General features: G+C 39.7%; 1 protein-coding gene across 1 annotated transcript; it reads left to right on the forward strand.

The window, feature by feature from the left end:
* The first annotated feature begins 10,946 nt into the window (after positions 1-10,946).
* LOC124722925 (rab11 family-interacting protein 1) lies at positions 10,947-110,900 on the forward strand. Its single transcript, XM_047248087.1, has 12 exons — positions 10,947-11,073; positions 18,847-18,885; positions 46,837-46,942; positions 47,050-47,187; positions 55,481-55,644; positions 76,675-76,743; positions 90,320-90,462; positions 93,624-93,849; positions 101,697-101,996; positions 107,854-108,011; positions 108,781-108,918; positions 110,766-110,900. The coding sequence occupies exons 1-12, from the start codon at positions 11,043-11,045 to the stop codon at positions 110,811-110,813; spliced, it is 1,560 nt and encodes a 519-aa protein (XP_047104043.1). The 5' UTR covers positions 10,947-11,042; the 3' UTR covers positions 110,814-110,900.
* Positions 110,901-144,179: the final 33,279 nt, after the last annotated feature.

Consider the following 144,179-nt stretch of genomic DNA (forward strand, 5'->3'; position numbering starts at 1 on the left):
ACGATAATGCGCCATCCCATACCGCTCTGTCAGTACAGCAATTTTTAACCTTAAAACAAATTTCAGTACTACCACAGCCACCTTATTCACCAGATATCGCTCCATGCGACTTTTTTCTATTTCCAAGGGCCAAAACGGCGGTCAAGGGACACCATTTTCAAACAACACAAGATGTCAAAAAAGCTGTGACCAGGGTCTTGGAGGATATTACGGAAGATGAGTTCCAGAAATGTTACCATCAATGGCAGAAGCCCTGGAAAAAGTGTGTGCAATCAGAAAGGAACTACTTTGAAGGAGATGACACTAAACTTGACTAAAGCAGTAAGCAACATTTTTTTTCACATCGGTCTTATTACTTTATTGTCCCACCTCGTATGTTTGATCACTGTCTCTCATCGTACTGTGCACTACACAAGTTCCACCTACGTCAGTACGGCGTCTGATCACCAGTCGTTTTCTCTGGATATGGAGATATTGTTCCGATGGCGTTAAAAGGAGCATTGAAGAAAAACACCATCAGTACTTATGTTTGCAAAGTCCGCATAAACTCTGATAGCAAACTAGCCCGTAAAATCTTATAACAATTTTCGGGTGGAGGGTAATTGCTTCATCTCTTTAGAAAGATGTCAAAATTCTGCAACAAGTTCTTTTATTTCATTAGGTTTAAAATAAAACTAGCCATCAGCCCATATTTAATTAACGAATAATATCACTGTCCTCAGCTCACAGTTTAGACAACCCAGTACACACATAAGGCAACCAGGAATGTACTTAAGTCCAACCCGAATTATCATGTGATTTACAGTCATTACTCTGCTGCAATATACGAGTTTCACATTCGGACCTTTTCCAGTGGATATCTAACAAAGAAATTGCTCGCCAAATATTCCATAGGCGAATATGAAGCATGCCACACGGAATTTTACAAAGACCGAAAGTTCACAAGCGGCTCTTTTTCCAACAAAACAATCCAAAAACTTCCAAACTTCAGAAAACTGTCCGTAAATGAAACTACTATTACGGCAACACAGTCTGGAGCCGGCCGAAGTGGCCGTGCGGTTAAAGGCGCTGCAGTCTGGAACCGCAAGACCGCTACGGTCGCAGGTTCGAATCCTGCCTCGGGCATGGATGTTTGTGATGTCCTTAGGTTAGTTAGGTTTAACTAGTTCTAAGTTCTAGGGGACTAATGACCTCAGCAGTTGAGTCCCATAGTGCTCAGAGCCATTTGAACCAAGCCAACACAGTCTGGATGCAAGAAGCCAATTATTTCTTCATTTTACACATAATACAGACGGAAGCATTCAATATGACCTGCACGTCCAATAGCTGACTAGCGACTGACTCACTGTCGTTCCTTCCAGGACCTATAACTACTTGCAATGCGCGGGAAATGCTTAACTCTGATTGGTTGTTCAAAATGACCAACCAATCAAAACAATCCTTCGAGATCATTTTCGCGCTAAAACTGTCTTACGCCAATCAACATTCACAGATGCATTTACGTCGCTTTATCATGCAAATAATAATAAAATGTTTAACAAAACCAAATGAAAAGAAAAATAATTTTGATATAACTTTAGAAAACTATTACTCTGCAAATGGCTATTCTGGTTGCCTTCTTACAAAAGCACGTACCCTTGGGCAAACGTCATTAGCACAGTGCGGAAATTACATTTTTCATTGCATCTTGCTTAACACTTTCCCATGACATAGTTACATAAAGTTTAACATGAGGTAATATTGAATTTTTTCGTATGTCCCACATACACACTCTCCCCCATTCTCATTTACTCACACAACAACACATTAAATAAATACTGATCTTTACTGAATTTTGTATTACAAAAATGAAAAATAGTTAACATTTTTAATTATGAAAATTCAAACAATTTGACCTAACATTTTGTGAACTTCAGCAGTGATTCCAAATGATATTAAAGACAAACTGTTATGAATCCTAACTGACTTTAACCTTACAAATGTCGGTTTGGGATGTTTTAGGTAATTTTCCCTAACTCTGAAAGTATGTCAGCCAGAAAGTTGAGATTCTTACACAATCTTCTTTTTAATAACAAAGGGCAGTATATTGACTTTTAACTAAATTGGATGATATTTAATATAGTTTATTTAGATTCTTAGGGGCTTGAATATTCTGTCTCTCGAATTGACACAGGTACCGCTTCCCATGGCTAGGCTAGCGACAGGTGTGAATGAGTCACGCTAAGATACAAGAGGCTGTTTCTATCACTGGCAACAGCTCCAAAGCGATGAGCTGTACTGCAAAGTAGTGCAATTAATGATATTGCATATTGACTCACGACATTGCAGAAGGGGCAGATGATTTATATCAAGTAGATATTGTAGATATGCAGCAATATTCATCAGTAAATGAACACATCAAATAAATTTTATTAGTCATTGATACCTTTTCCACAGATTCTTCCACTGTACTAGAGAAAACAAATATGTGGAAGGAAGTGGCACAGGTGATGGAGAACTTGATGCAGACAGGAACAAATCGATCTCTTGGAAAACTTCAAACTGTTCGTGGTGGTGAGTTTTATATTAGATATTTCAAGACGGCACTATAACAGCACAGAATACATCACTAATCAACATTCACCCGCAACAAAGCAAGTATCATGGAACATTTGAACAGAATGATAAAAATCCACATCTGGATGCATTTTAATTTTCATAGATCATGCAAACAGACAGATAGTCCTCCATAATTAACTTAGTTGTTTAACCTAATTATAAATTGAACAATAGAAATCTAACGGATTCATGTTCAGAATAATTAGCTTTTAAATACAGTATACAATAGTAAAAAATATTAGAACCATGCAAACAGAAATTTAATGTAGGTGATTTGTCATGTATTTCAGAGTAGAAGATTGCATATCAGAAATAATCTTAAGTAAATGTAATTCATCCACAAAAGGGTTGGCTTAGAAGGAGCTTGTTCAACTGATACTTGAGCATTGCTCATCAGGCTGGGACCCTTATCAAATAGAGCTGATAAAATAGATAGAGAAGAGCCAACAAAGAGCGACACATTTCGTCACAGGGTCGTTTAGTTGGCCTGAGTACCTTGCTTAACAAACTCCAGTGGCAGTCACTACAAGAGAGACATAGTGCATCATGGAAAGGGTTACTACTGGATTTTGAGAGAGTGTTTTCCAGGAAGAGTCGAACAACACTACTGCCTCCCACATACATCTTCCAAAATGATCACTTTTAGAAAATTCGAGAAATTAGAGGCTTACTGACAATCATTCTTCCTATGCGCCATTCGTAAGTGGAAGAGGGACAGAGTGATTAATTAGTTGTACCAGAAGTACCTTCTGCCATTCAACGTCAGGTGGCTTGTGGAGTATTGATGCAGGTGTAGCTGTAGAAATCATACCTACTGAACTGATCAGTGGAAGTATTTGCTGTTTCCAAAGTGTAACGAACAAATCCTAGATCTTAAATCATAAAGAATGGCAGTAGTAATCAAATAACTGGTAGCTTTTACACAGAAGAATTACAGAGAAATAGTGAATCAGACATGTTTCTCATAGTGCCTGTCGTAAGGCGATGGGAGAATAAGGTCTTGGTTCAGTGGCTTGGTTTACCTTCATCACAAAACAGCTGGACCGAAGTTAAAAATGTGATATATACTCGTAACAAGGTACGCAAACCTTCCAAACATGCCATACCATCTGGTAGGAAGTACATCACACATGGTAGCTGCGGTATTTTCGACAAGCTACCTGAAGAATAACATACTCCCTAATATAAACATTGCAGACGAGGAAACAAGTTGTAAAAGTGGTTAGCACATGGTGAAAAGGGAATTAATCAGTTGGAAAAAGTTTGCAAAGAATTCGATGTCGCGTATGCTGCAAATAAAGACTTTGTGGGCCTTCATGCTGTGTGCTGATAAATAGAAGCAAACACGTGCAAGAACGGACACGAGCAAGGGACAATGTATCGAGTTGTGCCTGTGTACTTCAGAATTCGCTAGGGGATTTCATAAAGATGAAGAATTGGGGTTGTGTGCGTGTTCTGAGTGCGTAAGCATGGGCTTTATGTTTTGTGTGTGTTTTATTGGTCCCTAAAGTGGTGTGCAAGGTTTAATTTTATTCGTTTGTGAGAAGCTTCTGGTGGTTCTTGCCCTAAACTTTATACGAGAATGTGAGGCGAGGTTTGCGTTCCTTCATAAAATTTTGTGGTCTTATCCTGAATAAGTATGTAGATTTTGTGTTAGCCTAAAAGGTCTCTTGTATATATGTTTGGGATGTATCTGCCAGCACCTGAGCTGACTGGGAAAATTTTGTTTTGGAGCCACTCCAGTCTTATTAATGCTGTGTCTGACGTCACAGGATGACCGGCAGTATGAGCTGACGCCAGAAGAGGAGTTTGCACTGAACAGTTAGTCTGTTACCTTTCAGGGTGAGACACAATCTACAGAAAAGAGCAACTCTTTGTTTGCTGGAGTGGCGAGATGTTTCTTCCATATTAGCCGTCGATCACTCTCAAGGCCAAGATAAGAAATAGAGTTTCCCCAAATCAATTCCTTGCTGTAAATAATGAGTTGACGATCAGGGAGCTTGATTTTGGGGGTAAAATAGATGTCGCCATCTTGGCTTGCCCATTGTAATTTGCAGAAGGTCAATTAATTCAGAGAGGTCTGCAGCAAGTGTGAGAGGTCTTATAGATTTATCTTGACAGGAGTGCTGGGTGCTTGTATCGAATGGAAAGAATCACTCCAACATATATTTAACCTGACAAGTTTAACTGCCTAAAATTCCCAGATACATGGAATGTGTGTGATCTTATGAATTTAACTTGACAGGGGTGTAAGGAATGTCTACTTGAAATTCTCAGATCACATGTCTGTAGGCAACACAATTAATTCCACTGTCAGCCTATTAATCCCTGGTGTAAGAACTATGTGTGATCTGGTGTGTTTAATGTGATATACATATTGGGGGATGTAAGGAATGTGGCCAAAGAGTCAAAGGGTGGCCACAAGAATGCTGGTGCAGGTAGACACAGGCACACTACTGGCCATGGTGCTAACGAGGAGCAATGATGGACGCTGCAAACTAGTTTGGTGACGTATCTAGTAGTGAGGGGCACATACTGCTACTGTCGTTTGTCCAAATGCGACTGTGAGTGGCATGCAGGCCAGTTTTGTGGTGAGTGTACCATGTGTTTCAGCTGCCATCCGTGTCTGTAAACTGTGGCAGCAGCTGTGCAATGTTTTTTGAAACACGCAAACATTCAAGCCCCTCTGGCAACTGTGGCTGTGTTTTGCATGTTTTTGAAGCACGCAAACGTAGGCTTAGTGGTATAAATGTTAAATAAAGCATCCCCAGTTGTTTCACACATCTCCTAGTCCTGATAATGTTACCTACGCACACAACTGGCGTGACCATAAGCACTTGGTGGGTGACTGAACACCTTACAACAGTTGTCAGCTATGTTTCGATCTAAATAAAAAGTTCCAACAAAATTCCTCCTTCATGTTAAATAATGCTTATTGTTACAATGTTTAAATAAATACATCAATGCAATAAAAAAAACGTCAGTAATTGTTTTAAAACATAGAACAAGGAAAATATGTTTTTTTAAGTTTCCTGTCATTTTATAGACATCATAAGTGGACAATATTGAATTGTGACGTCAGTGAGTCCACCATATTGGACTGGTAGACCTATATGACATGGATTGGGCTCATTCTGACATCTCTGATCACCATCTTGCACTTTTATGTTATGACCCTTTAACCTCGAGGGAAATCTGACAGCCATCCAAGCTGTCTCAGCATCCTCCACAAATGCAACAGACTTTGAATTTTCTTCCAGTTTTCCACCAATAGAATAATGGGTTCAGAGGGCTGGGCAAAGAGGAAGGGGCGAGGACCGAGGTGGATGGGCAGGGAGTGAATTTGACCTTGACTTTGGGAACGATGTGGCAGCAATGGACTGTCCTAGCTCTCTCAATTCCACCTTATGGTTGTTACATGTCACGATAGCAATGCTAGTGCCTGTCATCAGAACGCTGTTGGCCACAGCTTCATTCTGGTGGAATTGGATTATGTCAAAATTAGGTACCCACATTATACCCCCAAGACAAGGTTACATAGAAAGCCCAGTGTTTACCCAACCTTGTGGATTGAACATCACATACGTTGAGCACCCACATTCTGCCCAGATTAAATGCAACGATGTTACACATCTTGTTCATACTTTGCTCGATTTCATTCTGATGATCAATACTTTGCAAACTATCAGAAATATTAGCGGTCTTCTTTTAGTAAAGAATGCCCTCTTTGTCAGTACTAACCTGCTTTTTATTGTGTCTTTGCTTCTTCTATCATGTGTTAATGTGCTTATGATGTAGCAGAAATCTGTCAGTTCATCTGTTTTGTGGTCCTCAATCCTGAAGTTAATTTTGTTGTTAATCTCATTTCTGTTACTTCTCATTAGTCTTGTCTTTCTTCTGTTTACTCTAAATCCAAAGTGTGTAGTCAGCAAACTATGCACTCTATTCAACAGGTCCTGCAGTTCTTCTCATTTTCACTGAGGATACCAATTTCATTAGTGAATCTTATGACTGATATAATTTCATTCTGAATTTTAGTCCTACTCCAGGACGTTTCTTTAATTTCCTTCATTGCTTCTTTGCTGTAGATGTTGAACCACAGCTGGGCAACTAGCAGCTTGTGGGCCTGATCTGGCCTATGATTGGTTTCAGTCTGGCCTGTGGAAGAAATTTATGGCTGAGAGAGTGAGGTGATGTGGAATTCTGCAACAGAATTTTTTAAGACAGTCAGTGTCAAACGTCGTAACTAAAGTAACAGTGCTGACAAAGCATAAATAAATATAATAAGCATCTGAAGACAGTGTGGACACAAAATGAATGTACCGGCAAAAACGCTTGTTTTAGGGCATAATTTGTTGGTGTGATGCGTTGGTAAAGGGACACAATTTATATTGGTGCGTTACGCCTTAAATATTAACATCACGGACACTATAGTTTTGACTTCATGTGCTAAGAGCGCTGCTGTTGTGCCACGTGGCGAGGTGGCCAGTGAGCTTAAGTGAGTATGACGATCAGAGCCACAGATCACGACAGGTCGCCCATGCCTGTATTGAACAATGGTGGTGAAAGACTGCATCTCTTCTGTGCATCTTTTTAGTCTGGGTACTTCTTCCTCAGTTCTAAATTTTTATTGTTCCTTATTGATTTCAGTACATACTGTATGTTCCATGTCTTTTCCTACAGATTACACTTAGTTTTTCTCAGAATACTGAACATCTTGTAGAATCTTACATTGCCAAACGTTTATTTTTATGTCAACAGACACTATGAGTGTGTCTTCATTTATCTTAACTCACTGTCAAGCGCAAGAGCGAAACTGTATCTCAGATGGCTTTACCTTTGCTAAAGTCAAACTACTGTCAGCTAAGAGCTCCTCAATTTTCTTTTCCATTCTTTTGTATATTATTCTTCTTACCAACTTCAATACGTGAGTTATTAAGGGGGCTGTGCGACAGTTTTCTCGCTTATCTGGCCTTGTTATCTCCAGGATTGCGTGAATGATATTTTTTTCCGAAAGTCTGATGGTATGTCTCCGAACTAGATTGATTACCACTTTCCTCAATGATTTTAAAAATTCTGAAGAAATTCCCTCCACCTTACCTGATCACAAATCTTCGAAACCTGTGTTAAACACTGAATCTAATAATAGATTCGCTGTGTCTTTCACATTAGCGTCCATTTCTTCTTATGTCACGTCATCAGAAAGTTCCTCTTCCTCACGGAGGCATGTACTGTGCCATCTCCACATATCCATTCTTGCGTCTGCATTTACTTGTGAAATTTCTGTTTCATTCTTTGTGCACTTGCTTTTTATTCACCAGAAGCTGTATATGCTGAATTAGTCTTTCCAACGATCATTCATTTTTCGATACCTTCACGTTTTTCCTGTAAACATTTCACCTTAACCTTCCTGTGTTTCTTATTTATTTCATTATAGAGTGACTTATATTCCTCTCTTCGCCTGAACGTTTTTGTACCACCTTCTTTCATCGATCAAGTGAAGTGTTTCTTCTGTTACCCAAGCGATCTTCACAATTATCTTCGTTGTACCTATATTTGCGTGTTCAACTGTTGCGATTACCATTTATAGGCGTGTCCACTCATCCTCTACTGAACTTCATATGGCTGTATTCAAATCACTCAGTGAACATAGTTTCTTGCCAACCACCTTTATGGATAGTGAAGATGTTCATTCCACTCCATATTACTTCATATGGGTCGGATTATGGAGGAGTAAGAGGCGGACATACATCGTCATCACACAGACAAACATGTAATGAGGTTTTCAAATCTTTGAAAATGAAAGGATGACATTGTCCATTGCATTGCGAGCTATGTAGATGAAGTTCTTGTATTAGGAACTCCAGTTTTTATAGAAGTCCAGTGTGGTCACAGGAGGGCTGAGCTGTAGGGAGTGCTGATGCAGTAAAGTCACCAGGAAAATGCAGCTGGTGAACAAGACAAACCGTTTTTGCTGGCTGACTGTAGACCAAGCAGAGCCCTTGTCAATGAATTGCCCCAAGCAGCTGTGTGGCACATGAGAATAGATTTCAGGGCGTGGTGCATGCACTCCAACATGCAGTTACTGGTAGGGGGAAGGGTGTGGTATGAATGTGATGTATGTCTCAAAGAGTAAGGAGCTCGTCGAACAGAGAACTCTCAAACCAGTAACCACAGTCCATTGTAATTGGAAGATGACTTCTATGACGAGAGAACCAAGGGCCCACTAGTGCTTTGGCAATGAATTAAGCCATGATATTTGCAATTGATATAGTCTCTGACCACCTGATACAATGATCAACAGTAGTAGGTAAGTAATGGTGACCATCTATACAAGGTGATGGGACAACGAGATCCAGATGGATGTATGCAAAACCTGTCAATGGGAGAGGGAAATCCTGAATCGTTAGGTACACATGCCATGAAATTTTGGTTATCTGGCACAAAGCGCAGGAGGATGCCCTCATACAGTTGCCTTTCGTACCATCTAGTCATACCACCTTGCTTGACACGAATTTCACTGTGGATTTGATGCCAGGGTGAGACAAGTTGTGGCGTTAAAGACCTTCCAGTGCTATGGCAGACAACGCCGCGCGCAATTCCCTATCGTCAGACATTGCCTGTGCTGTATCACAAGAGTTGAACATCCTGTGTTCCACTGTATAGAACGTGCTTCGAACCATTCTCAAAAGGTTTTCGTACAAGATCCTTACTGTACAGCAGCTTGCACCACAGGACGCACAACGACGTGTTGACTTCACTGTCCACTTTCTCACAAGTGTTGAAGTTGATGAGGGCTGGCCCTCGACCATCCTATGGACAAACGAAGGTCATTTTTCTCTGATGGATTAGGTGAGCATGCAGAATTGCCGAGTGGGGGATCTTCACCTCCAGTCACTGTGCATGAAGTTCCTATGTATGGTGAACATGTCACCATATGGTGTGGTTTCACGACTACGTTCATCACTTCCTCATTGTCTTTTAAACAGGTTGGCGCTCAAGGACCAAAGACGTGCAGTGTGAATGGCCAGCGTTAGTGCATTATGCTTCTCCAGCATGTCGTACCCCCCCCCCCCCTTACAGCAGAGAGATTCATTGAACTCAACAGGTTTAATACAAGATAGGGCCCCACCGCTCATCGGTTGTGAAGTTCAAGCGCTTCTACGAAACACATTTAGAAACCATCGAATTATTAGACAATCATTTCCAAATGCTTGGCCGGCATGACAAGCTGATCTCACTCCCTGTGATTTCTGGTTGTGGTTCTACCTGAAGGACAGGGTTTACCAGGGGAACAGTTACACATGTATTGATCTGAAGCATAGCATATCAAGAGAGGTAGTCAGCATACCTACGGACATGCTTCGTTCTGCTGTGCTGTGCTTTCAGACTCTTCTGAACACTGATGGCGCAATATTGACCCGATTTTGTAGCAGTAATGGTACCAGTATGTAATGGTATTGCTGATTGCTAGCACCACATTAAAAGTCTTTCAGCTGAATTGATTCTGCATTATTTCTCTTCCCCATGTCCTTGACATAAATGATACCAAGTTTCGTCCTCGTGCGGTAATTAGTTTCCATGTTATAACATTTTAAATAAGGAAAGTTTAATTATAAGCACGTGGTAGTCTGTCACATAAGCTGCAAGAAATGAACACAACACTTTCACAATCACACAGTTTCTCTGTACTCTGTCGAAACATATGTTTTTAACGTTTTTGGAATTACGTTCCATGCTGGAAGTCTTGATCCTTGAATTCCCTTGTTGTAACATAGTTCACACCCACTTATTTGTTGTTTTCATTTCTATGAGACGTCTATGTGGTATCTCATCTGCTTGCACTATTTATCACATTTACTTGCGGCGGTAACGAATTCTTACCACATGACTCATATTCTATAACCAATGTATAGTATGACAACTGCCAAGAATGCAGAATGAGAACAAATATTTCAATGACTGGACGGACAGTTCATTATGTTGCGAAGGAAAAAAAAAGTGGAACGAAGGCGTATTGACTACGGCTCGCCCGCATGGTGCTCCAACCCTGGGACCACTTGCCCACAACGCCTGCTACTTTATGACACTTCTTGTTCTTGGACCATTCACTGTTTCCATTTTGATTTTTTTACAGTTCAGTATACCTTCTTCCTGGTTTCGTGCTTGATTTGAGTTCAGTTTTTGACGGGCTGTCCACTGGGCCATCTTACCACTAAATCTGAGGGCTGTGCGATGGGGAGTTTCCCATGTGAGGATATCATTCGACCACAGATGTACTATCGATAAGTTTGCCGACTGTCAGTTGTGTGTTATCTTTGACAATTGTGTCACTTTAGTGTTTTGACGTATAATGTGAGCAATTGGTGGAGATAACAGTACATCGGGTGATGCGTTGTTTATAGTATCAGGTGGTGTTGTAGTTTGGCAATAAATAATACAAAATGTGGAGTCCAACTCACGTTTTAGTTACAGGTTCGTCTGTTATGTTTGATTTACGGAAGTGTGTATATTTCTTAATGTTTGGATGCATAAATTTCCGTTGTCGTTTGTAATGTTACGGTATGAACCTGTGGGATTCCATAACCGTCAGCAATGTTTTGTTGTGTCTGTAGTGTAGTTGTAATGGCATGCATTACCAGGTTGGAATATCCTGTAAAAACACAATTGTGTCGTGTGCTGATATTCAACTTTAGAACGTATATACGGAACCTATGTATTTGGGTTGGGTAGGTTTGCTGGTTCATTATGCATTTGGAGGCTATGAAAGCATTAATTATGGATATATAATTACAGACCCTTGCTAAGAGTTATGTAGATCTACATTGGGGACGTATAACAGCTCATCGATAGTTATTACTTCCGTTACGCGTGTTTCATTGCAACATCGTGTATTACTTGTGTTATGGAAAGCAGTATGTGAAACAAATGTTGCCGAATAACTTTTGTGCTTCACCATGTGTTTTCACTTTGCATAAAGTATCCATAGTATAGCTGATTGCGTTTGTTATCTTTGTCATATATTGCAACGAGACTTAAGTGTTTTTGTTATGAAGCTGTTGTCAAAAATATTACTACTTGCTTAACAAAGTCGGTCGTGGAAAAGAAACTGCAGGTAATTTATTTCCAAATTTGCTAGACATTATTGAGAAAGTGAGAGTCTTTTCGGCTTTATGTACGTTTTTTGCCATTCTTTCTGGAACTGCTGGCAGTGAAGTTATATGGAGAGGGTACACTAGTTCATTTTTACGAGAAAGATATGTAATCAGATGTGACAGTCAGAGATTCATTACAGTATTCCCTATAATGACTTAGAAAAGTCTAAATGATCATATTAGGAAGTTTTACATCATTTCGCGTGTTCTGGACTTTTTTTAATGCTATAATTTTTGATGAGCACCCAAAAAATCAAGTGTACCACAGTGTTTCTACTAATAGATTTCCATTTAGTGTAGTGATTTAGGGCGCTAAACGGCGAGGTCGTCAGCGCAGCAAGTTCTCCACTGATCTAGCAATGACGCTGTGTGTTAATATGAAGCCTTTTTGTTGTGTTGAAGTACTTCATCTTCACACTTCAGGATTTAGGAGTGGATAAAGAAGACCAATCACCTTCTGACCTAACCTAGATCTCAAGATAGGATCAGTGTGTCACAGCAACCCACATTCCGAAAACTGATATAGATGCAAAAATAGTAGTGTTATTGTTCTGTTCTCTTTCTGTTCATGTGCATTTACGTTTATATGCCACATCATCACATTATGAAGACATCAGGCATTGATAGGCTCATTTTGCCTGAATTGCTGGCTGTGACCTTAATTCATTGTTGTGGATGAGAAATACTTAATTACTTTATAGGTCTTGTGAGTTGAATGTGGTGTGGATTGTGTTGTCAGTTTACGTCAAGCCACTATTTGTCTTACATTGTTCTGAAAATGTTATATCACACATCATGGTCTGTTCTTCTGTCTTTGGATAGAGCCAACTCATGTTAGTGATTTCATGCCTGTCTTAACAGCAAAATGAGATCTCACAACAGTCTGATATGACTCAGAATAGGGAAACAAGGTCTAAGGCTGCACCCATACAGCTAGAAATAGTGAAACATCCAAGTTCAGCTAGTGGGGGAAATGAATGTTGTATTACAAGAATATGTGGAAAGGTAGTAGATTGCCACTTTGATGTGAAGTAGAACATCATTATAATTGTTGAGATAAGATAAAAATAAACTTAGCTCAGCTGGAAACAGAACAGGTGGTTCCATCGTCATTGGTGGAACAGTTGCATTGTGTTTTTCAAAACTCAAAAGCTAATATAACAAAAAAAGATAAATAGAAATAAATTAATAATGCATTGATGATCATGTGCATAGTTGCTTTACCTTCTTATTAAAACTGAATATCAAAACTTTGCGAAATGAGCTGTTAATCCTGTTTAAAACCTTGACACTATGGGACAGCAAATGGACATAGCATTGAATGCCCAGCAGCATTCCACAGAAACTCTGTGAAATGTGTCCATATTGTCTTTTGAAGACATTGAATTCACATAATTACAACAATTCCTTACATGGTGAAATATCAATGGATGTAACACTATTAATATTTAGGCTACTTATAAAAATTACAATCAAAGACTGTCACAGGCAGAAAGGAATTGTCACAGGTGGGACAGTGTGAAGTAGAATCTGTTTTCATAAGTGAAAATTAATTTCGTATACTAATATGTAGATGAATCGACAGTTAAAGTTTTAAGACCACTTCCTCTTTTAAATAACCTTGTAGTGTGTTGTTACCTATGAGTAAGATAAATTTCTGAACAGTATTACTTTAAAGTCTGAGTGCCTGATTATTTGATTTAAAAATTCCACCTTAAAAAAAGCTATCAAATGCAGATTACTACTCGCTGAAATTTGAAAAAGTCAAAATTTCTGGAAAATTTGTGTTTCTAACGTGCTTGGTGCCCAGACTTGGGACAATAGCAAGAACTTATTCAAGCTTGATGTAGGATACATCCTTCTCATCAACTTTGAACACCTACAATGAGCCCCTTGATCTCATACATATAATCTGTATTCGTGTTTTTTTCAAGAGCTCTCCGTGGAACTGCAGCATACCCGTATTTGTCTGTTATCTTTCTTGCAATCTGAAACTCCAACAAAATTAATGTTCTTGACATGATCTCTTTGACAGCTGGTTCTAACTCTGTAACTTCTTTGAGAAATGTGTCCGCAGCCCTTTATCAGTTATCTCAGAAAGTGCATAGATGAGAGAGTGTATATTGGATGTAAGTTGAGAAACTCAGTTTCAGTATGTAGATGCCCTTGCTTAAAGCGAAAGAAAGCAAGCTTCCTTTATTGTCATATTCATGTAATGCTTCTGAAAACTAACTCTTCTTCTCAGTTGCTGAGTCTTCAGTATTCACATCCTCCATACTGATTATATCAGTTGTGAAAAAGTTTTCTATAAGTTGACCTCAGTCAAAACAAGGCCCCGGGAGTAGACAACTTTCCATTAGAACTACTGATAGCCTTGGGAGAGCCCATCCTGACAAAACTCTACCATCTGGTGAGCAAGCTGTATGAGACAGGCGAAATACCCTCAGACTTCAAGAAGATTATAATAATTCCAATCCCAAAGAAAGCAGGTGTTCACAGATGTGTCAATTACCGAAGTATCAGTTTAATAAGTCACAGCTGCAAAACACTAATATAAATTCTTTACAGACGAATGGAAAAACTGGTAGAAGCAGACCTTGGGGAAGATCAGTTTGGATTCCGTAGAAATGTTGGAACACATGAGGCAATACTTACCCTACGACTTATCTTAGGAGAAAGATTAAGGAAAGGCAAACCTACGTTTCTAGCATTTGTAGACTTACAGAAAGCTTTTGACAATGTTGACTGGAATACTCTTTTTCTAATTCTGAAGGTGGCAGGGGTAATATACAGGGAGAGAAAGGCTATTTACAATTTTTACAGTAAGCAGATGGCAGTTATAAGAGTCGAGGGACATGAAAGGGAAGCAGTGGTTGGGAAGGGAGTGAGACAGGGTTGTAGCCTCTCACCGATGCTATTCAATCTGTATATTGAGCAAGCAGTAAAGGAAACAAAAGAAAAATTCGGAGTAGGTATTAAAATCCATGGAGAAGAAATGAAACCTTTGAGGTTCACCGATGACATTGTAATTCTGTCAGAGACAGCAAAGGACTTAGAAGAGCAGTTGGACGGAATGGACAGTGTCTTGAAAGGAGGATATAAGATGAACATCAGCAACAGTCGAGGGGCATGAAAGGGAAGCAGTGGTTGGGAAAGGAGTGAGACAGGGTTGTAGCCTCTCCCCGATGTTATTCAATCTGTATATTGAGCAAGCAGTAAAGGAAACAAAAGAAAAATTCGGAGTAGGTATTAAAATTCATGGAGAAGAAGTAAAAACTTTGAGGTTCGCCGATGACATTGTAGTTCTGTCAGAGACAACAATGGACTTGGAAGAGCAGTTGAACGGAATGGACAGTGTCTTGAAAGGAGGATATAAGATGAATATCAACAAAAGCAAAACGAGGATAATGGAATGTAGTCAAACTAAATCGGGTGATGCTGAGGGAATTAGATTAGGAAATGAGACACTTAAAGTAGTAAAGGAGTTTTGCTATTTAGGGAGTAAAATAACTGATGATGGTCGAAGTAGAGAGGATATAAAATGTAGACTGGCAATGGCAAGGAAATCGTTTCTGAAGAAGAGAAATTTGTTAACATCGAGTATAGATTTAAGTGTCAGGAAGTCGTTTCTGAAAGTATTTGTATGGAGTGTAGCCATGTATGGAAGTGAAACATGGACGATAACTAGTTTGGACAAGAAGAGAATAGAAGCTTTCGAAATGTGGTGCTACAGAAGAATGCTGAAGATAAGGTGGGTAGATCACGTAACTAATGAGGAGGTATTGAATAGGATTGGGGAGAAGAGGAGTTTGTGGCACAACTTGACAAGAAGAAGGGATCGGTTGGTAGGACATGTTTTGAGGCATCAAGGGATCACAAATTTAGCATTGGAGGGCAGCGTGGAGGGTAAAAATCGTAGAGAGAGACCAAGAGATGAATACACTAAGCAGATTCAGAAGGATGTAGGTTGCAGTAAGTACTGGGAGATGAAGAAGCTTGCACAGGATAGAGTAGCATGGAGAGCTGCATCAAACCAGTCTCAGGACTGAAGACCACAACAGCAACAGCAAAACGAGGATAATGGAATGCTCCCTTCTTCTGTGTCTCTATGCCAAGAATGGTCTTCCAGATTTTTTGCATAGAACTTTGGCCTATGGCATGCATACAATTAAACTGGTTTGAAACTTCCTGGCAGATTAAAACTGTGTGCCCGACCGAGACTCGAACTCGGGACCTTTGCCTTTCGCGGGCAAGTGCTCTACCAACTGAGCTACCGAAGCACGACTCACGCCCGGTACTCACAGCTTTACTTCTGCCAGTACCTCGTCTCCTACCTTCCAAACTTTACAGAAGCTCTCCTGCGAACCTTGCAGAACTAGCACTCCTTTCTTTCAGGAGTGCTAGTTCTGCAAGGTTCACAGGAGAGCTTCTGTAAAGTTTGGAAGGTAGGAGACGAGGTACTGGCAGAAGTAAAGCTGTGAGTACCGGGCGTGAGTCGTGCTTCGGTAGCTCAGTTGGTAGAGCACTTGCCCGCGAAAGGCAAAGGTCCCGAGTTCGAGTCTCGGTCGGGCACACAGTTTTAATCTGCCAGGAAGTTTCATATCAGCGCACACTCCGCTGCAGAGTGAAAATCTCATTCTGGAATTAAACTGGTTCTTTGTTTCCAATGAAGCAGAGATTTTATTCTCAGATCTGAAGCTTTAAACTGCTTTCGGGGGGGGGGGGGGGTAGGGGGAGTAGGAGGAATTTGGCAATGGGATGCTTCTCACAGCATGCTGGACCTGGGGATCCCTCCTCCTCTCCCAGCCAGTCAGATCGTCCACCTTTTACTTTGTTTTTAATTACTGTTATTTACGGGTAGTCTCTGTAGCTGCTGTATCCAATTTTACTTTTTCAGGATTGTCCATTCATATAAAAGCATTGATGAATGAAAGACCTTTCTTCTCCTTGCTACTAAGTGATACAAAGGAACAGTTCAACATATTTTATTACTAGCTCCAGATGGCCTACCTCATGAACAAGGGACTGAAGACTTCACTGTCTCATATTCTCCTTCCTCTATATGAAAAACTGGATCACAAATCCTCAGCGTATAGTGTGCACTAGTTAACAGCTTTCACCACCTATTTAAACATGTTGATTTTAGTTATCTCTCGTATTTCCATGGGCAGTCTGTTCTCAGGTCATGGCTGATGCTTGGACAGCTCAATAGTAGATCACTTGCCTGTGAAACGAAGAAATCCCAGGTTTGAGTCCCAGTCCAGCAGAGAGGTTTAATCTACCAGCAAGTTTCAGTCTGTTTTGGAGTTTGGGTCCCTGGTAGAAAATACTGCCTTTAATTTGTTGCTTAATTCTTTCAATGCATGCTCTCTCTTCCTTGATCATCAATAGTAATAATTACTTGAGTTGTTATTAATGTGCATAATGGATTAGGAGATGTAAACAGGTGGTGCAGTCATAATCCTCAGTTCCTCGAACAGCTTTTTTATAATGAACCCAACTTTTGTCTTTAGTTGAGTCCTTTTCTGTGGTTTGAATAATGTCCATTTTTAGTGCATTTGACTTGCAAAAGATGATACTGTGCCTATGGATTAAGTGTGCATTGGAGTAGTATGTAATTGTGAGGCATGAGGCATTACACACTTACGACAAGACCCTACAGGTGAACCTCTGCGTCCTGAAACACTTATTGCAGGCACATGTTTATATAAATCCTCTTGGTTTGGATTCATTCGGGCTGGTCTTGTTTTCAGAAATGTTAGATTTTCTGGTGCGACTTCAAGAACATAATCTGCTGAATTAAGTTAGGTTAATTTCCACAGCCAGAATTTTTTGAGAAGGTGCCTAACCACTAATGGACAATTTCAGCGTTTAGCTATTTGCAGTTTGGTGTCAGTTTTTGGTTGAGATGCTTTTAAAGCTCGTATCAGAAAAATTCAGTGCACAATAACAACATAAAATTTGCGAGTCCCAAATTTGTAGGAACGATATTCAGACTGTGTGCTGCAGGATTTGCATTGTTAGTAGTGTTAGTGGCATGACTTGCCATTAGGCACCAGTACATGTACAACAATGTAGGGTGGAAACAGAAGCATCAGACAACAGTGTGAATTACAATTGCAGACAGTCAACATGGATATGGACGAGGTGAGCAGGGCTTTAATCATAAAGCTGTTTTCTCAGAACAACAAAAATAGTGGTGCTGCCCTTTGTGAGAATCTACACATGAAGGGAATACGGGAACACTGTCACATTTAGGGATCATGACCGGAAAAAAAATATTCATTAAGTTCTCCTGCATAGTGAACGCATCACCAAGTGGTGTGGCTTTATGGCACAGTTCATAATTGGTCCATTTTTCATTGAGGAACTCTGACCTTAAGGACCAAGGACATGCAGCATGAGCAGGACATGTTACTGTGACCTGCTTTGCAAACATGTGGTCCCTGTTCTATGGGAGGAGATGCTTTGGACTCAACTGTTTTGATGGATGATAGAGCTCTGCCTCACATTGCTTGTGAGGTCACTCGGTTACTCTGTAACACATTTGGAGAAAACTGAATCATTGATCCATCACTACAAACTGCGTGGCCACCCACGCCACTGGATTTGAACCCGTATGGTTTCTGGCCCCCGAGGTTTCCTGAAGGACGTGGCTTATCAATGAGACACTAACATACATTAGAGGTTGAAGATAGGGATAGTGGGGGAGATAACCAATACCCCATCTGAGGTGTTATGGGCAGCAGTAGAGCAAACTCTAGTGCAGTTCCAGGCTATCATGGATGCAGATGGTCGTGACAAGGAATGTAAACATGGTACAGAGTTAATGAATGTTAATCTCTCATGTGGAAATTAAAATTTCTTTCTTTCAATGATTTATTCATTATTTCTCTTGTGCATGTCCTTATAAATGTTTTCATGAAGTTTCATTGTCCTACTACCACCCGTAAGTAGTGAAGTTTAATTTTAACCACACTATTCATTGTAAATAGGAGTGTCACATGCTTTGTGCTGTTCTGTGTCATCAATTACACTGTACAGTGGGATGTTCAATGTAATAATTTCTTCTTTTCTTTTCTTTTCTTTGCAGTCCATAGAGCCAGAGGATTGCTGACTAAAGGCAGGAATGGTAATGCTTGTTACAGTACTCAGCTTTTTGTAGTTCTATAGGCAATCAGTTTTGCATGTGTCTGCTAACAGATAATTTTATATATGATGTACAATTTTATTACAAGAACCAAGTACACATAACATAACAACAGCTTTGACTTAGCATCAGAATTACACCTGCACATGAACATTGAAACAGAGGAAGGAACAGTCCAGGCAGAGTCCAGTAATAAGCAAAGTTAGTTATAGCAAAATCATGGAACAGTTCTAGATGGTAAGGAGAACCTTCACTAAGCACCATTTATGCTAGACAGCCTGAGTTGTGCTGCTGATGTATGGCTGTCTCCATGTGGTCAGCAAAGGTGCTGGCAACCAAGCGAAACATGTGCTCTTATTTTGGTCTCTCTCTGGTGGCACAAGAAATGAGCTCTGTGGTTGTGGTGACTGCATATGTGTGCACACTGCCACATCCTTCTCCCCCCCCCCCTCCCCCCCAAAAAAAATCCCTTTCAGGGAGGTGGCACTCCAGGTGTTGAGGGAAGAAGGCAGAGAGCCAAACTGGCAGGGCTGTTGGCTACAAACTGATCTGGCCAAAGAGGCCACATGGTCCGCAAGGTGACTCTGTGTCAGCAGCATGGCTGCAGGTGCGTATTGATGACTTCACCTCCATTGACTCATCAGTCTCCGATGAGGCATCACTGTAGTAGGGTTGGGCCGTCAGCTGTCTCTGCCCCAGTTGTGCATATGGCCAGAGGGACCTGTATGATGGTGAACTGAGCATAGCAGTGCATATGGGTAAGAGGGGAAACACACTATTTGGGACGGGGGCTATAAATACGGGGAGGGGGGGGGGGGAGGGGGCAAGGCTCGACGTGTGCTCGTGTGGGAGGGCCGCATCCTCGTGGCCTCCATCAAACATCTTGACGTTGTTGGTGCCAATCAGCTCCTCAAGTGGCAGCGCCTCAGGCCTCAGGAGCTGTGCTTGCAGGTGGGGTGTCTTAGCTCCCCACTGTGGATGCAACTGATTCTGATGGTGGGGGAGCGACACCTCACCAGTATCCACAGTGAACATTTGCTGAGTGTGCACCATTGCCAGTGCCCGTCCAGGTGCCCAACCGAAAGTACATGCCCAGACGGGTGACCAGAATGTATCGTAATGGGTGCATTTACACTTCAGGCTGTGGCACAGCAGGTGCAGCAGAGTCAGGAGCTGCCAACCATAGAGTACCTCCACCTGGCTTCTGCCATGCAGTGGTGTGGTCCTAGATACTGAAAAACAGAGGCAACACTAAGTCTTCTGAGAGGGAGCAGATATCGTGAAACAACACCAATAAAAAGCTGGAATTAAGCTCAGCAGAAATTTTTTCTAACGATCTAACAGTGTTCAGAAAGGGTAGATTAAATACAATTGGCAGTGGAGTATTTATTGCTGTCAGAAGTAGTTTGCCTTGTAGTGAAATCGAAGTAGATAGTTCCTGCAAAATAGTATGGGTAGAGGTTATACTTGACAATCGGACTAAACTATTAATTGGGTCGTTTTACCGACCCCCCGACTCAGAAGATATAGTTGCTGAATAGTTCAAAGAAAACTTGAGTTGCATTTCAAATAGGTACCCCACTCATACAATTTTAGTCGGTGGTGACTTTAATCTACACTTGATATGCTGGAAAAATTATACGTTTAAAGCTGGCGGCAGACATGAAACATCATCCGAAATTGTACTGAATGCTTTCTCAGGAAATTATTTTGAACAATTAGTTCATGAGCCCACTCAAAGTGTAAATGGTTGCAAAAAGCATACTCTACCTCTTAGCAACAAATAATCCTGGACAAATAGTGAGTATCGTGACGAATACAGGGATTAGTGACCACAAGGCAATAGCTGCTAGGCTGAATAGCATAACTCCTACAACCGTCAAAAAGTATATCTATTTAAAAAGCTGATAAAAATGCTCTTAACGCCTTTGTACGAGACAGTCTGCACTCCTTCCAATCTGATATGTAAGCATAGAAAAGTTGTGGAATGATTTCAAAGAGATAGTATAGACAGCAATTGAGAGATATATACCACATAAATTAATAAGTGATGGTACTGATCCCCCATGGTACACAGAACGGGTCGGATCACTGTTGCAGAAGCAGTGGAAAAAGCGTGCCAAATTTAAAAGATAACAAAATCCCCAAGATTGGCAGAGTTTTGCAGACGTTCGAAATATAATGCGTACTTCAATGTGAGATGCTTTCAATAATTTCCACAATGAAACTCTGTCTCAAAATCTGGCAGAAAACCCAAAGAGATTCTGGTCATACATAAAGCACACTAGTGGCAAGACACAATCAATACCTTCACTGCGCGATAACAACGGTGAAGTCACTGATGACAGTGCCACTAAAGCAGAGTTATTAAACACGATTTTCCAAAACTCCTTCACCAAAGAAGACAAAATAAATATTCCTGAATTCCAGTCAAGAACAACTGCCAAGATGAGAAACATAGAAATAGATATCCTCGGTGTCACAAAGCAGCTTAAATCATTTAATAAAAGCAAGGCTTCTGGGACAAATTGCATACCAGTCAGGTTCCTCTCAGAGTATGCTGATACAATAGCTCCATATTTAGCAATTATATACAACCGCTTGCTCACAGAAAGATCCGTACCTAAAGACTGGAAAATTGCTCAAGTCACACCAATAACCAAAAAGGGAAGTAGGAGTAATCTGTGGAATTACAGGCCTATATCACTAATGTCGATGTGCAGTAGGGTTTTGGAACATATACTGTATTCAAACACTATGAAGTGCCTCGAAGAAAACGATTCAGGAAATATCATTCTTGTGAAACACAACTAGTTTTTTATACTCATGAAGTAATGAGTGCTATCGACAGGGGATGTCAAATTGATTCCATATTTTTAGATTTCCAGAAGGCTTTCGACACTGTTCATCAAAAGCGTCTTCTAACCAAACTGTGTGCCTATGGAATATCGCCTCAGTCGTGCGACTGGATTCATGATTTCCTGTTAGAAAGGTCACAGTTCGTAGTAGTAGATGGAAAGTCATCGAGTAAGACAGAAATAATATCCATTGTTCCCCAAGGAAGTGTTATAGGCCCTCTATTGTTCCTGATCTATATTAAGGACATAGGAGACAATCTCAGTAGCAGTCTTAGATTTTTGCAGATGATGCTGTCATTTACCATCCTCTAAAGTCATCAGATGACCAAAACGAATTGCAAAATGATTTAGATAAGATATCTGTATGGTGTGAAAAGTTGCAGTTGACACTGAATAAAGAGAAGTATGGAGTTATTCACATGAGCACTAAAAGAAATCTGCTAGATTTCGATTATGCAATAAGTCTCACAAATATAAAGGCTGTAAATTCAGCTAAATACTTAGGGATTACAACTACAAATAGCCTAAGTTGGAACGATCACATAGATAGTGTTGTGGGTAGAGCCAACCAAAGACTGTGATTCATTGGCAGAACACTTAGAAGGTGCAACAGGTCTACTAAAGAGACTGCTTACACCACGCTTGTCCGCCCTATTCTGGAGTATTGCTGTGCAGTGTGGGATCCGCATCAGATGGGACTGATGGATGACATCGAAAAAGTACAAAGGTGGGCAGCTTGTTTTGTATTATTGCGAAGTAGGGGAGATAGTACCACAGACATGATGTGGAGTGGCAATCATTAAAACAAAGGCCGTTTTCGTTGTGACGGGATCTTCTCATGAAATTTCAATCACCAGTTTTCTCCTCCAATTGCAAAAACATTCTGTTGGCACCAACCTACATAGGGAGAAATGATCATCACGATAAAATAAGAGAAATCAGGGCTCGCACAGCAAAATTTAAGTGCTCATTTTTCTTGCATGCCATTCGAGAGTGGAATGGTAGAGGGACAGCTTGAAGGTGATTCATTGAGCCCTCTGCCAGGCACTTTATTGTGAATAGCAGAGTAATCATTTAGATGTAGACATGAACTGTGGGTCATTATTGTAGACAATTATCTCGAACAGCCCGTAAATCCCAAAGACCTTGTTGAGAGCCTACACAGTAGCTTCTGTGGTGATGCAGCGCATATGGAGGACATATGAGTAATTGGACAGTGCGTCAGCCATCACCAACCACATAGAATTACAGAAAGGGCCCGTAAAGTCAAGGTGGAAGCAGCCCAATGGCTCATGGCTGACTTGGTGTTGGCCACCTGCTGTTTGGCACATGGACATTCTTCTCAATCGTCAAAACGATGTCAGGCTAGTAGACGAAATGTCATGGAAGACCTTCATGCAGTTCATACCCCAGTGGCCACAGTGTAAGAGGAGGAGGATACAAGCCCACAGGACCGGAGGGACGATGAGCCAGGGGTCACTTGAATCAGTGCTAAGGAGGAGAGTGCCATCAATTACCTCCAGCTGATGATGGAGGAGGAAATAATTGCAAAGTGGAGCAGACTCCTTGGTGGACAGTCACTTGCACCAACCATTGTACAAAAAATCAACCATCTGTCGGAGTATGGGATGTTTCCAAGTGGTCTGTACTTCGTGATGGACCTTTACAGGCTGTCTAACCACCATGTGCTGGAAGTGATAATCAATGGGGGAGGGGGGGGGGGACAAGTTCTTTGGCTTTCGTCAAAATCTGGGTTGCGTCCCTTCAAGTGTAACAACAGGTCTGCATTAGCATGGTATGCCGCAGATGTGTAATGAATCTCATAGTGATACTCACTCAGAAATAAAGTTCAGTGATGGAATCCTTCTGCAGTCCTGCTCAGAAGTTGCGAACAGGAGCCAAAGGATGCCACGAGTGGCTTATGGTCAGTGATGAGGTGGAATTTGATGCTGTAGAGGAAAACATGGAACTTCTGCACTGTGTACATAAAGGCTGAGCCTTTCTTTTCTATATGAAAATATTCACACTGAGTGGCTGTCAGTGTTTTGGGGGCAAATGTGATAGGCTGTTTGGAAGTGTCAGCAGTCCTCTGAACTGCACAAACACCATGTTGGGAAGCATCTGTTGCAAGCACAAGCAGTTTGCCCAATGTCAAGTTAATGAGGCAGGGCATGATGTCTTCAGCAGTGATTTTATGTGGGCAAATACTGTCGCAGTCTACAGACCAAACAAAAGGAGCACCCTCCTTTACACAACTTGTGCAACAGATGAATGATGTCTACTTTGATAGGTAGAACTTTCAAATAATAACTGACTTTGGACATAAACAATTGGAGTCCCTTCAGGTTCTGCTGTTTAGGTAGGTTATTGATTGCTGCTATGTGGCATGTCATAGGTTTGATGCCATCCTTCGAAAGGTGGTCCAAATATTCGATTTCTACCTGAGAAACCTTTAACTCGATTGTAGTGTAGGCCCACCTCTTGCAATTTAATGAACAGAATCCGTAGGTTAGTGATATGGTCCAACTGTAAGGAAACCATAACAATAATGTCAAAAAGATAGTTTGCACAGATAGCAATGCCTTGCATTAAGTATTCTAAAAATCTCTGGAAAATGGTGGGAGCACTCATGATGCTGAATGGCAGGTGTTTATAACAGTCCAACCCAAACGGAGTGTTGGTAACTGGGATCTGTTGAGAGGAAGAATTTAGCTGAAGCTGCAGGTATGCCTCCACTGAGTCAGTCTTTGAAAAACACTCACCACCAGGCACTTTCACAAGTATTTCTGCAGGTCAGGAAAACTGATTGCGCATCAACAGCAGATTTAAAATCTCCCCACAAACAAAATGCTCTCATAGCCTTTTGGATAACAAGCAGAGGCATAGCCCACTGGCTGGAAGGAATGGGTTCAATAATGCCCTGGCTGTGCAACCTGTCCAGTTCTTCCTTGAAACCCTGCTACAGGGCAAATAGAATAGGCTGAACATGACAGAACTTGCAACGGCTGTCAACTTCAGGGTTATGTGGGCCTTGTAGTCTTTGGCAGCATCCAATCCCAGCAGAAACAAGAGACCCTAACTCATGGCATAGGTCATCCAGTGATCCAATGCTTGGAATAGGGTGGAGTCAGAAATGAGATGCACAGCGTGCTGAATTTGAAACCCAAAAACTGTGACTGCATCAAAACCAGAAATGTTTTCAGATATTGTGATGGCGACAGCCAAAACGTTACTGCTTTCATGACATGTTCATTCTCAGTGTTGATCGGGCCTGGCTTTGAACAGGGATTGGCCAATCGCTGTAACTAACTGAACGACAATTGGTGGAGGGCAGAGAAGGGCAACATAAGCAATGATAGGTTTCAGGATTCACTGGAGACACAAAGGACCCTGCTATCAACCGGGAAATGGAATAGCAGCTTAACATAAATCTTGCAGGGAAACGTGAAGGTCCCAGTTGCGCAGTGGTGCGACGCTGTGACACTCCAGAAACTCTGTGTCCACATCTGGCGCACAGAATAGAGTGTAGATGGAAAGGAAAGTTGAGGGTGACACCTTTGATTTGCATGAAGCCATACTGAAACCAAGTAAACGCTTACTACTATGGCTCGAAATAGACATTCTTACAGAACAGAAATAAGCTAACTGAGTAAATGAATACTTTTACGAAAAGAAATGCTAATGAAACAAATTGTGATAAATCTTTACTTAAAAACTTATTGCATGAGCTTTTAAATTAATTACTATTTGCATTTACATACAGTGAGCTGCCAGTGCTTTTAGCTTCAGGTGACAGTGAAGCTGCTTTGTTTTGTAAATATCAGTTCTTTCTTTGCAGCAGTTTTATTTTACTCCTTAGTTTTTCCTCTCTTGGACTGTGAACTAATAAATACACTTCACTCCCAGCAGAAACAATTGTTGTTGAACACACTTCAGAGGTTTCAGGGTATACCTCAGTGCTGGAGTTTTCATTTGTGTTTTGAACCGGAAAGTAACGCATAGGCATTACTTTAAATTAAGACAGTAGGCTGATTAAAATTTAATTTTTCACAAATGTTTTGAATTATGCCCAGACCTGTAAGTTCGTTCTAACATTTTATTTAATATAAATCATGTTCGGAAATAAATCACAATTGATAAGTGTCATAAAGAAACTTCTGTCAACTTTGTCCAAAATATGAGATGTGTTCAGCTTTTCCATTATGTAACTGTTGGTGTAGGATGTCTTCTTTTTCTTCATTTTCTTCCAGCCATAAGTACTACAATAACTTGTGGTTACTAGTTTGAGAAACATGCATTTACTTCCATGAACTGTTCATGACTGTTTTTATGATAAATATGACCCCGCTAAGTGTAAATCGTCAACTGTAAAGTAATTAAAGCTTCTAATTTTATATTCGACATTCTCATGTACAGCTTATTATAGCTTCCTGTAAAATTATATGCAAACCCAAATTTTTGTTTGCCTTTCCTTTTCATGCATTTTGTGAAAGTATTAATAAATACAATATAGTAAACATTATTTCTGTTTATTTAGCAGTGTAAGTAACATAAAAATTGGAAACAGAAAAGATAAAATAGCTTCCATGGACAGAATCGAATCTGTGACCCATGCCTTACTATTCCACATTTTTGCTACTATGCCACACAGTGCTTACAACTTGTGCTACCATAAATGGCTCATCCCTCACCCAAGCCACACCAAAATTGCTTTTTTCTTTTAAATGCCTGGCCATGTGAAACTCTCGCTTCTGTCTCTTGTACTTCAGGCCAAGCGCTGCACATACTGTAAATTTGGATAAAACCGGTAATCTGTTTGTGAGCTGCAGGCAACTTGTGTGTGGTGTGCTCAGGCAGTGCCCTAAAATAAAATATTTTAACTTCCAGTTTCTCTGTACATGGTGAGATTGGCTTTCCTTCCAATTTCAAAAATAGTTATGATATGTTAGCTACAGTTAGTATACAGCAATGTGCACCTAAAATGAACCAAATGTAAAGTATCCAGTGACCACACTTTAGTGCAAACCATTCAAATTTTGCCCTGCAGGGTGCTTGGAAATTAAGTATTACAATAACTATGACACATAAAGAACAAGTAAACACTTCTTCATCAAGCTGTGGTATGAAACTGTAAGACACAAAAGAAATCAATTTTGTGTGTCAATTATTTTCCTCAGGATCGAATGAGAGATGATATATACAGTAGTGAAGGAGATGTGCAAATGTGAAACAAGTCGTTTTTAATTTTGGAAAGAAATGGAGAGTTTGATGAGCTTTTACTGTTTACAGCAAGAAAATCAGGAAACTTGTTTTTCTGATGTACTGCTATCAGCTTCTTCTAGCTGGTTACTTTCCTGTGTGGCCTTTTCTCGTACTACTGCTCATTTAATGTTTTTAACTTTTACAGTACATCAAACAACTGTTTACTTGTGAGTAAGCCCAGTAGCTAAAATGCGCCATTAATAGAGTAAACAAAACGTGTCTGTCTGCCTTTGACTTCAGACACAGCTGTTTACTTGGTTTCAGTGTATAGTCTCTGTTCTGTGTCCGAGGCGTAACCACATGGGCAGCTATGACAAATGGCTGCCACATGGCCATGTTTGTAGCGAGCCACACATCGCGCCTGCTGGTAGGGGCAGCGGCTATGGCCCAAGCATGGAAATAGTTAGGTCATGAGGGAAACCTGTGTCTGGAAGAGTTGTAGTCCAGTTGTGAATCAGATGAAAATGACAAGGGTGTCAGTGAATGATGTCTTTGCTGTAGAACCAAACACATTGCTGATGTGTACATTACATCCTAAAACTGTTAAATCCCAGCCTGTGTGACTTTGAATGCCTGAGCTACAGCTAAGACCACCTTGATTGTAAGACCTATTAAAAGTATCGCACCCCTATACGCCCCTCTGCCTGGAGCATAATGGACTGTGGTGTCACATATCTGGAAGCCGGCATATGATTGGTTACATGAGCACAAATAAACCAGCACTTTCAACTTAAACCCCAGAGATCAGCTATTCACACTTGATAGGACTGGCCTGGCTTCTTTTGTGCTAGTGAAACTTCATATGGGAAACCACAATACGGATTTGTTTAAGATAATAAGTACTGAGCAACTCAAATACCCGAGAAAACAACAATGCTGCAGGGTCCATTAACAGACCAAGTTTCTGAAGCAAATCAAATGTTTCAGGACAAGAAAAAGGATTTTCGCAAAATTGGGTTCACTACCAAAAATGTCACAGAATACTGTTCGTATGAGTCCCAATCTTCCTTTACCTCTTGGAATGGTGGAAAGCTGGGGTGAAGGTGGCATGCCAAGGGCAATTGTGGAAGGACTGTGGCACCTTGCAAAGTCGTAACCAACTGATAAAGAAAATCTAACTGGTGCTGTTATAAAAACAGAACGAGCATTGGAGCCATTGTGCTCATGGAACACGTGCAGATGCAGAAAGAACCTTGTCACCAAAACTGTAGTATCTACAGTTTTATTACAACAACCAAGTGTACAGAACATACAACAGTAGTGGCTTAACACCAGAATTACTTCTGCACGTGAAGATTGAAACAGAGGAAAAAACAGTCCAGGCTGAGTCTGGTAACAGGCAAAATTCATTATAGCAAAAGCACTGAACAACCCTAGTCGGCAGTGATGTCTCTCACTGAGCACTACTGATGCAAGTGAGAGTGGGTTGCACTGTTGACATGCACCTGTCTCTATGCGACCAATGGAGATGTTGGCAGCAACCGAAGCACACCCTCTCATTTTGGTCTGGTACTGGCAGCACCATGTATGAGCTCTGTAGTTGGTGTATCGGCATACATGGGCGTGTTGCCGCACATCAGGAAATGTGTATTGAATTTGCCCTTTTTGTCATCGTAATGTTAAGTTCTACAATGTCCTTACTGTGCAACACTGTATTATCAGAGGTAAATTGGTGGCTGCTGGTGTAGTTTAAAATTCAGCACTTCCCCATTATTTGTCAAATAAAGTCAGTCCAAGGCTTGGAGGCGTATTGCAGCAAACTTCAGTGGAGTTATGATATAGTTTACCTCATGACAAGTAAAATCAAGCAAATGCCATGATGACACGAGTGAGTACTATGTTAATTATGATGTCACTATCAGCATGTTGTGATGTGCTGAAAAGAGTTAGTGAAATTTAGTGAAAAAAATGGGATAAATCTGTTTCACCAGATACATATTAATAAACACCTTTGTTGGGCAACTGTAGTGAACTGTATTAGAAGCAATGGAAACAGGTGTGGACACCAGTTATGTATCATAAGCCTTCTGTAAATTATATACTTTTTTTGTGTACTCACAGGGCTTAAATAGAACAGATGAAACAACTGTGTAGGGAAAATAGCACCCAATAACTGGGAATGGTTTGTGACAGATGATTATACACACACACACACACACACACACACACACACACACGCACACACACGGGGTACTAAAAGGAATTGCCACTAAGACCACATAGAGTGAACATTCCAGAGACAGTGAGCCAAGTACTGTCACTGAAGGACGTCAGGGCTAGTTTCAGTAGAGTTTATAGTGACAGCTGTGAATAGTGTGCAGTGGTGAAATTCTGTATTTTGCTTGGAAAAAGTGGAATAGGAACGCTTTAATCGTTAAAAATGGCGTACAAGGACCTGCAGCCCGAACACATGAAAATGTTGAAAACATTCGTGCAGTCATCAACGAAGACTGTCAACAGACCATTGAAGAATGACAGATTTGGGAATGAAAATGGCTCACAGATTCGTGCCATAACTGATATTGGCTGAACGAAAACGAGATCGCATGAGAGCATAATGTGCTTTGACTGAAGAGTCCCAAAATGATCCAAACTTTTTTTCAAAAATTATCTCAGCTGACAAAAATTGGTGCTGTGCTTACGATCCTGAGTGAAAGCAACAATCAAGCGAGTGGAAGACTGCAAGTTCGCCTTGCCTCAAGAAAGCTCGTCAGGTGAAATCAAACATTAAGACAGTGCTGTTTTTTTGTTGTTTTTTATGTGAAAGTGGTTGTCCATTCAGAAGCACCCGGCTTTCTACTTGGTAGTTTTGAAAATAATGCGCAACAGTGTGCGATGGATGTGGCCTGATTTGTGCCAGTCGGATGACTGGTTTTTCAATCATGATAATGCTCCTGCTCATACAGCCCTGTCTGTACAATTCTGGACCCCATATTCACCAAACCTTGCCACATGAGACTTTTTTTGTTTCCTAGAATAAAGAGAGACATGAAAGGAAAGTGTTTTGCTAATGTTGCTGAGGTGCAGAAAAAATGAGAGAGGCACTGTCAAGGACCACAAAATATTAATTTCAACCATGTTTTCAAAAATGGAATAAAAATTAGACAAGTGTAGTACTGCAAGTGGAGAGTACTTTAAAAGCATGAGGAGGTTTGTGCTTTAAATGTGAATAAATAAGTTAAAAAAAGATGATTCAGTTTCTTTTGGGTTCCTGCTCATGTACAAAAAAAAAAAAAAAAATCAGAAAGCAACCGAAGACAGAATTATTTTCATAAAGGGACAGAGGGTGGGTGAGAGTGGGCGGTGGGGGGGGGGGGGAGAGAGAGAGAGAGAGAGAGAGAGAGAGAGAGAGAGAGAGAGAGAGAGAGAGAGAGACATGAAATGGTTCACTGTGCAGGTAAGAGACACAGCACTTTAGAGAGGGAGGGGCTAATTAGTTAGCGAGTTAAGGACATGTTTGATATACCATATGACTTATAAAAACCATGATATGAAACATCTTAACTGTGCGTAAATTAAACATAGTACATTGGACATTATGCAGTGATCAACCATAACATTATAACTGCCTCCTTAATAGTGTCCACGTTAGACATATAAAGCAGCTGCAAGTGCTCATGAAGGAAACTTCCCATCGCACTCCCCTCATATTTAGTGGTAAGAGGACCCATTGGACAGCCTGTCAAAAACTGAATACAGATCATGAATGAAAACAGGAAGAAGATGTACTGGACTGGGGGGGGGGGGGGGGGGGCGAAGAAGCAGCAAAATAGAAACAGTGAATGGTCCAAGGACAAGAAGCGTTATATAATGCAGCCGGTTAGAGAAATGGCATTGTGGATAAGTGGTTATGATGTTTGACTGACAATGGGATGAGCTGTGTTCAAATGTTCCTTCAGCCAATTTCTTTTTTTTTTCTTCGCTGTTTGCTTTATTCAAATTTGTGTCTTTGTCATGATGTAACATCCATTTGCAACAGCAAGGTGGTAGGTAGGGACCCATAGAGACAGTTGATTCTGACAACTACTCTGTTAGCAACTGAAAGGAAGTGTATTTCATATGGGAACTGCAAATGTTTGATGACCAGATGACAAGTCAGCCGAATCCCCCACTGGGAAACATATCTGGTATGCAGTACATGCCATTAGTGGCAGTACATGTGTTATGTAACAGGAATCTCGTATAGAAACATCTAATTTGTATGGCGGGTGCTACTGTGTCCGATATAGGTGTTTGTTTGAATGTGGATGTGATCACTTCCAGGTAAATGATGAAAACATAACATTTTGCCAAATAAGCTGCAACAAAAGTGTAAAACAGTTTCACAATCACACAGTTTCTCTGTGCTCTCTCAAAACATATGTTTTTAACGTTTTTGGAGTTGTGCTCTGCTTTGGAAGCCTTGACTCTTGAATTCCTTTTTTTGTAACATAGTTCACATATGTTCATTTGTTGTTTTCATTTCTGTAAGGTATTTATGTCGTATCTCGCCTGCTCTCACTATTCATCACATTTACCCGTGACAGTAATATATTTGTACCACATGACTCATATTCTATAACCAATGTATAGTATGACAACTGCCAAGGCTACAGAAAGAGAACAAATATTTCAATGACCAGATGGGCAGTTCATAATGTTATGAAGGAAAAAACATATGGAACAAGAGTGTTTTGAACATGGCTCACCCGTATGGACTCCAACATTGTGACCACTTACCCACGACGCTGACCATTCACTGTTTCTATTTTGCTTTTTCTCGCAGTTCAGTACACCTTCCTGGTTTCGTGGTTGATCTGTGTTCAATTTTTGATGGGTTACTCACTGGGCCATCTAACACTAAATCTGAGGGGGATGCCGTGAGGAGTTTCCCTTGTCAGTACGCACCAAGCAAGGTGGTGCAATCATAAGACACATTTCATGTATTTGGAAGGATTGCAGTTAAAGGCCCTGTCTATGCATCCAGGTTAAATTTTCCATTATATCCCTAAGTTGCTCAAAGTGAATTTGAGGATAGTACTTGTGAAAGGACATGCTTGATTTCCTTCCCCCTCCTTCCACAATCAGAGCTTGTGCTCAGTCTTTAACGATATTGATATCAACAGTGTTAAGTTCATCCTAGTCGTCAAATATGGGGTGTCTAGGAAAGTTGCTTTCTCGGATCGCTAGACAGCATACAAACAAATTGTGTAATGAGTTTTATTACAAATGGTAAAGATTACTTTGTTCATTACACAGATGTGTTGCAAGCAAAGGGCGACCTACAAAATAAATAAGCTTCTTCAGTATAAACGACTCCTAAGTCGCTGCTATACAAGTGCCTAATCTTGAAGCTACTCTTCTACAGGGCTGTGACCAGCCGGACACGGCACTTATGTCCTCTTCACCTAGGGGCACTGCTGTTGCGTTGTCGTTCTGGAGAGGGGTCGCTCAGCATGCTATTGGCTGACCTCTTCTCACAGTCATCTCTTCTCCATCGTTCCCAACTGGCGTGCTGGTGCTTGACCTAATGCCGTAACAAAGAGGATGTTAAACCATAACCTTCTGTCCTTTGTTGCTTAGTAGTGGCTATTGACAGGAGACACCATTTGTCCATGTATGAGTATATTATGAGGAGGTGTATGTGAACTCTGAGCGTACACTTGGTTGCTTTCCAAATAGACCAACGTGCTTTTCAGACAACTGTAGCATTATAGAAGCCTTGTCATATGAGGAGTTTGTCCTTCAGGAAAATTCCATGCCCACTGAAGCAGCCATCATTCATTAAAGGATGCCATTAGTCTCAGACAAGAGTGATGATGTGATCTGATTTCAGAGTGCCTTTTGTAATAGTTATTTGCATCCTATATACTGCGAAATGGCCTCATTATGTAATAATGCCACTTTTCACCTTCAGGTGTCCAGAATGCACTTGTTATGCATGGGTTTGCTGGAATATGACTTACCATGTCATAACCATCCATAGTGAGAGAAGCATTACTACTGTGATGAGACTGCATATTGAGATTGTTCCATGGCACCATCACAATCTGCTGATGTAAATAATAGACTTGTTTAGACAAAGAGAATGCACATATTGCTCATTTGCAACAGAGATGACCCTTTGTGGCAGTGTGTGGTAAATGATGAGCTCGAAGTAGTTGTGCGTTCCCCAGAATTGTTCTCCACTAACAGGCCCATCACAAAAGAAACTAGTGAAACTTTTGTTGTGTAATATTAGTATGCACTGGTTTTTTTTACTTTGAACCATGTTCTTATGCTCTGATGGGTTTCATCAAAATCAGTGAACTTTCAACTGCTTCTGTATACATGCTCCACAAGCAACCATATGGTGCATGGCAAAGGATACCCTGCACCACTACTAGTCATTGCTCTTCTGTTCACTTGCAAATAGAGCAAGGGAAAACTGTGTACACACTCCTGTATGAGCTCTAACTTCTCTAGTCTTATTTTCGTGGTCCTTATGGGAAATGTACATTGGTGACAGTAAAAGAATTCTGCAGCCAGCCTCAAATGCTAGTTCTGTAAATTTTCTCAATAGTGCTCCACAAAAAAGAGCATCATCTTCACTCTAGTGATTCCCATTTGAGTTCCTGAAACATCCCCGTAATAATTGTGCATTGTTTGAACCTACCGGTAACAAATATAGCAGCCCATCTCGGAATTGCTTTGATGTTGTCCTTTAATCTGACCTGGTGCTGATGGGAAACACTCAAACAGTCCTCAATGGTGGTTTCTCACTAGTGTTCTGTATGCTGTCTCCTGTACAGAAGAACCGCACTTTCCTATGATTTTCCCAGTATACCGAAGTCAGTCAGCCATTTGCTTTCCCTTGTACAGTCCTTACATAACCATTCCATTTCATGTCACTTTGCAACATTACGCCTAGGTATTAATCGACATGGCTGTCATGCAGCACAAAACTGATGCTGTACTCAAACATTATGGGTTTGTTTTTCCTACTCATCTGCATTAATTTAAATTTTTCTACATTTAGAGCTAGCTGCCATTCATCACACTAGCTAGAAACTATGTTTAAGTCACCTTGTATCCTCCTAGAGTCACTCAACAATGATACCTTCCCATACACCACAGCGTCATCAGCAAACAGCCACATACTGCTACATACCCTGTCCAGTCAGATCATTTATGTCTATAGAAAATAACAGTTGTCCTATCACACTTCTCTGTGGCACTCCTGATGATACCCTTGTCTCTGATGAACACTCGCTGTCGAGGACAACATACTGGGTTCTTTTACTTAAGAAGTCTTCAAGCCACTCACATACCTGGGAACTTATTCCGTATGCTTGTACCTTCGTTAACAGTCAGCAGTGTGGCACCATGTCAAATGACTTATGAAAATCTAGGAATATGGAATCTGCCTTTTGCCCTTCATCCGTGGTTCACTGGATCTTGTGCGAGAAAAGAGAAAGCTGAGTTTTACATGAGCGATGCTTTCTAAGATCTTACTGATTTGTGTGTGGAAACTTTTCCCCCTCAAGAAAATTTATTATATTTGAACTGAGAATGTGTTCAAGGATTCTGCAGTAAACCGATGTTAAATATATTGTTTCTTTATTGTGGGACCTGCAGCATATATTATGTCAGAGTAGGACATTATGTAGAGAATTTAAAACAGTGTGCTGCTTAATTTTTTATTTTGGTATATAAACTTCTTTCAGCTTTATTGCCTTCATCAGTACATCTGCAAACAATTGTGTTTATGTATAATTTATGTAATATATAATTTATAAAAGTTTTTTTACACGTCCTGACGTAGATGGACATTTGTCAACTTAGAGTAAATTACTTTCTGTGATGTTTTAAAGCTGTTTGATAATTTGCTGTGGCACATGGTATTATAATACTTTTTTACTGTCTGACAGTCATAGAAATTCAAGGTTGACAGCTTGTTATTTACTCAAAGATATTTGTGTTGTTGTGATAATTACTGTGTTGTCATTAATAAATTAAATCATGATTTCATTGTTTACCTGTAATCTATCTATTTGTACTTCTGTTATGATTTTATTTAATTTGTTTGCCAAAGAGTTTAGTGTTTTCATATATGATACAGTTAGTCAGGGAAGCTCATGTGTGCCAGTTTTTACTTGTTCTGTCATTAAACCCAGAAATTTTTTTCTTTAGTCTTGAGTTTTGGTTTTTGTAAAAGGTCCAGCTCTCTCTCTCTTTATTGATGACACACTTAATAGTTACTTTTGACATTTATATCTGTACACACTAAACCATGATAACGTGTGGCAAGAAGTAAATAGTTCTCCATTATCACTGTTGCTCCTTCCTAATACCAGTAGTATTTCCCATCTTGCTGTCTCATTCAAGAATGAATGAAGTGACTGCTGTCACACTTTGTTATAAAACTGATTTTACCTCATTTTAATCCCTCTTGGAATTTACAGAGTAAGTGTTTCCATGGTAGTGAAAATCTTTCTAATAGTGTCTCCCACTGCAGTTTGTTGAATATATCTGAGACGCTCTTGTTATATTTCCTAACCAAGCCTGTGATGAGTAACACTGTTGTTCTCTCTCTCTCTCTCTCTCTCTCTCTCTCTCTCTCTCTCTCTCTCTCTCTCCCCCCCCCCTCCCCCCCCCTCTCCCCCCCCCCTCCTGTTAGCTGAACATGATAAGAGTCCCAAAGCGATGAACACCTGTCAAAAATAATCAAATGAGAGTTTTCTAAATGATTTCCATTGGTGAATTACACTACTTTAGGATTCTATCTATGAATTTCAGTCCCTCTGCCTTCCCACAACTAAATTTTTGTGATCGTTCCATATTAAATTACTATGGATGGATACCTCAAAGTATTTGACTTGTTCTGACTTATTCCATTGATTGATCAGTCTGACGTAGCCAAACTATATCGAGTCCTGTAGCCTATTGGCAGACATTGTTTTACATATACTTATGTTTGGGAGCAGTTGCTTTTTTTTTGTGCCAAGCACGGATGCTTTTCATGTTTTTGTTCATTTTCCAATAATTTTGTAATGATACAACCCTCATAATATACAACTGTGCCGATCTCAAGGAGTGTGAGAGACGTGCCCTTATTATCAGGTAACTTCCACATATATCATGTTACTTGATTGAGGAGTAGCAGCTTCGGTCTCGTAAACTGACATACGGCCAGGAGAGTGGTGTGCTGACCACATGCACCTCCATATCTGCATCTAGTGACGCCTGTAGGCTGAGGATGACATGGCAGCCAGTTGGTACCGTTGGGCCTTCATGGCCTGCTCAGGCAGAGTTTAGTTTAGTTCCACATATATCATGGATAGTAAGCCGTATCACACTTTTTTTGAGTTAAGTGTGATACAATGTCCACTTCTGTTAGTCTCTCTTCCAGGGAGGCAATTCTCGAAAACCTGGAGTTCTCAGGGAATTACATATAACCTGGAAAACTCAGGGAATTTCAAGAATTTCACAAAATCTCTGGGAATTTTGCATTGTTAACCTAGTGTTGAAATTGAATTTTATTGAGTTTCATAAATCACAAAATTTAAAATACTTAATATCTCAAAGTGAGTTAATTATATTGTCACGTGTAGGAAGGTGTAAGTAGATGAATGACGAACACTAACTTCACTTAACGAAGGTTTATTTAGCACTTGCACATACAAGAGCACGGAGCGAACTGCCTCTGACCAGAACACATACGGTTTATATACAGCTACAGAACATTCCAGTACAATGATTCTTGCCATTTGTGGATACTTCTAGAATGTACTCAAACCGGATATAGAAATTAAAATCTTATAGTTCAGGTGAGTTTTGAACTCATGACCCTCCATGCAACAGTTTAGTATCATATCCACTACACTACGACAATTGAGCTACTCTGCTTCTTCTGCGACATTCCTCCCTCCTTAAGAGAACAGCGTCTTGGTGTTACGTCCTCTTAGTCCGGGAACGAGTCATCGGTCCTGCATACTCCAATTCCCGATGATTGATATTCGCCCTGGCAGTGATCTTCTTAGAACTTCCTTTGCCGCTACGTTCTTCGTCACCTTTCCGCTTGTTGCCTGTCACTGGAGCTTCAAATTTATCCCGGGTTGCAGGATCCTTATAGGGATTCATTCAAAGGACGTGGATCGTATCTCTTATATTTTGTCATCTTGTGTTGGGATCGAGATCTTCAACTTCATAAGTAACATCATATAACTGTCTTACAACCTTATAAGGTCCAAAGTAGTGCCTGAGGAGCTTCTCAGAGAGACCAACCTTCCGAACAGGAGTGAAGATCCAGACGAGGGCACCAGGCTGGTAGACAACAGGGCAGTGGCTCACGTCATACCTTCGGCGATAGTTTTCTTGAGCTTGCAGCGTGTGAAGTTGAGCTAACTGCCGAGCTTCCTCAGTTCTGGTTAACACCTGGCCGATGTAGTCGTCATCCATGTCATCAGGATGTAATGGAAACACAGTGTCCATCATTGTCGTCGCCTCATGCCCATGCACCAGGAAAAATGGCGTAAATCCTGTGGTGTCTTGTTTCGCAGTGTTGTAGGCAAACATAACGAGCGGTAGCACCTCATCCCAGTTGCTCTGCTCAACATTGACGAACATTGATAGCATGTCGGCCAAGGTCGTCTTAAGGCATTCAGCAAGCCTATTAGTTTGCAGATGGTAGGGAGTTGTCATGTTATGTGTAATGTTGTACTAACAGTTTATCTCTGCCACAAGATTCGATTGAAAAACTTTCCCTTGATCTGTAATTAATGACCTTGGGGCACTGTGTTTTATTACAATGTCTTCCACGATGAATTTGACTACCTTGAATGCTTCGGCTGTTTTCACGGCTTTTGTAATGGCGTAGCATGTCAGATAATCATTGCTAACAATAATCCATCTATTGCCACTAGCAGACATTGGAAATTGCCTGAGGAGATCAATCCCGACAGGCTGGAAAGGTGTTTCGGCCGGTGGAATTGGTATGAGTCGGTCAGGTGGTTTCTGAGGAACTGCGTTTATCCTCTGGCACTCTCAACAATGTGATATGTAGTGAAGGACACTCCTATAGAAATCTGGCCAGAAAAATCTCTTGCATATCCTATTGTGTCTTAATAAATCGTAAATGTCCGGCCACAGGTGTGTCATGGAATTTCTGTAGAAGATCTAAGTGCATGTGTTCAGGAATCACTGGTAACCACCTCTTTCCAAACGGATCAAAGTTTTTCTTGCAAAGTACCTTAAATTGTCGTTTCACATCCTCTGACCAATTTAAGGCAAGCATAATTTGAGATATCTGGGCATTCTTCTGCTCAGCAGAGAGATCCTGGAGGGCAGCGAGACAGTCACTATCTTCATCAAAGTCTTGATGGTCTTGCACAGGGTTTCTTGAGAGACCGTCGGCATCTTGGTGTTTTCTTCCACTTTTGTACAGTATGGTAATGTCATACGCTTGAAGATGCAGTGCCCAACTGGCGAGTTGTCCTGTTGGATCCTTAAGACCAGTCAACCAACAAAGTGAATGATGATCTGTAACAACTGTGAATGGCCTTCCATAGGGATACTGTCGAAATTTCCACATGGCCCAGATCACAGCAAGACGTTCTCTTTCTGTAGTTGAGTAGTTTCTCTCGGCTTTTCTAAGTGTCCTAGAAGCATAGACTATAACCTCTTTTTTTTTCCCCCATCTGAAATCTGCACCAGAACAGCACCGATCCCATACCCACTGGCATCTGTGTGTAATTCTGTAGGTGATCTCTCATCATACAGACCAAGTACAGTGTCAGTCGTTAGAGCTTTTTGCAGCACATGGAAAGAATCTTGTTGAGCATCACCCCAGATAAACTTAGCATCGGCTTTTAACAACTCTTGGAGTGGTCAGGCTTTGATACAAAAGTCTTTGATAAAAAGATGGTAATAAGAACACAATCTGAGGAAGCTTCTCTCATCTCTAATACTTTTAGGAATAGGAAATTCCGTTACAGCTCTCACCTTTTCTGGGTCTGGCCGCATGCCTTTGTTTGACACAGGGTGCCCAAGTATTTTGATTTCTTTTGCTGCAAAGAGACACTTTCTTGGATTAAGTTTCAGTCTGGCTTGTTGGAGACACTTATGAACAGCCCTCAGTCTTTTTATGTGTATATCAAATGTCTCTGAGAACACTATAATGTCATCTAAATAGCAAAGACACATTGTCCACTTCAGGTGCCTTAGAAGATGATCCATCATTTGTTCACAAGTTGCTGGTGCATTACACAAACCAAACGGCATTACCTTAAACTCATACAGGCCTACAGGGATGATGATTGCAGTTTTCTCACGATCAGCCTCATCTACTTCGATTTGCCAGTATCCTGAGTACATGTCCAGGATTGAGAAAAACTAAGCCCCCTTCAGACAATCTAGTGTATCATCAATTTGTGGAAGAGGGTAAACGTCTACATCTACAATTATACTCCGCAAGCCACCCAACAGCGTGTGGCAGAGGGCACTTTACGTGCCACTGTCATTACCTCCCTTTCCTGTTCCAGTCGTGTATGGTTTGCAGGAAGAATGACTGCCGGAAAGCCTCCGAGCGCACTCGAATCTCTCTAATTTTACATTTGTGATCTCCTCGGGAGGTATAAGTAGGGGGAAGCAATATATTTGATACCTCATCCAGAAACGCACCCTCTCGAAACATGTACAGCAAGCTACACTGCGATGCAGAGCGCCTCTCTTGCAGAGGCTGCCACTTGAGTTTGCTAAACATCTCCGTAACACTATCACGCTTACCAAATAACCCTGTGACGAAACACGCCACTCTTCTTTGGATCTTCTCTATCTCCTCTGTCAACCCGATCTGGTACGGATCCCACACTGATGAGCAATACTCAAGTATAGGTGGAATGAGTTTTTTGTAAGCCACCTCCTTTGTTGATGGACTATCCCAATGAATCTCAACCTGGCACCCGCCTTACCAACAATTAATTTTATATGATCATTCCACTTCAAATCATTTCGTACGCATACTCCCAGATATTTTACAGAAGTAACTGCTACCAGTGTTTGTTCCGCTATCATATAGTCATACAATAAAGGATCCTTCTTTCTATGTATTCGCAATACGTTGCATTTGTTTATGTTAAGGGTCAGCTGCCACTCCCTGCACCAAGTGCCTATCTGCTGCATATCTTCCTGCTTTTCGCTGCAATTTTCTAATGCTGCAACTTCTCTGTATACGACAGCATCATCAGCGAAAAGCTGCATGGAACTTCCGACACTATCTACTAGGTCATTTATATATATTGTGAAAAGAAATGGTCCCATAACACTCCCCTGTGGCACGCCAGAGGTTACTTTAACATCTGGAGACGTCTCTCCATTGAGAACAACATGCTGTGTTCTGTTTGCTAAAAACTCTTCAATCCAGCCACACAACAGGTCTGATATTCCGTAGGCTCTTACTTTGTTTATCAGGTGACGGTGTGGAACTGTATCAAACACCTTCCGGAAGTCAAGGAAAATGGCATCTACCTGGGAGCCTGTATCTAATATTTTCTGGGTCTCATGAACAAGTAAAGCGAGTTGGGTCTCACACGACCGCTGTTTCCCAAATCCATGTTGATTCCTACAGAGTAGATTCTGGGTTTCCAGAAATGACATGATACACGAGCAAAAAACATGTTCTAAAATTCTACAACAGATCGATGTCAGAGATATAGGCCTATAGTTTTGCGCATCTGCTCGACGACCCTTCTTGAAAACTGGGACTAACTGTGCTCTTTTCCAATCATTTGGAACCTTCCGTTCCTCTAGAGACTTGCGTTACACGGCTGTTAGAAGGGGGGCAAGTTCTTTTGCGTACTCTGTGTAGAATCGAATTGGTATCCCGTCAGGTCCAGTGGACTTTCCTCTGTTGAGTGATTCCAGTTGCTTTTATATTCCTTGGACACTTATTTCGATGTCAGCCATTTTTTCGTTTGTGCGAGGATTTAGAGAAGGAACTGCAGTGCGGTCTTCCTCTGTGAAACAGCTTTGGAAAAAGGTGGTTAGTATTTCAGCTATACGCGTGTCATCCTCTGTTTAAATGCCTTCATCATCCCAGAGTGTCTGGATATGCTGTCTTGATCCACTTACTGATTTAACGTAAGACCAGAACTTCCTAGGATTGTCTGTCAAGTCAGTACATAGAATTTTACTTTCGAATTCACTGAACGCTTCATGCATAGCCCTCCTTACTGCTAACTTCGACATCATTTAGCTTCTGTTTGTCTGAGAGGTTTTGGCTGCATTTAAACTTGCAGTGAAGCTCTCTTTGCTTTTGCAATAGTTTCCTAACTTTGTTGTTGAACCACGGTGGGTTTTTCCCGTCCCTCACAGTTTTATTCATCACGTACCTGTCTAAAACGCATTTTAGGATTGCCAACTTTTTCCATAAACACTCAACATTGTCAGTGTCAGAACAGAAATTTTCGTTTTGATCTGTTCAGTAGTCTGAAATCTGCCTCCTATTACTCTTGCTAAACAGATAAACCTTCCTCCTTTTTTTATATTCCTATTTACTTCCATATTCAGGGATACTGCAATGGCCTTATGATCACTGATTCCCTATTCTGCACTTACAGATTTGAAAAGTTCGGGTCTGTTTGTTATCAGTAGGTCCAAGATGTTATCTCCACGAGTCGGTGCTCTCTTTAATTGCTCGAGGTAATTTTCGGATAGTGCACTCAGTATAATGTTACTCGATGCTCTGTCCCTACCACCCGTCCTAAACATCTGAGTGTCCCATTCTATATCTGGTAAATTGAAGAGGTCAGTAAAACGAGCCAATTATTAACCTAGCTCGGTTGTTGAGTATAACCTCCACCCATAATAATTCACAGGAACTATCCACTTCTATTTCACCACAGGATAAACTACTACTAACAGCGACAAACACGCCACCACCGGTTACATGCAATGTATCCTTTCTAAACGCCGTCTGTGCCTTTGTAAACATTTTGGCAGAATTTATCTCTGGCTTCAGCCAGCTTTCCGTACCTATAACAATTTCAGCTTTGGTGCTTTCTATCAGCACTTGAAGTTCTGGTACTTTACCGACTCAGCTTCGACAATTTACAATTACAATACCGATTGCTGCTTGGTCCCTGCATGTCCTGACTCTGCCCCGCACCCTTTGAGGCTGTTGCCCTTTCTGTACTTGCCCAAGGCCATCTAACCTAAAAAACCATTCAGTCCACGCCACACAACGCCTGCTACCCGTGTAGCCGCCTGCTGGGTGTAGTGGACTCCTGACCTATCCATCGGAGCCCGAAACCCCACCACCCTGTGGCGCAAGTCGAAGATCTGCAGCCCACATGGTCGCAGAACCGTTTCCGCCTCTGATTCAGACCCTCCACTCGGCTCTGTACCAAAGGTCCGCAGTCAGTCCTGTCGACAATGCTGTGGATGGTGAACTCTGCTTTCATCTCGCTAGCGAGACTGGCAGTCTTCACCAAATCAGATAGCCGCCGGAAGCCAGAGAGGATTTCCTCCGATCCATAGCAACACACATCATTGGTGCTGACATGAGCGACCACCTGCAGTTGGGTGCACCCTGTACCCTTCATGGCATCCGGAAGGACCATTTCCACATCTGGAATGACTCCTCCCGGTATGCACACAGAGTGCTCATTGGTTTTCTTCCCCTCCCTTGCAGCCATATCCCTAAGGGGCCCCATCATGCACCTGACGTTGGAGCTCCCAACTACCAGTAAGTCCACCCTCTGCGACCACCTGGATCTTGCAGACTGAGGAGCAACCTCTGGAACAGGACAAGCAGCCACGTCCGGCCGAAGATCAGTATCAGCCCGAGACAGAGCCTGAAACCGGTTCATCAGACAAACTGGAGAGGCCTTCCGTGCAGCCCTCCAAAATGTCTTTCACCCCCTGCCGCACCTCGAGACGACCTCCCACTCTACCATGGGTGAGGGGTCAGCCTCAATGTGGGCAGTATCCTGGCAACCACAGCAGTAGTCCGATCGGGGGATGCGTGGGACGAGTTGGCCGTCCCCGACAAACCCCCGTCCGGACCCCCACAGTGATGCCCATTGGCAACAGCCTCAAGCTGTGTGACCGAAGCCAACACTTCCTGAAGCTGGGAGCGAAGGGGTGCCAACTCAGCCCGCATCCGAACACAGCAGTTGCAGTCCCTATCCATGCGAAATACTGTTGTGCAAAGAACGTCTGAACTAATATATGGAGAGCACAAACAATTCGACACAAAATTTAAATGGTTATTAAAATACAAGATTGCCTAGTAAATGCAGTAATGCTGCTACTTGCACACTGCTGACACGCTGCTCGGCGGCAGAACGAGACTACGCGAATTTACACTATTCAGGTACTAAAACGCCATGCTAAAACTCTCAAATAGTATAATACACATGAAATTTGTGGATTAAACAATGCAAGTACCCAAAGACACGCAAAGAAATTAAGAATTAAACTATGTAACAAATAAGTGAGCTAAGAGTATACGACTTGCTGGTGGCAGCTGTTTATCCAACGGCGGCAGGGAGCACACTCCTTTTTAGTTATCTTATTAAGCTTCCTGTAATCAACATAAAAATGCCATCTGCCATCCTTGTTCCTGAAGGGAACCACTGGTGATGACCATGGGCTCTGCGAAGGCTGAATGATGTCATTCTTCATTATTTTCTCTAACTCATCACGAATTATTTTGTGTTCCGTTGCTGACACATGGTATGCTCTCTGTCTTATTGGTTGATGTTCTCCAGTGCTAATCCGGTGGTTCACTGTCGATTTGCCGAATTTTCTCTTCACCTGTGGATTGAAGCATTCAGAGAACTCTTGGAGAATGGCAATCTTGTCTCGTAGTGGTAGCGCTACTTTCACCTGCAGATTTGGCATGAGAGGTTTGTATATGCTCAACTGTTCTGCAGTTAACAACTCACCATTTGCTACCCACATGCGTCTTGGAAGGATCTTTGGTTCTCAGCGACAGTTAACTATCCACAATACACTGAATCCGTTCGTAAACGAGACGACAGAGGCTAGGATGACCAAGTTATTCTTCAGTGGTATGCTTCTCTTACATTCCACTACAAGATCCATGGGTTGATGCATGACATGACACATGACAGCTACCTTTCTAGTGTTGACTGCAGGAATGACCACTTCATCCAGCACATATAGTCTCCACACACTCAGATGTGCATCTTCCTGTCCGCAGTACCTCATCTCGTCTAGCATAATCTTTGAGCGACCACAACCTATAATTGCCTGAGAAGCTTTCAAAAAGTCCCATCCAAGAATGATGTCATGACTACACTCTTGTAAGATAATGAATTTTAAGGGCTGTGTATGGCCTGTGTGTGGCCACATCTTCCTGTAAGTTTTACACATTTCCCATTAGCCACCTTCAGCAGAGATGATTTGTCGTCGATGAATAATGTTTTCTGTAACTGGCATCGGTACTTCTCCGAAATGACTGAATATGATGCTCCAGAGTCCACAAGAGCTTGGGCTGGTCAGCCATCCATCAGAATATCGATGAAGTTTCCTATCATTTTTGTAGTGATTGACGGCAGAGGATTTTTCTCTTCTGCGGCCTCACCTCCAAGAAAGGCCACACCCTTTAGTTTTCAGGTTGCGGCAGCTAGGTGATTGGCTGGAGCTTCTAAACGGCATTGGAGACCTTGATTGGTGTGTTGGGGAGCGTCCTCTCCAGTGGTTAGCTTGCGGCAATGGTGACCTACATCGTCCTGCACGCACATCTTCTTGTTCATCTTCGTCGTTCCGGAGTTGGTGTCGGCTAAGATCAGTCTTCTGGCACAGGCGTCATCAAATACCCACTGCCTTTCTCGACAATAGCGCACCACATGTCCACGTTGTCCACAGTGGAAACATACTGGTTTGTTATCCTGGGTCCTCCAGACGTCAGTCTTCCTTGGTGCCCGAACAGGTTCCTCATGCGGCATTGTAGAAATGTAATTTCGCCTGGGTCTCAACTTTTTCACCGTTTTAAAGGGAAATGAAAGAAGGGAGATTGGGTTCAATGTCTGTCCCACTTCCTTCCTTATGACCTCTTGAAGCATCTCGGTTTTTTGCTCGCCGTGCAATCCAAGTGCTTTCTGAACTTCCTCCCGCACTATCTGACGTAGAACACTTGTGAAATCAGTTTCTTCTTCCTTCACAGACATTGATATGATGTTTAGAAGCCGTTCAAACTTCTTGCGTGTAATTCTTTTTTGATGCATTGTCTCAATATACTGGCACCATTTCATGAAGTCCGTCTGATGTCGAAACCTCCTTCAGGAGTAGGGCTTGATACATGTCCTCAGCAGCACCCTTCATGAATGTGCAGCCTTATCTTTCTCCTTCATTCTACAATCCACTACTTTACACAGCTCCAAGACGTCTTGAATGTAGGGTACTGTCATTTCTCCTGGGCGCTGTGCCCTGCACTTTAATTAATCTTCAGCCTTGCACTTCTGTTGTTGTGTGTTGCCGAAATACTGGCACAGTTCCATCTGAAATACTTCCCAGCTCGTGAACTTCTCCTCGTTGTTCTCATACCATTGCTTTGCAGTGCCCTCCAAGTAGAAAAATACATTAGCCAAACACACAGTGTCATCCCATTTGTTAAATTTGGCTATACGCTCATATACCTTCAGCCACTTGTTTGGATCTTGGCCATCGTCACCAGAGAACCCGGAAGGATGTCTCATGTGGTGGCACACAGTTGCTGTCATCGTAATGTTCTCTTCTTCTTCTGTCTCCGATAGATTGCGATCTGTTGAATATGGCTTGAACTCGGGTTTCTCGCCACGTAAACGGCGACTGTTGTGGCCTGATGGGAGCCACTGTGTCGTCGATAATGTGCGGTATCACAAGTTCCAATACCCAGCATCTCCACCAGAATAATGTCACATAGAGGAATGTGTAGGTAGATGAATGACGAACACTAACTTCACTTAACGAAGGTTTATTTAGCATTTGCACGTGTAAGAGCACGGAGCGAACTGCCTCCAGCCAGAACACATACGGTATATATACAGCTACAGAACATTCCAGTACAATTATTCTTGCCATTTGTGGATACTTCCAGAATGTACTGGAACCGAATATAGAAATTAAAATCTTGCAGTTCAGGTGAGTTTTGAACTCACAACCCTCCATGCAACAGTCTAGTATCATATCCACTACACTACGGCGACTGAGCTACTCAGCTTCTTCTGCGACAATATGAATACTGTTGCATATAAATTATTGATGTTTAAAAACTGTAGTTTAACTACTGCTTTTGGCTGGTATGTAGCTCAGCTGAGCTAAAGAAAAGTCATTATTGTGGTATGCGGCCACTCCGCCCCCCCTCCCCCCTCACCCCCTCCTCACCCCACCCCCTCCAATCACAGTTAATTTATCAGGAGCATCTTGGCACCATATTATTCCAGGAATTTGAGTAGCCACTTGTCTTTACTGAAAACTATCTGCTAACTGTGTACTCTTCAATGCAATCACATACCTGCTCTGATATTCCACAAGCACATGTTTATTGTATACATGGTATTTGTGTTGTGGGTCGTGTACTGTCTGTTACAATAAAATGATTTAAAAGTGGAAAAAGATATGGCAGTAATAACAAAGTTCATAGTTAATCTGTTTTTAGAAGAATGAATGTAGAAGATCTCCTCAGTAATGATTGTTATGTAGATGTTCACTGCAGTCTCTTAATGAAGTTGTAGATAAATGTGGCCTTTATTTTTAAGTAATGCATACTCATTTGGTAGTATGTGACTTCATTTAAAGATGAATATGTTTTGGCATAAAATATGTATATATTTTTACTTGGTTGCAGGAACCAATGATGCCTTTGTTACTATTGCACTTGGTAAGGAGAAGTATCAGACGTCAGTCAAGGAGAAGGCAGACAAAGATGTCGAATGGCATGAAGAATGTGAACTGTAAGGCATCACTTTTTCTGCAATCCACAATTGTTGAAATTGTAATTAAATTATAAGTGTTTGTACTCAAATGTAAGCATTAATATTTCAACACATCTATATTTCAGGCCAATACCTAAACAAGGAAATACAGCTGAAATTGTCTTGACAGCATTACACCACAATTTTATGGGTGTAGATGAATTCCTAGGAGTAATTAACATTCCTCTGGCAGACTTTGATGTGTATGAAAGGCCAAGATGCAAGTAAGTTTTTCTGCATATAATTTATCCAGTCTCTCATTGTGTAAATAAATTGATGATTATGGCAGTTCCTTCATGTTCAACTGCTTTTTGATTTGATGGAACTTTATATTGTAGCTTTAAGTTACATATGCTTTGCTTAGTTTTGTGTGAATACTGTGATAAGTTAACTCACCATTCATAAAAGGGAGTGCATTATTGCTGAAGTTTCTAAATGATGCTGTAGTAATGAGATGGAGAGAGAAGCAATTCTCATACTGCAGTGCAATTAGTGGTTGTAGAATGCATGTGGCAGACATGTGGTGTGTGACACAGGAAGAAGCTGTACTCTATGTGCAACAAATGCACCTTAAATTATTGGTCATCTGTATATGAAAAGTGCTGCAGCTGTCATGAAATGGACAACCTTCATGTTGTTGGTGCCAAATATACCTCAAACCTCATTTGTCTTAAAAGATTGAGTAGTTTTCACATTAAAAAATTGGAGACATAACTTTTCAGCACATCTTTATAAGTATGATATTCCTCAGAGAATGATGCTTATTATGGGGGTTCCTTATGATTTACTGTCTCTTAGGTTCAAGGTTTAAGGAACCATTAAAGCATACGTAATACATAATTAAATATCTGGAGAACAGTAACAAGCCCTTGAACTGTAAAAACTGATATAAAAAAAACTTATCAGAGAAAAATTTGGTATCAGCACGTCCATCCTATATAAAGGCCTTGGTTGAACTTTCTCCTTATGAGAGTCTTAAAGGATAATTTGTTTGAATTGAGGGGTCCAGTGGAAAAGGGGCACATACCACCTGCGCAGTGGTTTTGTGATTTTGGTACAGGAAGACAGCCAATGCCATCTAGCATTGGAGGTGGGAACTTCTAGCACAGTAGCATGTGCCCATTCCTTTAAAGAGAGAGTATTATATTTGCTGTTATTCGGGACTGACACATTCCCAGTGAAAAACAGTCCCATGCCAATTGTATCTGTGTCTCATGAGTCAATTCGTCTCATTGGTTGACTTGTTTCGGAAAGCCAATGAGAAAGTTTTTCTCAGATGTTGTTCATGTGTTTCCAAGACGGTGGCAATAGGTGTTGCTATTAATGTTAATCATGAAGAAAATGCAATAGTAATGTAAAAAAAATTGTAAAGAAAATGAGTGGAAAGATAATGAAACGAAGAAGTTAAGAAACAATGGAAAACAATATATCCTGAAAAAATAAGATTGTGCCCGAGAAAGTGTTTCGTAGTGCCAGTGATCCATGCTGAAAACTAGTTTCTGCAAATACTCAACATTGAATGAAGAACAGAAGGAGGCAATATTTATTGAGTTTTATCAGTTGGGACATTATAACAAGCAAAATACTTATTTATTTGGATTATTGTGGCCTAATAAGTGCAAAAAAGTGTATCCAAAGAAGAGGAAGGTTCCAACAGTTAGCCTGAGGAATGTTTCTTTCAGGTATTTTATTTGTGACACTTCATTTACTGAGGTTGAAGTGTGTAGGGCTGCATTTTTAGCTTTTAATGCCATTTCTGCTATACGTTTGAGGACTGTCCATAGCAATGAAGAATGTGACACTGAGAGTCATGAATCTACAACACATGTATCTGTACATACACCTAGAAAGGATAGAAGAGGCAGGCATTCTAACAGACCTCATGGCATTGATAACAAGAGAAAAAAATAAAGTTAGAAATCACATTGAAATGTTTCCAAGGTACACATAACCTCTGTTCAGTCGATTGCTGGAATGTATCCTTTGGACTGTGAAGATCTTAAAAATACAGATGAAGTCCCAGTGCAACAACATGTGTATGAAACCATTTTCAACAAGGAATATAATATTGGTTTTAAATTGTTCTTGAGTGATATGTCATATTTGTGATTCTGCTAAGGCACGTAATAACACCGAATCCACAGACATCAAACTACACCTTGAGAAAGCTGAAGCTGCATATAGTGCCCTGAAAAGTGATTAAAATGAATCAAAACAGGATGTTAGTGATGCGCTTGTTTTGTGCATGGACAACAAGCATTGCAAACACCATATATTTTGGTGGAAACAGTTTTCTATAAGAGACAACTTTGGACGTATAATTTCTGTATTCACCGTTGTAGTGATAAGAAGACCGTGATATGTGTCTGGTAAGGCAGTGATGTGTGTCTGGTCCGAGAATGTTGCATCTAGAGGGGCCAATGAAGAAGTAGGTAACTGCATTTTAAAGGCTTTAGACATGGTGAAGGAAGAACATCATTGAACGCTCATCATTTATTCTGATTTGTGTGTTGGACAAAATAAAAACTATATTATGCTATGTCTGCAGTTGTACCTCCTTGATAAAAAATGTTTTGATGTTGAGCAAAAGTTTCTCCTCCCTGGTCACATGTTCCTGCCATGTGTCTGGGATTTTATAGTTACTGAGAAGCTGAAAAGAAAGACACAGGCTGTGTACAGTCCAGCAAAATGGGTTGAAGAGCAAGCAAAAGAACCCATTCATTGTGGTTGAAATCAAGAAAGACGACTTTGTGTCTGTGTCGTCTATAATGAACAGTTATCATCAAACATAACGTTACTGTTGACAAAAAGCCTGCAGACATCACAAACGCAATGGTGTTTAGATTAGTGAGAGGTGAACGTTCTGTATGTGTCAAATATTCACACACTCAAACTGACAAAACCTGTGCGAGTTAGTGTACAGAAGTGTTATGGACGATTTATGAAGCTTGCAGACTGCCAGTTAGTTCCTAAGTATCCAAATGGATGTCAAATTAAGGCAACAAAGTTCAAGGACCTTCAAAGCTTACTGCAATTTCTGCCTCCAATATATTCAAGTTTTTATCAGTCATTGATAAGTGATGGTGATGGTAGTGACGATACAATGGAACTGAAAAACATTGATGAGGAATTTGACTATTAATGACATGCTGTGTAACGTGTCTACATATCCAGGATTTCATTTTCTGTACTTTAAATTGTAATAAAGTGGCTTAATATTTAATAGTATTAGCAAAACACCATCTAGTTACTGTAACAACTGTTGGTATCACAGCAGGAGTTCACATTACTATACAAAATCATATTTCCTTAATTCCCATTTCCTGACACAACGTATTCTGGTGGCATGTGCTACTTTTCCACTGAGCCCTTCAATTTTTAAAGACCATTAAAAAGCCAAGATCACACAAAAGATTTTTTATTCAAGACAATCAGTTTCAGCAGTCTTAGTTGTCATTTTCAGGTCTGGGGCGGGGAGGGATAGTATGGTGGGAGTGGCAGACAGTCAACTGTTGCAGTTTAGACGGATGGCAGGAGAGAAGATGCGGAAGGGGAGGGGGTAAGTAGCGGAAAGGAGAGAAATAAAGGAAATTAAAAGACTGAGTGTGGCGGTGCAATGACAACTGTGTAGTCCTGGAATGGGAACAGGGAGGGGGTTGGATGGGTGAGGACAGTGACTAACAAAGGTTGAGGCCAGGAGGGTTACGGGAACGTAGGATGTATTGCAGGGAAAGTTCCCACCTGCGCAGTTCAGAAAAGCTGTTGTTGGTGGGAAGAATCCATTGGCACAGCCTGTGAAGTGGTCCTTAAGACATGATTGGATGCAAGACCTGTCCCATACATTCTCCTGTCGCCCCTACTCCAGTCCGGTCACTAACATCACCTATCCCATCAAAGGCAGGGCTACCTGTGAAACCAGTCATGTGATTTACTAGCTAAGCTGCAACCTCTGTGCTGCATTCTATGTAGGCATGACAACCAACAAGCTGTCTGTCCGCATGAACGGCCGCCGACAAACTGTGGCCAAGAAGCAAGTGGACCACCCTGTTGCTGAACACGCTGCCAAACGTGATATCCCTCATCTTAATGACTGCTTCACAACCTGTGCCATATGGATCCTTCCCACCAAAACCAGCTTTTCTGAACTGCGCAGGTGGGGACTTTCCCTGCAATACATCCTATGTTCCCGTAACCCTCCTGGCCTCAACCTTTGTTAGTCACTGTCCTCACCCATCCAGCCCCCTCCCTGTTTCCATTCCAGCACTACACAGCCGTCATTTCACCGGCACACCCAGTCTTTTAATTTCTTTTATTTATCTCCTTTCCACTACTTACCCCCTCCCCCCTCCACACCTCTCCTGCCCTCAGTCTAAACTGCAACAGTTGACTGTCCGCCACTCCCACCATACTATCCCTCCCCCTCCCCGCCCCACCCTCCTCCTTACCCCCACCCAGTCGCCACTCCCATCATGCACTGGTGCTGCTGTTTGCAGTGTGGTCTCTGATCCTCTTGTTTGACCAGCAGCACAACTTGTGTATGTAAATCGAATAAGGGCAACAAGACTGTTTGTGATTAAAGTGAAGGAGTAACTTATGAACCTCAGTGTGGTGGACCTAAATGTTTTAACACAGAATTGAAGCAAGTATGCTCCCTGATTAATAGATGAATTTAGTCTTCAATGCAGAGCCCTTTGCAGTCATAAAGGCACAGGAGCACATGTGCAGTCGATGGAATACTTTTTGTGTTAGTTCTATGTGCCCTACAGACCATTCAGCAGGTGTATCCAACAGCTGAAGTAAATACAAGTCATACAAGACACCCATCATGTACTACAATGGCAGGGAAAGTAAGTGGCATTCTGCTTGGTATTGAGCCATACAAGAATCTAGTGAAATGAGCAGGCTACATGGCAGCAAGGGATACATGCTAGGAAAATAATGTACCACCTATTGGGTACTATGATTTCACTTTTGAGGAGGAGAGTTACATGCCAGTGATGTAACTCAGTGGCTGGAGGTAGAAAACAACAAACTAAGACTAATGTTGGCAACAGTTTTGCTGTCACAATCATCCCTCCAGACACAAAGACAGAAAGAGGGACTTTAATCTGTTTGACAATATAATGGTATCTTCAGACACGGGCACCTCCTTTGGTGTGAGGACCTATCAGTTTGCGCTACTTGTGGCATATTCATGTACCAAATTGCATTTTATATTTTTACAAGAGGACACTAGTTTTTCTTGATAACAATTTGTCCACTGTTTTAAGTAACAATGAGATGAATGTGGAAAAGGTTTTAAAGTTTTGTGTCTTGACAGGACTCCTGCTCAGTTTACTCAATAGGGTATTTTAAGGGGTCTCAGATTGGTTGGTGCATCAGTTTTCAGTCAGTGATCAAACCAGTCACAATTATTGGAACCAAAACTTTGTAATTTTCACTGTGTGTTCATTTATTTTGTTTAATGCTTATAAGGTTTCTTTTAATGTGCATGTATAGAACTGTTAACCAAGTTTTACTTGTTCTGAGAGTGGCTTGCTCTTTCCTTTTGTTAGTGGCCAGCCAGATGCATGTACCTGGGGAAAAACTTAACTACATTTTTCAACTAATTGTTGTTTTCTGTCAGTATTTTTTGTTATTACTGTGTTATAGTTTTATTAAAGTGTGAAACACACACACACACACACCCCCTATTCGTCCTTTTTACTATCCATTTTAATTAATTGATAAGCAACTGATTGTTATTGTCAGACAATCTGTTAAATCTCTAATATATGCTAGTGGGCAATTGTCTCAAGAGAGATGGGCATCCTGAAACCATCATCATAACCATCATCATCATCATCATCATCATCATCAGTTTAATTCACCACATTTTTTGCTAATTCCTCCCTCCCCTCCACCTGCTCTCTCTCTCTCTCTCTCTCTCTCTCTCTCTCTCTCTCTGTCGCATATTGTGTCTCTGAAAGGGATCTTCTGTTGTTAGCTGAGTGTGATGTGCATTTTAAATTTACATCATATGGCAAATCTCTTAGTCAAGCAACAGGAAAGGAAACAAAATTCAATTTGCATTGGTTACAAAGTTGCAGAATGATTTTTTTCACTATCAAGTAGAGTGTATGCTGTTTTGAAACTGTGATAGATCACAACTATGTGCTAGACTATGATCCAAACCAGTAACTATGCTTGGAATCAATCTTCAAACTGTGGCCCATTTTCTCACATGCTTCTGGGAGTGATAGTCCAGCAAGGAGTGTTTCTGTGAAGTTTGAAAAGTAAACCTGCACTGATACAATTAGTTCCTTGATTGTTGGTTATGCATCATGCCTCTATAGCACAGTGGTTAATAACATTGTGTGCAAGAAACGAGGTTCCAGGTTTGTGTCCCAGTCTGGCAAACAGTTTAAATGTATCAGGAAGTTTCAATGACACGATTACAGAGACCGAGCACTTTAGACAAAGGTGATGCAGAAAATTAGTTGTGGCCTATCCTGACAAACCATAATAGCAGGTTTAGGGAAACTGATGAAAATCATCATCTCTTGGGTGAACAATGTTTCTTTAGTTAAGAGTCTCCAGATAACAAGTTGGTGTGGCCATTTTTATTTGTCTAGGCACTCTGTACTACTATTTCATAATGCAGCCTTGGGTTCTGGACTGTTTTGTTTCTTCTTTGATTAGGAACTTTATTATTACATGTTGTGACCATAATTATTATGTATATGTCATTGTTCATGTAATCTGTTTTGGGTGACAGCTTCTGAGTGTTGAAATTTTAATATATTAGGGTAAGTCAATTATTATCTGCAAAGTAGTTACAAAATTTTATTGTAATCAAATAGGAAACTTACAAAAACATCATTTTTCGACATAGTCTCCTTGCGTTTCAATGCACTTGGTCCGTCATTGTACAAGCTTCCTGATGCCCTCTTAAAAGAAGGTTCTCAATTGAACTGCGAGCCAAGAATGCACCGCTTCATTCACTGCTTTGTCCGAGGCAAATCAGCGACCCCTTAATGCCTGTTTGCGTGGACCGAACAAGTGATAGTCAGAAGGGACAAGATCGGAACTATATGGAGGATGATCCAGTACTTCAAATTTGAGTTTCTGGAGTGTTTCAGCAGTTTGGGCAGCAGTATGCGGATGGGCATTGTCGTGCAACAACACAACACCTTTTGACAACAGTCCTTGGCGTTTGCTTCGAATTGCAGGCTTTAGCCTCGCAGTAAGCATTTCACTGTAAATTACACTGTTTATTGTTGTGCCTCTTTCCCCATAATGTTGCAGTACTAGACCTTGTGTGTCACAAAAAACTGTAAGCATTAGTTTTCCTGCGGATGGTTGGGTCTTGAACTTTTTCTTGCATGGTGAATTTGGATGTGTCCATTCCATACTCTGCCGTTTCCTCTCCGGCTCTTAATGGTGGATCCATGTTTCGTCACCAGTAATGATCTTGTCTAAGAAGTTGTCCCCTTTGTTACCATAGCGATGCAGATGTCCAAGCCCATTTGTTTATGCAACTGTGCGAGTTGTTTTGGGACCCATCTTGCACAAACTTTATGAAACCTAAGTCTGTTGTGGAGGATTTCATAGGCAGAACCATGACTAATTTGCAGATGATGTGCCACTTCATCAGTAGCTAATTGTCTGGTTAAGAGAATCATTTTACATGCACGCTCAATAGTTTCTTCATTTGTGACGGTAAATGGCCGTCCGGTTCCTTCGTGTGTAACATTTGTGTGACCATTTCGGAAGTTTTCATTCCATTTGTAGACCCTACGTTGTGACAAAACACTGTTCCTGTACTGTACCGAAAGTCTTCAATGAATTTCGGCCCCTGATATGCCTTCCAACCACAAAAAACGGATCACTGAATGTTGCTCTTCTTTGGTGCAAATAGACAGCAGAGCAGCCATAATTAACAGCATGGCAGCAATAACGAAACTAACTTAGTAACTTGAAAATTGCAAAGATATAACAGCAAATAAACAAAGCATGTGTCAACAATGTAAAATGACAGTACTACAAAAATAAACAAAAATATAACTAAATTGTGGATAATAATTGACTTACCCTTGTATATTAAATGTAGGTATGCAGTTTGATTTTTGGGGATGTTTGTCCATCCCTGGTACAAATGTGAAAGTGTTGTGTTTATACATCAGTCATATGTACCAATGTTTGATTAAGCATCAGAATTAGTAAATTTTAAGAAATTATTAATTATACCATAAGATAAAACGGTATCCATGCCATGTAACTGTTTTTAACAAATGAAGATAACCTGAAAGATGTTAAAGAGAGGATGCACAAAAATGGCAACAAAGCATATAAAAATCTTTAAATGAGTGGTGTTTGTTTCTAGGTGTAATATGGTGCATGTGCTGTACTATTAGTAGAAGTTAAGTTTTCTTTCCCTTTATTTCATTTTGTATACAAAATTTCTGCATGTGTTAAACAGAAGAAATTTCATGGTTATGTGCAGTGACGGAACATATCACTTTTCATGCTTTTCAGATGGTATGAGCTGAAAAGTAAACCTGGTAAGGAGAAACAGAAACACAGGGGAGAACTTGAAGTGAAAGTAACATTTATAGTGAAAGCTGGAAGCCTCACTGATCTAAGTAAAAAAGAAAAACACAAGTCCCTTGGACAGTTGTCTCACATGGCACAATCTGTTGGTATGTTTGTTGTTTTGCCTATTTATTTTTTGTAATCTCTTATCATGGTATACTGCTGCAGTGAATCAAATATAAACCAGATTTTGTAATAAATTTATTAATATTTAATTTTGAGAAAAAGTCATACACAAGAACTCATTTTTATTTATAGTCTCCTGAAGAGGAAACACATTTTTCACAGTAGATAGCCAGTTTCTTGATCCTGTTTTTGTAAAATGAGCGTGGCCGTGACAGCAGGCAGTTGCACATGAGCACCTCGATAGCGCCCTCATTGTTTAATCTGTCTCTTCTTGACTGCTTGCTTTAGGGGGCCAGAGAAATGAAAATTGCAGGGCAGTAAGTTGTACTATCAGAGGATGTTCTCGTGTGGTCCAGAACAGTTTCTGAATTTTTTTTTATTGAGTTCAGGCAGGTATGTGGGGTCAAGATTGCCATGAAGCATGATCACATCCCAGATTGAAAGTACACTTTATTTCTGATGATAAGTGTGCACGGTATGATGCTCTGGGAGAAAATCAATGAGAAGAACTCGTTTAAAATGAAGAAAAGTCTGTTCTAAGAACCTTTCCATCAGAGAGATGGTTTCTGGCTGTGATGGGTGCAGATATGTCCATTGTTTTTTGATTCTGGGGTGTAGTGATGCACCCACGTTGCATCACAGGTCACAGTCCAGTGCAAAATATGTTCCGCTTCAGTTTGGTAGCATGTCAGTAGCCGTTTGCACACCTTGAGATAGTGAAAGTTGTGCTCTGCAATGAGAACATGAGGCACCCACCTTGCAAACACTTTCTGAAATCCAAGGTTGTCAGTAGTAATTGCCTGACCACTACCGTAATTGATGGCAACCTCAGTAGCAATTTTGGCAACTGTTATTCGGCAGTCATCTTCAGTAAACTGGCTAATAATGTGAATATTTTCTCCAGCCATGCTGGTCCTTTGGTGATGTTGGTAGGCTGTGTTCTCAACTGTTTGTTGCCCATGAGAAAACTGTTTGTGCCATATGTACACATGAATCTTTCTCAGCTCTGAACTGTGCTGCAAGTCTCTTCAAAATTTTGTACAGTTTTACACTCTCTGTTGTGAGAAACTTTGTAATAATGCATTGCACAACAGATGATGGTACCTCTTGCTCTGACATTGCAATTCTGACTAAAGAAATGGCACGACAACATTCTAACTGGGCAGAATAATCACTGGAAACAAAAGCAACAATTAGCAGTTAGCAAAGATCGTGCTGCTGTCTGTTCAGTAAACGACACGTAAAACAAAATTTCCAGTTTGTATTTAATTCACCTTAACATCATGATGTCATCTGCATTGTAGATCTTACACCAAATTTATATTATTGTTACACTGATTAAATGACTGTACCATCAAATTTTCATAAACTTTGTGTACTGGAGGAAAGCGAATGGATATTGATTTTTGGCATTCTAGAACTAAAGCTATCTAATTTTGAAACTAGATGAAATAGAGTGAAAAAGTGCATTAAACTTGATAGATCTGGAAAAGGAAAAGTTGGAAATAATATCGGATGAGGAGAGAGGAAGAGAAGGGACTTACAGAAGAAAAATGGGTTTAAGACTGTGGTCTGCAAAGCAGCAAGATTAAATTTCAGGTCGCATCAGTCACTTTTGTGGAAGAGTAAAGAGTAAAGGAATTAGGCAAATGATAAAACAGTGGATTACGATATGAACTGGAGAGATTTTATAACTTCAAGAGCTAATGGTGATTGCAGTGATGAAAAAAGAAGAAGAGAGCAGGGCAGGAAAAAATCTAATGGTAATTAAATGCAGGTGTATGATTTGATTATTGTATATTTACTTGTCTCTTACCATCTGCAGAGTGTGAAACATTGAACCTGAAGAAGGAAAATCATATGACATTCATGATGAAATATGCACTGAGCTCCCTGGTATTTATTTTTATGTGGTACAGCAGAGAATGATTTTCTGCTATTGCCAGTGGGCAACTAAACACATTGAATTAGGATTTCCATGTATCACAGAATACTACAAAAATAATGACAGTTCAAAAATTTGTGTTTTCTGCAGCTGAACTCTTGACGGGTTTGTGCTTGCCTACCACGGGGCCGCAGCCTTTGCACCATAGTTTCTCTTCTCTACTGCATGTCTATCCGCTTGCTTTTCCATTCCCCCTCCCATAGGGAACATGTTTGTGATGTTTTTGGAAATGTGTTCTGCATTTTCAGTGGCCAATGTTTGAAGAGTCTCTCCATTGTTTTTTGTTCCTTTTTTTCTTTTTTCGTACCGCTTCTCCTATCCTTCCTCCACTTTGATGTTTGAGGTCCCTCTTTTTTCTTCTTCCTCCCTGTGCACTCCTGAAAGCAAGCTCATGGTTCTGACCCATAACAGGTAACTGGGTAATGCATAATTCCTAACCCTGGGTTGACAGGTAGCGTCTGCAGGTACCCCCTGGTACAGGCCATGCCCAGGGAGGGGTGATTTCCTGAGCTGCTACTTCCCCAAATTTCCAATTGGCCCTCCACTCAGATGTTCGGGAGGTTTGAACAATCAGGTGCGCTCCATTCTGGAGGGCCCCCCAGTCAGAAGGAGTACACCATCAGAGATGCTGGCAATCATTGGGGGACTTTCTCACAATGGGCCAATCATCTTCAGAATCAACATATACAAAACGGAAACTGAATGAGGCCAACGATTCAAAGACCCTCCCAGCTTCTCCATGGTTCCTCATGGTTTCACGTAGTGAAGACGGTCAGTCCTTCGCTACGGTAAATCCGCTTATTATTCAGAAAGGTGTTGATGCAATTGCTGGGCCTGTGAAATCCTGCTCTCATTTACGCAATGGCACTTTGCTTTTGGAGACTACTTCTGATTCTCAAGCACAACAACTGCTTGCAGCTTCACTCCTCCATGGCTGTCCTGTTCGTGTCAAGTCTCATGAAATGCTGAATCCTTGCCGTGGTGTTATTTACACTAGGCTGCTCAATGGTCTGAAGCAGAAGTCTTAACATACTTCTCTGATCAGTTTGTCATCGCAGTCCGTCAGGTGATGAAAAGGGTAGATACCTCCTTAGTGCTCACATGCACTCTCTCTCGCTTTTGATGGAGTGGTTCTTCCGTAAAATATCAAAGCTCAAAGCAGGTTATGAAGTTATCACAGTCAGACTGTATATTCCAAACCCAGTGCCTTGCTACCAGTGTCGTTGTTACAACCACACTCAAGAGATCTTGTCGACACCCTTAATTTTAAAAATGTGTCACCTGTCGTAGGGATACACACAAGGGCAATTGTCCACTCCTCCTCACTACATCAACTGCAATGGTGACCATGCCGCCACCTCCCGCGATTGTCCCGTATGTCTTGATAAGCAGGCTGTCGAGGAGATCCGAGCGAAGGAAATGTGCCTTACCTGGCCGGTCGCAAGTTGTTGACTAGTTGGGAACCCTGCGTTCTACCATTAGGCACTGTCCTTGCTACATCTCGCTCCACAAAGGACATGGCCATGCAGACAAGTGTCCTCAAATTTAGCACTGTCATTGTGAAATCACCCAGCATCATGGTAGTATCCATGTCTCCTCCTCCAGCTGTGCAACACACCACCAAAAATTTGCGTCCTGGGGTGAAGTCACCTGCTACAACTGGCAGGCCGGAAAGGATAGAAAGAATACTCCTGTGAAGATTTCCTATGTTCTTCCAGCGAGCCAACATCTAAGTCTTCCTCAGTCAACCGGAAATGCTCCAAGAAGTCAAACAAAGGCAAATGGTCTTCTCCTTCACCAACTCAACGATCCTCTATGACGGTGTCGCCATGTGATATCCTCTCCCGGCCGACCAACAATCGTTTTTCTGCCCTGGACTCTGCAGGCTGAGAGAAGGAGAATGCTGATGCTTCTGTAGACCTCATGGAGGAGGATCTTCCTTCCTCTGTGCCCTGTAGCAGCGAGTCTTCGAAGACCGGCTCTCAGCAGCTGCCGAGGTGACACCCATTCGTTTTTTTCTCATCATGATTCTCCTCCAGTGGAACGTTTGTGGTCTTTGACCCAACAAAGAAGATTTATGGCTTCTCTTAGAATTGCAGCGTCTGCTTGTTCACTGCCTCAAGGAAACAAAATTGCATCCACTTTGAGCTCTTGCATTTCTTCCCGGTCTGTTTTGATGTCCACCCTGAGGACAGCATTCCATCTCATGGGGAGTCATGCTGCTCATTCAGGATGATGTACATAGTCAACCCATCTCCCTGACTACCTGCCTTCAAGCTGTTGCAGTTCGCTTTTCCCTTCTTCACTTGACCTTTTCCTTCTGCACTGTTTACATCACTCCATCATTTGGTTACCAGGGCAGACTTCCTCCAGCTTATTGGGCAAGTACTTCACCCCTTTCTGCTGCTCGGTGATTTTAATGCACACCATCCCCTTTGGGGTTCTCCCAGAACCTGTCCAAGAGGTGCCCTTGTAGGTGACGTTCCGAATAAGTTTACGCTCCTCTGCCTTAACAAAGGAGCACCCACATTCCTTTCAGACTCCACGCATGCCTATTCCCATTTGGACCTACCTTTTTGCACTGCCCACCTTGCCCATCATCTCAAGTGGTCTGTTCTCTCTGACACATACTCGAGTGAACATTTCGTGTGTGCTATCCGTTTGCTGACTCCTACCCCACCTACGTGCACACCCAAATGGCAGCTTACTAAGGGCAACGGGGGGCTTTACTCCTCCCTGGAGACCTTTGATGTACAATATTTCTCCAGTTGTGATGATCAGGTAGAATATCATACAAATGGTACCCTTACCGCCACACAACATTCCATTTCTTGCACTTCCTCTGTGCCACACTGTGCCCAGGTCCCCTGGTGGACTGAGGCATGGCGTGACGCAATTCACATGCAGAGATGTGCTGTCCGCTTTTTTAGCCATTGTCCTACGATGGGAAATTGCATTCATTATAAACATTTGCTTGCACAGTGTCGTCGCGTTCTTCAGGATAACAAAAGAGCCAGCTGGATTTAATTCACTAGTTCTTTTAACAGTTCCACTCCCTATTTGGTCGTGTGGGCCAGCCTCTGATGACTCTCTGGGACGAAGATCCATTCCCCAATTTCCAGCCTGGCAGTAGCAGATGACATCATAGTGGATCCTACTGCTATCTCCAACACCTTGGGCCGCAAATTTGGAGAGATTTCGAGCTCCTCCCACTATCACCCAGCCTTCCTCCACTGGAAACGAGCGGAGGAGGCTTGGGCGATACCCTTCTCTTCTCAGAATCGTGAGTGTTACAGTGCTGCCTTTACTATGAGTGAGCTAGATCTTGCTCTGACTTCATCCTGATCCTCCACCCCATGGCCAGACAATGTTCACAGTCAGATGTTGCAGCACCTTTCTCTTGTGGGCAAGCACTTTCTGCTTCATACGTACAACCGCATCTGGGCAGAGGGCATGTTTCCCAGATGCTGGCATGAAGCCACTGTCATACCCATACCTTAGAATGTTAAGGCTCCCTCCCCCCCCCCCCCCATTTCTCTCACCAGCTGTGTTTGCAAGGTGATGGGAGATATGATTCATACCCGGCTGGTACGGTGGCTCGAGTCTCGCAATTTACTAACCACTGCACATGGTGGATTTCCAGCGTGCTGTTCTGCAGTTGATCATCTCGTCACTTTGTCCACCCATGTCATGAATGGTTTTCTGCAGAAATCTCAGACTGTGGCCATGTTTTTCAAATTGGAGAAAGCCTACGACACCTGCTGGAGGTTTGGTATTCTCCATACTATCTACAGTGGGGCTTCCGTGGCTGCACGCCCCATTTACTTCAGGAATTTTCAAAAGAGAGAGTTTTCAAAGTACGTGTGGGTTCTGCTTTGTCGGACAGCTTTCTCCAGGAAAATGGTGTGCCTCAGTGCTTGTCCTAAGTGTTGTCGTCTTTGCTATCGCCATTAACTTGGCCTGTCTCCCGCTGGGCATCTCTGGCTCCCTTTTCAATGACGATTTCGTCATCTATTGCAGTTCTCCATGGACTTGTCTCCTTGAGCGGCGTCTTCAGTGATGTCTCGATTGTCTTTACTTATGAAGCATCAACAATAGCTTTCATTTTTCCACTGTGAAAACCTTTTTTATGAATTTCTGGCTGCACAGTTGGTTTCTTCCACAGTATTTACATCTTGGACCTGTTGCTCTTCCGTTCGTTGAAACTACTTAATTCCTGGAGCTCATGCTCAACAGGAAACTTCCTTGGTCCTCCCATGTGTCTTACCTGGCAGCCCATTGTATACAGTCCCTCAGTGTCCTACATGTACTCAGTGCTACTTCCTGGGGAGCAGATTGAACCACCCTCCTCTTTTTGCACTAGTCCCTTGTCTGTTCGAAACTAGACTCTGGGGGGTTTCGCATCTGCTCATCTACCACTCTTACATGGTCTCAATACTATCCACCATTGTTGAATCCATGTGGCCACTGGTGCCTTTTACTCTAGCCCAGTTGAGAGTCTGTATGCAGAAGCTGCCAATGTACCATTGTCTTACCGCTGTGACGTTCTCCTCGGTAGATATGCATGCCGTTTGTCTGTCATGCATGGCCATCCATCTTATGCTTCCTCCTTCAGTGATACCTACGATCACCAGTATGGGGCGCACCCCTCTTCTACATTACCTCCTGGAGTTTGCTTTCGGCTCTTGCTCCGGCAGCTTAACTTCATGCTACCTGCAACTTTCCCAGTGGGTGTGAACCATTCACCACCTTGGCTTCATATGGTGGCCCATGTTCACCTTGGCCTTCATTCACCTTCTAACGACACTACTCCAGCCTCGCTCTGTCACCTTCAGTTCCACTACTTTCAAATGGGACTTTGTGATAGTACACTTGTGCATATTGATGGCTCTCGGACTGATCGTGGTGTCAGGTGTGCCTTCGTCATTGGCACCAGTATTTTTTGTTATTGGCTTCTGGAAGACTGCACAGTTTTTACAGCATAGCTCTTTGTCCTATATTAGGCCACGCAGTACATCCAGCGACACAGGCTTTTGAATTACGTCATTTGCTCCGTCTCTCACAGTGCCCTTCAAAGCCCCTGTGTGCTGTACGCCATCCATCCCTTAGTGCAACGGGTTCAGGAAAGCTGTCACTTGCTCACTCTACATGCAGCCACTATGATGTTTATGTGGGTTCCTGGTCAAGTCAGTCTGACAGGAAACAAGGTCACTGACACTGCTGCCAAGGCTGCAGTTCTTGTACCTCATCCCGCTAGTTCTTACATTCCCCCTGATGATCTGTGTGTTGCCCTCTGTCAGCAGGTAGTGTCACTTTGGCATTACCACTAGTCCTCCCTTCATGCGAACAAGGTCCTAAGCCTGTTCCAGTGGCTTGGACGACCTCCTCTCAGCCCTCTCACCATGAGAAGATCATTTTAGCTAGGTTGAATATCGGGCACTGTCTTTTTAGCCATCACAATTTGTTAAGTGGTTCTCCCTCATCACTTTGTCCTCATTGTGCTCAGCCTTTGACGGCCTGCCATTTCCTGATGAAATGCCCTTTTTCTTTTAACCATTTATGTTTGCCGTCTGAGTTATTGGCTATTTTTAGCAAACAACGTGCGGGCTGTTGACTGCGTTTTACTTTTTATCCATTGAAGCAATATGGCGAAGGACATTTAATTTTTAATTCAGGACCTCAGTTTCTCTGTGGCGTATCTTATAGACCTTTTTCTACCTCCCTGTTTTTAGCTGTCTTCTTGTCCATTGGTTAGGATTAACATGTAGCCTTTTTTAACTCCTCTCTTCGTTTTAATGTCCTACAGTTCTGAAATGGGTGCATATGACCTTAGTTTATTTGCACCCTAAAACAAAATAAATCAATCAAAACAATGCTCTATGCAATTGTGTTGTAAAGGTTCTTGCAAATGTGGGTATACATAAAGTATATGAAATACAAGGAAATGAAAATAATTTTTAATATTGACACTATCCTCTTAAATACAGTGTAGTTTCATTGTGAAAATTCACAGCTATAGATGGTGCCCCTAAGATTAGTCTGGTGTTTTGGCAGATATTTATAATTTCATTTTTGCAATGTGTGTCTGAGTCAGCCCAAACAAATACTGCTCATTACATGTCTCATCTGACAACCAGCATTGGTGGAAAGCATCAGTTTGTTTCCCATTGCAAATAGAATTGTTTTTAAAGTGGAATTTTGTGTGTCCATTCAGTAGAGTGTTCTCAAATTAGTCAAGTGCAGTATCCATTTTCTCAATATTTATTAACAGGAGTATTACAACACAACGAGTAGACAGTACTACGCCAGCAGCGACTGAGCATCGCTGCTGCATGGCAGTAGCAATCAGCGTGGGCTAGGGCAGCATGATTTAATGTTGCTTTTAATACATACTGATAAAACAGGTATTGTAGTAGGTTAATTTCAGACCACTCTATCGAATGGGCACACAAAATTCCACTTTAAAAATAATTTTGTTCACAATAGGAAATGAGCTGATGCTTTCCATCAACACTGGACATTGCAAGAAAGATGTGATGAGCAGTATATGTTTGGGCTGACTCCCACTATGCACTGTGAAAACAAAATTTGCAATTTTCTGCCAAAATGCTGATGAAAAGTTGCATGAAGACTCCTAGGAGGTAAAGCCGGTATTTGCCCACACCTGTACAGGTTTTTACCCAATATTTACTACAGCATATGTCTGCGCCCACACAGACCTCTATACTTTGGAGGTAATTCTGATTGTCTTCCAAAGCTGCTTTCAGAATGGCAGAGATCTGTCTAGGTTCAATCTGTGCAGCAGTAGGTCCCTTTAGAGCAATCTCAATATGCCTTATGGGTTTAACATTAGTCGATCTAGCTGCCCAATAATGCTGTGAACTGTGTGCTGTCATCAAGCGTGGTCTGGTTCCATAAGGGCAGTGCCACTGTGAGGGACCTTATATTCTTATATATACAAGCAGCCATTTATTTTCTATAATAGTTACATCATTTTAAAAGTTGAAGAATGTTTCATTTTTCTGCTTGATTGCGATTTCAGGCAATGCATTTTTGTAGATGCTGCAGCAGTTTCACAATGAACATGTCATTCAGGTTGTATTGAAACTCATCTTTCACCTCTTTGTTGGAGCAGAACTGCCATCCAGACAAATATCCCTTCAGCTGAAGGTGCAGGTGGTATTTGCTCGGTGCGAAGTCCGGGCTATATGATTGGTGGTTGATTATGTACCAACTAAAGTTCTGCAAGAGATTAGTGGTATGGCAAGTGACATGCAGGTTGGTGTTGTCATGGAGAATGCTTATCCCCTTGGTCAACATTCCTCTTCTCTGGTTCTGAATTGCCCTTCTCAGTTTTTTGAGTGTATCATTGTGCCTTTCAGTGTTTATTGTTACCCCTAGTGGACAGAAATTCAGCCAGCAGTGTCCCCTTCTGGTCCCAAAACACAGCTGCCCTGCATTTCCCAGCAGAATGTGTTTGTTTGAATTTTTGTGGCTTGGACAAATAGGGGTGCCACCACCCAAGTTACTTGTTTCATCTCATGTGTAATATGAAATCCCAGGTTTCATCACCCATGACAATCACACCCAAGAAGTTGTCCTTTTTGTCTGCATAGCGGTGAAGAAATTTGCAGGAAGAATCAGCTTTTTGCTGTTTCTGGTCTTCTGCCAGCATATGCGGTACCCATCTGGCACACACTTTCTGACATTTTATTTATTTAATTTAGTCTTTCATCCATTGACCATTTAGTACAATAGTGTTGGACCTGTCAGATACATTACAGAAAAAATATATACATATATAAAACATTAACAGGGTAGGATAGGATTACGTGACCTAATCAAAGGAACTATTCCAGCATTCACTGTAGTAAGTTGGAAAACAATGGAAAGCCTAAATCAGTCTGGCTGGATGGAGAATAGCCCTTGTCTACCTGTATGCAAGTCTGGTACATTAAGACCGGTGCAGCCATCTCACTCGGTACGTGATTGGAAGGGGAATCACAAATACATAGTGTACATTGAGAGTACAACTTGCACAAGAACTAAATCAATGTACAAGAAATTTTGAAAATAAAAACACTGCTGAAAAAGTATAAACATTTGAAAACCTTATATGACACTACCGAAAAGTGCAATATGCACAATAAGTAAATCATTGATGCAGTTAAATAAGGAAACTTCAATAAAAGACCCCACTGAAATAATAAAAATACATGAACTCATTATGTAGCACTGCAGAGAAGTATAACACATGAATACTTGAAAACTTGCCGACACTGTACCCATCACAACTATGCTAGAATTAAATCCTTTCTCAGAGGATGTGTGTTGCACTGCATCTAAAAGAGAGGAAACAGAAAACAAACAGCAGCAGAAACATTCTTTGCAAAGACAGCATACATGGTGTATCGGTTAAGAGAATCAAAAGAACTCAACAATAAATGATGGTCCTAGTAAACCTGTAAGCTAACATAATCATTAAAATTGTAGGAACACCTCTCAACAATAAATGGTTTTAACTCTGCTCTAAAGGCTGTTTGTGACTGCAACCTCATTATGTGTGTTGGCAGTGCATTATAAAGAGTGACACCAAATTGGCTCACGTGTCTTTGACTACAAGTTGTTGTAAGTTGTTCCATATGGAGGGACCCACAGTTGCGAGCATTATAGCTGTGATAACTGGAGTTGGTTTGCAGGTTACCAAGTGCAGCTCTTGGTATCAACACACATTTATATATGTAGAAGGAGGGTATAGTAAGCAAACACAACTTCTTAAATAGGGACTTGCAGTGAGCCCTAGTAGAGCTGTGTGACATGATTCGAATAGCCGATTTCTGTAATGCAAAAATTTCATTTAATTGACCATTAATTTTACCTCAGAAAATTATTCCATGAGCTACAAGGGACTGGAAGCAACCAAAATAAGCCATTCTAGCTCCACCTGAGTAGCAAACTTTAGAAATTATTATCAGAGCAAAGCATGCAGAACTGACACTCTGGAAGAGTTTAGTTATGTGGTCTTTCCAGCTTAAGTCTTGGTCAACATATTTTCTTCAAAGTTTTTTGCATATACCCTCCCTAACTAACTTCCACCCTGTAACAGGCGGAGATCTTGGTTTTGATTCATCTTCCCAAATTCTACATAGATTGTTTTCTTCATCTACATCTACATGACTACTCTGCAATTCACATCTAAGTGCTTGGCAGAGCGTTCATCGAACCACAATCATACTATCTCTCTACCATTCCACTCCCGAACAGCGCGCGGGAAAAACGAACACCTAAACCTTTCTGTTTGAGCTCTGATTTCTCTTATTTTATTTTGATGATCATTCCTACCTATGTAGGTTGGGCTCAACAAAATATTTTTGCATTCGGAAGAGAAAGTTGGTGACTGAAATTTCGTAAATAGATCTCGCCGTGACGAAAATCGTCTTTGCTTTAATGACTTCCATCCCAACTCGCGTACCATATCTGCCACACTCTCTCCCCTATTACGTGATAATACAAAATGAGCTGCCCTTTTTTGCACCCTTTCGATGTCCTCCGTCAATCCCACCTGGTAAGGATCCCACAGCGCGCAGCAATATTCTAACAGAGGACGAACGAGTGTAGTGTAAGCTGTCTCTTTAGTGGACTTGTTGCATCTTCTAAGTGTCCTGCCAATGAAACGCAACCTTTGACTCGCCTTCCCCACAATATTATCTATGTGGTCTTTCCAACTGAAGTTGTTCGTAATTTTAATACCCAGGTACTTAGTTGAATTGACAGCCATGAGAATTGTACTATTTGCCAAGTAATCGAATTCCAATGGATTTCTTTTGGAACTCATGTGGATCACCTCACACTTTTCGTTATTTAGCGTCAACTGCCACCTGCCACATCATACAGCAATCTTTCCTAAATCGCTTTGCAACTGATACTGGTCTTCGGATGACCTTACTAGACGGTAAATTACAGCATTATCTGCGAATAACCTAAGAGAACTGCTCAGATTGTCACCCAGGTCATTTATATAGATCAGGAACAGCAGAGGTCCCAGGATGCTTCCCTGGGGAACACCTGATATCACTTCAGTTTTACTCGATGATTTGCCGTCTATTACTACGAACTGCGACCTTCCTGACAGGAAATCACGAATCCAGTCACACAGCTGAGATGATACCCCATAGGCCCGCAGCTTGATTAGAAGTCGCTTGTGAGGAACAGTGTCAAAAGCTTTCCGGAAATCCAGAAATACGGAATCAACCTGAGATCCCCTGTTGATAGCGGCCATTACTTTGTGCGAATAAAGAGCTAGCTGCATTGCACAAGAATGATGTTTTCTGAAACCATGCTGATTACGTATCAATAGATCGTTCCCTTCAAGGTGATTCATAATGCTTGAATACAGTATATGCTCCAAAACCCTACTGCAAACCAATGTCAATGATGTAGGTCTGTAGTTCGATGGATTACTCCTACTACCCTTCTTAAACACTGGTGCGACCTGTGCAATTTTCCAATCTGTAGGTACAGATCTATCGGTGAGTGAACGGCTGTATATGATTGCTAAGTGGGGAGCTATTGTATCAGCGTAATCTGAAAGGAACCTAATCAGTATACAATCTGGACCTGAAGACTTGCCCGTATCAAGCGATTTGAGTTGCTTCGCAACCCCTAAGGTATCTACTTCTAAGAAACTCATGCTAGCAGCTGTTCGTGTTTCAAATTCTGGAATATTCCATTCGTCTTCCCTGGTGAAGGAATTTTGGAAAACTGCGTTCAATAACTCTGCTTTAGCGGCACAGTCGTCGGTAACAGTACCATCGGCACTGTGCAGCGAAGGTATTGACTGCGTCTTGCTGCTTGTGTACTTTACATACGACCAGAATTTCTTCGGATTTTCTACCAAATTTCGAGACAATGTTTCGTTGTGGAACCTATTAAACGCATCTCGCATTGAAGTCCATGCCAAATTTCGCGCGTCTGTAAATTTTAGCCAATCTTCGGGATTTCGCGTTCTTTTGAACTTCACATGCTTTTTCCGTTGCCTCTGCAACAGCGTTCGGACCTGTTTTGTGTACCGTGGGGGATCAGTTCCATCTCTTACCAATTTATGAGGTATGAATCTCTCAATTGCTGTTGCTACTATATCTTTGAATTTGAGCCACATCTCGTCTACATTTACATGGTCAGTTCGGAAGGAAGGCTTCTAGTGACACTTTATCCGCTTTTTTAAATAAAATTATTTTGCGTTTGTTTCTGGTGGATTTGGAAGAAATGGTATTGAGCCTAGCTACAATGACCTTGGGATCACTAATCCCTGTATCAGTCATGATGCTCTCTATTAGCTCTGGATTGTTTGTGGCTAAGAGGTCACATCCGATACTAATCTGATTTTATGATTAGCATGAACTGATATGAACTCCACAACCTGTGATCATATTTTGCAAGTGTGATTGAACCCACTTGTTTTCTATTCCTTTTACCACCATTTCTTCTAGCTTATCTAAAATAATTTCATTATTAACCATGTTGAAAGCTTAGGAAGGTTTAAATTAACTCCAACAACACTGTTGTTGTTATCCAGATTTCTGTTTCATCAGTTTAATCATTTATCACTATTTCTGTTCTTGTACCTGTTCAGAAGCCATGCTGATTATTATTCAGAAGGCTGGGGTTGTCCAAGTACTTGACAATTTGTTGTTTCATTAATCTCTTTGTTACTTTAGAGAATGCTGAGAGGAATGAAATTTGTTGGTAATTTTCAACTTTATGTACTGTTTCCCACATTTTTAATCTTTGAGGAACAGTCCCTCAGTGAATGATAAATTAGCAAAGTGAGTAGTATGGATTATAGGTGACACTGGTACATCATCTACACCATCTGACATTTTACTACTTGATGCTCATTAGTTGGAACGAATCTCATGCTGTATGCTTCTGTGCAAAATCTTAGTTTATCTTGATTTTTGATATTTAAGCTAAGTTTTTGGGAAGCATTTTTGGCAGGCCTTTTTTGCACTGTTGATAACAACAACCTTTTTAAGCGTATCTCCCTGCTCTTCATGTATCTTCCATCTTCCAGTTTTTACAGTATTCCATACAGATTTTGATTAGTTGGCTGACATTCTTATTATATCATTTCTAAGAAGCTTTGCCTTTACACTTACCTGTCAGTATATTTTCTTATAAATCTTTCCTTATTCCATAAATTGGAAATCTGTGGACCTTTTCATTTGAGAACTGAGCATATTTAAAGTCACACAGGAAATCTTAATGCCTGACATAATCGAGGAACTAGATTTAGTTATTTGTGCATAAATGGGCTCCAGTTAGTTTCTTAGGAAAACACATTTCAAAATTTGACATGAATATTCAACAGAAAGCATCATAAGCATTGTTAGCAATTGACTGTGAAATCGGTTCTAACCATGATCCATTGTTTAGACAACCAACAAAACTAGCACAATTTTCAGCAGAAATTCTTTTGTATGAAATAGGTACATTCCATTTGTTTCACAGGTATAACTAGAATTAACTTGCAACTTTTCTGTTAAAATCCTGTGGATGATGCTACGATAAAGCTAGGGAATGAAATTTGGTGAGTATTCAGAGTGATCCTCTGATCTTAACACATGGTTTCCTCAGCATTCATGACTTGTCAGGAACTGGCAGCCTGCTGCTCCTTTCTCCATCATGAATTTAAGTACAACCGATTGTAAACTCTCTACACCCCTAGCAAATGTTTTTGACATCCATTCATGACTGTCAATTCACTTCAGTCAATTGGGGATGAATTTAACTGGTTTAATGCCTTTGTGTTCAAAAATTGAATAACTGTGCAAGCTTTGTACTTCATAGTACTGTTGAATGGGAACTCTATATTGAATGGCTGCCAAACCAAGACTGAGCACTCAATCAAAGTGCGCACATTCTTGTTTGGAAGCAGAAGCAGTGCAGTCACAGCATAGTGGCCAACAACCATATTTCTCTATGCCCCTAAAAAATATGAGATTTTTTAAAATAACTCTTATAGGATGAAATCATTGGCTTATGTGCCACCCTCAGGAGACAGACAAGCATGAATCATCTCATCTCCATAGAGATATGTCACTCCATTTGCATGTGAAACGGCTCTGTTATTTGTGCAGTATGTAAAAAAAAGTGCTCTTTTAACCCTCGAGTGGTCGTGTCATTTTTTGCAACAGCAGTGGTCGCATGGTTGACTCTTATCACCTAGCCATTGTGTTCTTTAGAGGCACAAAAAATACTGGCTTAATAAGCTTGGCATTGAAAAAAATTAACTTTATTTTGTTTTTTACATACATAAGCATATATTTTAATTTTTGAACTTAATTTCCTCATAGTAGGTAGTTAGAGAATCTAATAAAATTATCCTATTCTTTTAATTAACATCAAATTTCTACACACTCACACACACACACACACACCACACACACACACACACACACACACACACACACACTAATCTAAAATCACAATCAGCCTACATTTGTTTCACAGTGCATATTACTTATGTAACACTTACTGTATCATATTTGTGTTATTTAACAAAGAAAACAATCATTTTTGTTGTTACGTTGTAATAGGATAGATAAAAATATCTACTCACAAGCAGTGGCAGAACACATACATAAAAGAAGGTAATAATTAGGCAAACTGTCGGAGCCAGGGGCTCATTCTTCAGGTAGAAGGGGTGAAGGAAAAGGACTGGACAGTATAGGAAAAGGAATAGATTTTGGAAAAGTCACCCAGAACTGCAGGTCATGGGAGACTTACCGGACAGGATGAGAAGAAAAGACTGATTCTTGGGGCCACCGGATGGAATGAGAAGGAAAGACTGACTGTTGGGGACTGAGTCTCATCCCATCTGGTAAGTCTCCCCCTGACCTGCAGTTCTGGGTGACTTTTCCAAAATCTACCCCTTTTTTCTAGACCTCTTCAGTCCTTTTCTTTCGTCCCTATTCCTTCCCCTTCAACCCTTCTGGCTGAAGAAGGAGCCACTGGCTCTGAAAGCTTGCCCAATTACAACCTTCTTTTATGTGTGCTGCTGCCACTTGATGAGTAGATTTTATATCTATTGTATTACATTATATTTTGGTTATTTGTTAAATATGTTATTGTTATTATGTATAAACAAATGTTACTCATTCTGTTCCTCCACTTCATCCAGTGTTACATGCACACTTTTCAGAGACAATGGAAGAATGCTCTTTGCACACAGACATCTTACACTGATAACAACGGACATTGTTTTTCCTTTCACACATAATGCAGCAACTCTTCTTTTTGTTTGGAGTTTCTCTCAGTTGTTGAGGCTCTTCCAGTTTATAAGGTGCCAAAAATATTTTGATGCCATTAGGAAGTGCGGGTATGTGAGATCTTGTAACTAAATGAGATTTAATAAGGCGTTGAAGCTGCTGTTACAGAAATATTGTCCTTCATTTTCTTGGGGTTTCTGTGTTAGACTGAAACAATATTTGGGCATTGATGCCAGCATTAGTAAATCAAACCATACAGCCATTGTCCATCTTCTAATTGCGCAAGCCACAGAGTATTTCCTACACATCTGGTCAACTGCAATGACCCCTCCCTTTGTCGTGTTGTAGTCCATGGTAATGTGTGGTTTATTGGTTTCTTCATCAATTGTGCCTTAACTGTGTGTGATGCTAAGCAAAACAACACTGTTATTATTTTTTGGCACATATGACACCATTGTGGCATCTGTCAGGCATCCAAACAGTAAAGAACCAATATTCCTGGCTTGCAGTAGTAGGAATTCCCGGGGGATTTCCCTTCTATTTATTTATTTGTTTGTTTATTTTTTCCCAAGAGTTCCAGTGCAACTGATGTGTTTCTCCAAAAGTGAGATTATCAATGGGTAATTAATATAACAGTTATCAAAAGTAATATTCCAATTGGACTCATTCAAAGTCTCTGCTAGTTGATGCACAATATCATATAGTTTATTTGACACCTTGTAAAGGCCATTTGATTGTGTTCTACAGTATAACTCAACTGATGCCATGTAGAATGTTTTGACATTGCAAATAGCAAAGAATTTCGAGCCACACTTGGCTGGTTTGTTTGGTATGTATTGAAGGAACGAACAAACAAGCAAACTCTCCCAAACTATAGCTTTCCTTAAAATTTGTAACAAATTTATCCAAACATGACAGGATCGGTGCAAATTTATCTTTCTCATGTCTCCAAGTTCTTGTCACTCCATCATCAAATCTAACACTTCTGAAGAGAAATAAGAACTGTTTGCATGGCATACAAACTCATGAGAATCATCATACCAGTGCCATAACTACTCCATAGCTGTTCATCATTTGCTTTATTTCCACTGTTCAAGCCAGTCAAAATAAGGGTTCTAATAAGAGCACAGACTTTTCTGTTGATGTCTCCTTTACTTCTCTCTCTCTCTCTCTCTCTCAAAAATATACTTGTTTTGTGATATCATGTTTCTAATATGCAAGTTGGTGTATTCCACAATGAAGCAATCATTTCCTCATTAATAGTCTTTGTGAAAGGTGTCACTTCCTTTGTTATATCCTCAACAGACCTCTTTGGACCAAGAAGGATTTTTGTTCCGTTTTTGCAGGTTTGGCTATAATACTTTCCTTGGATCATTTAGTTTTACCATCTTTACCAACAAAAGACTCACAAATAAAATCAAAATCATTGTCACCAACATCATCATTTTCATGACATTTCTTCGTCTTTAAGATGTATACGTTCATTTCCCTCTAACGAACCAGCTTCTATTTCTCATTCACTGTTGTGATTATTAACTGGTTCTGTCTTCTCGCCAAATTGAAATCTTTTGCTGTCACTTTGCAAACGTAATTGTAACTTTTCTGTCAAGAGAACAAGTGTTAAATGATGTGCACTCCATTGTACATGTCAGTGTACCTATTGCAAATGCTCCCTCCTGTGATGGGTTTAAACTCTACAAACATACATGTTACATTCATGAAGGTTTTGCTTTCAGAAGGTGGGTTCAAATCCCCCACCAGTTACCCAAATTTAGATTTCCCATGGTTTGGGATAATTTTGCAGAAGGTGAATGCTGGGCTGGTTTTGTTGAAAAGACACAGCAGCTTTTCATCGTCATTCTTCTCCAATCTGAGATAGTGCTCTATCTGTAATTATCAGGCCATTGATGGGACATTAAACCCTTATCTTTTTGTCCTCCATCTTAACATTATGAAGCCTTCTCTGCTTAGCATCATAGTTCATGTCACTCCACAAGTGGCTGCAACAAACGTTCGCTAAATTTTGGATGGCTTAGGATCTTACACTTTCAATTATGTAACATAAATATTGATCATTGGTGTTTGTCATACCATGATTGTCACTAATTAAACCTTGTCTGTACTGAACCTGTGATACAGTTGTTTACAAAGTCAGTGAGAGATGAACAATTCACTGCATGCCTCTATTTAACCTACTTTCACAATCTTCATTACAGTATGCCTGCTAACTAATGGCGTGATACCATTCAACCAGCTTTTCCATGTTACCTAACCAGCTTTTCCATCTTACCTGTTCTCTTCACTTGCACAGCTCCTATTACCATCCTGCTTTCAAACTTAGAATTGTCTGCTACATTCATCATATCGGTCAGTTAGCTGTTAGTGCCTCTGCTTTGCATGTGATGTTTACTGTGATAATCACATAAGTATTTGTGTCTGTTAGTTTACGGTTTTTGCAAATTGTTATGGTTCTCATGGTTATTCCCAAATTTATGGAAACCAGGTTCTTTTAGCCTGTTCATTTCTTTTAAGCTAGTCTGTATACAAACAAAACTAAGGAAAGGGTAATAAAGAGTATGACGGTATATGATTAGCATCCAGCTCGACATCAAATAGGGGAAGAAGAAACAAAATTATCTCGTTGTTGGGATTCAAGATGACGTACTATGTCCAAACCAAATCAGACTGTTTGTTGTAGGGAGCTTTCTTTAACAAAGTAGATCAGCTCTCTCTCTCTCTCTCTCTCTCTCTCTCTCTCTCTCTCTCTCTCTCTGTCTGTGTGTGTGTGTGTGTGTGTGTGTGTGTGTGTGTGTGTGATGATTTGAGGAATATGTTGTAGTTTGGAAAGAAAGTAATGCTAACCATGAAGTGATTTATTATTTGAGAAAACGAAGAGCTCCTATGTGACATCATTTTCCTGCCTTTCCTATAATAAATATTTTAAATTATTAGTTTCCCCTTATTTGGAGAGAACTGCTGGTGTGCAACAGTATACTGAATTAATGAATAGCTGCCTCAGGTACTGCAATGTTCTTTATATTAGTCCACAATCAGTTTCAGCTTTTATATTGAAGCCATTTTCAGATCCACTAGTAAATGGCTTCAGTGTAAAAGCCAAAACTGTGGAGGGGAAGAAAGTTAGCAGCTTGAGTGACTATTCATTAACCATTTTGAAACTGTAATGGAATAATGCAGGTTTTCATATATCTTGCTCCTTTCTGTCTGTCTGCTGAAGGTTTTAAGATGCAATTTTTGTTTCTGTTTATTGCATCTATTTTTCATATTTTACTTATTATTTATTTGAGCTGATAAATTTGGTTTTCCTTCCATTCCTCAATTCTGTGTTTTGTTTTTCACCATCACAGTCTTCCTGCATGTAACGGTCATGTTGTCTTTTCAATATTCATTCACATTTTGCTAATACCTCATTTTTCCTGCATATTACCTGTAATATTTACCTTTATCTCTTGTTTCCTCTGCCGTCCAATAACTACCACACTGTGGACTTTGTGTCTTCCACACATTTTCATTCTCTTTTTACCTTTCTTTGTATTTTGCATATGATCATTGAAAAGTATGGTGCTGTAGATAGCAGAATTGTATTAACACGATTCACGTTGTCCGTCGCACTTCACATAGTGTAGACCGGGAACTGTCTGCTAGGCATGCCCGATATAAAACTGACTGGGCACAGCCCGTGGTGCCTGAGTTGTTGTTGTTCCACCGGCAGAGGGTGCGGCCGAATTCTCGCGTGCCCTCTGGTGGACGGTACTTCACTTGTGGCAACTACTGTCCGTGACGCGCCATGCCGATATGTGCCTCCCGCGATCTTTCTGGTGGCTACTGCAACAGTATTCAGCAACATTTCTGCAAATTCTTTCAGTCACTGTTCTAAACTTTAAAAAAAGTCAAATTTAATTTCAAAGATTAAATCATCTTTGGCAGTTAACAACATGTACTATTTATCTCTTGTGATGTCATGTATAAAATGAATATGAATGAAATATGCAATTTGGGCTTGGTATGTGACATCTTAGTGAGTCGGCCTTACCTCACACTACATTTAAGGAAAGTCTAAAGTTCCATGAAAAATTTAAATTTTGTGCAGTGTATTATTTGTGTCAGTAATTCACACAGCACAAACATGTCAATAGTCCCAGAATAATATCAATATTTTTTTGTATTAATCATACCCTGAAGTCTCTTTTCCAATTGAGACATATCTTAAGAAACATCAAGAGTATTGTATCTGGACTGTTGACTTTTGTTGGGGAAAATAATAACCTTTCACTAGTGGTTCAATGATGATTAAATTATATGGAGTGTATATCTAATATATGAGAAACACAAGTGCAATAGTGCAAACGACATAGTGAGTACAGTTTGCAGCGTAGTCTGGCAGTTTGCATATGAGGCTTCAGAAACATACTCCAGTTTGTCCATGCAAACTGTATAGTTTCCAAATTTTGCCTTGTAGTCTAACAGGTCCTTTTGTGTCATAGAAAATCATTAAAGTATTTTAAAATGCAATGAGTACTGTGTGATGCTGCCAGTATAAATACTTTTGTTGACTGTTGCCTTAAGTTACTTAATGGAGATTTCATGATAATTTATTGCTTTTATTTGAGCTTTTTGGCTAAAGCCAGTAATTATTTTTGTAGCTGCCAGAGAATCACCAGGTTTGCATGGTTGTGTGTGTTTCATGAATCATGACCATACAACATGGAAAATTCATCAGCAGCAGAGATGATGAGCAGTGAAAACCTTCATTGTATTGTTCTTTTTGTATTTTGCAGGTGGCAGTCTACTCAGTATTGGAAGTTTGGAAAAGAGGAAGAGCTTGAAGAAAATAGCCAAAAGTATAGGTTAGCAATTGTACTAATCAACATTTACGTATGCTGATGAGTGATGGAAACAATAGTGACCATGACAATGCCAGGACTGTTGTGGAATCTAGTGATATTTCAATGTCTGAAGCAACAGGTGGCAGCACAGGAGGCAGTAATAAAATCAATCTGTCTGCAGACTGTGGGGCGTTGCTCGGGTCAGCCTCTGACAGCGTGGGTTTTGGGAGTTGCACGAGTGGCGGAAGGAGCTCTGTCTTGATGGCTTCCATCTCTGCTCTGTATAAAACTTAGAAAACTATTGGTGTGATCTCAAATCATAATGCTGCTGTGGTGTGTGAGTAGTACAGCTGGGGTTGGTCTGTAGCAACAGCTGTGACTGGGAACAGGCCACCAGCATCAGACATTTCGTCAAAAGAATTATCCTCAATTGCAGAAATGGTGGTCAGGGCATGGTTCATAGTGCTCAGTGAGGTAGTAGACCTCTGTGCCTCACAAGGAAATTTTAGACTGCATGTACCACAAGTAGCTACATTGCTCCCTGGAATAGTCCCAGCAGAATTAACATATATACACTCCCAGGATTGCTTGGGTTTTTCCAGGGAACAGAACGCTTTGTCAGGACTTCACCGATGCGTAGGTCTGATGTTCCCAGTATATTTACTCTTACATTTTTATGAGGGACTAATCTAATCACTATATCATGAATAAGAGACTGTGTAAGACACATTACACTTTTTTGTAGGTCTTCAAAATTAAATTGGTTCATGGCAGCTTCCCATACATTACTGTCTTCAGCCTCCCTCTTGAGAGTGGTATAGGTGGTGGAGCTGGTACAGGGTTGCCAGGGGTTCTGGAAATCAGGGAATTTCAAACATGTCAGGGAAATTTGAAAAAAAAAACTGTAATAATCTTTTTTTGTCTCAGTAGACAAAATGGTTCGTTAACTGAGGTGTCTTGCATCGTCACTGGCTTTACTTCCTCATTACTACTGCTTCTTCCCTACCTACCACTCTCCTCAGCTTGCAGTCAGTGCTGCCACCGCTTCTTGCCACCTGACGAGAGGCAGGGAGGCATGAGGAGTGTTTTGTTTGGATCTGATTCTGAGACTGTAGATGGCTGTCATGTGTATCTGAGTTGTGTGTGGGTGATTGTGTGAATGTGTGTGTGCTCTCATTTTCTGACAAAAATTATGATTGAAAATTTAGTTCTGAGAGTGTGATTTTCTTTTATACGTGCCTCTCTGTGGCTTAGCAATCATCTTTACTGTGAGTTGCTACCTATCCTCATTATTATTGATTCTCAGAGTATTTGAACAAGTTATCCGTTGCACGGATTGATCACCGTGGTCTCATTTCATCGACATGCTGACTGTGGCTCATGAATAGCTGGCCACACGAGTGGATTTCCACGATGGGCCAAAACCACAGGCCTTTCCTGCGGGTATGTGTCACGGGTTGAGCTTGCCAATCTAAAGCCATTCAGTTCCCACTAATGAGCAGGCCCTGCCCATCGGATCTAGTCTGACTGATCTGTCCACAGGCCAGATCAGTTTGTGTGTAGTGTAATGTAGGGGATATTCATGGTTTATCCAGGACTGTGGTGCTCCTCAGTAGGTCTGAGGTCACAGGCAATGGATTTCAGGGATTGTGACTGTCTCACTGCAAGTACATTGTACAGTGTGGCATTTTATAGACATTTTATTTGTTCTAGTACATTTTGGCACTTAAAAAGTGGTTTATATGTTAGAAAGTATGGACGATAAGAAGAAGAAGATTGTCAGTCACTGGGGGTTTGTACACTGTATACTGAAATATTTTTTGAAAGAAAAGTCAAAAAATACCTGTAAAGTAATAGGTATGACACAGTGGGTAATAACGATAATAACGAACATATTAGAACCAAATTTTATTGTCAGTCACCTACACATTTCTTCCTCAACTTGTACACTTCTTTCAAGAGACCTACTTTATTTTCTGAGGTTATTTCTGAAATCAGTGAAGATATTTCAAATCTGTCTTGCGACTCCAAGCAAATACTTATTTTTGTCACCCAATATGTTTCGATTTATTGGAATAAAATAACATTGGCGGTCTTAATGAAACACACATACCATTTGGCTTGCTGTCTCCACCTAAAAACAGTTCATTACAAAAGACATTGTTGTTAGTACTTAAGCTTTTTGCTCACACCAGGAAACACCATCTGCTTGAAGTTTTTTTAGATATTTCCTTGTTTACTGTAGCTGCAAAGACGGATTGTCAACTTACATTTGAACTTAACCTTGAGATCTCAAAATTCATCAGGGAAAAATGCAAGACTTGTCTGTAAATCAGGGAAATATCAAGCAATTTCGCTTGGGGAAACTTGTGGCAACCCTGTGGTATCTTCCATGATCTGGTTGATGTGCTCTAGTCTCGGTCTGCCTCTTTTTTTTCTTTACTTCTACTATGCCTTCAGTGATACTTTTAATGATACCATCATGTCTCTGAAGGTGGCCAACCCACGTGTCCCTTCTGTGTTTGATAAGCTTCAGGAGACAAGGCTTCCCTTCCTCCACTCTGTTGAGCACCTCTTCATTCAGCATTCTGTGGTAACACCACATCCTGAAGTCTGTTATTTTGTGATTTATGCTTGTCCCAGTGTCCATGTTTCCCTTCCGTACAGCACCACACTCCAATTGTCTTTATGAGGTCTTTCCTGAGGTGTTCTTGTTAAAAGCAGCTTTTGCCTGGTGGTTTCACCATGCAATATCCTCCCTGGATCTTCTGTCTGATGTAATTTTACTCTTTAGTCAGGCAAAGAATTCGATGGTCTTCAGTCGCTCATTAATAAATGAGCATTGGGCAACAATGTTTTGTCTACTCACTGCTAAGATTTTTGTTTCACCTTTATTAATTTTCAATTATAGGAAGAATTGATGGTGATTTCCATCTGGACCAGCATTGCTTAATTGTTCTGCAACTTCAGTTAACACTATGATACAGGCAGAAACTCTCAACATGTCTATTTTCTTACCATGAATTTTAATTCCTTCTACAGTCTCTTGTTTGTCCCTAACATCATCATCTGCCCTTGCAATGTATCCATTGAACAAGACGGGAGAGTGTGAGTTGCTCTTTCATATACCCTATTTTACAGTAGCTTCTTCTTGATGTTCTCAATGCCTTACCACATCCATCTCTTCTCTGTATAGTTTCTGCACTACTCATCTGTTTGTGTGTATTTTATGCCACTCTCTCTCTCAGCATCTTAAAAGTATTCGCCAGTCTACCCTGTCAGATGCTTTTCTAAATCAATGAAGACAATATATTGAGCCTTCTATAGTGTTTCCTCAAGAGTATTGTTTCTCATGTACCTGCACTCCTTCTAAAGACACATTGTGCATCTGTGATGATTGCATTCATTCTGCCTTCTAACTGCTATGAAATGAAAGAGGTCAATATCTTGAGGCCCCTGTATTGTTCAAATCTGTTTTGCAGATGGTTTCTGTGACAAATTTTTATAGTCTTTTGGGAGCTCCCCAGTTTCTTATATAACTTGTACGAGATGGAACAGTTCTTCACGTAGCTCTTCTCCAGCAGCCTCAATGAGTTCTGCTGCTATATCATCAACTCCTGGGGCTTTCTCAGATTGCAAGAAGGAACTCATCGCTCACAATGTAGTCTCCCTCTTCTTCCAGATAAACTTCCTATTCATACAAAAAATTGCACTGTGTGTATAGACCTTGAAGTTCAGTGGCCTATAAAACACAAGACTGAACCTGTTGTTTGGTGCTGTGGTCAAATTTTACCCTTGTAGCTATGATGTTAATTTGCTTAGTATAAGGACTAGTTTTCATATCATAAATTTCAGAAAATACTAAGTTAATAGGATGAACTAATAGCTGTGACTTTTGAAGGGAAGGAAGGAAGATGCAGGTTTTACAACCATAAATATGGTTCACATGGTGCAAGCCAGTGCTACTCTACCTCTGACAGGCTGGCCTATCTGGCACGAGTGGGCTCAGTCTGATATGGGTCACCGGGCAGCACCGTACCACGTCTCACTCGCTGAGCTGTGCTTTTACCAGGCCGGAGCACTGGGCTGTCAACACCTCATGTATCGCGGCACAGGCTGAGGACGCTGATTGAATCGTGAGCCTGGAGAGCCAATGTCACCCCATCATCTTTAAATGAGATGATCTCTAATGTGTACATTATCTCATAATGTCACTTATTTGGATGAAATTTAGTAGTAGTACAAATAATTGATTGTCTAAAACTGTTTTCTTAATTTCTTTTACGATAAACTGTTATCATTCACTTTTTTGCAGTTCCTTAGAAGTTGTGGCAATACAATGAATATTTCATTTTGTGGAGCATTAGCAGCTAACACAATATGCTATTGTGTGGTAAATATGGTTGTTAAGGGCATTTAAATTGACTGAAAAATAAACTAATAATCATTGTAAACATGTTTTGCCTGGTGTGAGAGTAAGTGCAGTTTTGGTGGCAGAAATAACAAGAACGTCATCTTGGACTTGTGAGATGAAACTGCAACTTGGTCCAGTCCTTGAATGATAGGTCTAGGAAGTTGGTGGAAATGCTCTGCTCTGAGACAAAGACAAAACAGCACATCCATAGAGTTTTAGCCTTGTCAGATGAAGAATCTGGTTGATAAACAAAAGGATAACTACCAATTTAGTTGTGTATGTAGTCTCAATGAATGTTGGTTTAGTATCGCTGCTAGCGGACGTCATGATGGGGAGCGCAGTCGGATAGTACAATAACCTGCCATGGAGGATGCACGGGATGTGTACGATGGGCAGACCCACTGGCGGAGGTGTTTACTTGTGGGTGGCACTTGGCCAGCTGGGTCAGTGCTTACTTGGAGTTCGACCACTGCGAATCTCACCTAGCATATCGTGCTGTGTGTTGTACTGAATGCTTAGCCGATAGCCGTGTGCACAAGTCCATGCTTGTCTCTATGTAGGTTCGAACTCTGTGCTTCCCATAGATCGAATCACACGTATAGTGCAGCAACATTGTCATGCTTATGTAGCTACTAAAGAAGGCATTATTGTAGTTGCTACTATTTTAAGTTGGTTTGATTTGATGTGCATTCGTAATCTAGTGAGAGCTACTGTAACCACAAAGTGGTAATGTATGGACACTGTGAACACACTTCTATTTCAAATAAAATTATGGGGAGCTACTGAGTTCATCTTTGTGTGTTAACTTGTGAACTTTAGATAGTGGAAGAAAAATAATACTCGGAGGAAACAGATCAGGAGGGAGAGGTATTTGTGGGTAAAATTTTGTCTGTTAATTTTCCGCTTAAGGTTAGAATAAAGTCTCAAACTTTGGTGTTTTAATTATTATAACATCATTTGACAATGATTCTTTTTTTTAGATGTACAAAATTAAATTACACCAGATAAGAAATGCTCGTCATTCAAGAGGAACAGATTTGGAAACTGGGCTTCTGAGAATGACAGACTTGAGAATGTCAGTATGTTTTGAAGGCAAGACTGCACCTAATGACAAAAAAGCCAGACAGTGAAGACCCAAATATGTTGCTTTACTACTGGAGGTTGTGGCATCAGTGCTACCTTTGTAGACTGGAATGCAAGATTTTAGCTGTTCCAGTTACTAATTTATTTTGAGAAATTAGTTCTATAGCTCACACGAAGTGTAAGTGATTGTGATAACATACTAGACGTCTTAGTGACAAACAATCCTGAGCAGAGAGCATCTAGATGGATACAGGAATTAGTGACCACAAGGTGGCTCTAGCGAGATGGAATGCCGTACCAATCCAAATCCACCAGAAATAAATATGAAAGATATCTATTTAAAAAAGCAGATAAAACTCTCTTGCTGGCTTTCTAAGAGACAGTCTCCATTCCTTCCAAACTAACTATGTAAGTTTTAACCAGATGTGATGTAAATTCAGAGAAATAGTGTTGACAGCTATTGAAAATTTTGTACCAAGTAAATTAATAAGATACAGAACAAATCCCCCATTGTACACAAAACTGATCAAATGATTGTTGCAGAAGCAACAAAAAGATGATGCTAGATTTAAAATAATGTAAGATCTCAAAGATTGGCAATGGTTTTCAGATGCTCGAAACTTAGTGCAGACTTCAGTGTGAGATGCTTTTGATAGTTTCCAAGATGAAACTCCCTTCCAAATGTGGCAGAAAATCGAAATTGATTCTGGTTGTATGGAAAGCATACTAGCAGAAAGACACAATCAATATCTTCATTATGTGATGGCAGTGGTAGTATTATTGATGACAGTGCAACTAAAGTTGAGTTACTGAACACAGTTCTGTGAAATTCTTCAACGAAGAAGAAGCAGTAAGTATTCCAGAAGTCAAACAAAGAACAGCTGCCAACATGAGTAAGTTGGCATTCGTAAAGAAAAGTAACTTAGGCCACTTAATGAAGACAAATCTTACAGTCCAGATTATGTACCAAATTGATTCCTTTCATAGTATGCTGATTAAATAACTTAATTTGTACCTATCACATACAACTGCTTGCTCGATGAAAGGCTCATATGTAAATACTGATAGGCTGCACGTATTATACCAATAAACAAGAAAGGAGGCAGAAGTAATCTGCTGAGTTATAGACCCATATCATTGAAATCGATTTGTAGCAGGACCTTAGACCTTATACTGAGTTCCACCACTATAAAATACCTCAAAGAAAGTGATCTATTGATGCATCTATCACATAGAAAATCTTATGGGAAAGTGAAGTAAAGGCTATGTTTTATTGGAAGAGCACTTGGAAGATGTAACAACTGTACTCGAGAGACTATGTACACTACACTTGTCTGTCCTCTTCTGGAGTATTGCCATGTTGTATGGGATCTTTACTTGATTGTGTTGATGGAGGATATAGAAAAAGTTCAAAGAAGAGCAATTGGTATTGTGTTATCAAAAAACAGGAGAGAATGGCCATGGATGTAATAAGTGTGTTTAGAGTGGCTGTCATTAAACCAAAGGTGTTTTTCCTTGCAATGAAATCTTTTGAAAAAATTTCAATCACCAACTTTCTTCTCTAAATGCAAAAATATTTTGTTGACTTTCACCTATAAAGAGAGAAATTTGAGAAATCAAAGTTCTCCCAGAAAGATTTCGGTATTCATTTCTTCCACATGCTGTATAGAGAGGAACAATCAAGAGAGAGTCTGAAATTGGTTGTATGAAACCTCAGCCAAACATGTAAGTGTGAACTGCACATTAGTCAAGTAGATGCAGATTTAGTGCCTAAGCAGGATGTAATTTCAGTTGTGCAGGACTTGTCATTTCACAGAAAAAGGGTACAGTAAGTGCTCAGAATTAGAATTGCACTCTACTTGTACACAGTTGTTTGGTAAGGTTCTCATCAAAATTATTTACTGTAAAATTGCAGACTTTTCTTTCACGGAGTTACAGAAAGAATAAGTAATTCTCCATTTTTATTTTTATCTTGAACCTGATGCAGAGAGCTCACAAGAGACAAAAGCTTCCTGCTTCTTGAGATTGTTACCTAAATGAGAGCTTTTTTGGTAGCTATGTTTGTAATTGCAGTATTTTTTTCTCATATGGAAATGTAAAAATACATGCAACTGCATATGCTGTGATAACATAGTTCTTGCAGCTTTAATGTTTGTTAATGCTGAAGTAGTTGTGGAACTGCAGAAGTTTGGTTAGGAGTTGCAGAACTGCTGCTAAGAGACTACCATCTGGGACAGTTGTTGATGATTACATGTTTACAAGGAAGATGTGACAGACAATGACATATTCAAGAATCTTGCTAAGTAGAGTTGAGAATCCAAAATCAAAGTCCATGCTATAAGCAAAGAAGAGCTCAATTGCATACAGGTATCTGAATGTTGATTAATGATGGCTTCATACACAAATGCCACAGTGTGTACCAGTCTATCATAGGCACAGGCTATTGTACTCATTTCGCACTTGAATACCCAATATGACTATATAAGTAGTAGTGTCTCTGCTGTCCTGTCAGAATTGGTATTGCCATTCTAGGATATCAAATAAGCCATATGACACACTGTCTCTGAGGTTGTGCAACCACAGATTTCTTCCCCTGCCCAATGACAAAATTGTCCCATGAGTACCACACTTTGAAGAAAACTAGTGCTACCAGGCTAAGCTACTGGGGACGATAGTGTGTTAATGACTGGTTTCGTTTTAGACTGTCACAGATTGTAAGAGCAAGAAAAAAATATCAGTTTAATTGGCAGGTTATCAGTCATTGGAAACCATATGAGGTGGTGCATCCTGCTTGGCAATATATCATAGTCCATGCAAGTGGTGGAGGGTATAGTTTTTTAGGGTTTAATGTGGGACCAAGCTCTCAGCAATGCTGCTGTTTGTGGTTTTGTGTGTGTGTGAAAATGGTGAGGAAAACCCTAAAGATGAGCTGGTGAGACAAGTGAAATATTAATTGTCCACGTTTGTGTACCCATCTAATGTTTGATTGTCAACCTGCAATCTAGAGAAAATAATGAATATCAAGTTTCAGAACATGTTAGTGTACAGCTAGACTGGAGGAGTTTGTGGAGGGGATGTAAATGGCGTGAAAAATTACACTAAAAATAGAAAAAGCACCAGCATTAGAGATGACAGGACAGTTTTGTGTACGTTGAGCTCTTACATTTGCGAGGACCAAGATGCAAGGTACCTTTGGCAACCTGCTGGAATCATTCCCGGAAGGTGAGCCAACATAATCTGCTTCTCAACAGTTAAATATTGTGGTGGCAGTTTGTTCATTTTCCTTTAGAGTTATGTTACTGTAATCAGCATTATAATGATGTATGATCTATGTGTATGTTATTTCGAGTTTTGAGAGATGGAAATTATCTGGCTATTGAGATAAGATATTCATGTCATATTTCATAGTCAGAGGTCTTAATCAGTTCTGGGCATTATATAGTGTGTGGATAAGTTAACAGTATCATCAAAAGGGGAATAAGAAACCAGTTTTATTGCTGACATTATATTAGTGCTCAGAGGAAATCTCACTAGTTATTCAGGCCTGAGAATGCTTTCCTTTCACCTTCATCTAATTCCTTGGTCATTCAAGGGATTGGTACTACACTACAGAAACAAACAGAGTGAAACCACTGTTTATTACATCACTGAAAGGAAGAATATTAATGCCTTTCTCCACCTGCAGTCCTCACAATCTTCGATTATGATATGCTTCATGCCAGAGAAGTTTACAACACATTGTGTTGCAAATAAATGTTCAAAAAATTTGAAAGCAGCTTATCTCACTATGTGAACAACATTGTTGTAGGTGACAAACCTAGTTTCACTATTAAAAAATTATAACAAATCAAATGTGAGTTTTTAAATTGAGGGCACAACCATTGCTGTCAGAACATTTGTCTGCCACGAAGAAAATGGAGACTGTTTTCATCGCCATAAGGGATACGAGATGTAAGAACATATTCTTGACTCGCACACTGGTAGGTGGTATGGGGATCTATGGCTGCCTCAAGTTTCAGCACATCTTTTAGAATCATCCACTAAGCAGTCCAAGATCAATGATTGACAGTTTGTTCTTTTATCATGACAAGGATCAAATACATGTGTACAAAATACACTGAAGAGCCAAGGAAACTGGTACGCCTGCCTAATATTGTGTAGGGCTCCTGTGAACATACAGAAGTGCCGCAACATGACTTGGCATGGACTCAACTAATGTCTGAAGTAGTACTGGAGGGAACTTACACCATGAATCCTGCAGGGCTGCAGACAAATACGTAAGAGTATGAGGGGGTGGAGATCTCTTCTGAACAGCACTTTGCAAGGCATCCCAGCTGTGCCCAGTAATGTTAATGTTTAGGGAGTTTGGTGGCCAGCGGAAGTGTTTAAACTCAGAAGAGTGTTCCTGGAGCCACTCTATAGCAATTCTGGATGTGTGGGGTGTCACATTCTCCTGCTGAAATTGCCCAAGTCCATCAGATTGCACAATGGACATGAATGGATGCAGGTGATCAGACAGGATACTTATGTACGTGTCACGTGTCACGTGTCAGAGTCCTATATAGACATATCAGTGGTCCCATATCACTCCAACTGCACATGCCGCACACCATTACAGAGCCTCCACCAGTTTGAACAGTCCCCTGCTGACATGCAGGGTCCATGGATTCGCTTAGTTGTCTCCATTCCCGTACACGTCCATACACTTGATACAATTTCAAACCAGACAGTCACCATGCTTCCAGTCATCAACAGTCCAATATCAGTGTTGATGGGCCCAGGTGAGGTGTAAAGCTTTGTGTAGTGCAGTCATCAAAGGTATACGAGTGGGCGTTCAGCTCCAAAAGCCCATATCGATGATGTTCCATTGAATGGTTTGCACGCTGACGCTTGTTGATGGTCCAGCATTGAAATGTGCAGCGATGTGTGGAAGGGTTGCACTTCTGTCACTGAACAATTCCCTTCAGTCGTCATTGGTTCCGTTGTTGCAGGATATTTTTCTGGCCGCAGCTATGTCAGAGATTTGATGTTTTAGCAGATTCCTGACATTCACGGTACACTCGTGAAATGATCGTACAGGAAAATTCCCACTTCAGCGCTACATTGGAGGTGCTGTGTCCCACTGCTCATGCGCCGATTATTAACACCACATTCACACTTACTAAAATGTTGATAACCTGCCATTGTAGCAGCAGTAACCAATCTAACTACTGGACCAGACATCTGTTATCTTATATAGGCATTGCCGACCACAGCGCTGTATTCTGCCTGTTTACATATCTCTGTACTGCTTCCCTAGGGCAGCATAATAGATCCGCTGCTTTTCACGATTTACATGAACGATCTGGTTGATGGTATTGAGGGTGGCATTAGACTGTTTGCTGATGATGGAAAGTAGTATCACACGAAAGTTGTGAAGAAATCAATCAGGATTTGCAGAAAATAAATGCGTGGGGTAATGACTGGCAGTTATCTCTCAATATTAGTAATTGTAACCTACTGCATATAACAAAGTGAAAATCCCCATTAATGTATGAGTACAAAACAATTGCCCAGTCTTTGGAAGCGGTAACATCCATCAAGGATCTGGGCGTGACTATTCAAAATGATCTCAAATGGAACAATCAGATTACACAAGTAATGGCTAAGGCGAACTCAAGATTGCAGTTTATTGGTAGAATCCTGAAGCGATGCAGTCCTTCAACAAAGGAAATTGCTTACAATACTTTAGTTCATCCAGCCTTAGAGTATTGTTTGTCTGTATGGGACTCTTACCAGTTGGGTTTGATTCAAGAGATTGAGAAGGTCCAAAGAAGAGTGGCAAGATTCGTGACTGGTACATGTAGCCATTGTGAGAGCGTTACAAATCTCATAGAAAGTTTGAAGTGAGACACACTTGCAGATAGATGACGCGCTAAACTGAAGGGGCTGTTCACTAAATTCCAAAATCCAATCTTCGCCGAGGATGTAGAGGATATATTATTACCAACAACCTTCAAATTGCACAATGGTCACCATTCAAAGATAAGGGAAATTAGAGCTTGTACTGAGATGTTCAGACAGTTGTTTTTCCCTCGTGTGACCTGCGAGTGGAATGGGGGGGAAATACGACTTCGGCGTGAATAGTGCCCTCTGCCCCACACTGCCTGGTGGCTAGCAGAGTAAATATGTAGATGTAGATGTATTTGAATATGCATGCCTATACCAGTTTTTTTGGTGCTTCTGTGTATAACTACTATTTGGTTGCAGTGAACTCTAAAGTTTTTATAGATATTCTTTACAGCTCAGATCTTACCCTTGTATTATTTTACCTTCTCTCCATCAGTGAAAACATAGTTGGAAAGATTCAAACTTTTCTGTGGATGAAGAGCTCCATCAGAAATGGAAAAAAGGTTGTGAGTAACTGCCAGAAGGCAATTGGAAATAATAGTGTGATGATTTGTTTTGGAAGATGAAGCAATGTATTGTCTGTATTGGAGATTATTAAGAAAAAGCATTACAAATTGAGTTGTATTGCAAAACAATCCTAATATGAGGTTCCTATGGCAATAGGAGTGCCTCGCTGTGGTTGGTGGGTGGCAGTTTGGTGTGGAGTGTGATGTCTGAGTGAAGGAAATACTCATGTCTAAAACTTCTGCTTATTAACGTGTTTAATTGCAACCATGGTCTGTACTGTACCATACTGTAATGTCCATTCAGTTCACTGTTGGGCTGCCCATTTGACTAGTGTTGCTACCTTCTGCGAAATTTGTGTCCAAAATAAATTCCACATTTCTATCCATTACCTGGATCCCCTTGACACGATCTATTTCTGTTTTTTCAGTCTTCTCAGCTGTGATCCTGACTACAAATTCACATACACTCCAGTAATTCTCATCTATAGCTCTTTCACTCCACAATCAATGAAGATTCTGATCACACTGTGTTGCAAGTCCTATTGCCATTACCATTCCCCCTGGATTTGTCATACTTCTCCTCAGAAGATGCTACCAGTTTCCATCATTTATCTACTGGTAATGTTGTTGGATTCTAGTATTGTCACCCTCTTTCACAATCAGAAGTATGTAGTTTCTGTAGTAATGTGAGTCTATCACATTGGTTGGAGATAAGAAATCTGTTGAGGATTAAGCTGTTTCAGTTTGTCAAACCCTCAACTCTAAAACATCCATTTTGTAGCAGAACATGTATTTGTGATAATGGTCAACAAGCATAGACTCAAAACTGCCAAACCACCAAGGTAGGGTGAAAGTAAACCGTACTACTCTGTTATATCAGTTTATCAAACATATTTACTTTGGCACAGTTCTGTAGCTACCAGTACTTTTCAAAGGAAACCACTGCATGTCAGTGTTGTAACTCTGTTAGTGGCAGCCAGCCTTTCCTGCAGTCACTGACTATCTTTGACTAGGTTCCAGTGGTTTCTACAGCATTGTTCGCTACCTCTATGCTGTTATCTTACACTATTACCTATTCTAATGCATCTGACCATCAATGTAAATGTTTTAAAGCTTTCCAACAAATATTTGAAAATATTCCAGTATAGAAATTTTGTATGAAGGACAAAATCAGATGCCAGTTTTGGAATATTAATGACGAGAAAAGGTGGTTTTGCTTCAGTCACTGGTTGCGAAATTAACGTTCTACTTTTATTTTTAATTGTTCGATGCAGTAGGGAAGCTTTTGTTGTTGAGTTTTGTGTGCAGTAGATAAAAATAATAGCACTGTTGCTGTGTTTATAGGAACAAATTCTGTGTGGTTTCAAAAATACGTACTTACATACAAACTGATAGAAACAGTAATTCATCATCAGAATAAGTAATTTGGTGCCTAATATGGCTCATTTTACTTGCTGTCCTCATGATTTAATAACTGTGAACAAGTCTTCAATTAAAGTAAGAGGGTGGAGGGAAAAATGCAATTACTGTTATCAGACATAAAGAAACTGGCATTGTCTAATTTTATCTGCAGTACTTGTTGATTCATTTTTTGCAGCAGAGTATGTGAATGGGTGTAAATAATTTAGAAGCTAAATGTTTAGTAGATATTGAAGAACACAAGTAATGGAGAGTTCGATTTTCAGATGGACACTTTATTTTTCAGGAAAGAAAGTGGGGAAAGGCTCAAATAGCAAGTTGAAGGAAGAGTCATTTGATGGAAATCTTGGTCCCAGCCACCGAAGAATTGGCCAGATCGCTGGAGAAGCTGACCCTGGTGTAATCAGTGAAGATGAGGATGAATTCACTGTAAATATTATATTATGTATCAAATTTCAATTAATTGACTAATGGAAATAGGAATCACGTACTGAAATGTTTTCAATTCATATAGTGTTCATAATCTCCACATGTTTCATAGCTGTTTGTTTCTTCAGTCTTGTATTGGGACTAGAGGCAACTGAGTAATAGATATCAAACAATGGAAAATCTGGGATGGAATAATGGCAATATAAGAAAGGGACATACAGGGTGTCACATCCAAACCTCCCTGATTTCAAAGACCCAGGAGAGAAAAACCACAGTAGATACGACAATGAAAAATGCACCACATTGTAGAGCATCTCAACACACACACACACACACACACACACACACACACACACACACGCACGACCATTGCCTCTGGCTGCCGAAGCCGTACATATATTCTATTTTGGCTAACAATAAACGTCTTTGGCCCCTTAAATACATTCAGTTTGAAAATATCTGGCTTTAACTTGAGTGTTTCACTTGTTATCATAAAGTGTTTGACAGCTCTGGCTCAAGCTATGCCTTATGTTTACAATGGAAGTAAGCAACAAAAACAGCCACCACCAGTTTGAAATATATAAAAAAACCAACTACCAAAGACATCATCATAAATAAAAATTCTTATTGCCCAAGTCGAAGATCTACACATGTTTCAAATCAGTGATGAACAGAATTTTAAAGTTACATCTTGCTAATAATGTGATACAATATGAAATAAAAACTCTACAGTATCTAGCACAACAAAAAACTCCAAAATAGTACTAAAATTATATTAACAGCATACAAAACCAAAAACATAGCATAGACAAAGAAATAACATTAAAATGAGAAGAAAAACCACAAATAAACCTACCTATGTTGCAGCACCATACATAGGCCCAATACTGAATAAGATGAACAACATGGTCAAGAAAACAAAAATAAAATTAGCACTTTGTACAAATAACAACTTGAAGGCCAAAATACAGTCACCAAAAAATATATCTCCACTTTTTCAAATCCAAGCATCTACAAACTTTCTTGTGACAATTGCAAATAATTTTATATCAAACAAACAGGTAGGAATTTCAGAATGATATTTAATGAATATATACAAAACTGTGACAGAAAGCAATCCACATTTTACTTACATTATACAGAAAAATACCCAACAGATTTTAAACATAAAAATACCTGAAACATTTTATTGACAGTATAAAAGAAAAAAAGGGTAAATTGTCCTGACAAACAATAGGACATTATGCATGTAAAACCAAAAAAATACAGTCAGTGAAATTAAACATTCTCACCGACTTACCCCAAAACATGATTTTCTTTGTAAAAATACAGCATCCCTGGAACCGTCAAAAAATAAATAAATAAAACTAAAAAATTACTGAAATCGTCAAATAAAAGTATATAGAAATAATGTGATCATAACATAAAAGAAAGACAACTGATACACTCCAAGATGCAATATCGACCATGTTGTACCAGCTAATACATAAGCATTATTTACCATACATATTCATAATACATAACACAGACATAAGAAACAATATTATGCACACTATACTATCTGCACAAGTATGCTTGATAATGGCAAAATGCCTGAACTATTTCATTGTGTAACTTTCTAATCACTATGAGTAAATAATTCAATGTGCGGTAGCAACCTGTGCCAAAAATAAAATATCATAAAGTTGTTTTAACATGCATGGGTGACAATGGGGTTCATAAGTAATCAAATATAAATATTTATTACCACCACCATCACAGTTAAACTTTGGGCCGATGGGATGAGACATGTAAGAGTGTGGCAGCTTATCATACTAAATTTGCCCCTTAGTAATAGACTCTGATGGGCTACTTCTATTCTAATCTCTGTTACATTTTGATCTGGTATTTAATCATGTGCATGACGATACTTAGTAAATTTACTTCCATGATGTACAAAGTTTATGTAAATACAATGATTATGCTGTGGTAATGGAAAATCCTGGAAACATGTCAAGAAATAAGTGGATAATGACAACAACCGACTGTTTGGTGGTGGTGTTGAACAATACACTGACAGAATTGAGTTTTTCTTTGTGCAGTTATCAACTTATTTTGACACTTCCTTTGTGTGGTAAGCAGTTGTCTATATTGTTTTTGAATGTATTGTGGAATATATATTCTGATGAGAAATACTGAGATTAGATTCTCAGTAGTGGGGTATCTGCCACAGCTGAAATAAGTATTTTCATAAGTCAAAGAGTGGGTAAACAGACTGTTAAATAAATGGTGTTCTTACATGATTGGTCAGTCAGCTGTCATTTTTCTTTACAAGGTTAAACTTTTGGTAGTTGTTTTTAAAGATGGCCTCTCAGAACTTTTCTTATTGATCATGTTAAAAATTTCAAAAAGTCATGTTTGGGTTTGAGCTCTCATCTACAATTGCATAAATAGTCTGCAAGCCACTATATGGTGCATGGTGAAGAGTATCTTGCACTACTATTTGTCATTCCCTTTACTGTTCCACTCGCAAATAGACTGTTTGTATGCCTCCATATTACCCCTAATTTCTCTTATGGTCATTGTTCATACACAAAAGTACGTTGCCGTCAGTCTCATTAGCAAATATTGTATTTGAAAAATTCATACATTTCTCTGAGTGAGAAGATCTTAACATATGAAGCTGATTGCTGCATTAGAATGTTTCTTTGCACTCTATCTGGTTACTTCCTAGTATAGGTATAAACTTGCAGAATCATGTGCCCCATTTCATATATTTGCTCAAATTCTTAAGTAATGTCAGTTGCTACGTACAGGAAGTATTGAACAGTAGATTGGCACACAAATTGGTTTACACTAGAAGACAGACCCGCTCTGTACTGTTCACCATGTCATTAATGAGCATATCTGTCACTCAAGGCTCCCTCTGTACTGCAGATTGTTCTGTTGTGTCCATGATTTACCATTCAAATTAAAAGATTAATATTAATCTTACCATGTGCCTGTGATTCACTCTTCTTTTGCTTAATTAACATCTTAAAAACAAAACCACCACCACAAACCACCTCATGCTTACCTTTTCTCACGTCCCTTCTTTCTCCTCACACACCTACCCTGTATTTGTTTTTGAGTAAAATGTTACTGGTTTTCTAGTCTACAGTATCTTAACATTTTCTTTCTAGTTTGATGACCTGTCTCACAAAAGTTCCCTGAGTTCTCTGAGTACAAGTCAGCAAACGGCAGCAACTCCACCTGCTGGATCCCTTGAAAATTTGGCAGGAGGAGAATTTTTGCGAAGAACAAACATGACTGGTACAGCTTCTGTTCCACCTAAGCCACCAAGAAGTGTTTCACAGGATAAGACTGTTGATGAATGGGAACAGAAATTATATGGAAAGCAGGGGAAAGGTAATTCTAAAATAGCTGTAGTACTTATACTTGTAGTTCGGTTTACTTCTTAATCTAAGTAGAGACTTTTTAATTATGTCAAGCAACTACCTGAATAAGCAGTTTCTTATGTCTTATTATTAGTAACATTTGTGATGTTTAGAGAAGTAGAGCCCATAAAATACTGATATTCTGGTGTTACAGCAGGCATGGCTCATAGTTCAATGCTCTGAGGTAGAGCCACCCCTAAATGAAGATACATTTCTCATTAATGGATTACAGAAGTTAAATTTCAGAATGCATATCCAAGGTTGCCACAAGTTCTGGAAATAAGTGAAGATCAGGGACATTTGAAAAGATAAATAAATAAATAAATCTCTTTTTGTCTCAGTAGATGAAATGGTTTGTTTACTGGGATGTCATGAATCGTCACTGGCTGGGTGCAGCTGAGAACATTTGCCACTTCCCTATTCCCTCATTCTTACTGCTTCTACCCTTCCTACCACATCTCTCAGCTTGAAATCAGTGCTGCCACCGCTTTTTGCCACTAGCCTAGTAACTACCAACGAGAGGCAGGGAAGCACGAGGAGTGGTTTGTTTGAATCTGATTCTCAGAGATTGTTGATGCAGTGGCTGGTGATGGCAGTCATGTGTGCATGCGTTGCGTCTGAGTGATTGTGGGAATGTGTGTATATTCTCATTTTCTGACAAAGGCTGTGGCCGAAAATTTAGTTATGAGAGTGTGATTGTCTTTCCTACATGCCCGTCTGCAGCTCAGAAATCATTATTATGGTGAGCTGCTACCCATCCTATTAGTATTGATTCTCAGAGTATTTGCGCAAGTTATCTGTTGCATGGATTGATCACTGGAATCTCACTTCATCACATGTGACAAATGAATAGCTGGCCACACAAATGGATTCCTGTGATGGACCAAAACTGCAGGCCATTTCTGTGGGTGTCTGTAACGGATCGGCTGCCAGTCTGAAGCCCATCATTTCCCTCTAATGCGCAGGCCATGCCTGTCAGATGTAGTCTCACAGATATGCATGCAGGTCAGGTCTGTCTGTGTTTGGCATAATGTTGTGGATTTGTGTGGTTTCTCCATGGACCAAGACCAAGGTGCTCCTCAGCATGCCAGAGGCCATGGGTGATGGATTTGAGGAATTGTGATTGTCTCACCGCAAGTGTATTGTACAGTGTGGCATTTTATAGACATTTTATTAATTGTAGCACATTTTGGCTCTTTGAAAGTAGTTTATATATTAGAAAGTATGAACGATAAGAAGAAGGAAATTGTGACCGCCGCTGGTGGTTTGTACACTATGTATTCATATATTTCTTTAAAGAAAAATCACACAGTACCTGTAAAATAATAGACATAACGCAGTGGATAATAGCCGACAATAATGAACATAGTAGAACTAACATTTTATTGGTGGTAACCTATAGTGTTGCTGTACATAACTCTTCCCTGCCTTATGCACTTCTTTCAAGAGCCCTACTTTTTCTGAGGTTATTTCTGAAATCAGTGAAGCTATTTTAAATCTCTCTTGCAACTCCAAGGAAATGCGTATTTTTGTCACCGGATGTATTTCGTTGTATTGAAATAAAATAACAACAGTGGTCTTATTGAAATATACATACCATATGGCTTGCTTTATCCATCTAAAAGCAGTTCACTACAAAAGATGTTGATGTTAGTACTTAAGATTTTTTACTCACATGAGGGAGAAGTACAGAAGTCATATTTTTTTTGTCAACTTATGTCTTTCCTTACCCTTGAGATCTCAAAATTTGTCAGGGAAAAATGCTGAAACTTGTTTGGAAATTAGAAAAATATTGGAGAATTTCACTTGGGGAAACTTGTGGCAACCCTGATATCAAATATTTGTGCCATGAATTTACAGAATGACAGTCAACATTTTTGGCATCTGATGTCAAATGATGTTTGCGAACAGGCAGTAATTAGTCTTAAGGCTGTTCCTTGAAATTCCACTTAGCTCTATGCAGCAGAGGTTTGGGAGTGTGGCTTTTAGAGTATGGCTCTTATGGGCCTCCTGTTGGCTCAGTCCTTACAGCCTAGCCATCCTGTGTCACAAGCAGAACGTAGATGGTGACATATTGCGTTTCGTCCTAATTATTTTAAGTCTGTATATTGTGGAGTTTATATTATAATGCATATCCTTTGAATATAATGCTAGTTTAAAACACCAGTGCATTAAGGATCTCTCAAAAATGCATCATTATTTGCATGATTTGTTGTTAGAAAATGATGGGAAACATCATATTGGTGGTGAAAGAATGTTGGTATTTCATTGTTTTTGAATTGCAACATGTGTGTTGGGAAGTATGCTATTTCAAAGTAATGCCACATTGAAGGTGTATCAAAAATGCATTGTTTTTGGTATGATATGTTCTAATTAAGTGTCAGTTAACAACATAACTGTGATTAATGCTTTCTAGGGATCATGTAACATAAGATACATAAGTGCAGAAATGTAAAGGAGAGATTGTTCGTATCCTCCTTTCTCCAAAATTTTTGTGCACTTCTGTATTTTCTTAAAGCCGCTGGGACTTGCTTATTAATTTAATAGAAATATGTTGTGTAATATTACAAGAGAATGCTGAAAAGTACTGCTTCTGATTTTTTGTGTGAGAACTCTTAAAGGTTTTTAAATAAAACTAACATTATTAACATTCTGCATCTTTATTCTTCATTTGCAGCCCTTTACCGCTAGATAGCTCCGAAATTGTAGGCTGACATTTTTGTTTTATTTAAAGAATGTTTAAGAGTTTTCACATTTATGTGAAAAAATCTCCCCCCCCCCCATCACCCCCCCCCTCTCTCTCTCTCTCTCTCTCTCTCTCTCTCTCTCTCTCTCTCTCTCTCTCTCTCGCTCTCAGGAGTGAGTTTGTCCCATTGTGTAAACATACATACAAGGGAATATCTACCAACAAATGGGAACATCACTGTTTTGTTGCACAAACTCATAAATGCTGCAGATTGTATACACACAAATCATTAAATCTCTCAAGTTTAGAATTGAAAACACAAAAAATGTTAAGCATGAATCAAAGCTAACATACACAGCATTAAAGATCTCTCCAGAATGCATATTGTAGTACAATTAATTGTGGTATTGTGTCAAGAAATGTGATGTCAGCAGATAAATATGTTACCACTAGGTCTTCCCTTGGTGTTGCCTTTTGGTGTTATTTGGTAGTTGATTATGAAATGGAAAGATGTTGTTGTTGTTGTTGTTGTTGTTGTTGTTCTGGTTGTGATGGTGGTGGTGGTCTTCTTCTTCTTCAATTCAAAGGCAGGTTTGATGCAACTCACCGTGCTACTCTCTCCTGTGCAAGCCTCTTCAACTCTGAATACGAACTCCTTATTGTACTCGTCCCTTGGTCTCGCACTGCAAATTTTATCCCCAACACTTCCCTCCTATACTAAAACAGCTGTCTCAAAATGTGTTATGACACTGATTTCTTTTCTCCTCAATTCTATGCAGTACATCCTCTGTAGTTAATTGATCTGTCCATCTAATCTTCAGAATTCTTCGGTAGCACATTTCAGAAGTTTTTATTCTCTTCTTGTCTGAACTGCTTATTGGCCATGTTTCACTTTTTGTACAAGGCCAACTATAGACAAATGCTTTCAGAAAAGACTTACTAACACTTCAATTTATATTTGATGTTAAAAAATTTCTCTTCTTCTGAAACTATTTTCTTGTCATTGTTATTCTACATTTGTGTCCTCTATACTTCGGTCATCATAAGTTGTTTTACTGCCCAAATATCAAAACAAGTCTACTACTTTTAGTGTCTTATTTCCTAATCTAATTCCTTCAGCATCATCTGGTTTAATTTGACTACATCCCATTACCCTTGTTTGGCTTTTGATAATGTTTATCCTATATCCTCCTTTCAAGAGACTGTATGTTCTGTTCATCCACACTTTTAAGCCCTCTGTTGTCTCTGACAGAATTACAGTGTCACCAGCAAACCCCAAAGTTTTTGTTTCTTCTCCCTAAAGTTTAATTCCCTTTCCAAATTTCTCCTAGCTGTCCTTCACAGCTTGCTTGAATAACACTGGGGATAGGCTACATCCCTGTCTCATTCCCTTCTCAGCCACCACTTTCTCTACAGGCCCTCCAATTTTTAAAACTGCAGTTGAGTTACTGTACAAGTTGTAAATGACCTTTTGCTCCCTGTGTTGATGCCAGTGTTTGCTCATATATGCAGGTCAGATGGTGCCAGGTATTGCTTCCCACAGGTTGATGATGGTTCAGCAGCTCACCAGGTACAATCAGCTAGACATAAAGCAGATGTGGTGGTAGGAAGCACCCAAGTCATCTCATCAGCAAAGGCAAAGATGAGATGGCAACAGCCCTTGGCAGCTAAGTACTTCAGATGGGCCTGGCTGTTGTATTGTAGACTGAAATCAACTTGTTGGACAACAGACGGCGTGTCACAGGTCCCCCTCTGAATTGGTTAGATGCAAACTGAGAACTGGCCTTTGGAAGTCAACAGTGTTTATACTGGTCAGCTTATGCCAATGGTGTTATTGTGTGGCAAGAATGACCAGTTGTGGCCTAGTTTTCTGGACCCGATGGTGCTCTGCAAAGCACCGCAGTGTCAGAACTCTTCTCTTTGGACTTTCAGTTTAGTTATTTCTGCAGCATGTGTGTGCTGAAAGTCAGTTTCGCATACAACTTACACATTGTTACTTCACTGTGTGTGATCAGTAGAATAACAGTACACTCTCTTCTCTCTGAGGTCACTCTGCTGCATCGGTGCTTCGATCATCCAGCTCGGATGATGTGCAGCAGTTAATTTGTTGGTTCGTCCGTTTTACCCATTCTGCATGCAATATTGCCCATTCTTCCTTGTCGGCATTCCAATCTTGATATTACGTACTAGACTGCCTTGGCTTTAATTCTGGCACTGGCTCCAGTGAGGGGAAACCAAAAATGTTTCACATCTGCCCAGAGTATCATTCTGGGGCATAACACTGATACATTTTTGCGACAGTATTCTGACAACCAATGTAGTCTTCCCCTTCAGGTGCTGCAAATAGTGGTATTATTTGTGCTCAGTGCCTTTCATGTATTGTGTCCATATGTACAACAGAGGTTAATTGTCACTGCTCACTATACTCCTTGCTGCAGTTTTTTTCCCCCATGGAAAAATGTCCTTTCAGATGAGATTGCTGGGAAGATCTCAACAAATTAAGTTGGGGATACCATAAATTAGTGAATCTGAGACCTCAGTCCCTCTCTATATGATGTTTGCCATTAATTATTTCAGGAGGCTACTTGCCAACCTTCTATGGGAAATTTTTCAAGAGTTCTTGCCACAATACTGGCCTTGTTTCTCATTTCCTAATTATGTCCCAGGCAATACTCATTAACAGCTGATGTGCCTTGCTGCTTCTGTTAGCTTAAGAGAAGAGTGGATATACCTGTGGCCTGTTGTACATATAGAAAATACACACATTCAAAATTTAAGTAAGGCTTAGGATCTCACCTGCCACACAGTTCATCAGAGTCCTTAAAACAGTGAGCAAGGCTTAATGATATGATAACAGAAAAACGAATCTGGAGGACAATTATAATTAAACTTCCACTACTTCTGAGAGCCCCCATGAAAAACAAATGATGTAGGACAATGAAACTTCGTGGAAACATTTGTAGGAACATGTGGAAGAGAAATAACAAATAAACCACTGAAAGAAATACATTTTAAGTGCCACATGAGAGGCAATTGCATACTATGTTTATGTTCCAGATTACACACATAGCCCAATGTGACAACCACTTGTATCTACAAGAGCCTGAAATGGCACTAGAGGTACTATTTCCCAGTTTACTGCACTTTTCGAAAGGTGGACCGTTTAATGTTCAGCTGTCATGGCACAGCTTGTACACTGCTTGAAGCTCACATATTGCGCCCATCATTCTCAGCCATGGCAACAGTAATTTTTTCAACAATTTTTGGCTGTGGGCCTTTCCCAGAAGGAATTCACAAATTGCCAATTAATTCAAACTTCCGAATAGGTTCTTCAGTCTCGGTGCAGAAAGAGAACTTCTCCATATTCCTTTAATGCATTAATACAAAGAGCAGCTACACTATTCTTGGTGTTTTCATAAAACAGCTTTACAGGTAAAGCCCTGCTCACATTGTCCAGACCTGTGTTGACTGCCTGCAACTGTAATGAACACTGATGTTTGTGTTTCAACCCTATGTCGCTATACCAGTGCCAGTGCATCACAGCAAGTCATGACACTAACACTAACAACAATGAGAATCCTACCGCTGGCTGTCTGAACACCATTCCTCTAAAGTTGTGAACCCACACGGTAAATAGTTTTCTGTCTACCCTGGCTCAAATAGGAAAAATGTAGTTTTAATCATTCTGTATATTAAAGGACTTGCTGGACATTAGAATTGGAACTCTGCTATAAAAAGGTGTGGGACAATGACAGTATCTCAAAGTCTAGTTGGAGGCCAATCAACAAGAACGTGTAAGATGAAAGGCCACCATGTGGTGCAGCCTAAGGTGATGGTTAGGTCACAAAAAAATGCTTTTGTCAAATTGGTTGGAAATCCAAAAACATGCAGTCTGCTTGTTGTGATAGTTTTACAGGAACAAACATTGTGAAGATGATGATAGACATTATTGTTAATGTGATCTCATTTTTATGCAGAGCTTAAATGGATTGTGGACCAAAGTAAACAAACTTTCATCTGTTTTCATCAGACCCATTCTAAATCATGTGGCGACAAGTGGGTCTGAATACTGCTACCCACATGTTGTAACATACAAGTGGCTGTAAAAGATATGGTCCTCCTGTCTTTCACTACATGACTCTGGTAACACAATGTCTGTCAATGTCCCTATTGCTGAACCCTATCATCGTCTTTCTTCTTGAAAAATTACTGTATGTGATTGCTGTGGAGCTCCCTCTGCCATCACCTGGAGCCAAAGTTTTTGAGTGTCATAAAATTAAACAAGACTACTCAGTGTTGGACATAACACACTGTAACACTAATGAAGAGTCTTGTAAGTTATATGTAAACCTGCCACTGTCTTGTCGTAATCTCTCAAATTGTGCAAAAGGAGAAGTTGATGACAGTCCCTGCCCACTTTTCTATGTGGTGGAATCTGCTGGATAGCAATCACAAAAATGAAGTTGGGAAAATTGATGCTTAGAAAGGCAAACAACACACTTTACTGGCAGATGACCATCCAAATAACTGGAATAATATGCAGTAGTTGCTTAATCATGTCACCATATCAATACACTGTATCACTAAGTCATGTGCTGCATCTGATTGTCCTCCTGTAGTCAGATATAGATGGCCAGCATTGGTAATACTCAAGTGAAATCTAATTTCTGAGAATCTTACAGAATTTTGGGTTGTAAGGAATGTAACTAGTGTAATGCCCAGTGTTTTTGGGCTTAATCAAGATTACATTTACTTCCATAAAAGCATCAGAATCATCAGATGGACTGGAGGGTACATAAAAGTTTACTTACTCTTTTTCTTGGGGAATATTCCATAATTTCAGAAATAATGTGACAATTTCAGTAGTGATTTCAACCTACAGTGTTTTGTTATTTAACATCCATTGCTTCCACTTCATCACTAAAGTTGTTCATCAGTCTACCATCCTATAGTTAGAGCTGTCATATCCTCAGGTTTTATTGTTACAAGTTGTTTCAAGCTCAGAATGTACTCGGTTGATGTGAGATTCATAATAATTACAATCATTATCTGTGTGTACTGGAAATTTATGTTCGAAATTATACATATTGTTGTTATATTAATGAAGCTGATGTGCTTTTTTCTGTGAACAGATTCAGTTATTAATAATTCAGATACACTAAAGAGAAGGTCTTGGGATACATCGAAGTCATTTACTATGAGTCAGTGTGAAGATAAAGAATTTGATAACATCACTCATGCAAGCACACCAGCAATTGTCCGCGCAAATACAATAGACACTCCAGTGGCAGCATTACGAAAGGTTAATGAAGATATTCCAAGAAATGTTACTGAAACCATCACACATGATGATAAAGAAAAGGAAAAAACAAAAGAAAAAGAAAAAGATATCTCAAAACTTGCAAGACGCTTTAATAAACATTTTCGTAAAGGTGAGTTTTCTGCACAGATAAAGTGTGTTTCTTACATTTCTTTCCAGTATCTACTAAACTTTGTTTATATGGTGCTGTTTAGTAGTAGCTGCTTTATCTGTCTTATGAATATAGTGCTGCCTTGTGGTGTTCACACAGCTGGGTAAGAAGCCAATGAAGGGAATAGAAGTGTGTGGAAAAATATGTAACAGTTATCTGATCCCATTGATTATAACAGGGTAAGATGTTTGGTGATTCAAGAAGTTATGGCACTGATGACTGGCTGGACTGGTGTAGATGTTTATGCTGTTTGACAAGCAGTACATTGATGGAAAAATTAACTTAGAGCAGGTGAAATGAAAAGACAACAGTTGGTGTTGGTAAAGAGAAATATGAAACATGCATTTGATTTCCAAGTGCATGCTTTTAGTTACAAAGTATTCATTATATAATATTGAGGTACCTATTAACCAAATATTTGGTACTAATTAGCTGAATGGATGCTCCATAACACATTATTCCTGGACAGTAGTTTAGGGAAAAGACATGAAGGAAAAATAGTGGGAAGAAGGAAGGAGAGGGGAAGCCATCTGGTGGAATTTTGCACAGAGCACAATTTAATCATTGCAAAGAATCATGAAAGTAGGTTATATAAGTGGGGAAGACTTGGGACACACCAGAATGTTTCAGATACACAGTGTATAATTGTTAGATAGTTGTTCCAAAACCAGATTTTAAACTGCAAAATGCTTTCAGCAGAAGATGTGGACTCCAACTATAATTTGTTGCTAATGAACTGCAGACTGAAACTGAAGAAATTTTGGAAAGATAGGAAGTTAGACTTGGATAATTTAAAAGAACCAGGGGTTCTTCAGAGTGTCAAAGGGAGTATTGGGCAGCACTTGACTGAAACAGAGGAAAGGAATATGATAGAAAGAAAGTGGGTTACTTTTAAAGATAAAACAACGATGGCAGCAGAAGATCAACTAGGCAGAAAGACAGTGTACAATAGAATCCAAGGATAACACACAAAATATTGATGTAATCGATAAGAGGAGAAATAATAAAAATGCTTCAGATGAAATACTCAAAAGGGAGTGTGGAAATCTAAACAATTAACTTGACAAAGTTCAAAGTGGCAACAGATGAATGACTAGAGAACAAATGCAAGTTTGTAGAAGCATGCATGACTGGAGAGATTGATGCCATCTATAGCTTACCCTCAGGAGAAAAGAGAAGCAGCTGTATGAATGTCTAAAGCTCAGATGGCAAACCAGTCCTAAGCAAAGAAAGGAAAGCAGCGAGGTGGAAAGAACATATAGAAGGGCCATATAAGGGAAAGAAACATGACGTCAGTGTTACGGAACGGGAGGAAGACATGGATAAAAATGAAATTGTAACACTTTAGGTTATTACTCTATGAGCAAGTCAGTTATAATGTTACTTTTTTGACGGGATTTGAAATTTGACGTGTGTTAATGGACAGTAACTGGACAGCATTTCATCACCTGAAAGGCTATGTATTGAAAGGAGGCAACAATTATTCTGGGGGGAATCGAACCTACATTATTACATTTGGAAAGTAAATCTGTGATCATACAAATGAATATGGCCATCAGCCTAATTAGAGAAAGTAATTCCAAGTAAATATACTGCTAACAAAGTAAACTAACTGCTATACACGAATATGAAATCGGTTTGATAACACCAGCACATCATAGTATGTGTTGGCATACAAACTATTCATAAGTGAGACAGATAAATGATTAAAATGTAATGAAATGGATAAGTGTTTAAAGTGTGATGGCAACAAATTGTTTCACACTAACGCACACTGTCTACTTTACAATGTGATTGGTATTGCTCATCCCAATGTGCCAACCAACAGGTGGAACAATTCAGATATAAGGTTGTTCTAACACTTTACTGCTGAAAGACAGTAATTTTGAAAAAGTTACCAAGCTGTTATTTTAACTGACATGAGCACTCTTTGTTTTTTATGGACTCTTAATCTGTTACAGTTTTAATCAGTTAGTGCCAGTTATTTTATCAAGTGCACAAATATTTGCAGAATAATTACTAAACCTTATATAAATTTTTACTGTAGGTTTATTAAGTCACAGATTTGATGTAGGGGAACCTAGAAGCTGTTGTTTTTACTGATTGTGTTTTATGCGAACTCTTCTAATAATACACACAGTCATAAATTCACAAACAAAAACGTTATTGCAAACCTGTAAAGTAAATCAGAAAGGTCTGGGACTTTGAAATGTTGCAGCCTACATTTGTTTTCTGTACTCAACTATTTTACTTTGCAAAATTTAAATTCCGTGCAATGATTTGAATAGTAATTGAAATTTCAGACTTCAGTTTAGTATTTGTTAACAATTATTGTTTTACTGTGCTTTCCCTGAGGTACTTTGATAACAATGTTGAACACTTCATAGAAAAGGTTCATTAATCAATTAACAAAGTTATTCTTCCCCAAAGTTAGCAAAAACTTTTAACAATATTGATTATATAGTTCATCAACTTTGAGAAAAACCTGGAATATCTCAGTAACAGGAAATAGACCCTCTGAAGGTAAATGATTAAGGATAAACAAATATTAATGACATATTTAAAACAGGAAAACTTTTTATTGGTAACTTCGGCATACTTCTGGTCCAAGCATGTAAATACAATGTTAACGCCTACTTTGACTGAATGTGGTGGCATTGGCACTTTTCTGTGGCATCAGAGCAAAGCCATATTGTACAATCATGGCTCTTGATGTAAAATGCTCTTTGAAATATCTTCTTGGTGTCAGAATTTCCTGTTTCAGAGCAAATCAATAAATACCATCATATAACAACAAATAATAATCTGCATCTCAGGCATATTTCTTCCACTTTCAATGCAGTCCCTGCCTCACTAAGCACTCAGGATGTTAGTTCATTGGATGCTGGCCACAGACTATATATTCCACAAAAATACCTTGCACTACTCCGTGCCAAAACCACCTTTCACACTGGGCCTAAGCCTTTTTGTTGTGGAGAGACTTACTCCAGCTTTTATATTTCATTATACTATGAAAGAACATAGTTTTTAAAAATTACAAATTAATTCTGTTTACATAATGCTACAGAATTTCCATATGTTTAAAATCAAAGAACATATATAACATAGATGTTACAGTACCCACGGGGAACATGGAGGTTGCTAAAAATTGTCATAATAAATAACAGGCATAAGTGTTACAAAATGAGAGATATAATACTCTGAGAACAATTTGATGGTGCAGTGCAATGCCTAATTGAAAACAAGACATATGGAGTAGAAGACATTCCTTCAGAATTATTGAGATTTTGGGAGAATCGAGCATGACGAAACTATTCCACCCGGTATGCAGTGTATATGGGAGAGATGGGAGAGGAGAAATATCCTCAGGCTTAAAGAAGAATGCAGTAATTTCAATTCCAAAAACAAGTCCCAACATGTGCATACTAGCAGACAATCAGTTCAGTATCACATGACAGCAAAATATCAACACAAATTATTTACAGATGAATCGGAAGACTTTAAGAAACTGATTCTGGATAAATCACTTTGGGTTCTGAAAAAATAAAAGAACATGCTGAGCATTGCAATTTATTTTAGAAGATAGGTTTTAAAAGGCAAAACTACATTTAATGCAGTTCTAGATTTTGAGAAAGCTTTTGATGAAGGTTACTGGAATACACATTATGAAATTCTGAAGATAGTATGGATAAAATACAAGGAGGAAAAGGCTGTTGACAGAAACCATTCAGTGGCATAAAGAGTCAGAGGGCATTAAAGGAAGTAGTTGAGAGGGGAATGAGACAGTGTTGTAGCCCACTCCTTCCCCCATTTTACTATCTGTACGTTGGGCAGGTAGTAAAGGAAAGCAAAGAGAAATTTGAAAAATGTGGATTTAAGTTCAGGGAGAAGGAATAATAATTTAAAGTTTTGCCAAATATACTGTAATTTTGTCAGGGATACTAAAGAACTTGGAAGATCAGCTGAACAGAACGTCTAGTGTCTACAGTGGTAGCAGAGAAGTTTCGCTATTTGAGTTGCAGAATATCTGATGAAGGTAGAAACAAACAGGTTACAAACTGTATTTGTCTGGAGTGTGACCTTATACATCAGCAAAATGAGAACAATAAACAGTTCATATGGGAAAAGAATGGAAGCTTTTGAAATGTGGTGTGTAAAGGAATGCTGACAATTAGGAAATGGAAGCTTTTTAAATCTGGAGCTACAGAAAAATCTCACAATTAGAAGAGTACATGGGATAACTAAAGAAGAGGTACTGAATCGAACTGTGGAGAAAAAAAAATTGTGACGCAACTTGACTAAAAGAAGAGGTGGGTTGATAGGACACATTCTTAAGTATGAATATAGGTGTGACCACAGGAAGCAGGTTAAAATGGATGTAGATTGCAACAATTGTGCAAAGTGAAGGTACTTGCACAGGATAGACTTGCATGGAGATCTGGGTCGAACTAACTGTTGGAGTGAAGACAGTAAGAACAACTGTTTTCAACTGAAGTGTACTCGTGTGCGATTCTGGCAGGCTTTTAATGGGAGAGGGTAGATTTTTATTTTTGGACAAGTTATGAACGAAAGGTGCCCAGTTGCATGTGGCTGACAAAATAAGACAGTAACTACCCTCAGTGTATTAATATTTGGTTTAGAAGACTACCATCAAACATTCTGAATTCAAAAACCTTGGCTATGATTTGGCTATGTCGTACTTTTGCTTTAAATGTTTTGGAAAAAACCATAATGTTGACACAATATTTTTCTAAGGGGAGACATATCCTCTTTGAGAGTAACAGCAACTGTCAATGAGTTACAACTGATTTTTCATTCACAACTGCTAAATTTTGTAGCTGATAATGACCATTTCCTTCTGCTATAGAGGCCAACTTCATATATATTCAAGAAAAACGTGAAGATTAAAAATATATAAAACAGTCATTGTAGCTTACTTTATTAATAGAGCTATACAGTTGTTAGAAATATTTGCGTAACACTTGAAGGCTGCTCCACAACCTTAGTTGTATGTGAAAAGGGGACTGGAGGTGGTGAGGGGTGTATGTTCACAGTTTCTCATTGTGTATTACTTGTGAGAACACTTTTTACATAAAACTGTCATGTTCTAGCTTATGCTAATTTAATTTCAATTGATGACCCATCTTGTCCTTGATAAGCTGTAGTTGTCCAACATAGTTCAGAGTACTGTGAGTCAGGCAACGTTTTTGGGGGGGATGTAACCTTTTGTGTTAAATGCAGGCCAGTAATATTGATCTCCCAAGCAACTTATTAAAATTCCTGAAGTACTTGCGCCAGTTAATCCAGCCATAATAAGGTAGATGGTGCAGCGTACAAGGGTTGTAAGAAAGGGAGCCAGGCAGAATGGGATATAGTGGTCACAACAGAGAAATCACTGTGAAGCAAGAAGGTAAAGCTAGATCAAAAGAATGGCAGAAGTCAGTGCTTGCATTTTCCCAGTGTAAATAAATATAATAATATGGAGGATGTGACACATAGGCATCAACAGAACTGTTAGAAATATAAAAGTTTAAAAACAAAAACAGTGTGCTGCAGTGAGCCAGAGCTGCAGTCGTGAGGTGGCTCTCTGCATCAAGTCTTTCTCTTACTTTGTTTGACTTCTGTGGTTAGTTCCAACACCAGTAATTTGTGTGGATTCTGTAATGCTCGTTAGCATGTTGTTATAAAACAAATGTTGATAGTGGTGCCTTTAAATTATTTATGTGTACTGCTTGTAAGCCCTCTTCGTATAAACTGCCACTTATCTCATTATAATTACTGATTATAAATTATCGTATTTAACTTCTTTGTATCATAGGTGATCCGAAGAATGAGGAAGCTATACCAGAGGTGAAAACTCCTACTGCAGAAGAGCGAATAATTATAGGTGGTGAAAATGATGATAAAAGAGTCCGTACTTGTGGGAATAAAACACCAGATTCTGTTATCCAAAAATATGAAAATAATACCAAAGAAGTAAGTAATTCTTAATGTATCATTATACTGTGCTGTCAGTAGGGGTCTACAATGAGATTTTCACTCTGCAGCAGAGTGTATGCTGATATGAAACTTCCTGGCAGATTAAAACTGTGTGCCGGACCGAGACTTGAACTCGGGAACTTTGCCTTTCGTGGGCAAGTGCTCTACCATCTGAGCTACCCAAGCGCGACTCATGACCCCTCCTCGTGGCTTCAATTTTGCCAGTACCTTGTGCTTGGGTAGCTCAGATGGTAAAGCACTTGCCCGCAAAAGGCAAAGGTCCCAAGTTTGAGTCTCAGTCCGGCACACAGTTTTAATCTGCCAGAACTGCATTGTCTCTTTGCCCTTTGCACAGATGAGTAGAGTAGCTTCTTTATACTTGACTGCTTCACTCAGAAAAGTCCACAAACTGTTAACCATTTGTTTACGAAGATGTGGAGAAAAAATGTGCAAGATGCAGTATCTGTCTACGTCAACCTAAACTTTTGACTTTTTTTGCTGTGCTTGTGCAAAATAATGTTACTGTTGTTTGTCTTATGCCGTATTTTTTCAGATTCTTTTATTGTATTTCCAGAACTTTGTCTGGTTGTAAAAACTTAAAATTCTGTGCGTAAAACTTGAATTTTAGTGTCTTGTGTTATTTTCCATAAGATGATATTTCTCTGCTTCTTAATAAGACAATTAATTAATTTGTTTCATATTTGAAATGATGTTCTACTTCAGTTTGTCATGAATACTGTTTTTCATGTGTTAATCATTGTTTCAGGAATTGATTTCAATAATATATAACCTTCAGCTCACTGTTGAAGACCAAAACAAGAAAGTGAAAGATCTTGAAGACTATCTGGATAATTTACTGCTGCGAGTAATGGAAACAACTCCTCGTATCCTCCAGAATCCGTATGTGAGTGTCAAAACAGAAATAGACTCTAGGTAGGCAAATAAATCAGTTGACATGATAATTTTTACACCAAAACATATTTTTTGAGCAAGTGTTAAATGGCATGTATAAACATCAATATGTTTTAGTCATTGGCCAGTGGCAAACAGTTTTAATCAGGTTTTATAAGATACAGCTTATTAGGTTTTTATCTAGCCTGCTACTGAAAAGACTGACTCTTATGAAGCAATGTCTGTCCCTTCAGCCTGCTTCATGGGAATCAGTCATCTCAGCAACAATCTTCCATTGAAGTAGTTCATACAAATACTTCAGCTACCTGTAAACTTGTAGTGGAACATTGAATGACAAATTGTTGCTATCCCACTATTGCTGTTCAGGAGAACAGTGATTATCCTGAAAGTTCAAATGAAATCCTTTATATGCTGTTTTAAATTGTGTTGTAGTGATTTTATTTTTGTGTGTGGAAAAGCAGTATTTCCTCATGCTGTAGTACTTTATAGATTATAATTCATGACCATATGTAAACATGAATGTTACATAGGATCTGACAGAAAACTGTTGTTAGGTACTTTTCTGTGAAACAGTAGAAAAGTAGATACCAGCTTTGTTTTTTTGTGCTGTGGTATGCAGTGAGGCTTTTTTATGAGTGCTTTTATGGCTTAAGACTGTGACTATCATTGTGTAAACAAGAAATCTTAAAATGTATTAATTGTATGACCACTTTTGCCAGATTATCTGTTTTTCATGTGTTAGTTTATCTGACATTGCATTTTAGCCTGTGACACTTCATTGTGTCATATTTTTAAATGCTTTGTCTTGACAGAAAAAAATGGGGAGTGGTTAGAGAAATAAATAGAGTAACAATTGAAGATAGGTACAAAGAACAAGTCTCCCTCTTGAAGAAAGGGCATATACTTTTCTTCTTGCCACGACAACTATGTATCTTCATCCCCAGTCACAATAGTGTGCAGCTTCCTGCTAACTTCATGTAGATTCACAGGAAGTTATATTCTCATAACTGAAACCAAAAGTTCATTTATTATAGCGTAACTTGTTAAGTAATTTGGTGGTCAATCTGTTTCTTAGGAGTGACCTAGTTATACCACCACAGATTTCTCTAATTTTTCTATAATATTGGTTGCCCCTGTCCCTGTACCTGCATTGCTATATGCCGTCCAGCAATTGGATTTTTTTCTTTTTTTTAAAGAATGACTTCATTGTAGTACATAATTTATTAGAACCATTTCCATCACTATAACAAAAACTTTATTTTTTAATTTCTTTATTCAGCTCTTATTCAATTTGAACAATATTTTTTTATGTATAGCAGTCTGCTATTTAACTGATTAGTTAACAAAATAAATGTGATATTGTCTATGTAAATGAATTTATCCTATCATAATAATGAATCATGAAGTGAGAGCTTTAATCTTTTTCGGCCATAAAGTTTTCAGAAACCTTGAGCTTCTACTTTTCCCTATTAAAACTGATTCAGTTTAGAGTAAATTAATGAACTATACTACTTAAAAAGGATTTCAGTGAAAACTCTCATCAAATTCTTGGCATATGTTTTATCTACACTTTGCTTTGATGCTATGCCATATAGGTCTTGAACTCCGTTTTAAATTAAATTCGAATTTGTCAGTGAAAACTGTCCATCTGGTAATGCATTTGGCAACCAGAAAAACAAAGCCATGATGTTACAGTAATCTACAGCACCATAAATGGATAAAATGTTGTTCCGTATGTGTATCTACCTTATTTTTTAAAACTATAGGTTGTGCGCTTACCATGTCCACCACTTTGGAACATTTACCTAATGTGGAAAAATTCCTTCTTTTGGGTTACAGGAACATGGTTTCTGTGAGAGAGCAAAGTATTTATTAAGAAACTACTGAGAATCCAGAAATACACTTACGTTAGTGTCAGTTTCTTAAACATGATGATAGCTGCCAGCATCTGGTGAAGAAAATCTTAGCTTCTAGTATTTTAATGATTTAAATCTGTGATTTTAATGTATTGATACAGTGAAAAGTTCTTCCTGTTACTTTATGCTAACATTTTTATTGTTGTTATTTTTGCTATTGTTGTTATTTCTGTTGTTTTGTTATTGTTTTTGTTATTGTTACTGCTATTCTTCCTTTGTTACCATTCTTATATATTTTTTGTGATTCATTCACTATCTCTTCCTGGAAAACATAAGTGTTTATAAATCTTCCAAACTGGCATTATTAATAGATATTTCATGCCTCTTTGTGTATGAGGTTGCATGAAGTGAACATGTGTTAGGAACAGTCATTAATCTGATTTATTTTGTAACAAAAATACCACAGAAAATTATTTTACTGTAATTTGTTATTCAGTTCTTTTCATGAATTTTCCACCGGCATAATTTTCGCGATATATTATTTCCTTTACTTTGTAAATAGAAATGTTTTTCTCAGAGTGAAAAAAAAAAAAATTGGAATTCTTAAGATTTGAGCCTCTTTGTTGTATTACTAGGTGTCTGTTATGTAATGGACCGAAGTTTATGTTGACAATAAATAATCACGTGGAGACTGTTTCCTTTTGCCCAGGAAGGAATGCAAATATTTCTCGGGACACACGTAATAGGTTTGCTCAGTTTTTATTCCAAAAATTATTACATAATAATCTTAAAGTTTGTGTATCTCAGGCTGATTAATTGTCAGCTGCAATTATTAGCAATGTCACTCATAATGGAAGATTTATTGTTTGTTCTATGCTTTTTAAAAGATAAGGGTTGCAAAAATCTGTCCATACTCAATGTGATGTTTGTAGAAAAATTGTCTGTCAGTTTGAGACAGTAACCACAAGCTGTAAATATTTGCTACTTTTTAGTGGTTTATGTAAACCTGTGTTTTAAGATGCTGTGTGAGAAAGCTTTTGAAGGTTTGAATGGTGGTAAGAAATGTTTTTTCAGGCTCATTATGCCCTTCCGTATATAGCTTATATTTTTGCTAGAAAAGTATTAGATTGATAAGCAATGCTCCTGCCAATAAGACTGAACATCAGAACTGGAATTATAATTAAATGAGAGAAAAATGTAACAGTAGTACATAACTATACAGGTCATCTGTATACTTACTTGGTGGTATATCATATGGGCATACACACTATACGGAATAGAATCTTTTACATTAGCCAAGAGTGCAGCACAGCTAACACTGGAAATTATTAATCTCTCTGTGTGTGTGTGTGTGTGTGTGTGTGTGTGTGTGTGTGAGAGAGAGAGAGAGAGAGAGAGAGAGAGAGAGAGAGAGAGCGCATATTTGGTAATGTAGCTTTAATTTCCAAAACAAAGGTGAATTTTAAGACTTTAAATAGACCTCAGTGCCTTTAAGTTTATCAGTAATAGAGCTTCATTTTGTGTCACCATTTTTCGTTATTCACTTCTGGGAAATTTTCTAAATAAATATCTCTCTCTCTCTCTCTCTCTCTCTCTCTCTCTCTCTCTCTCTCTCTCTCATAAAAAATATTACCTACAGGGAGACTATCAACACTGTTTGTCACTTTGATGATGGTATTGGAACTTACATATTAGTATTCCTGGTATGAGAACAAAATTTTAGAACTACTGGCATAAGCCAATAAGTAAGATAGAGGTGAACATAAATCAGAAAATTAAGAATACTGAGGTAAACAATAGTTACAATTCCCACTATAATCTCCCTGTACATTGAGGTGTATGCCTGTTTGTCCAGTAACCTTTTAGACTACCAGAGTAAGAAATATACAGGTATGAACAAATGAAAGTAGCTTAGAGTTAGATCATACTACCGTAGAAGATTCTTGGGGAGTTAAAACTTGAAATTTTGCAGCAGCTTGCTTGACTTATTGGTGGTGGTGTGACACACCAGCATGCCCTGGCGTGGAGTGTTTGACAGTTTCGTTAAATGTCTTTTCAAAGCTTCCTGATGATGTTACATTTACAGTTTCGTCTTGATGCTGGAATCTGGTCAGTAAATGCTGTTATAATCCTGAACACTGCATATAATTTTCTTAACAGATGTATCCTTAGATTTATTCACAACCAGAACAAGATGTGTTTACTACATTGTGGATACTGTCCTATGCTGGTAATGGTGAATCAAGGGCTTATTGCCATCTATTTTAATCATCATAGTGATGGGATACTGTAATACCATTCTTTTGCTTCTGTGTGCTTAGTTCAATGCCCTCAACCAGTCTTGTGTTATAAGGTGTGCAATGCCATATGAATAACTGATGGAGCTGATACATTGTCTGTGCACTTCTGTGTGTTTGGGTTAATTCTTCAGTCTGTTACCTCTGTTAATCTCTACTTGTCATCCAGTGTGATGTTCTTTTTTATAAGTGTGTACCAAAAAACTGCTACACGCATTGTAAACAGTGCTACATGACAGGCAACCCTCACCTCACATAGGAAGCTCCTCTTTATGCATATTCTTTACCAGCAAGAAATGCATTAAAGAATGCTGCTTAAGAATTGTACACTTTCTCAGAGGAACTGTACATTTTTAAACTGCTGTTATGCTTTCGTAAACACTCTTTTTGTGTCAAATATCACTTGGCACTGTTCTAGTTAATATATCCATATCCTGTGGTGCCTAATTCAGACATTCAGCACCCCATATCAATTTGTTTCTTACTTAATGACTTACTCTTGTATTCCAAAAATATATGAACACAGATAGAACATTAGCATTTACTTCACATTGGTAGTTCACGCTTATGGCATTAAAGATGAATCAATATGCATGTATGATACACTTAGTGATTGAAATATGTGTATGGGAAACTACCCAATTCTGGAACCCAATTCTAGGCCGTGTATAGTGTTAGTGTTTTGTTGCCTTTGTTCATTAGTAGACACCTAGGTAACGTTTAATCGACTTCTTAGATCCTGAATGTCTCAAAATGGGGTATGGGATAGTGCCAGTGTGGTACTGTTAGCTTGTATGTGGTTGATGTGACATAAAATAACATGTGTATTGTAAACTCCTTAATGGTTCAGATAATCTCAGAACTGCTTGTAAGATGCAGATTTTAAATCTACTCTCCACGTAGATGGTAGCTTAAGGAGATGCATGTCTTACCTGCAATCCACAGAATTTGTAGAATGATTTTAGATAGTGGATGGCATTCAGCTGGGAGGTGGATGAGATGACTGGCCCGGATGAGATGACTGGCCTCGATGAAAATGTTGAAAGAAAAGAACTGAATTAACGACTTTGGGGGAAGGAGGGGAAGGTCAGGAATCTAAAAAGAAATAGGGCAAAAAATAAATGGAAAGCAGAAGCAAAAACAGAAGAGAAAGAGAGATACATAATGAGTTGATAAGAAAGTAATCATATGGAACAAATAAAAAAAAAAAAAAAAAAAAAAGAATCGATGTTAAATATATGGTGACCAATATTCACAAAATGTCCAACTGTTGGAACTGATAATCCTTTTGCTGAATGCTGAAGGAGACAAAGAGTTGTAGAAAAATGTGGCAGTGTGATATTGTTTTGTTCTAATTTTAATTCATTTTTGGATCTTTTTTTTATCAGTATCTTCATGTCTTGTCACCTGTACTGTTTTGCCTTTGCCATTCTTTCATTCCCACTCCACCCCCGCTCCCCAGATTCTTTCTTAAGTTTCTGACTGAAGACTGTTAGAAACATGGTTTGATAGGGTTTCTGTGGCTGTCTTTTATGCATACAACAAATTTTCTTTATTAGCATGACTTTTTATCAGATGGGGGGTTAACAGAGGAGGGTGAAATAGATAAACCCAAAGTAAATAATTTAGGAATAAAGGAGACAACTCACCAAATATAGCAGAAGTGTTGAGTCGACAACAGGCACACAAAAAAGATGGAAAAATTTGGGTATGACTGCCAATAGAGATTTTTTACAAAGACAAAATGAGGTGAAGTAAAGGTAATAGTGTTAATAAAACAATACAGTACAGATTACAATCAAATGTGTGTCATAACAGTATAGAACCAAAAATAAATCAACTTCAACACACTACATTAGGTTTTCCTTTTATAATAGGCATTTTCACTGTCATGTATGAGTCTCACATCTCTTCTTGAAAATGGAGAGTAATGTTATTAAAAAGCAAAGAAAATAATCTTGTTGTTTAGAAAGTTATTCTGAAAATAAATGACACTGCAGTTAAAGACAAAAATCAGTGCAAAATTTAAAAATATTCGCCTGGCCAATTTTGATTTATTTGAAAGTATGAGTCATTAAACTGGAATGTCAGTTACTACTCAGTGAGTTGTCTCCTTTATCCATGGATCATTCTGCCAGAACTTTCCTTACCATGTTTATAAAACTAAATTAAGTTACCAATTTGTACTGCAGTTCTTTCTTCTTGTAATACTATATGTGGACCAAATGCATACAACAACATTTGGTGACTCAGTTTGCATTTGCGAGACCAATTCACTGATTATTGGTATGGGGTAAACTCTATAGAGAATCTGAATTGTTTTTCAGTTTTGGTTTGGCACATGTCTCATGTTTGAAAAGAGAACTTGAATAGACAGAGGTGACATTTGTATTTTGTACAATTCTTTATTAAAAAAGTATTTTTTTGAGTCATTGTTTAAAATCTGCATTGTGGTTGTGGTTTGAAAGCTTCATATTGCATTTTTGCAGGTTGTTTGTAGGATGAAATTGAAATTTTTGTTGCTTGGATTACTGTTGCCAAACTGTAATTGCAAATACCTCTCTTTGCATCTGTTGATGATTTGTCAGATTTTCTGTACCTAGATACTGGATGTAGGAATTTGTTCATCTTCCAATAAATTGTGAGGCAAATATATATCCATTGTTGTCATCTTATGTTAATTTTGTTGTGAAACAAGCAGTGCAACACCTATAATGTAGTTTTCCCTATTTACCAACTTGCCTACACTGTCTACATATGAGCTAATTTTCAGTCTATAGACTTTTCATTGTTACATATATCATGGAGCAGCATCTTTATTTGTCACACTAAGGCCCTTTGTAGTGTACCTTTTAAAAATCTACCAATCACAGTAAAATATGTTAGATAAAAGTTTTATGTTAGGTGTACAGCTGAAAACAAATCTACATTTCAAATAAACTGCTTATATTGTGTCCTCCCCTGTGCCGCAATGATTTGGCAAAAGATGGCAATCTTGATGATTCAGATCTCAGGTTTGAAACATGAATTTAACTATCAACTATGGAAGTGGATAAGTCTGTGATATAGGATCAGAACCAAAGATATCTAAATATAATTTGTCATAAAATAAAAAGCATGCTAAGAAAGCACTCTAGGCAGCTTTAATATATATTTTACAGTGACATAAATTTAATACAGCCCATTTAAATATCATTGTCTCAAAGTTATCACACCCATTTTCTTCATTTTCTGTCCAGTTATAGCCTCCTCACAACATTTGGTGTCTCTCTTTGCTTGTTTTACAGATTTACTTATGCAGTTTGTTGATACTATGTTCAACTGTAGTTCTCTCATTTTGCATCAGTTATCTATTAAAATATATCTTCATTTTCTTATACACTGTATTTTGACAATGATTTGTATGCTGGACTTGGGGCATATGAAGTTTCTGGCATAAGTGACTCAGTTGTCTTATGTTATTTCCTAATCGAACCTAATTTCATCTCTGTTTTACAGCAAAACACCTTGTTTTTGTCGTTTGCTCAAACAAATATGTATTTTTGTGTGGAACAAGCTGCTGCATTTATATTCATTACAGATGATTGTGATGGAGATCACTTATGTAGGAAATTCAATATCGCCAGCAGCAGCAACACATGGGACATTCCCATCCACATCCTCCTTTTCTTGTATACAGAAATTATTGCAGAATACACTGGCTAATTCATGAATTATCTTCTGTGATATGTAAAAAAGTGTTAAATGAAAAAAAAATATTTTGCTATTGTTAGATCCCTTTTTTCCCCTGACACATTACATAGCATCCTCATCCTTTTAGGACTCATATGATTAACTTTATTGGATGATTCATTTGGCCACAACCTTATTCTTTGGAAATATTAATACCCTTCACAACAATTGTAATTATCTGCAAAACATATGTATGATACAAAGGTCAGGTTATCCAAGAGGATAAATGAGTTGGGATAGTCGGGACTGATGACCTTTGCTGTCTAGTCCTTTCAACCCCACAAACCAACCAACCAGTTGGGATAGTCCTAGGAAGATGTAGTATATCAGTAGTGTGTGTAACCAGTTGTGGTGGAAGTTTTGTAGAACTCAGATAATGCAGAGGATATGATTGGGGGGTTTGAATCAGGTCCTACTCTATGGATGGAAATATGGATGCAGTTGCAATCTCTGTGTATGTCTCTGAGCAAAAGGAAGATAAATTATTGATTTGAACAATGAAGTTCAATTGCCACTTTGACTAGCATTAAATGATTTATACCAGACCAAACAAACTGACGATATACAATTATGACATATGCAGTTATAGATGCCCGAGGGCTAGATGATAATGACAGGCAGCTTCCAGTTTATATTTAGGGTAAGGTAATAAAACTGGATTCTGTTAGATGTGCAGTGGGCTGTAGAGAAAATAAATGAAATAGCACTGAAAAGTATATTTATATAGAGAGAAGCACTATTTAAAAAACCCAAAAAAATATTAGGGAATAACATAGTTACTGTGGTGTCACTGAATAATATTCTTGTTGCATTATGAACTTGTGGGTGTTTTATGTTTTGTTTTCAGTTAACCAATGAAAGTATACTCCAGTGTAGGAAAAAAAAGTGTTGAAATTGATCTGGAGATTTTTAGTGTTATAAAAAGTTATTAGCTACTGATTATTGTCTGAGTCACTACATTAGAAGAGATTTCTTCACTCACATAACCCCCCCCCCCCCCTCCGTCCCTCCCTCCCATCACAGATAGAGGAGCAATGTGTGGTTGTGTATATTAAAATAAAGGTATATATTTTTAAAATGTTAGAATATCAGTATACAAGTGCTTAGCGTATTGTCCCAATTACTGTTATCCTTTATACTTGGTGTTCTTCTTAAAAACATCCTTATCTGTTAATGACCTTGTGATGGATAGGATGTTTGTAATCTTTTCTTCAGAAAGATTCTTTTTTTCATAAACAGTAGCCATACTGTCTCACTCAGTATTATTTGATAGCTGCTGTTTATTAGTTAGAATTAGACTGTGAACAATAATGGCATCAGCAGTGACATTTGTTCTGTCTACTTATTGTTATATAATGCATTTTGGATACTGAGCCATGGAGAATTTTTGCCCTTTTAATTCTCTTGTCTCACTGGGCAGTTTACGTTGCAGAACAGTTAACAATTGCCTTTATCTTAAAATGTGTTCTTATTTTTCTACTTTTCTTACTTATGCCCATATAGTATAGAGGAAACAACTTCTGCTGCTTATGTTGAGGTATACTGAAATATGTTGCTTGCCTCTCATTGTAAATATATTTGAAAATATATAAACTTAAACTGTTACGTCAAAGTTTTGGAAGACCAAAACAATATATTCAGTCTCAAAACTTAATTTTAGAATTTACACATTGCATTGAAGAAGCCTGAATGATAAAGCTGACTACTGATTGTGCCATTGTTTACAGTCTATCTCAGTATTATTTCTGCTTTAGCAAAATATTTTAATTTATTTCTTAGAGATTTTCATGTTTCACAATCATACCTATTGTAAACAGCATATTAAACTATTTATAAAGGATACAAAAAGTACAGAGTCTAATAAATCAGTGCATTGAGGCCCACTTTAATGAGCAAGTTGCATTTTATGATGATTGTCTAATCAGGTTGTGCCAGTAAATCGCAAAGTACACGTTCTCGCCGAAGATTCTCTACAGGATAATCTTGGTGAATTAATGTGTCATAAGCATTATTCAGGGAATTCCTTATAACTGGCTTCAAAGTATGTCAGGAATAAAACCCATTTAAATAACTGTAATTTAGCTCATTAAATATGTCCGCTTGTAAAGTTTTATAATAAACTTGCATTGTTTGCTATACTATTATATTTTGGTAAGGATAAATGTTTCAAAAAGAAACAGTATGAAGATAAAAATGGAAGTCATTAAGGTGGGCATCAAAAGATTTACACATGAAACAGTGACTTAATGATTCTCCATTTTCGGTTTTGGTACAGTAAGAAATTCCTGATTGAATATTCTTGGCTTATCAGCTGAGTAACAGTATTGACTTAAGCAGTTTTCAACAAATTTCCTGCTCATTGGGTGTTTAGACACCTTCTTCGTCTAAAGATGATGAGCAAGAAACTTGTCAAAAAGTTGCCTCAAGAAGACACTGTTTCTTGGACAATAACCAGAGAAGATTTCATCAGTGGAGTTTGCTGGTAACACCTTCATTCTCATTAATAAACTCCTGCTTTAGATGTCTCTCTATTTTTTTAAGTATGTCACAGCTTCTCCCAGTGATTTAAATCGTTTTTATCTTACAGTACTAGGTTTTAGAGATTGTGAAAATTATTTTTTTAAATAGCTGCAATCATTTTGTGAAAACTGAATACATGTGCAAATGTATTAATATCCATATTTTTAATGAACTGAGATGTGAAAAGGAACAGTAGAACTGTGAGTGTCTTTTCCACGTGCTTCCCTTTGCCACATACTAGTTTGTCACATACAAAACCTTAGTTTTTAACGAAGTATGAACTTCTTTATAGCATATGACTCAACACTTTCTTAATGTTGTTTCTAGACAGTTTTTGCAAACTGTGTTAACGGGAGTAAAGTTGCAAGAAAAACTAGTTTTCAGTTGTATTGTGAGGAAGTATAGTAGCTCTCCAGGAACATGAAGCACATTTATCACAGTTCTAGTTCTTTTGACCAATCAGACTGGTGTGTGATTCCACTGGCTAGATAAACCTCATGGAATTGTGTCCCATTTTTTTAGTAAAAGAATGTTATATTATCTTGATAGCACATTCAGTGCTATAAGAAGAGTTTGAGACAGTTGGGTTCCTATTTACATACCTTTTGCTTCCATTTCTGTTTTCTTTTCTCTTAATGTACAATGTTGGAGTTAGTGTGCACAGTTTTCAAGACTCACATGATGACACAAATTTAAAACAAGATAAATGTGTGTGACATGAACAAGGAGTTGGACAAAAACTAAAGCACGAGGAAACTAACTCATTATATCCGCTTCTTGCCATATGATATTTAACCATAACTGTGGCATTAATAGTGCCTTACAATGTTGAATTGCTCTGCTGACTATTAAGAGTTACATAACATTTTATGCTAATCAAAATACCATAAATTGAAAAATTCATGGTGATAACATGGTTGAGGTAATATCTGACTGTTACTAATTTGTATAAGAATTTGTGTATGCTCTGACCAACATGTATGTTCATTAGATTTAAGTGCCGCATTTCTTACAAAGACATTAAATAACAATGTAAAATAGTATTGTCTTCCATGAATGTAAAAAATTTAAAAAAAGTTTTGATTTGGTGAAGAATATGTTTTGATGCAATGTATATTTTTATAGGAAATAAAACTGTTACTAGCAAATTTGTGTGAAATTTTTGCAAGATATTTTCCTCAGAAACATTAGTATTCACCTTCAGTTGCACTATTTACTTGTGATTGAGAGTCTTCAGATAATTTGTCCCACCATGATTTAGCATTTGAATAGCTGTTGTCAATAACTTAGAGTGAATCCTAGTGTGTCTCCTTCTCCCAAGTCGCAGCTGAAAGTCATTATTATTATTATTATTATTATTATTATTATTGTTCAGATATGCTAGTACTATATTAAAATAAAGAGTCAACAAAACCTTAAACTGTAACCTTCCTTTCCATAGTTAGTTAGTTTCTTCCTTTCATGTTCCATGGATCATTTTGCATGATAAATTGTCATGATGTGGAATGAGTCATTTTACATTCATATTGCAAATTAATTTGTACATTATTTGTACTCTAAACATCACCCTATTTTTTCCCCCTGAAATGAAAATAACGTATACAGACTGAGTTAGCAATTCCTACCCACCACCTTTTACACATTACAAACATAGAAATTCTTCTACGGAATAGGAGGAGTTGTCAAGGAGCAACTTTTTCAATTTATTTTGAAATTTTACCTTGCTGTCTGTTACGAATTTTATATCGCTGGGTAAGTGGTCAAAAATTTTTGTTGCAGTGTTGTGCACCCCTTTCTGTGCTAAAGACAACCTTAATGTTGAGTAATGAATGTGATTTTTTTCTTCTAGTATTGTAATTATGTACCTCATTGTTCCTTTTGAACTGTAGTGGATTATTTACAACAAACTTCATGAGGGAATAAATATACTGTGAAGCATTAGTCAGAATGCCCAACTCCTTAAACAGATGTCTACAACATGACCACAGGTGAGCACCATGTATTATTCTTACAGCATGTTTTTGGGCAATGAAGACCTTCTTTCTTAAAGATGAGTTACTCCAGAACATTATTCAATATGATGTTACTGAATGAAAATAAGCAAAATTGTCAACTTACTGATTTCTCTCTCCCCAAAATTTGCTATGTTTCTAAGTGCAAATGTGGCTGAACTAAGTTGTTTTAGGAGTTCCAAATGTGTTTTTTTCCAGTTTAAATTCTCATCAATATGGACACCTAAGAATTTTGAAGTTTCCACCCTATGTATTATTTCATCACTGTGTGTTACACTTATCACTGGTGCAGTACCCCTAGAGGTTCAGAGCTGAATATGATGCGTCTTTGTGAAATTCAGGGTCAGACCATTCACAGAAAACCAGTAAATAATACATTTGAGAACTTTGTTCACCATTTCTTCCATTTCTGTATATATACTGGGAGTGATTACAATACTGGTATTATCTGCAAAAAGAACTAATTGTGCTTGTTGTACATTAGACGGTAGGTCATTTACATATATGAGAAACAGTAGTGAACCTAAGATTGAGCCTTGGGGAACCCCATAGATGATTTCTTCCCAGTCAGAATTATGTCCCTGGATTCTGTTGCTTGGATTACTACTAAGTACGAGGGTAAGTCAATTATTATCTGCGAAGTAGTTATAAAATTTTATTGTAATCAAATAGGAAATTTACAAGAACATCATATTTCTACGTAGTCTCCTTGTGTTTCAATGCACTTGATCCATCATTGTACAAGCTTCCCGCTGCCCTCATAAAAGAAGTTTCTCGGTCGAGCCGCGAGCCAGGAATGCACTGCTTCTTTCACTGCTTCGCCTGAGGCAAATCAACGGCCCCTTAATGCCTGTTTGAGTGGACTGAACAAGTGATAGTCGGAAGGGGCAAGATCGGGACTATATGGAGGATGATCCAGTACTTCAAAACTGAGTCTCTAGAGTGTTTCAGCAGTGTGGGCAGCAGTATGCGGACGGGCATTGTCGTGCAATAACACAACACCTTCTGACAGCAATCTTCGGTGTTTGCTTCGAATTGCAGGTTATAGCCTGGCAGTAAGCATCTCACTGTAACATATACTGTTCATTGTTGTGCCTCTTTCCCCATAATGTTCCAGTACTGGACCTTGTATGTCCCAAAAACCCATAAGCATCAGTTTTCTTGCGGACGGGTGGGTCTGGAACTTTTTCTTGCACAGCGAATTTTTCTATATTTCCTTTCCATACTGTGCCGTTTACTCTCCGGCTCATAATGATGGATCCATGTTTTGTCACCAGTAATGATCCTGTCTAAGAAGTTGTCCCTTTCATTACCATAGTGATCCAAATGTTTTTTGCAGATGTCCAAGTGCTTTTGTTTATGCAACTGTGTGAGTTGTTTTGGCACCCATCTTGCACAAACTTTATGAAACCCAAGTCTGTTGTGGATGATTCTATTGGCAGAATCGTGACTAATTTGCAGACGATGTGCCACTTCGTCAATAGTTAATTGTCTGTCTAAGAGAATCAATTCACGTGAACGCTCAAAGGTTTCTTCATTTGTGGTGGTAAACGGTGGTTTGGCTCCTTCATCGTGCATAACACTTGTGCGACCATTTCAGAATTTTTCTTTCCATTCATAGACACTCTGTTGTGACAAAACACTGTTCTTGTACTGTACCAAAAGTCTTTGATGAATTTTGGCCCCCGTTACACCTTCTGACCACAAAAAAAACGGATCACTGAACATTGCTTTTCTTTGGTGCAAATAGAAAGCGAAGCAGCCATGATTAACAGTATGGCAGTGATGATGAAACTAACCTAGCAGCTTGAAAATTGCCAAGGTTTAACAATAAATAATCAAAGCATGCGTTATCAACGTAAAATGACAGTACTACCAAAATAAACAAAAATATAACTAAATTGTGGATAATAATTGACTTACCCTCGTACAATTTTCTCCATTCTTTTAGTTAGATATGACATGATCCATTGGTTGGCTATACCATCAATCCCATAAAACTTCAATTTATCTAGGAGTATATATCAGATGTAGGAGTATATATCAGAAAGATGTGGTGGCTTAAAAGAACTACTACAGTAGTATTTGATGGAGTATGGATGTTATGCCAAATATGAATAATGATGATATGAGTAAGAACATGAAGTATTAGTTTAATATAGTTGACTTCAAAAAGCAAATTTTGTGACATTACCCTGAAAATTACTTTGCACAAAGGAAACAAATTGGAGCACTACTGATTAGTATTAACTTTGTCAGTATTGACTTTATCCCAAATTTATTTAACAAATATTATAACAGCTTTCAAGTTAGACCAGAAAGAAGTAATTTGTAAAATGCTTAAAGGGGCCAACTTATACTGTGCCATATTGCTTGGTAAAATTAAGAATAAAGCTGGCGTAAAGGGATTTCATATGAAGTATCTTTCAGTCCTCACCAATCGAGGGCACATGCTACGATATCAACAGAAAGGTGTAATGAAAAGGGTACAAGGACAGAAAACAGACAGAGAAGTAGTTATTGAAATGAGCCAGAAGGCTGAGTTAGTGGTCTTTGGACGTAGAGGCAGAGGAATGTTAGAAAATTGTAATTTCAGATAGGAGTAGGTTTCCAAGCAGCGTCATGTGGGACAAACAGGAAGGGCGGTAGAAATAAACTAAAGAGTAACTCGGAATCATTTCTTGGGTAATGCTCAACAACAGAGGGTTCCCTCAATGCACTAAATTTTAAGAAACAGAATTGTTTTCACAATTTATTAACAAGAGTCTACAGAGATACTGTAACATGGAAATGTATATTGGAGAGAGAAATTGCAAAAAAAAAATTGGTTAAAGTCCAGGACTTTAAAACAGAACCTTGTATTTCATGGGCCGTTCTGTTGTCAGTTAAGTTATCCAGGCTTGACTCTCAACCCACACTTACAGTTTCAGTTCTGCCAGTCCCTCTCCTGCTTTCCAAACCCTATGTAGGCTCTCCTCCATATCTTGCTGGACTAGCACTTGTGGAAGAAAAGCTATCATGGACAAATGGCATAGCCACAACCTGTGTGTTGCACCCGCAATGAATCTTTCACACTACTGCAGAGTCTGAATGGATTGTAAATTTTCTCACAGATTAAAAAGTGTTTGGCGGATCAGGACTTTAACCCAGAACCTTGCTGCCTTTTACAGGTAATGCTCTACCAGCAGAGATATTGGATAAATGTTTCTTGGATCTTTTCGCTTAGTGAGATTCGTTTGTGTATTCAAGCTTTCAGTGACTTTCTCTGTTGTCATTTGTCAGGATTCATTTGTCTTACTAATAGGCTGTTTGGCACTTTCATATGTAGTTGGCCAAATTAAGTCATGAAGACATCACACAGTCACGAAACTGCCATATGCTATCAAAGATTATATCAATGTCTACGGTGGAGGATCGAACGCTGATAACTCAGCTTACATCTCTGTGAACTTTCAACATTGAGCCCCCATCTCCAAGCATCATTAAAAATATAACTGTTGTCCCAGTTGAAGTTTTGCTCATTCGGATCTCAAGAGCTCCTTGATGACTGAATCCCTGTAGACCAGGGCTTGCCAACCTTTTCAGCTGGCGGACCCCTTCTTCAGTCAAAAATCCATGGCAGATCCCTAGTCAGTCAAGAACACAGTAACTTTAAATTTAAATTTCAGAGTGAAACCCATGGGAACTGAAAGCTTCTTAGTGCAAGTGCCATGTTCCCAATTACCCCCCCCCCCCCCCCCCAAGTATCAATAGTCTTTGGTTTAGAGATGAATGAAAACAACTTGAAATGAATGATCCAATTTGAATTCCCGTTGTATCCAGACACTTACTAGTGGATTTACTCCCTTTGTTCAACACACTATAGCCTTATTAAAATTACTTGGTAATTGACATTTCACATGTTGGAGCTGCGTTCCTCCAAGAGCAATCAATGTCACGTCCAAACTGTTCGCTGTTGACAAGCAACCGCTTGTGGTCTGTTCACTTCCACTGTTTGGCTACTGTTGTGTAAGGAGCATGCATATTTTGTAACAGTCTTGTGTGTGTGTGTGTGTGTGTGGGGGGGGGGGGGGGGGGGGGCGGGGTGGATGGTTTTTCATGAAATCTGAAGAAAAATGTTCAAATGTATGTAAAGTCTATGGGACTTAACACAGCTGAGGTCATCAGTCCCTAGTCTTACACACTATTAACCTAAGTTTAACTTCCGCTAAGGACAAAAAACACACACACACACACCCGAGGGAGGACTCGAACCTCTGGCGGGAGCAGCTGCGCAATCCATGACAACTTGGTGCCTTAGACTGCGCGGCCATTCCGCGCGGCTGTGAAGAAAAGAGGCAGACCCATGATTCGGGATACAAACACATCACGAAAGAAAAGAGGCCAAGGAATTGCCTTTAAAGGAAAATGGTGACATGTTGTGCAATGTGTGGGAATACATCCACCCAGTTTACATGTGTTTCGAAAACCAGATTTCGTAAGCCGGTGTCCCAATTCTGCTTTTGGTTGGTCAGGTAAACACTTCAAAACCGATTCTGGAAATCTGCTTTTGTAAAGCCATTTGCCAGTTCCACAATCGATTTTCGTGCCCATGTAAATAGCTCGTAAAGTCTAGTTATTTTTATGTCTTTGTGTCCATAGCCGGCAGCTAGCAGGCAGCATTGCAACAGTGTACTGTCGGTTGGTAGCTGCCAACTGGCAGGTGGTGTGGCAACAGTTTAGCCACAGCTGACAACTTCAACTACTACTTGGACACTATATCATGGCAGTCAGCCTTGACTGTAAACAAATTAGGAAAACAAACAAACAGAAGCCAAAGCATTCCACAGAACGTAAGACTTTTTTTCTCAAAGGAAACAATTCTGGCAGAGGTGGTTTACATTGGCGCATGAAAAGTCCTCTGAAGTATAGGCAGGCCATATTTTTAACTGAGAGGATGGAATATAGTATAAAGAAAAGAAATTAACTTTATAGATCATTTTAATTTTTGTAACAAAAATATCAATGCCAACAGAATTCAATTAATAATTATTTTATAAATGATAGAAGATAGAAACCAAATGCCTACAGAGTTATAGTTCACGTACGTTCACTGAGCATCTACGAAGAAAAATGCTTTCTTCTTTCTTATAGATGAGTCTGTAGGAATAATAATTGAATCCTAATGTGATGGTTGAGGGTGCTTCTGCTGACACAATTTTGAAAAGTTGGGTTCAATTCTTGACAACTGGAGATGGACATCTGGTTCCGCATCTAGACAGCTTCGGTACTTAGTTTTGTGGGCAGTATAGATCAAGAATTCAGAGTCACACATGTATGTTGTGGCAAACGGAAGAACTACACGTTTTGCCTTTTCAACAAGGGGGTAGTATTTCTTGTTATACAAACGGATCCAAAAGTGTGAGTAACTGTCAATGTCAAAACTTGATTTCAAGGAAGGGTCTGTGGCAATTTGTATCAACAACTCATATTCGTTTGATGAGAGAATGTTCGGCTTTTTGGATACAGTGAATGATTTGACCACCCATTCGTATTTCTGCAGCTTCTCATCTTCATCTGTTGGGAAATAATGCTCCAACAATGACATCAAGCTACGGAGATGTTCCAGGATTTGATGAACAAATTCTTCCCAAGCGCCAATGTTTTGTTTTTCAAAAACTCCTTGAGAAGAGGAAAACACTCGACCTCTCCCTCCTCAAAACTCTCTGCCCAAAAACTGATTTTCCTCTTGAATGCTCAAACTTTGTCAACAGCAGTGACCTTTTTTGTTTCACTTTGCCCTTGGAGTGAAATATTCATTTCGTTCATTTTGGAGAAAATATCTGACAAATAGGCAAGTATACACTGCCAATTTTCATCATTAATAAGGTCTACTAATTTGGTGTTATGCTCCAAAAGGAAAACTAGGACTTCCAATCTTAATTCGTACAACCGAGAGAGTGCATTCCCACGTGAGAGCCACCTCATTTCTGTGTGGAGAAGCAGGGAACAATGCCCATATCTTCACACATTATTGTGAAAAGTCTTGTCTTCAACGGCCTTGATTTTATGTAGTTAATGATTTAAATGGATTCATCTAAAACTTTCTTGAACGAAACAGGCATTTGTTTCGTAGCAATTCTTGGTGTTTTCTTTTATTTTCGTTATTGCTCCGACTGTAGGACCCATCATAGCTTTTGCGCCATCTGTGCTGTTAGGCTGCTTGAGAATACGACCTGAAGTAAAAGTACACATGTTTTTCACAAAAAAAATAGTGATGAATTTGATTTTCACATTTTTATTCGCCAATTTTACTCATTATTTTACACAATTTGGTGAAAGATGGCCACGGACCCCCTAGAAAGAACCGGCGGACCCCTAAGGGGTCTGCAGACCACACGTTGGGAAGCCCTGCTGTAGACAAATGCATGGGAAAAGATTTTATTTCATCAAATATAATTGTCTGTTTGTGAGACTGTTTTCAGCAACAGCAGACTTGGCCATATGTACAATTCAGAATACTGTACAGAGGACCAATGCCACATTAAATTTTGTGATTTTTCACAGATCTTCTGTTGTTGAACACTGCCTTACAAACATTTATTGAATAACCCAGTTGGTAAGAGCAGTGCTGCGAAGGCAGCAAGGTTCTACATACAAGAGCTGGTGCACCATACACACATTAATCTGCCCCTAAGTTTCATCGCAGTGAACACTCTGCTACTGAGTGAAAGATTCCATCTGGAAGCAATCCATTGGCTGTGACTGAGCCCTTTCTTCATGATATCCTTCCTTTCAGAAGTGCAGGTCCAGCAAAGTGTGCAGGATAATTTCTGAGATGTTAGAAAGTTAGGCTAGAGGTACTGACGGAATTAAAGTAGAGAATTAGGATCACAGCTTGTGCCTGGAGAATTCAGTTGGTAAGAGCACTGACTGCAAAAACACAAGGATTTGGGTTTATATCCTGGTCTGGAACACAGCTTTAAGCATAAGAAAGTGTCAAAATAACATTCTGCTGCACAGTGAAAGAATCATTTTAAAATTAGTTACAATTGACAGTAGGAGATAACAAAAGTATTCATAAATGAATAAAGGAAAGACATTTGGCTGCTTTACATACCTACACAGAAATGTGACAAATACTAACTGAACAAATTATTGTACCTTATGGAATTGCTAAAACATTGTCCTGTTCGATACAGAGAACTTAATGCTTGACACTAGTAGTTGTGGTAATACTGAGAAAAGATACATACATAATGAGATTTTGTATAAGAGTATATTTGCTCAATTCCTTAATGATTGCTCAAGAAAAGTGGTAGTGTGATTGACCAAACCAGTGTTGAGTCACAGACCTTGGTTTTTTGGTAATAAAATTTAATTAAAGCGATTTGATGAAAGACATTGATGACAAAATCTGTAGTTACCAAATACGTAGCAATAGAGATGCAGTTTCCTGTGATAACGATACGGACACACACATTTGACATATGTGATCATCATAATAAAAACTATTTGGGGATGTTTGTTGTGGCAAAACTTTGCACTACATCTTTAAATGCTACTTTAATGTCCAGGAAGATTGTTAAAAAGCATCTGAAACATGTCAAGACTTTCACAATTCAGGTGTACAAAACAGACAAATGAAAACATACATTGAGGTGAGAAAAATCTTGGAATTCCTCCTAATATCATATTGGACCCACTTTTGCCCAATGTAGTGCAGCAACTCGACATGGCATGGATTCAACAAGTTGTTGGAAGTCCTCTGCAGAAATATTGAGCCATGCTACCTCTATAGTAGTCCATAATTGTGAAAGTGTTGCCAGTTCAGGATGGTGTGCACAGACTGATGTCTTGATTATGTCCCATAAATGTCTGATGGGATTTAAGTCACATGATCTGGATGCCCAAATCATTCACTTGAATTGCCCAGAATGTTCAAACCAAATGCAAACTGTTGTGGCCCGGTGACATGGCGCATTGTGACCCATAAAAATTCCATCATTGCTTGGGAAAATGAAATCCAGGAATGGCTGCAAATGGTCTCCAAGTAGCCAAACTTAACCATTTCCAGTCATTGAGCAGCTCAGGTGTACTAGTGGGCCTCAGTCTGTTCCATGTAAACAGAGCTCACACCATTATGGAACCAGCAGCAGCTTGCACAGTGCCTTGCTGACAACTTGGGTCCATGGCTTCATGCAGTCTGCACCACACGTGGACCCTACCATCAGCTCTTACTAATTGAAATTGGGATTCATCCGACCATGCCACAGTTTTCCAGCCATCTAGGGTCCAACCAATATGGCTATGAACCCAGGAGAGATGCTGCAGGCGATGTGTTGCCAGCAATGGCACACTAGTCAGTCATTGGCTGCCATAGCCCATTAGTGGCAAATTTTGCTGCTCTGACCTAACAGATATGTTTGTTGTACATCCCACATTGATTTATAAGGTTATTTCACATGACGCAGCTTGACTGTTAGCACTGACAACTACACGTATGCCACTGCTCTCGATCGTTAAATAGAGACCTTCCCTCTGCATTGTCCCTTGTGAAAGGTAATGCCTCAAATATGGTATTCTTGGCACACTCTTGACACTATGGATCTTGAAATATTGAATTCCCTAAGAAATTTTTTAAATGTAATGTCCTGTACATTTACCTCCAACCACCATTCCCATCATGTGGCCATAATCACATCGGTAACCTTTTCATATAAACCACCTGAGTACAAATGACAGCTCTGCCAGTGCACTGGCTTTTCATACCTCGTGTATGCGATTCTACTTTCATTTATATATGTGCATCTCACTATCCAATGCATTTTGTCACCTCAGTGTACAATGTCTGACAAAAAAAGTGGAGCAACTCGAAGACATGGTCAGATGGCAATGTAACTTCATACATGTACACACAATCAGTAGATATGTAAGTGATTAGAGTTGCAGTTCCCTTTGACAAGTAGAATGGCCATCAAAATGCTTTGGTTAGTGTTGTTATCAGGTCTGGTAGGGTATGTAAGGGGTGTCAACAGTATCAGATATATCTTGATCACTGTGAAGGTTGCAGAGATGTTGTCTAGTTGTCTATCAGTAGGTGATAGTTTGAAAGGGGTCTCACTGTGGGTTGCCATTCATCTGGCAGGCTGAATGGTGCAATATCCAGATTTGTGGGGCATTTCAGTGTGACAGTGGCCTGATGTCAAGCTGCAAGAGACATGAGCCCTCAGGGGCTCATCATTCATTTTCTGGGTATGAGCATGGCAATCCTGGGGATCCTGAGCTGGGGAAAGGTAAGCTCTGTCAGTTAGGTCTCCATAAGCTCTGGGCATACTTCAGTGACTACTGTATGGCACAGCGGGGGCACATTGTGTGCCTTGGAGAATGGAGATCTTGGCTTTACCGCCTGGATCACGAGAGTTGTAGAAACGTCAAACCATTCAGTCCTAAGGTCTGATGTGTGCTTATGAGATCCATGGCTGTTAAGCGTGAACAGTTGCTAGCTGGCAACATCTGGGGAACCTGCCATGCCTTAGTTGTATAGAGCTTAACCAGGCAAGTGGGACTCACTCTAAGTTGACACTTAATTTTGTAGCTGTTCGTGGGACTTCCATGGAGCCTAATTCTGTTTTTTTTCTACTCCCAGTGGTTTGGGTCATCAGTTGGGCAGCATTAACACCCAAAGCTCAAAGAGACCTTGAGTGGCTAGTCCACCTTGTAGTAACCAAAACCAACTGCGGGAACACCTTGGGCTGCGGATTGGAGCCACCAGGCGGGGAAGCCGCCAGTGGTGGAGCACGCACCACCGGGTAAACACAGGACGAGTCGGACGACAGACCAACGACAACTGACAACAGCCGACCACGACCGACTATGAGCGACACAAGGAAGAGATAAACAATGGAGGCTTGTGGAAACCACAACACCAAACGTAAATCCACTCGGAACCAGAGCCAGGCAAATGTCAACAACGAGCAACGACCAGAACGCAGTACCGCCGAGATAGAAACGAAATCCAGAGTGAGTACCAGACTGACTGGACTAGGGCAGAGCGGGCCCCTATATTCGAAACCTGAGGGAGCGGCTATTGGCCGCTGTCTGCACGTGGGGTAGCGGTGGCGCCCTCGCTGCGCGAGAGCCGCTGTGCGGAATAGCCGCCGTGGAGGCGGAGCCCTCTATGGGCTGACCACGTCCATTTGTTCTGGCGCGTGTTCGACTTCCGCGGCGGAAGGTACTAGACACCTGACATGCGTCTGAATGCATCCAATGATAGTAATAGACATCATGAGGTTAATAATGTATTTGTTGCTGTAAAGTGTGTAGAAGGTTCATTTGAAAAGTTCTCACCTTTCTACATCCATAAAGTGCTAGAGAGACTTTTGGTGCAACTTAAATCAATCAAGAGGTTTCGTTATGGCACATTCCTGATTTAGACACAGTAGGCTAATCAAGTAAACAAGTTATTGAATGCTGAATTACTTGGAGAATATCCTGTCAACAGTGAGCTCTACACTGGGCTCAATTGTTGTAAAGGAGCTGTAATTCACTGGGACTTCATGGATATGGATACCAAAGAACTGAAACAGGAATGGGCAAGCGCAAGGGTCATTGAAGTGCAGCATGTTACGAAAAGGAGCAATGGTGAGCTCCAGAAGTCAGCATCTTTTATTCTGACTTTCTGTTTACCATAGCTGCCTGAATATACTGCAGCCAGCTTTGTCTGTCTTAAATTTAGGCCCTATGCACCTAAGTTAAAGCTTTGCTTTAATTGTGAACTCTTTGGTTGTACCACTATTGGTTGCAACTGTCAGGCAACTTGTGGAAGATTCGGCTCCAGTGTCCATGAACCCAGCATTCATTACTGCCCCACCCATACGTGTCATTTACTCCCAGGCCCATCCCATTTGGAGCAAAGAATATCCTGTCTTCGCAGAAGAGGAGAAAAAACAGGGGATTAAAATGGCACAATGCCACTCATACTCTGATGCGAAAAAGATATTTAAGGCCTTACAGATGCCCACTTTTGTGCAGTAGTTTGACTCATTGCTGAAGTGGCCTGTGCTGAAAACCAGTGTTGGCACCCAAACCCTGACAGTTGATCAGGGCATCTCCACTGCAACTGTAAATGCAGCTGTAAACCTGTATCGGTGGTCCAACAACCCAGCCCACCCACTACAGTAATAGTGGTGGCTGCAGAGCCTAGTATTGAAAAGGATAACAGACCCTCATGGCAGACAGCAGACGAGACCTAGCAAACTGTTTCCGTTAAAACGGCCTTCCCACTGTCCCCAGAATCTGAGCTGGAGACAAAAACCATCAAGGCAAAACATTCAGGTCCAAAGCCATCAGATGCTGTGACTTAGATGATGCAGTCTCTCCACCACGGAGGAGCGCCAAGGGGAAAGACAGGGAAAAACCTCACCATTAAAATGGCTTCCATGCTGCAGTGGAACATGAACAGTTTCAGGATGCATGTAGAGGAACTGTGTCTCAGAGTAGACCAGTGTGTGTCTTCAAGAGACTCATTTTAAATTCTCTGATGTCCCTGAGCTAAGCTATGTGGCTACATTCTTCACAAAAGGGTTGACCTTTGATGAGAGAGATAGATAGATAGATAGATAGATAGATATATATATATATATATAGAGAGAGAGAGAGGGGGGAGGATTGGCTGTTTTCATTAACAACATCTACCACCCTCATTTCTCTCCCTCTCAAGCGGCCTGCAAGCAGTTGCTGTATCGGTACATGTGCATCATCAGTTGACAATGTGTTCACTTATGTGCCTCCACACCTTTAGACAAAGAGGCTCTCCATGAACTCCTTACCCTGTTCCCCCACCCCTTCATCCTGTGTTGTGTTTTTGGGCTCTGCAACCACCTGCCCCAATGGTAGATCAATTGAGAACCTCCTCTTGTCCTCATGTGAGTGTTTGCTGGACATGGGGTGGAACACACACTTCAGCACTGCTTCAGTCTCATTCTCCTCCATTGATCTCTTGGTATGCTCCCCTCCCTCACACACACCACTCAATGGGAAGTGGTTGATGACTTCCACTCAAGTGACCACTCCCCAGTCTGAAACCATCTGCCAGAGAGAGTGGTGCCAGAATGACATTTGCCACGATTGCTGCTTTGTAGGGTAGACAGGATGCTTTACAGCCAATGTGCTGTGTTTGGTCACCATGACAGCATCCAGGAATGGGTGGATTATATTATGCAAATGATCCACCATGCTGCTGAAGTATGCATTCTGTAGTCTTCAGGCCAGCTGAAAAGGTAACATGCCCTTGGTGGAGTGACGAATGCCGCACTTTAATCAGGTCAGGCCAGTGGCTCTGTGTAGGTTCAAGTGCTGGCCAACTGGAGAGAACCTTGCAGTCTTTTGGATAATGAGGGCAAAATGCTGCTGAATTATCAGGGAGAGCAAAAAGAGATTATGGTGGTCAGTGTCCACCATAAACTGTTCCATTAAAAGTACAGTTGTATGGGAGGCCATCAGGAGGATTTGTGGGCAAGGGGGAAGGTGCTCAGTGGCTGCTGTAATGGGGAATGGAAGTCTCCAGATCATTCAGAGAAACAATTCTCAGACTATGATGGCCTGTTTTACCACAGTTATCACCACTGCCAGTTAGGGTTCAGTTTTCCGGTGCTACAGAGTGGCTGCTTAGAGGGGCAGTTGGGACTTCAGTTCCACCACTGATGAGGAATATGACTGTTCTGTCTTCCATGTGAGAGTTTGACTCCACATGAGATGCAGCTCATGATGTGTCACCTGGCCATGGCGATCCACTATAGTATGTTACAGCACCTCACAGAACATTTTAATTCCAGTTTTAAAACTTGGGAAGGACCTAACATACCTGAATAGTTATTGTAGTGCTGCTATCACTATTTGCATGGGAGAGACTTTGGAGTAGATGGTCAACCACTGCCTTGTCTGGATCACAGAATCCAGACAGCTCCTTAATCGCTTTCAGTGTGGGTTCAGCAGGTATTGATCCACCTTTAATAACCTTGTCCTCCTTGAAGTGGCTGTACCACAGGCTTTCCTGCACTGGCATCACCTCCTGAGTATATTTTCTAACATTCTGAAGGCCTATGGGACTATTTAGTGGCACATTATCTTTGGGCAGCTCTGTGAATGGGGTTTCTGAGGATGTCTAACCAACTATATGTGGTCCTTCTTCTCATCCCACTATTTTAGATAACAAGTCAGTGATGGTCTCTCTGACCGCTTTGAACAGGAGAATGGTTTCCTTCGAGGTAGTGTCTTAAGTGTGGCTGTCTTTGCCATAGGTATTAATAGTATGATGTCAATTGTTAGATGTCCTATCCAGTGTTCTTTGTTTGTTGACAATTTCTCTGTCTTTCGTTTCTCTGCAAGCCTTGCAACAACAACTCATCAGTTGCAACGGACCCTTCATTGGGTGGATGAATGGGCGGAGAAGAGGTTTAAATTCTAAACCAAGAAGTCTGTGTGTATCCTTTTCAACAATTCCCACTCAGTTTTAAATGTTCCTGAGTTGCAGATGAGGGACACTGTTCTTAATTTTAAAAGCATGGTTAGATTTGTGGTCATACCTTTGACTGAAAACATACATGGTTTTCACATCTGAGGGACCTGGAAAGAGGCTCCCTGAAAGCACTCAGCAAAATGTCTTAGCCACAATTCATGGGGAGCAGAGAGAGCAAACTAGACTTGTCTGCTGTGGTTTACAGGGCCTTTATGTGATTTCAGCTTGATTATGGATGCACAGTATATGGGTCTGCACAAATGTCTTTTTTAAAAGTTGTTGGGAGGCAGTGCTCTGTGAACGATTTTGGCTGGCCACTGGAGCCTTTTGCCCTGGTCCCATACCTGGCTGGCCACTGGAGCCTTTTACACCAGTCCCATACCGACACATTCAGCAATGACTCCTCATGGTGCAACAGACCTGTAAAACACTGTCCATGCCATACACACCTGCATACCGTACTGTTACTTGGCCATCAATGGAAGGGCTTTTCCATTCTTGACACAGAGCAACTAGGCTCTTTGGGATTTGCATGAATGATTGCCTTTTAGAGATGGGTGTGGCTGGTTTTAATGTTTTACACAAAGGTTGGAGCAGATCTCCATCTTGGCCTGTACAGAGGCTTGTAATTAATTTAAATTTGGTGAATTTTAAAAAAGATTGCACTCCCAATTTTATGTTTCAATCTCTATTTTTTAACATTTTAGGTAGGCATGACAGTTTTACAGTTGTGTATACAAATGGATCCCAACAAGGGGTCTCCCCTGGCTATTCAGTTGTCTTTCCTGATTGTGTCTTAAGGATTTGCCTTCCCCATAGCTATTCTGTATTTTCACTAGAGCTCTATGCAATCCTGAAGGCATTTGAGCACATGAGGCATCTTCAGGATACACATTAATCATCTGCTCTGATTTCCTTATTGCCCTACAGTCATTGCAGCACATGTACCCAGTGGATAAATAGGTGCAGCTCATACACTATCAATTGTACTTCCTGCAGTTGTGGGGGAGGAAGGCATCATTTTGCTGGGTACCAGGCACATGAGAATATGAGGAAACGAACAGGCCAACAAAGCTACCAAGGAGGCCTCTGGGGAACATACATTACAGAATACGCCATTCCCTTGCAGTCATTTTATGGGGGGGGGGGGGGGGGGTCACACATCCATGCAATTTATGGAGGAGAAATGGCTGGCAGTGATGGACAGTAAGTTGCAGTTAGTGAAGTGAACTATCCAGCCATGGCAATCCTCATGCTGGTCACTGCCCTGACCCGCCTCCACATTGGGCACTGTCCCCTCACACATGGCTATTTACTCCTGAGAGAGGAACACCCTGCCTGTGATACCTGTGGCATGCAAGTCAGTGTACACCACATTTTAACTGAGAGCATTTTATTTTTTGGCAAGTGGGAAGAAGCAAATTTAGCTTGGTACCTGCCTCTATTTTATCAGATGACGAGATGAATGTGGTCAAACTTTTAAAATTTTGTGATGGCTGGTCTCATGCCTAAGCTTTTAGGCAGGAGATTTTAGTGTATTGTAGAGAATCTGGTTAAAACCCTTTTCTTCTGACAATCAGCCATCCTCAGGTGTCTGCTGACTTCTTTTAATTCTTTCCACTGCTTTTTCCATTTTTTACCATGTGTGAGATTTGACATGATTTTCATGTGTGTGCAGAAGTTTTCAAGACTTGCTTCGTGTTTTTGTTCACAGTTCTCATTTCAGTAATTTAATGATATTATTCCACACTCATCTGATTATGTTTTTGTATGTGTGCTACAGACCTTCCTCTCATGTGTCCACAAAACCATATCATCATCATCATCATCATCATCATCATCATGCATGGGATGTGGGGGCATGCATACTCATCAAGGTTCTGGTTGGCTACGTCTGACCACCATGAGTACTGATCTCCGTATTATGCTCCAAGCACATCAAACCCCTTCATATCTGTGCCTGCCAGCTGAAAACAACTAATGGACTTCCTGCAAAATTGTGTGTCCTCATGCAGTATTGGCTAAAGACTAGGAGCAGCCAGACTGGGGAACTACTGTCCCATGCATGAGCTTCCTTTAACAGTGCAACACAAACAGCTGCATTTGAAGTGTTGCCATGACTGGGAATGGCATTGCACTGTGTTCAATGATGAATCACGGTTCTGTAATATCCTGGATGACCATCATTGGCAACTTTGGCGATAACCCTGGGGAGAGTTGCAGATCCTCCAATGTTTTATAGAGGCTCGGCATGTTACTCCTGGTGTTATAGTATGAGGAGCCATTAAGCATGACGTCAGGTGATGGCTGGTAATGACAGAGGACATTACGATGGTAGAAATGTAGCTCACAAACAGCCTGCCTTTGTGATGTATTACCTCTCACGTGTCAGTATTGTGGTGTCATTTTTCAACAGGACAATGCTTGCCCACACAAACATGTGTTTATGAACTGTGTGCATTATGAGGTACTCCCTTGGCCAGCAAAATCCAAAGTTCTGTCCACAATAGAAAATGTGTGGGACCATCTCAGTTGTGAACTCCATCCCAGTGCCAATACCCAGGATATCAAGGGCCAGTTACCACTGCAGTGGGCAAAGTTGCCTCAAGAGAGGATACAGCAGCCTTATGGGACTATCCTGTTCTGGGTGACACAGTTTTTTTTTTTTTTAAATCAGGCAATGTGTTTTGGAAAGTGTTTCTGCTATTGCACAAAAAATAAATTACAATTATTGGCAAGTCAAGATGTAAAAACAAGTGATTCAGAAAACAGTTGACTGTGGAATATACTTGAATCACATAGTAAACATATTTTGAAATACAATCAGATATATAATACTCAAGTAAAAAGAAAAAAGGTGAGGCAGGGGTAAACATTACCTTAATATTTTTTATGTATATAGACTGAAGTGACAAGTGAAAATTTGTAACAAGACCGGGAATTGAATCTGGGTCTCCTGCTTACTAGGCAGGTGCATTAGCCACTAAGCCAGTTCACACAACTGCATGGATCACCCTGGGAAGCTACCCTCCTTCATCCAAATTCTCACTGCCATCCCAGTCTACTTTAAATTCCCCCTTACACATGAACAGAATTGCCAAGGCTCTCTATTGTCTGGAACAGCACCTCAGCATCAAACGTAAATGGGGGATCCAGCGTGAAACCCAGGTGCAGGTACTTATACAATACATATACATATACATAAAATCATATCTGTATGAGACCAGTAAAGTCTCTGAAGTTGTGTCATTTCAATTGCATACTTTTTTTATTCATTGAATGCGTACAATTAGATAGGACAGAAATACTGATCCTTCAAAATTTTATTTATTCTGTTTGTCAAAGTGTACCAATATTTTATTAATACTTGAAAAAAAGATCTTCATGATGACTACATAACCATTTATGTACTACTTCCACTTCATCATTCCCCTGTAACTTCTTGTAACCTAGTGTATCTTTGAAGGGTTCATACATTTGATAGTCGTTTGATTAGGCAAATACCTGGTCTGTTCAGAACATTCCAGGACTTTGTCCACAAAAGTTTTCTGCACTTAGCTTTTACTTATTGTGCATGGTCTCCTCCAAAATACTCTCCTCCACAACTGATACACTGCTCCCAATGCCATTTTCACTTCCGGAAGCAATCTTGGTACGCCTCTTGCTGGATCACGCAAAGGGCCATCTGTGAATTTTCTTTTATCTCATCTATTGTTGCAAGTCTTCATCCTTTCAATGGTGTTTTTAACTTTGGAAATAAAAAGAAGTCCACAGGGGCCAGGTCTGGAGAGTACAGAGAATGAGGCAGCACAGTGATTTTGTTGTTTGTGCAATAGTCATGCACCAACAGGGATGAATGTGCATGTGCATTATTGAATACAAGAGTCATGAATTGTCTCACCACATTTCATGCGATTTCCTTTTCATATTTTTTTTTGCAGGCATTGCAACATGTCCATATAGTACCATCGATTAGCAGTTTGTCCCTGTGGCACAAATTCCTGATGAACTAATTCTTCAAAGTCAAAGAAAACTATCAGCATGGCTTCGACATTTGACCTGACCTGCCAAGCATTTTTTGGTCTTGGAGAGCCTTTCCAGACCCATATGGAGATTGAACCTTGGTCTCAATATCGTAACTATAGACGCATGTCGCATCACCAGTTATAATTCTCTTAAGGAACATCTCGTTCTCATTTGTGCAATCCAAAAGGTATTCACAGATTGTGAGGAGAAGGTTATTTTGGTCTTGACTCACGAGCCATGGGATGAACTGGGCAGTAACACGAAGCTTTCCAAGATGCTGTGTCAGGATGATGCAACTGAAATGTTACATTCTTCTGCAATCTCTTGGACAGCCATTTTTCAATTGGCAAGCATGATTTCCTTAATGTTTGTGGCATGAACATCATCTGTAGACGTCATAGGGCTTCCTGAATGAGGGTCACTTGTAACTTCCATCTGGCCATTTTTAAACCGTGTGAACCATTTGCAACACCAAGTATGGCCTAAATACTCATCACCGTAGGCTTCATACATCATTTTGTGTGTCTCTGTAAAGGTTTTCTTGAGTTTCACGCAAAATTTAATGCAGACTCATTGCTCCTCTAACTCTGCGATTTCGAAATTCATAAACCGTGCGACACAATGTTGTTTTCAATACAGCACTGAACAATCACTAACAGACATACAACAAAGAAACTTCCAGCAGTTACACATTAAGTACAGGCTTATGCAGGTCTATCAACTGCATTTTGCTCCAATGAACCATTGGCACGAAATTAAGACTGTTCCGGAATTTTTTGCTCATATGCAGTCTGTGGTAGAGACTATCAATGAAGATCTTGTGTTCATTGTGCCATTAATTGAGCTCTGTGTGTCCTTCAGTATCATGCTGCAACAGTATGCCTATGCTTAGCAAACTGACATTCTTATCAGATCCTAGTCTCAGATTACTACAACATGACTAATGTTAACTGTGCATGTTCTGTCAGTAGTGGGTTACATGGTTTCATTTTTAAATGCCAAACAGAGCAGAAGCTTCACTTTTTCAACAGAAAGAGCTGAATAGAATATCAAGGTTTTGGCAAAATCATAACTTACTATTTGATTCTGTGCTTTGGTTGATAAAAGTTTACTGAAAAGTCTTCACAGGTAACTGCAAGAAATAATGTTATTCAGTCTTATAAAGTTGTAGAAGAGTTTCATAGAGATTCACATGATATTCTTTAATTCTGGTATAAATTGTTTCATAACCCAACTGTCAGGAACTTTGTACTATTTTAGAATTTCACCACCACTTTCCTGTCAAGGATTAGGCTGTTGTCTGATCCAAACTCACAAACAGAATCATTCCCACCTTTTTCAAGGTCTTCCAGTATGTCTTTTCCCATTTAGCTTGTAATTCAGAATGTGACCTGGAACTGTCATGATGTATGGTCTCCAATCTTAATGATACCACAGACAGCTTGGAATTTGTGTGTTTTATTTTCAGTATCAGAGTCAAAATCAAAACTTATAGCACAAGCTAAATAAGAGATTTGAGAGACATGTTCTGAAACTGAGTTACCCAAAATAGTTTTTGATCTGGCAGGATATTTCCCTTTATTATTAAAAATTTTAAAATTGTTTTTATTGCATATTTTATTCAGCTAGTATACTGATCTTTGGAGGTCATCTTCATTGTTTTGAGAAATAACAATACCATCCACTAACAAAAGCATATTCAGGTATTCTTCATGGTAATTCCTTTGTTTACTTAACATTTTACTTTCTGAAGAATGAAGTCAATGTTAATATTAAAAAAGGTAGGTGATACTCCACACCCTTGTCCTACACCTTGGTTAGTAATTATTTCTTCTAATTGATTCCTACCTGTGTTCATTACAATGCATGTATTCTTGCAAAGACTTCTCACTACCTCTATTAGGTAGTAAGGGTGTACACATTCACACACAATCTTCCATAATCTATCACAGCTCACATGGTTGAAAGCCTTCTACAGGCCAATAAAGGCCATATGATTTTCTGAATTAAATTGTCTGTGTTTTTCTATGTTTTTAATTACAAACACATCGTCTGTAGATGAACAACCTGATCTAAATCCATTTCCTTCTTCAGAAATAATGGCTTCTGTGATATTTCAGCATATTGTGAACTAGATTTTAATTCCATTCTTAACTGTTGAATCTGTTACATCATTCAGTCTTTGAAATGACATACATTGCAGTCACAACATTGTAGAGGCCAGAGCATATTGGCCCAGATGTTGTTGGCACACCACTTTCAAACTTTCTGTGCCACTTGTACACCAGCTGCAGCAAAATTCATAAATCCCTGTGGTTCATCTTCATCTTCTGATGAATATCTGCTGATTTTGCACCCTTACAATTAAAAAATCAGATTACAGTATGCTCATCCTCTTTTGATCATGTCTCCAAAGGAGCCATTATGCTGTTACAACTGATAACATTACAGTTCCCATCCTTCTTCACTTAAGGCAGATGTTGGAGCCAAACACGTCTGTCTTCCTTCCCCAACTATCCTTATCAAACTGATCTAGTGCTCTGCATCTAATAATCAGAGTTTTCATGAGAAATTAAACTCTAATATGACTTAATTTCACTATTGTGAGGGAAGGATGGCAGATATATAGGCTGGTGCAATCATAGAAACTGGTGGGAAGTGGCACATGCTAAAGGCAACATGGGACATGAATTTGTAGTGGATGACAGGACAGAGGAAGGAGAAATGGTTGGATGTAGTGTGGAGGGTCAGTGGATTACCTGAGATTGAGGCCAGGATGATTATGAGAGTGGAGGATGTGTTGTAACAATAACTCCCATCTGTACAGCACAGAGAATCTGGTAGTGGAGGGAATGATCCAGATGGCTCAGGTTATGAAGCAACCATTGAAATTGAGCATGTTGTGCTCAGCTGCATGATGTGCCACTAGGTGGTGAACTTTGTTCTTGACAACAGTTTGGCCTTCATCCAGGTGGACAGCTGGTTGGTAGTCATACCAACTTAAAAAGCTGTGCAGTGTTTGTGGCAGGGTTGGTATATGACATGGCTACTTTCACAGGTGACGCAACCTCTGCTGGGGTAGGATAGGCCTGTGACAAGGCTGGAGTAGGAGGTGCTGGGTAGGTGGATTGTGCAGGTCTTGCACCTTGGTGTGTGTGTGTGTGTGTGTGTTTTTTACTCTAACTTGTCAATGGATAACTCTGAAATCTAGCTCATTTTCTTTCTATTATGTGTGTCTATTGACAACTCAATTCTTCTGTTTTTCAGTTAGAGGTGTCCTTTATCTCAAAAGTAATTACATTCTACAAGAGCTTCCCTACTGCATTTATTTATACTAGAGGTGTGCTACGTAACCTAGTGGGCTATGGCCCCAACATATTATATACCTTACTGTTTGCTGCTGCTGCTGTCCACTGCAGGACCTTGGTCTACCAACTGACTGCTGATTCATCATCTGCCTGAGGCATCAGTTGATGGAAGAACTGGGGTGACATGTGGTCGGTACATCAATCTCTCAGTTGTTAATCGTGCCATATAGAACCAGATTCATTTGTTCTCATTGAAGTAACTCCTCAGTTTCCTTATGAGGCTAAGTAGAACTTGTTCCAATTCTCCCAGATGCAAAAGAAAATGCTTTGTGCTTCAGGGAATGGAACCTCAGCCTTCTGTGTGACAGTCATACATTCTGACAAGTCATCCATGGAAGTGGACAGAATTTTTACCTGATTTTTTTAAAATAAATAGGTATGTAATGATTGTTAGCATTGCACTAGATCAAACTTGTAGAAATGGGCCACATCACCTATGACGATAGTTTTCATCTTCATCACACGTGTCACAGAAATGGACCAGAATTTGTTGCAGTTGCTTCGTATTGCCTGATATTGTGTGTAATGAATGATCAACACATATCGAAGTATCAACAGTTTCTGACCAAAAAGTGTTCGAAACAGTCATACATATTATGTTTTGCTCATGATATCTGTGGTATCACCCCACAGGCATCAATCGCAATGGAATTGCAAGTTTCTTTCAGATGCCAATAGCGGTTGTGCGGGATCCGGCAGGCCCAATGGAGCACATTCACTGAGCCATAGCTCTAGTAGCTCAGTACCATGAGCACCCTTTGCCATCATGATATAGGATGGCTGGCAGCGGTGTCTCAGCCCACTCTCGCTTGGAGCTTCCTCATTTCAACAACAATGTTGGTGATGCAGTGCAGGGATTCTTCTTCTTGTGGCATCAATAGCTGGGCTCTATTTATTGTTGCATAATTTTAATGAGTCTTTGCATGTTTGGATAAATACAAGTTAGATAAACCTTTTGCTCCTGTCCAGCTGTCCTATGACATTCACACTCTAGCAGGAGTAGTCTCTGGATCACCAGCACATAAAAAAATACAGCAATAAAGCAAATAAACCAGTTTTTATGGAGTCTTAATTCATTAATTTAATTTCTTGCTTTCTCTTTTGTGCTAATGTTTGCATTTCGTTGTAAGGACAGATCTCAGCAGTCATTTCAGCTTGTCGAGGCCAGGGGGTATTAACAAATCACTTCAGGTTCACCATATGTTCTTAACCGGTACTCAGAACTCAACGATGGATCTCACGACCAAAGATTCTAGCGATCCCTCAAAGAACTCGCCCCTAATGCACTTACTGATGGATACTCTTCCTGGTGTATTTGTCCACAGACATTTTTGAGATTTTTCAGTAATCTTATTAATTAACTCAGATATTTCATTGTTTCTCATTGGCCTTCTGATTGTCTGTCACCCATGATTTGGTACAATCTTCAGAAAAACACTACAGGACATGATTTGGTGCAGGTGGCGCTCTTTCCTTATTTGCCTACGAGATACTGTCACATTTTATATGCGATCTGTAGTCTTGGGCCCCTCACTCAACTACATTAAAATTCTACTTAGGCTAATATTTCACTGCCCCATTTCTGATCTGCAGATCTGTTGGAAATATATTCTCCTGTGAGCTCAAAGAGTACCAGTGGTTGATGCCGAAAGATCAGATACAGCGAGACAGTATTTTCCACCAGTTTGCTAGTCGTAGTTGATGCATCGAATGCAGGAATGAAATTCAAGCAGAATCACAAATTTAATATCACAGTGGAATTCATTTTGTGAAAGTGTAATCCGTGTTTATGTTTTATGTGAATATCTGTCATCATCTTAGAGTTTTCAGTGTTCATCTAAACCTACCTAACAAAAATATCTATAGTGACAAAGTCACCAAATGCCAACTCCCCTAAATTTCAATGATGGATCTCTATTCAAACTGCCTTTGGGGGAGACACAT

Source organism: Schistocerca piceifrons, chromosome X, assembly GCF_021461385.2.
Source record: "Schistocerca piceifrons isolate TAMUIC-IGC-003096 chromosome X, iqSchPice1.1, whole genome shotgun sequence".
Lineage (NCBI taxonomy): Eukaryota > Metazoa > Arthropoda > Insecta > Orthoptera > Acrididae > Schistocerca > Schistocerca piceifrons.

Excerpts from the sequence above, each read along its gene's own strand:
- LOC124722925 (XM_047248087.1), top strand. The coding sequence starts at position 11,043 with ATGTGGAGTCCAACTCACGTTTTAGTTACAG. Across the intron at positions 18,886-46,836 it reads GCTGACTAAAGGCAGGAATG|GAACCAATGATGCCTTTGTT; the intron begins GTAATGCTTGTT and ends ACTTGGTTGCAG. Across the intron at positions 76,744-90,319 it reads GAAAATAGCCAAAAGTATAG|GAAAGAAAGTGGGGAAAGGC; the intron begins GTTAGCAATTGT and ends TTTATTTTTCAG.